General features: G+C 43.5%; 1 protein-coding gene across 1 annotated transcript; it reads right to left on the bottom strand.

Moving 5' to 3' along the window:
* Positions 1-14783: 14783 nt before the first annotated feature.
* Positions 14784-125846, bottom strand: LOC141100157 (uncharacterized). Its single transcript, XM_073588435.1, has 17 exons — positions 125556-125846; positions 123928-124036; positions 117855-118003; positions 117542-117718; positions 117333-117456; positions 109277-109374; positions 106846-106921; positions 99622-99725; positions 99388-99517; positions 92839-93917; positions 54264-54323; positions 54055-54178; positions 32297-32379; positions 32120-32195; positions 31976-32034; positions 31279-31384; positions 14784-17442 (listed from the first exon to the last, which is right to left on the bottom strand). The coding sequence occupies exons 3-17, from the start codon at positions 117930-117932 to the stop codon at positions 16202-16204; spliced, it is 3615 nt and encodes a 1204-aa protein (XP_073444536.1). The 5' UTR covers positions 117933-118003; positions 123928-124036; positions 125556-125846; the 3' UTR covers positions 14784-16201.
* Positions 125847-136142: the final 10296 nt, after the last annotated feature.

The following is a 136142-nucleotide window of genomic DNA, read 5'->3' as shown; positions in this document are numbered from 1 at the left end:
CGTGGTACTGCGTAGGCCATGAGTTCGCGGAAAGCTGCGCTTTCAGCCAAGCGATAGGGCATCATCTCTAACGAGATTAGTTTGACAATGTGGGCGTTCAAACTCAGTGTACGCGGATGAGAGGATGAGTACTTTCTTGTCCTACTCATAGTCTCTGGTAGGATGAGCTGGACTTGAGAGCTGCATATGGTGGAACTAGCGGTGAACATGGCGGACTGAGAGAGGGTTGATGATGGTGATGGAGTTGGTGTTCGTTCTGATGGCCTAGATTCAGTCTTTCGTTGATATAACATTGTGATTCCCTGACTGCTTTGGCCTTGCGACGACACCTCAACATTTGCTGCTGGTGGTGTGCTAACCGGTGGGATTACAGTGGGGGAAACAATGTAGCGTTGCTGACTACCTTCTTTGGGAGCAGTTGCACATGTGGTACGTAAGGTTTGGTAGTCCGTCCACGCTTGCAAGTGCATGGTGGTTAAATGTCTAAGCATGCAACTGGTATTCAAATTTCTCAGATTTTTCCCTCAGCTAAAGGTCTTTGCGCCCCTACTACAGATAACCTTTGCCTGATCATTAGGATTTTGTTCAAAAAAGTGCCACACTGCACTCTTCCTACTATGGAAGACATTTTGAGGCCTTGCACGCTGTGCTAATTTGACCGTCTGGCCTAGAGATCCTGCAACTCTTTTGGTTTCTGTAACCCGTTTTCGGACTGCTCCGGGCCTGTCAGATAACAGCTGTTGCGATGTCAATGCCTGCTGCGGATGCCACCCTCTGCCCCCAATGGATGCCAATCTGGGTCAACAACTGGGTCATCCCTCACCTCCTCTTCAATTTCATGTGCACCTTTCTCTGTGTCACCGTGTATGGTGGTATAGTATGCGGAAAGGGGCACCTGAGTTTCATCAGGGTCAGATTCTGGCTCAGTTCACTGCGAGGACAATGTTGTGCTCTGAGTGAATGTACCAGCAGATAAGTCTAGCAGTGGCTGTGCATCAGTGCACTCCATGTCAGATTCATCTTGGCCTGGGGAATTCACGATTTGACTTGATAACCCAGGCATGGTATGAGGAAAGAGCTCCATGGAGTAATCTGTAGTGTGGCCTGCCGCATCCTTCACCTTTGGTAGGGGTGAAGGACACAAGGAAAGGTATTGTTCCTGACCAGGAGCCTCCACTGACGACGCAGTGCTTTTATTTTTTGAAACGTCAGAAGAGGAGGCGAGAGAGCTGGAGGCTGTGTCAGCAATGTAAGCCAAAACTTGTTCCTGAAGCTCCGGCTTTAAATGCGGTTTACCTACTCCCAGAAAATAGAGCCTACGAGGCCTTGTGGAGCCACACAATGACGCAGGCTCACCACCTCCTGCCTTAGGTGCTATTGTGCTTTTGCCACTACCAGCAGAAGCACCACCACCACCACCATCAGGACCAGCTGGCAACCCCCGCCCACTTCCACGGCCTCTTCCACCATACTTCTTCATTTTTTTGAAAAAGGTACCCAAAATAACAACAGTTATATGATACTGTAAAACAAGGTAGAAGGTCTATATAGTATTGGTGAGAATTTGAAGCTCACTGTAGATTGGAGGATGCTGAACTATTGTCTCAGGCCCAGTAGAGATTACACCGCAATGTGACAGGCAGAAATTGGCTGGTGTATGAGAAGGCAGAAGCTGTATATAGTATTGGTGAGAATTTGAAGCTCACTGTAGATTGGAGGACGCTGAACTATTGTCTCAGGCCCAGTAGAGATTATACCGCAATGTGACAGGCAGGGGCGTAACTACCGGGGTAGCAGCCGAAGCGGTTGTTTGGGGCCCGGTCCACATAGGGGCCAGGGTCCCCAACTCCCGACCACGCTGGCAGGCTAGGGCCCCCCTACATTTTATTCAGGCGTCTGCTCTGCAGCTTTATTTTCAATGAATACCCAGCGCCTGCCGGCCCCCCGCCCTCCCCCCCGCACCATGGTCCAGCCAGCTTTGCAATCCCCCCTGCACAATGATCCAGCCACAGCACCGCCCTCACCTGATGTCACACACTGCTCTGCTCCACTTCCTCATTCGGTCAGTGTGTGCCACGTGGGACTGGGAGAGGGACGGCCAGGTAACAAGAAATTTTTTATTTTTTTTTGAGAGCTGCGATCCGGGGGGCCTGGGGCAGACTGTTAGATGGGGGCAGAATGCTGGGGGCCTGGGCCAGAATGCTGGACATGGGGCAGAATGCTGGGCACGATGGGGCAGATTGCTGGACACGATGGGGCAGATTGCTGGACACGATGGGGCAGATTGCTTGACACGTTGGGGCAGAAAGCTGGTCATGATGGGGCAGAATGCTGGGCATGATGGGGCAGATTGCTGGACACGATGGGACAGAATGCTGGACACGATGGGGCAGAATGCTGGGCACGATGGGGCAGATTGCTGGACACGATGGGGCAGATTGTTGGTCACGATGGGGCAGATTGCTGGACACGATGGGGCAGATTGCTGGACACGATGGGGCAGATTGCTGGTCATGATGGGGGCAGAATGCTGGGCACGATGGGGCAGATTGCTGGTCATGATGGGGGCAGAATGCTGGGCACGATGGCGCAGATTGCTGGGCACGATGGGGCAGATTGCTGGTCATGATGGGGGCAGAATGCTGGGCGTGATGGGGCAGATTCCTGGCCGTGATTGGGGCAGAATGCTGGGCACGATGGGGCAGATTGCTGGACACGTTGGGGCAGATTGCTGGTCATGATGGGGGCAGAATGCTGGACACGATGGGGCAGATTACTGGTCATGATGGTGGCAGAATGTTGGGCACGATGGGGCAGATTCCTGGACACAATGGGGCAGATTGCTGGACACGATGGGGCAGATTGCTGGACACAATGGGGAAGATTGCTGGGCACGATGGGGCAGATTGCTGTGCACGATGGGGCAGATTGCTGGACACGATGGGGCAGATTGCTGGTCATGGGGGCAGAATGCTGGACACGATGGGGCAGATTGCTGGTCATGATGGGGGCAGAATGCTGGGCACGATGGGGCAGATTGCTGGACACGATGGGGCAGATTGCTGGGCACGATGGGGCAGATTGCTGGGCACGATGGGGCAGATTGCTGGTCATGTTTGGGGCAGAATGCTGGGCACGATGGAGCAGATTGCTGGGCACGATGGGGCAGATTGCTGGACACGATGGGGCAGATTGCTGGTCATGATGGGGCAGAATGCTGGGCACGATGGAGCAGATTGCTGGGCACGATGGGGCAGATTGCTGGACACGATGGGGCAGATTGCTGGGCACGATGGGGCAGATTGCTGGGCACGATGGGGCAGATTGCTGGGCACGATGGGGCAGATTGCTGGTCATGTTTGGGGCAGAATGCTGGGCACGATGGAGCAGATTGCTGGGCACGATGGGGCAGATTGCTGGACACAATGGGGAAGATTGCTGGGCACGATGGGGCAGATTGCTGTGCACGATGGGGCAGATTGCTGGGCACGATGGGGCAGATTGCTGGACACGATGGGGCAGATTGCTGGTCATGATGGGGCAGAATGCTGGACACAATGGGGCAGATTGCTGGGCACGATGGGGCAGATTGCTGGACACAATGGGGGAGATTGCTGGACACGATGGGGCAGATTGCTGGTCATGATGGGGGCAGAATGCTGGGCACGATGTGGCAGATTGCTGGACACGATGGGGCAGGTTGCTGGTCATGATTGGGGCAGAATGCTGGGCACGATGGGGCAGATTGCTGGAGACAATGGGGGCAGAATGCTGGACACGTTGGGGCACAATGCTGGACACGATAGGGGCAGAATGTGACGGTGAGACACAGGAGGGGACTGAATGGACACGGGGCAGAATGTGATGGTGAGACACAGGATGGGGCAGAATGGGAGGCACGGGGGCATAAAGTGACAGTGAGACACAGGAAGGGGCACAATGAGATACAGGGCATGATTGGAGACACAGGGGGCAGGATCAAAGACATGGGGGCATGACTGGAGACACTGGGGGCAGGATTGGAGACAGATGGGGCAGGGTTGGAGACAGATTGTGCAGGATCATGGGGCAGGATGGATACGGTGGAGACAGATGGGGCAGAATGGGGAGATCATGTGGGGCAGAATGGATACTTATGAATCAATAAACCAACCAAGTGATGATTTCTTGTCTGTTATTTTAAATGTGCCATTCCAATTAGTCTCACATGAATCAGAAATTGTGTTTTTCACTTTCTGTGTATGCTCTTTATGTTGTAATTTTTGTTGTTCTGCTTTCCATATGGTACAGTTTTTCTTTAAATGACCTTTTTTCTTACATCTGAAACATTCTCTTGTCTCTTTATTATAGGGTTTTTTAAATTCTGTAGCTTTAAGAGCGTTTCCACTGTCCTTTTCAGTAGAAGAATCATTTGTCTGTTCTTTTCTTCTCTGATATTCATCTATTAGTCTGGTCTTCACAAAATCTAAGGTGATGTCTCTTTCTGGTCTTGTTCTTGTCTCTAGGGCATTTATTAAGGCTGTATACGAATCTGGTAAACTGCACAATAATATTGCTGCTACATGAATTTCTTTAATGTCTTCACCAATAGACCTTAGCTGTGACATTACTTCCATCATTGAGAATATGTGCTTCTGCATGTCGTCATTTGCACTCAATCTCATACTGTAAAGCTTTCTTAATAGAAATAACTTGTGATTTAAACTGGGTCTTTCATATAGCTTTTTCAATGCGTCCCACATTCCTTTCACTGTTTCTTCATTCCTTATGTGTATTAATTGAGCATCATCCACTAATAAGCTAATGGTAGCTCTAGCTTCTCTATTCTTTCTATCCCATGTCTGATTATCTTCATCAGGTCTATCTGTAATGATTACTTCCCATAAATCGTCTTTAGATAACAACATCTCTACTTTGAATTTCCATAACTGATAATTTTCACTGTTCAGCTTAGCTACTGTGAGTTTCAGCTCAGTGCTGCACTTCATTTTTATATAATCTTACTTGTTTTATGAAGATATTCTTCTTTTTTCTTTCTTCTTGAGAGTTCCTGTATATCCTATGTGTGGTGACTCTCTGTAATGATCTCCAGTGTGCGGTCATCCAGCTCCTGAAATCATAAATTCCTTTGTCCCTCTGTATCTGGATTTTTTTTTCAGTCTCCATTCACTGGGTTTTATCTTATATGCTTCTCCGGTATCTTAGGTTATTTCCTGGGTGTCTGGGACTATCTCCTGTTCTGGGCCCATAACCTGTAGCAGAGTGTATCTTTTGAGAACTCACCAGTACACAGTATAACTTCACTGAGCAAGTTATCTTGAGTAAACAGCATTTACTTCTTATGGGTAAACATGAGATAAGAATTCAGAAGCACACAGCCTGTGCTGCTGGTATAATACAGTCAAAAGCGAAAGTAAAACTAGCATCAACAATAGAGAACTTCCCTCCCCACAATACAGCAAATATTTAACTTCACACTATCGCCATCTGATGTCAGGCTAGTGTAAAGTCCTCCTTTACATAAACAATAAGTCCATTTCTGTTGCATATGCCAACACAACCCACGTCTCCTTGTTATTGTGAGATAAGTAGGACGTCACCATCCCCTGCAGTACTCCATAGTTGTTTCCCCTGATATTTGTCTTTCCAGGTGCCATGTGGTTGACCATTCAATTGAATGAACGGCGTTATGCTCATTAAACTGTAAGCATGTGAAAGGGGTATGAAGTGCCTCGGAGCCCTTTATGTCCATTTTCCTTGCTTTCAGCGTTACGTGGTATCATTGGCATCCTGGTGAATGCTTCAAGAGCAGAGCAAAGCGGAAATGCACCTTTGATGCTCCTTTCAGATGTTTTTGATAATCGGGACCTTTTTTCATTGAATTGAATTGATCTCTTTAGAAGTGAAGAATTCAAGGGAGTAACGTCTTGGTGTAAGTCATTTTGCACTATCATTTTTATTTGCTTCAATACATCGTAAAATGAAAAATAAAGAATGAAGCAACTCTGAAACAAACTCCTGTTTAAGAAATGACCTAATATTTTATGTATACAACCAATGTGGTGTTTCTGAATGACTGAGAGTACACGTCATCGGCAATGTCAAGTTGCTGGCCTGAAGTGTGCGCTCTCCTATGCCACAAGTAATGGCGCTTTTGCCTCCGCAGCATCGTAGGACCTAAGTGGCACTGAATACAGGTTCAGAGATGCGCTTACAAGCTTTATAGCACAGAGTTTGTAAGCGCTGCTCTCTTGGAAACTGGCCGCTGCTTGTAGATTGCAGAGGTAACTGGTAATCTGGGCAATGAGCAATATACAAAAAATCCCACCATTCTTGAGAAATTACATGTTTTTTTAATAAGTATATTGCATAGTTACTTGTTTTTACCAGCACTTTGCTGTTTTCTATTTATGATTTTGAGAAAACATTTGAAAATGTTTAGCCTCAGGATAATTGCCTACTGGATTATTTTCTGTTCTTTTATTGTCCTCGTCCAGCTTGTCATTCCTAGCTCTATTACCGCCCAGCCACCCCTTCCTCTGCTTGACTGAAAGCTTACTGGCTTAAAAACTCAACCAGTGATCTGTCAATCAAATCTAGGAAGGTGGGGATGGGCGGGGAATAGAGCCAGGGAAGCAGAGGCTTGGAAAGCAATCTGTCCAGTTAAGAAGCAGAATTCATTGTGAATCAATAACACATGCTTTAGTGGAAATGACAGTGACAACAGGAGCACTGAAGAGGCAACAGCAAGAAACCCCACCAAAAAGAAAATGGTTTTGCAGGTGGTGGCAACAGATGATTCCTCTCTCCTTGTCTTTCCCGACTGATTACTCAATAGTTTTGCATTTTGCTAAAGTCCTTGTCACTAATGGTAGCATGATGTGATACCTGCAGCTCATTCAGGTTGGACAAGTAGTCCAGCTCCTCTAGGATGTTACCTCTGTATGTGCCATCACAAGAAGGTTTTCTGTGTCTCCCAGCATAGTCTCAAGAGCATGGGGCAGAGAGCAGGACAGGACTGTTACAATGTGAGCCAGACAGGGTCGTAGAGGGCCATAAACCCAGCAGCAGGACCGGTATCTGCTCCTTTATGAGAGGAGGTACAGTGGGACAAATTCCATATCTCTACAAATTACCTTCAGCGGCTACTAATGTACATGGGTGTTTTGGACTAAACTGTCACAGCTCAGCATCATGTAGTTCGATTGTCATTCACCAGAGAACACCATTGTCACATCTATCATTGGCCCCCTTTCTCTTCAGAGATGAGAGCAGAAGGCCCTGAGCAGATGTGACAGACATTGAATAGTCTGGAGAACGTTCTGCTGCCTGTGACATCCTCCATCATAACCAGTTTGGAAGTCGGTCAGTGATGGTTATGATATACAACTGTACCCTGACTGCTATTAGGTACTGGGATCAAATTCTCAGAACCATTTTCAGTTCTCCCTGTAATAATCTCCCCAATTCTGGTCCCTTCCTGTAGTAGTTTCCCTCATCCTGGTCCCTTCCTGTAGTAGTGACCTCTATCATGGTCCCTTCCTGTAGTATTGTCCCTCATCTTGGTCCCTTCCTGTAGTAGTGTGCTCAATCCTGGTCCCTTTCTGTAGTAGTGTTCCCCATCCTGGTCCCTTCCTGTAGTAGTGTCCTCCATCCTGGTCCCTTCCTGTAGTAGTGTCCTCCATCCTGGTCCCTTCCTGTAGTAGTGTCCCCCATCCTGGTCCCTTCCTGTAGTAGTGTCCCCCATCTGGGTCCCTTTCTGTAGTAGTGTCCTTCATCCGGGTCCCATCCTGTAGTAGTGTCCTCCATCCTGGTCCCTTCCTGTAGTATAGTCCCTCATCTTGGTCCTTTCCTGTAGTAGTGTCCTCCATCCTGGTCCATTCCTGTAGTAGTGTCCTCCGTCCTGGTCCCTTCATGTAGTAGTGTCCTCCATCCTGGTCCCTTCCTGTAGCAGTGTTCTCATCCTGGTCCCTTCCTGTAGTAGTGTCCCTCATCCTGGTCCCTTCATGTAGTAGTGTCCTCCATCCTGGTCCCTTCCTGTAGTAGTGACCTATCATGGTCCCTTCCTGTAGTATTGTCCCTCATCTTGGTCCCTTCCTGTAGTAGTGTGCTCAGTCCTGGTCCCTTTCTGTAGTAGTGTTCCCCATCCTGGTCCCTTCCTGTAGTAGTGTCCCCCATCCTGGTCCCTTCCTGTAGTAGTGTCCTCCATCCTGGTCCCTTCCTGTAGTAGTGTTCCCCATCCTGGTCCCTTCCTGTAGTAGTGTCCTTCATCCGGGTCCCGTCCTGTAGTAGTGTCCTCCATCCTGGTCCCTTCCTGTAGTATTGTCCTCCATCCTGGTCCATTCCTGTAGTAGTGTCCTCCGTCCTGGTCCCTTCATGTAGTAGTGTCCTCCATCCTGGTCCCTTCATGTAGTAGTGTCCTCCATCCTGGTCCCTTCCTGTAGTAGTGTTCTCATCCTGGTCCCTTCCTGTAGTAGTGTCCATCATCCTGGTCCCTTCATGTAGTAGTGTCCTCCATCCTGGTCCCTTCCTGTATTAGTGTCCCTCATCCTGGTCCCTTCCTGTAGTGTCCCTCATCCTTGTCTTCCTGTAGTGGTGTCCCTCGTCCTGAGCCCCTTCATGAAATTATTTTCCCATCTTTGCTTCTCCCACTGATAATGCCATCCGTTCTGGGCTCTTCCAGTAATAATGCCCCCATCCTCGGACCCATGCTATAACAATGTCAGATATCCTGGGCCCCTTCTTGGTATCGATTGGTTTGGCAACATGAATTGCAGTGTAAAGAGGTGGCGGATCTCTGCACAGTAATACATTTCACCCAAGGACACACATCCAGGTGAAATTGGGTCCCTTCCTGTAGTAGTGTCCCTCATCCTGGTCCCTTCATGTAGTGGTGTCCTCCATCCTGGTCCCTTCCTGTAGTAGTGTCCCTCATCCTGGTCCCTTCCTGTAGTGTCCCTCATCCTTGTGTCTTCCTGTAGTGGTGTCCCTCGTCCTGAGCCCCTTCAAGAAATTATTTTCCCATCTTTGCTTCTCCCACTGATGCCATCCGTTCTGGGCTCTTCCAGTAATAATGCCCCCATCCTTGGACCCATGCTATAACAATGTCAGATATCCTGGGCCCCTTCTTGGTATCGATTGGTTTGGCAACATGAATTGCAGTGTAGGGAGGTGGCGGATCTCTGCACCGTAGTACTTTCACCCAAGGACACACATCCAGGTGAAATTGGAACTGACCATGCCCTCTTCCCACATGGGTCTGGCTGCAATTGCACAGGGTGCAGAGCATCATTACGCCCTTGGGAAGGAGAGCCCTTGGACATCAGTCATCATCTCACATGGAGCATGTCAGAAGTGCTTAAGGGCCTGTCACACTAAGAGATATCGCTAGCAATATCGCTATAACTGGTGACGTTATAGCGATATTGCTAGCGACATCGCTGTGTCTTATACTTACCTACGACCCGCTCCCCCGCTGGTTATCGCTGATCGCGCGAGAACGTTCAGGACTGTTTCTCGTCGTCAGCTTCCTGCGGCGCTTCCTGCTGTGAAGACGAGCGACGCGTGGAGCCGGGCGGGAGGACGCAGGATCGCCTGGTGTGACAGGTAAGTAGCGACCCCTGTCCCCAGCGATGTCGCTGGTGAGATCTGTCTGTGTGGCAGCTCACTAGCGACCACTTAGCGATGTACCAGCGATCCTGACCACGTCCTATCGCTGGTCGGAATCGCTGGTACATTGCTAAGTGTGACAGTACCTTTAGAGACATTGAGTTGCCAATATATTTTTTTTTTTTTTGCATTTTCAACTTTGTACTTTGATCTTGAGGATGATTTGGAATCCAGCTCTCGACTGGGTGATGTTTTTGGCTCCCATTACTTGCGCTCTCAAAAGATCTTACGTTCATCAAGATCCGGTATGTGATTCAGGCCTTCCTTTAACATTTTTAAGCAGCGAATAATATATACATAGATAAATAAAACAAAAACAAAGAAAGTTTGTAAAGAAATAAACAAATAAATTAATAATAAATAAAATACATGAAATAATTACTGTTTTCAACCATGGGATATCACAGCTGAAGAGCTCTTGGCTCTTGCATTACTCGCTGATATTCATTCCTATGCCCCTGGGGAGTTCGTATCGATGCATTATTTTTCATACACAATGTGACATACAGTAATAATACTGCATCTCTAAAAGGGATTCATTGTACGTGTGCGCCTCTTGTCTCCGCAGAAGGCTTTTACTGCTGAGAGCCTCTACAGTATATTTCCCTCTGTGTCTATAGATTCCTGAGTGGAGTAAGAATAATCCCAAATGGTTCTTGATATATCTTACGACCCGTGATACACGGGGGGATACAAGTGGAATGACGATGAATCGGGAATCAATTCGAGAGTGACGCAGACTTTTTTCACTCTCGCGCTGCTAAGATCTATCATGTTCTTTGCTTCACAATTAGATGACGATATTTTAACCCCTGAGTATCAGTCAGCACACAGTATTTTGAGGACACCAAAGTTCTTCAGACTTATGACTTTGCGTTAACTTTTGTCGAGAAGTTTGAAATTGCAACGAGACTAATTTTGGCACAGTTTTTGCTTTGATAATGGAGGCATTTAAAGGGCGTTCTCATGACAGGCGACACTTGCTTTCTATAAGGAGCGCCAGATCCAGGGCTGGACAGGCCATCTGACAATTCTGGCAAATGCGAGAAGGGCCTGTCTGGTTGTGGGCTGCCTTTTCTGCTACGTAGTTAATAGAATCAGTGTTCTCAAGAGAGCCATACTGTTAAGAGTTGTTACGGAGAACAAAGTTGCTGACTCTGTCACTTACCCCAGCAGGCCACAGGAATCATTAGAAACATTGGTCTGGTAGTAAATCTTGCTTTTCTCCATCCAGGGTAATATATCCCCACCTGGTGCTTGGGGACGGGGACAGAATGGGCCTATGTGATTTCAAATGCCAGGGCTAAATTTCAGCCCCAGTCCGTACCTGGCCAGACCAGTCTATGGGGTGCGCCGATTAGACACGAAATGTACCGTTAATGGTTGACGCATGGGATCCCAGCACCGGCTACCGAGATGGGGAGTTGTTGACTCATCAGTGGTGTTTCTCATCTATCGATCATGTATGTCATCATCCAGAACCAGTGTTGCACATTTGAGTCCTATCAGTGTTTTTTTTTATGGACAGAACATTTTTCCATTAAAGTCTATGGGGCTGTTCACATGTCGTCTTTCACGGACCTTGTGTCCATGGAAAAGTCACGGAGACATGTCAGGAAGCACAGATGACTAGGGCCACAAAACAAGTCTATGGGTCCGTGAAAAAGACATAAAGCACATGGATGTCATCAGTTTGCTGTCCGTATATAACATTGCAAAAGATAGAAGATTTGTCATTTATTTCTTTATCCATCCGTAAAATACACTGATGGTAAAAACGGACACATGGACCGTGAGCAGATCTATTCCTAAAAACACCGCCTTGATAAAATCACCGTACGACATGCCATAAATGCTCATTATAGCTAAAACCACAGCAGCCATAAAAAAAGTCATTCCTGTGTACAAATAGTCCCTCCAAGCAGAATAAATGCAGGTAAACTTAGCAAGTTAAATTTAATCTGTCACATGTTTTTTTCCACCTAATCTGAGAGTAGCATAACATAGGGGCAGAGAACCTTATTCCAGCGATGTGTCACTTTTTGGGCTTCACAGTATAGTATGGTTTTGATAAAATCCCTGTTTTTTCAGCAGGATATAATTAGAGGACTAGCAAACCTGCTGCCAAACAGTCAGGCACATGCATAAGCTCCGTATAACCCCGCCCCACCAGTGATTGGCAGCTTTCAGTGTACACCGGCAGAGAGCACAGTGGTGTGGGCGGGGTAATACAGAGCTCAGCATTCAGAGAGCTGCAAGATTTTGCAGCAGATAAAACTGTGATTTTATCAAAACTGCTGTAAGTGACACATCACTGGAATCAGAGTCTTTGCCCCTACATCATGCTGTTCTCAGATGGAGTAGCAAAAAAACCTGCCGACAGATTCCCTTCAAGAATGGGGTTATGATTTAATTACGGCACAGTTTTGGTATGAAGTTAGCGGTCTTCCTGACCCTCCAAGAACACTTAAACCAGCTGCAATGCGCCTCACATTTTATATGTGGATGCAAATCTCAGTAGCTTTTCTTTTGTTGCGTTCATTAAAAGATTATTTTAAGAAAGTGTTATCATGTACTAAGGGCGTTCTCTTTTAAAGAAAGACCTTTTCAAAGACTTTGCATTGGACATGGTCTGAACTGTTCTGTAAAGCTACTCTATCATTAAAGGGAACCTGTGGGGATCATTTTACTACTGGAACTAGCGGTACAGCCATATAGGTCACAGAACAACAATACTAACTAGATGTGTATTTCCTGAAGGAAGTACAGATAGTGCTTTGAAATGGTGCCCGGGCTGCCCCTTTGAGACTTGCCTGCTGCCCCTGCAAGACTTTCAACTCAGGGTTCGTTTTAACTATGGGAGCCTTTCAGGGGTCACTTTGGCCTGTGGGGCCCCCCCGAGTCTGATTTGGTGGGTGGGGCCCCTCAGAGTCCGATTTGGTGGTTGGGGCCCCTCAGGGTCCGATTTTGTGGTTGGGACCCCTCAGGGTCTGATTTTATGGGTGGGGCCCCTCAGGGTCCGATTTTGTGGGCGTGGCCCCATCAGGGTCCAATTTTGTGGGCGTAGCCCCTCAGGGTCCGATTTTGTGGGTGGTGCCCCTAAGGGTCCAATTTTGTGGGTGGGGCCCCTCAGGATCTGATTTTGTAGCCGGGCCCCTCATGGTCCGATTTTGTGGCCGGGGGCCCTCAGGGTCGAATTTTGTGGCCGGGGCCCCTCAGGGTCCGATATTGTGGTTGGGGCCACTCTGGGTCTAATTTGGTGGGCGGGGCCCTTCAGGGTCCGATTTGGTGGGCGGGGCCACTCTAGGTCTGATTTGGTGGATGGGGCCACTCTGAGTCCGATTTGGTGGGCGGGGCCCCTCAGGGTCCGATTTGGTGGGCGGAGCCACTCTGGGTCTAATTTGGTGGGCGGGGCCTTTCAGGGTCTGATTTGATGGGCAAGGCCACTCTGGGTCTAATTTGGTGGGCGGGGTCACTCTAGGTCTGATTTGGTGGATGGGGCCCCTCAGGGTCCGATTTGGTGCGCGGGGCCACTCTGGGTCCAATTTGGTGGGCGGGGCCACTCTGGGTCCGATTTGGAGGAGACCCTCCACACACACACAGCCCCGCAGACCCCCACACACAGACAGATATACGCAGACACCCGCACACAGACACACACATATCTCCACCCACACCCTTCCCTCCTCCTGATCTGCAGCGTTTCTAGCACCCACATCTGCAGCAAATCCGCAGATCCATTTTTATCTGCGGTTTTGCTGCGGATTTGCCTGACTCAATAGAAGTCAATGGGTGCAGTAATGCTGCAGATCCGCAAAAAGAATTGACATGCTGCGGATTTCACATAGGAAATTAAATGAGTGGCGCTTGGGCATGTGCATTGCCATTACATTATAATGCGGATAAAATTATCTGTTACGCTGATTGGTGGGTGAGACTCTCCCTTTATTTCCTCACTACCAGTGACTCCTGTGCAACATGGGCAGCACGGTGGCTCAGTGGTTAGCATTGCATCCTTGCAACACTGTCTTCCTGGGTTCAAATCCCACGAAGGACAACATCTGCAAGGAGTTTTTATGGTCTCCCCGAGTTTGCGTGGGTTTCCACCGGGTTCCTCCCACACTCCAGAGTCATACTAATAGGGAATCTAGATTGTGAGCCCCATTGGCTACAGTGATGACAATGTATGTAAATCACTGCAGAATAAGATAGCGCTATTTAAAGGGAATCTGTCACCTCCTTTTTTGAGATATCATATAATGATTTCATTCAATTGTGTGTCACATAAGGATTCTCTTAGTACTTTTGCTTCCCCCTGACCCCGCACCTTTCATGCATAAATAACTTTTTTATATCGGTTCAGATGTATGTAAATTGCCGCGGCACGGTCCGATGGGCGGGGCTTATTCGCCGGCTCAACCCCCTCCCTGTCTTGCTCTACGCATTTCTTCTTTCTTCTTCCTGCGTTCACGTAGTGGACAGCGCTTGCGCATTGCAAAGGCCTCTGGGGCATAAACCGCACTGAAAAACACTGGCGCATGCGCAGTAACAATTATATGCTTTGCCTACAGTTTGGCAAAGCATACTGCGAAAGCGCCGGAGGCTTTTGCAATGCGCAAGCACTGTCCACTACGTGAACACAGGAAGAAGAAGAAATGCGTAGAGCAAGACAGGGAGGGGGTTGAGCCGGCGAATAAGCCCCGCCCATCGGCCGGGCCGCGGCAATTTACATACATCTGAACCGATATAAAAAAGGTATTTATGCATGAAAGGTGCGGGGTCAGGGGGAAGCAAAAGTACTAAGAGAATCCTTATGTGACACACAATTGAATGATATCATTATATGATATCGCAAAAAAGGGGTGACAGATTCCCTTTAAGCAAAGCATAATAATAACAACACTGCGTAGACGCCGGAGGCTTGCGACAGAAGGACACATCTCCGGTTACATTAAAGATGAGGTGGTTGCTGTAATGGGTTGATTTATATTTTATTTTACGAAAAGCCACTTGCTTTACTGGTCCATATGGCTTTAGCTTAAACAAAAGTTTAAGTCTCTTTGTCTGCCAGAACTTCTTCTTTAGCTATCTTCACTGGGACACAGTAAAACACATTCATTTTAAAAAGGATCTTTAATCAAATTTTTCATGTTGAACTGGATACAGGATGTAATATAGCTGCTGGGAGGAATAAAACGTTTTTATTTATTTTTTTTAATATTGCCTCTTCATTGCAGAGATATTAGCAGTCAACTTAGTGAGTTAATTTTCGTTAAATCCAAGTGGGTGTAATCAGAGAGTTTTCACTGAAGGCATATACTTCTCCTACTGTATGACATTGACCAAGCCAGCAGCAACACTCAAAAAAGAATACACCCATTAGCTTACAGCAGGTTTCTCAGTCTAAGAGCTGTATGACAGACAGCATTGACCACATGGTCTAACCTCCTGTATGAATCAGCGTGGAGTGAGGGGCGGCACAGCTGAGTTTAGCTGTCACATTACAAAACCTCCTATCCGCTCTCCTCCTTTTATAGCACTGTCATCTCTGCTGTACTACCACTCCCAATTTTTCCTTAGATCACTGCTGTGCATATAGAATGGTATGCAAATATCATCCAAGAGCAACTTCTCCCAACGATCCAGGAGCAATTTTGTGATGAAGAATGATTTTTCCAACAAGATGGAGCACACACTGAACAGGAAAATGGCCTCTCTCCTGTGTGAATTAACTGATGCTGATCAAGAACTGACTTTCGTGTAAAGCATTTTCCACATTCTGAACATGAATATGGCTTCTCCCCAGTGTGAGTTCTCTGATGCTTACCAAGATTAGATTTCTGAGTAAAACATTTTGCACAGTCTGAACATGAAAGAGAAAACCAATTGGCACAGTGAACAAAACTGACATTTAGGGTCCATGGCCAGCAATCTCTCTAGATTTCAATCTCATTGAGAACCTGTTGTAAAACTTTTGGTCATGACTTTACAAAACTCCAAACCTTAATCCTTTAGAAATGTTGTGTAGGGACCTGAAGTAAGATGTTTATGGGAGAAAGCCAACCTATAAAACAGATGAAACTGTTTGGTAGGGAGAAATTGGCTAAAATTCCTCCAAACAGATGTGCAGGACTAATTAAAACATTTAGATGCACATTTTTCTGCACATGAGGGACTCATTAGATAATGAAAGCAAATGTTCATATACTTTTGCCGCTCAAACATGTGATACTGGATCATTTTCCTCAATAAAAAATGACAAAGCCTAATGTTTTTTACTCATTTTGATTTGGTTCCATCTACTTTTAGGACTTGTGTGACAATCTGATGTAGTTTTGTCAGTTTTATGCAGAGATATGGAAAATTCTGAAGGGTTCGACAACTTTCAAGTTCCACTGTATGTCAAGCAGTATTCCAAAGAGGTGTGGGCTCCATCTCTACTAAGATTTTATAGTGACATTTCATCTTCATTGCTCTGAAACACAACAAGACTTTTTCTTCATGAAGTCCATCTACAGTTGTCCACACACAATTATAATTCCAACAATTCAATCTTTAATGAGTGGACACTGTGATGACTTAAAAGTCTTGATTTGTTCCTGAAACTTTTCCCACACACTGAACAGGAAAATGGCCTCTCTCCTGTGTGAATTAACTGATGCTGATCAAGAACTGACTTTCGTGTAAAGCATTTTCCACATTCTGAACATGAATATGGCTTCTCCCCTGTGTGAGTTCTCTGATGCTTAACAAGATTAGATTTCTGAGTAAAACATTTTCCACAGTCTGAACATGAAAATGGCTTCTCCCCTGTATGAATTCTTTGATGAATCCTAAGTTTGACTTTGCTGATAAAACATTTCCCGCATTCAGAACAAGAAAATGGCTTCTCCCCAGTGTGAATTCTTTGATGTTCAATAAGATCTGATTTTTGTATGAAACATTTCTCACATTCTGAACATGGAAATGGTTTCACCCCGGAGTGACTTCTATGATGATCTCGTAGTTTGGCTTTAGTAATAAAATACTTCCCACATTCAGAACATGAAAACGGTTTTTCTCCTGTGTGACTTCTATGATGATCCCCAAGTTTAGCTTTAGTAATAAAACGTTTTCCACATTCTGAACATGGATATGGCCTCTCCCCAGAGTGAAATCTCTTATGTTTAACAAGTGATGATCTCTGGGTAAAACATTTCCCACATTCAGAACACGAATGTGGCTTCTCCCCTGTATGAATCCTGACGTGTTCAACAAGAGAAGGCTTCTGTGTAAAACATTTCCCACATTTGGAACAAGCATATGGTTTTTCCCCAGTGTGAATTATTTTATGTCTAGAAAGAAATGATTTCCGAGCAAAACATTTTCCACATTCTGAACACATAAAAGACTTCTCCCCTGTATGACTTCTTTCATGTTGATCAAGGCCTGCTTTTCGGGTAAAGCATTTCCCACATTCCGAACAGGAGTATGGCTTCTCGCCTGTGTGAATTCTTCTGTGTATAAAAAGATTTGAGTTTTTTGAAAACTGTTTTCCACAATCACAACATTGAAACATTTTACCCACTTTCTGATTTCTTTTCAGGGTAAGCGTCTCTGAATGACAGGGATAAATTTCCTTGCGATTAGGGCAATTGTATGATTTTTCTTTACTGTGCTTTCCTGGATGTACATTAAGGGTTTTGAGATTTTCTCCTGAAAAGTGTTCTAAGGTATCTTTATCTTCTGCTTTATTATTTGTAATTACTTCCTTCCAGTTCCCACAGGTATTATCTGATAAGAGGAAATTATTTTCAGGTTTGGCAATCACAAATTAGAAGTGAAATTAGAAAAACAACAAAACAATAGGGCATTCTATGATGCAAAACCATGAAATAGTAAGATGGTCAAATGGTAATAATGGAAATAAACCTACGGTAATTCAACCTATTAAATTGTATTATTTCTAATCATCAAGATGTTTTGTCAAAAGGATTGTCTTTTTCACCTAACTGACATTTTGATTTATTAAATACCTTTCTTGACATCAAAAAGGTTTGTAGCGCTTTGACAGTCAAAAGGCAGTTTTTCAATTCTGATGATAACAATATTGATGCTGGAAATATTAATCAAGTATCTAATAATAATGGTTCATTTCTGTTTTATAATTATTAAATATGTATTTCAAATTTACAATATTTAAAAAGTCAGGGAGAGTTGATAAAGTGTTCTGAACATCATAAAATTCAGAGGCCATTTTTTTTTTATCCTCTGCAGTCCAGGCTGTAGGCTTTGGATAATTTTCAGGATCTAATAGAACGCGATTTAACCATTCTGGTTTATGATACGAACTGCATTATCTGAATTGAAAAATAACACAATTATTATACAGCAGGTGGATAAAGGTAGATCTCAGGAGATTCTTGATACTGATCTATATAAAAATACAACATGGAAAGGTTATCCCAGGAAACTACCTATAGAAAACTGCCTAGTAATCCTGTTCAAAAATTTTCGGGAGACTTTAATGGGATTGGTTCCAAAAGGTATAGATACGGGTATTCTAACAACACTCAGGGGGAGTTGAGGGTACCTGCTTGCCCTATAATCCTTATTTTTCACTCTCTTCCTAAGGTGCACAAGCTTGTTTTCCCTCCCACTATATGACCCATTGTTGCCAGGACTGGTTCTTTTAATGAAAATCTCAGTGGATGGGTTGAGAGCTTGTTGCAGCCTTTGGTAAGTTTAATTCTAGATTTTATCAAGGATACCAAAAATGTCTCGCAATTATGGTCTGATATTCAATGGTCACCAGATTATAAGTAGATTACATGTGATGTATCAGCACTTTATACAACCTGACTGTGCATTGAGAGCCTTACAGTGGTTCTTAAAGAAATATGGTAATTTTACAGTTATCTCATATTTTTTTCTTACTTGACGGTGAATATTATCTTTAGAGCAGAGGAGCTCTAGTATGGGATGTAAATTTTCTCCATCTCTGGCTATAATTTATATGGCTTGGAGGGAGGATATGTAGATTTTCTTCCCAAGTGACATCAATTTAAAGGGGTCACTAGTCTGTTATGGCTGCTTTCGAAGACTTGATTATTATCAGGATTTATGACACTGCTTAAATTACCATACCAGACTTTATACGGTACATTAAAAGCAATCCGTTTAACCTGAAATTTTCAAACAAGAAGCCAATTGACCTAAAAATGAAAAGCCGATAGCCATACTGGTATTATATCCACTCATACTTTTTGTAAACCCGTAGCAAGCAATTCCTTATTGTATGCAGAATCATGTCACCCTATGTGTACCAAAAAGGCACTCCCCATTGGTGAAGTGACGTGGGCTAGGAGAAACTGCTTGTACAATTCAGAATGGGAGAATGAACACAACATGGTTTGTGACAGGTTAAGGCAGAGAGGCTATCTTCTTTTGATGATATTTAGAGCTTTTAATATACACTGCTCAAAAAAATAAAGGGAACACTTAAACAACAGAATATAACTCCAAGTAAATCAAACTGTCCACTTAGGAAGCAACACTGATTGACAATCAATTTCATATGCTGTTGTGCAAATGGAATAGACAACAGATGGAAATTATTGGCAATTATCAAGGCACCCTCAATAAAGGAGTGGTTCTACAGGTGGGGACCACAGACCACATCTCATTACCAATGCTTTCTGGCTGATGTTTTGGTCACTTTTGAATGTTGGTTGTGCTTTCACATTCGTGGTAGCATGAGATGGACTCTACAACCCACACAAGTGGCTCAGGTAGTGTAGCTCATCCAGGATGGCACATCAATGCGAACTGTGGCAAGAAGGTTTGCTGTGTCTGTCAGCGTAGTGTCCAGAGGCTGGAGGCGCTACCAGGAGAAAGGGCAGTACACCAGGAGACATGGAGGGGGCCATAGGAGGGCAACCTCAGCCTTTGTGCAAGGAGGAACAGGAGGAGCACTGCCAGAGCCCTGCAAAATGACCTCCAGCAGGCCACAGATGTGCATGTGTCTGCACAAACGGTTAGAAACCGACTCCATGAGGATGGTGCCCAACGTTCACAGATGGGGGTTGTGCTCACAGGCCAACACCGTGCGGCCCTCCAAAGAAATGCCACCCCACACCATTACTGACCCACTGCCAAACCGGTCATGTTGAAGGATGTTGCAGGCAGCAGATCGCTCTCCACGGCATCTCCGGACTCTGTCACGTCTGTCACATGTGCTCAGTGTGAACCTGCTTTCATCTGCGAAGAGCACAGGGCGCCAGTGGTGAATTTGCCAATCCTGGTGTTCTGTGGCAAATGCCAAGCGTCCTGCACGGTGTTGATACCATTTAATGAGACCCGTAGCATCTCCATTTTTCGTGATCTGGGGCTGGGTGAGGACTTATTTTTTGTGTGCTGAGCTGACATTTTTAATTATACCATTTTGGTGTGGATATGAAAAACTTAATTCTTGCGGTTTAACTTTTTTCGCTACACCGTTTACCTTTTGGGTTAATTCGTTTTATAGCTTGATAGATCAGGCATTTCTGAAAGCGGCGATACCAAATAGGTGTATATATTTATTTTTTTTAATTGTTGTATTTTAAATGAGGTGAATGGGGGGGTGATTTGAACTTTTATATATTTAATATTTTTAAAAACATTTTTTTACTTATTGCATGCTTCAATAGTCTCCATGGGAGAATAGAAGCTGCAGTTGTCTGGCTGCCTCTGCTACACACACGCGATGATCAGATCGCCTGTAAGTAGCAGAAATACTCACTTGCTATGAGTGTTGATCACTGGTCGGGCTCATAGTAATCTGACTCAGCAACGGAGCCCACATCAAAGGGAGGGGACACGACATGCGCAGTACTAGTAAAGTTATTGTCGTGAGGGGTTAACATGGGTGGCACATTCGCAGTGGCGTTCTCGACTGAATGATGTCCTTTAGAGATGACTGAGCGTGCACTGCCCATGTCAACAACGGCATAATTTTATTGAAGGCCAGCTGGGAATTCAGCTCATACACGATGGAAGGAAATGATAGCGCTGGTGCGATATTTCAAACAGAGGAAGCAGGTAATTGAAAAAGAAGTGACCTGTCATTCAAAGATTGGAGGCAAGTGAAGGGGATGGGAATCACAAATACGGGAGAAAAAGAATAAGTGACAGTCCAGCTGACAGTAAAGTGACAGTACTGAAATCTAAATAGCAGGAAACTTCAAATGGTGATTAAAGGGAATCTGTCACCCCTTTTTTTGACCATGAGCTGCCGGCATTGACATCAGGGGCTTATCTACAGCATTCTGTAATGCTGTAGATAAGTCCTCGATGTAACCTGAAAGATAAGAAAAACACGTTAGATTATACTCACCGGAGGGGGCAGTCCTGTCCGACGCCTCCCATCTTCATACAATGCCGTCCTCTTCTTCCCTTCCTGTAGTGGCTCTGATGCAGGCGCACTGCTCTGCCCTGTTGAGGGCAGAGCAGAATACTGCAGTGCGCAGGCACCGGACCTCTCTGACCTTTCCCGGCGCCTGCGCACTGCAGTACTCTGCTCTGCCCTCAACAGGGCAGAGCAGTGCGCCTGCATCGGAGCCACTACAGGAAGGGAAGAAGAGGACGGCATTGTATGAAGATGGGAGGTGTCGGACCGGACCGAGACACCCAGCGGACCAGACCGCCCCCTCCGGTGAGTATAATCCAACGTGTTTTTCTTATCTTTCAAGTTACATCGGTGGCTTATCTACAGCATTACAGAATGCTGTAGATAAGCCCCTGATGTCAATGCCGGAAGCTGATAGTCAAAAAAAAGGGGTGACAGATTCCCTTTAAAGAACAACAAAGTGGATTTCTTTAGCAAAGTTATCAATGTAATAAGTATTACTCGACCATTGCAGCCGCCTCTTTACATTACAAAATCGTTCCTATAGGTTCCCTTTAAGCTTCTCAGAAATAGTACTTCCTACCACAAGATCAAGCTTTCAATAGATGCAATAACAGTCCTAGGAGACAAGATTCAATTTAATTGCAGAACACTGTCTCAAAAATTACTATCAGTCTTGAAAATTTCTGCCAGAGGTACAACTAGTATGCAAATGATGTATACACTTTTCCCTGTACGCCAGATTTTAAGTTTCTATGTAGCCAAATCCTATAAGTCCATTTACACAACATGATTTTCGTAAGCAAGCATTCCTAGGAGCGCTCATGTCACAATAATCGTGTAGTCTAAGCAAGCTGCCAATCACCCAACGAACAAGAGTTTAGCTTGTTCATTGAAGGAAATGATCTTTTGGTTTGCACAAAAGGTTATAGTTTTGGACAGCACATTGCTCTACACACAGCTGTGAATAAAGGCAATCCGTGTGCACGGAATGATGTATTACACATTGTTTAGTGTGCATCTGAAGCCAGGCCAGCTCATGTAAACAGGCTAATAGGTTACCTTCCCATGATGAATTTTTGGTAAGTATTTTACACTGCATATTTTTGTAAAAATGCATTAATTAATGGGTGCAAAAATGGTGCAGAAAATCTGTAACATCACAAACTCACCAAAAGCTCATCGTGTGAATGTAGCCTTAAACGACCGTCTACCATGTTGCTGGTTTGTGGTCAACAGTGCGCAGTCTAAATGTACTTTATGCTCTGTTCACATCACATTAAAAATATATGGTAGGAATGTATGACAAAAGTATACGCTGGCAGGTGGAATCAGTATAAGCAATGTGAAATACAGTTATGGTGCACAACTGCTTTATGGTAAATACAATCCAGACCACAACACTGAATTAACCCATTCCATTTTTAATCCTTCATGATTAGAGGTAGTTTCGGTTTTGCGTTTTCGATTTTTGCTCCCCTTCATCCCAGAGCCATAAGTTTTTCTTTTCAGTTAATATGGCCATGTGAGGGCTTGTTTTTTGTGGGACGAGTTGTACTTTTGAACGAAACCATGGTTTTACCATGTCATGTACTTGAAAACGGGAAAAAAATTCCAAGAAATTGCAAAAAAAAGTGCAATCCCACTTGGCTTTTATACTAGGTTCACTAAATGCTAAAACTGACCTGCCATTATGATCCTCCAGGTCATTACGAATTCATAGACACTAAACACGCCTACGTTCTGTTTTATCTAAGTGGCGAAAAAAAATTCCAAACTTTGTTAAAAAAAAAAAAAAATTTGCGCCATTTTCAACACCCGTAGTGTGTCCATTTTTGGTGATCTCAGGTTGGGTGAAGGCTTATTTTTTGCGTGCCTAGCTGATGTTTTTATTGATACCATTTTGGTGCAGATATGATCTTTTGATTGCCCGTTATTGCATTTTAATGCAATGTCGCAACGACCAAAAAACGTAACTCTGGAGTTATGATTTTTTTTTCCCGCTACGTTGTTTAGCGATCAGGTTAATCCTTTTTTTATTGATAGCTCTGGCGATTCTGAACGCGGCGATACCTAATATGTGTATGTTTGATTTTTTTATTGTTTTATTTTGAATGGGACGAAAGGGGGGTGATTTGAACTTTTATTTTTTTCTATTTTTTTTTTATATTTTTAAAAACTTTTTTTAAACTTTTGGCATGCTTCAATAGTCTCCATGGAAGACTAGAAGCTGCCACAACTCGATCGGCTCTGCTACATAGAGGCGATGAGCAGATCGCCATTATATAGCAAATTTACTCACTTGCTATGAGCATTGACCACCGGGTGGCGCTCATAGCAAGTCAGGAGTGAAAACCATAGAAGGAAACCTCTGATTGTCATGCCAACCCACCAGTGACCCGCGATCACGTGACGTGGATTTGAGAGCGTTTGACAGCGGCATTTAACGGGTTAATAGCTGCGAATGGATCGCAATTCCACCCACGGCTTTCCCGGGCACTTCAAAATAGCTGCCATGTCCTGTGAAAGATGTGGGCTCTCCGCCAAAGCCCACATCAAAGGGAGGGAGTCCGACGTTGGCGTAAATTTACGCCCAACATCGGAAAGGGGTTAAATTGAAGACAAATTTATTTTTTTTTTGAGGTGATAGAAATATTGGATGTGGTGATAGGTACCCATCAGCAGTATCTTGCCATTTTCTCAGGTGCGCTTGGATTATCATTGGACACCTCTTCAGTGGTGTTAAGGATTTATACAGATCAAATCTGCCGACAGGCTCCATCTAACCAACAAAATTTGCTCTGGATATGAATTATCCACATCTCCCATGTTTAACCCCTTCCTGACATCAGACGCACTATCCCGGTCCATGGGACCCAGGCCCCTATGCCCATGGACGGGATAGTACGTCTACCACGATCAGCGGCGCCCACGTGGTGAGCGGCCGGGTGTCAGCTGATTATCACAGCTGACACCCGGCACAATGTGTCAGGGGCGGTCACGGACCGCCCCCGACACGTTAACCCCTTGCACACCGCGATCAAACATGATCGCGGTGTACCGGGGGTTAAAGGGAAGCATCGGCAGGGAGGGGGCTCCCTCCGTGCTTCCCTGAGCCCTCCACAGCAGCGCAATGTGCAGCACTGCTGCGGGGGGCTCCTTTCCTGCAGGCCCCCGAATCCAAGATGGCGACGGGGGCCTTCGGGGGCCTGCAGGAAGCTGGCTTCCTCATGTCTGCAAAGCGCAGGCAAGGAGGAAGCCTTGTGCAGTGCCTGTGACAGATCGCTGATCTGTCACAGTGATCTGTGATGTGACAGATCAGCGATCTGTCACAGGACAGTGATGTCCCACCTGGGACTATTTAATAAAGTAAAAAAAAAGTGTTAAATAAATTTAAAAAAAAATCGCCAAATAAATTAGAAAAAAAAAAAAAAATTCCCCCAAATAAATCCATTTTTTAGAAAAAAAACAAACAAACAAACAATAAAGGTACACATATTAGGTATCGCCGTGTCCGTAACGACCCGCCCTATAAAACTGTCCCATTAGTTAACCCCTTTAGCGAAACCCTTAAAAAATAAAAATAAAAAACGAAGCAAAAAATAATGATTTATTATCATACCGCCAAACAAAAAGTGTAATAACGCGCGATCAAAAAGACGCATATAAATATCCATGGTACCGCTGAAAACGTCATCTTGTCCCGCAAAAAACGAGCCGTTACACAGCATCATCAGCGAAAAAATAAAAAAGTTATAGCTTGCAGAATAAAGCGATGCAAAAATAATTATTTTTTATATAAAATAGTTTTCATTGCATAAAACCGACAAAACATAAAAAAAGACCTAAATAAGGTATCTCTGTAAGCGTACTGACCCGAAGAATAAAACCGCTTTATCAATTTTATTGCACGCTGAACGGTGTAAACGCACCCCCCCAAAACAAATTCATGAAACGCTGGTTTTTGTTCATTCTGCGTCCCAAAAATCGGAATAAAAAGCGATCAAAAAATGTCACGTGCCCGAAAATGGTACCAATAAAAACATCAACTCGTCCCGCAAAAAATAAGACCTCACATGACTCGGTGGGTCAAAATACGGAAAAATTATAGCTCTCAATATGTGGTGATGCAAAAACTATTTTTACAATAAAAAGCGTCTTTTAGCGTGACAGCTGCCAAACATAAAAACCGCCATAAATAGTAAATCAAACCCCCCGTTATCACCCCCTTAGTTAGGAAAAAATAATAAGATAAAAAAAATGTATTTATTTCCATTTTTCCATTAGGGTTAGGGCTAGGGTTAGGGCTAGGGTTAGGGCTGAGATTAGGGTTAGGGGTGTGTTGGGGTTCGAGTTGGAGTTAGAATTGGGGGTTTCCACTGTTTGGGCACATCAGGGGCTCTCCAAATGCAACATGGCGTCTGATCTCAATTTCCTGCCAATTCTGAGTTGAAAAAGTCAAATGGTGCTCCTTCCCTTCCAAGCTCTGCCATGCGCCCAAACAGTGTTTTACCCCCACATGTAGGGTATCAGCCTACTCAGGTCAAATTGCAAAACAATTTTTGGGGTCCAATTTCTCCTGTTACCCTTAGGAAAATAAAAAATTGGGGGCAAAAATATCATTTTTGTGGAAAAAAATGATTTTTTTATTTTCACGTCCGAGCGTTATAAACTTCTTTGAAGCACTTGGGGGTTCAAAGTGCTCACCACACATCTAGATAAGTTCCGTGGGGGGCCTAGTGTCCAAAATGGGGTCACTTGTGGGGAGTTTCAATAGTTTAGGTACATCAGGGGCTCTCCAAACGCACATGACACCCGCAGACCATTCCATCAAAGTCTGCATTCCAAAATGTCACTGCTTCCCTTCCGAGCCCCGACGTGTGTCCATAGAGTATTTTTTCCCACATATGGGGTGTCAGCGTACTCATAACAAATTGGACAACAACTTTTGGGGTCCAATTTCTCCTGTTACCCTTGGGAAAATAAAAAAATTGGGGACTAATTGATCATGTTTGTGGAAAAAATACGATTTTTTTATTTTCATGCCCGGGCATTATAAACTTCTGTGAAGCCCTTGGGGGTTCAAAGTGCTCACCACACATCTAGATAAGTTCCTTAGGGGGTCTCGTTTCCAAAATGGGGTCATTTGTGGGGGGGTTTCCACTGTTTAGGTACATTAGGGGCTCTCCAAAGGCAACATGACACCCGCAGACCATTCCATCAAAGTCTGCATTCCAAAACGTCACTACTTCCCTTCCGAGCCCCGACGTGTGCCCATACAGTAGTTTTCTCCCACAAATGGAGTATCAGCATACTCAGGACAAATTGGACAACATCTTTTGGGGTCCAATTTCTCCTGGTACCCTTGGGAAAATAAAAAAATGGTGACTAAAAGATCATGTTTGTGGAAAAAATACGAATTTTTTATTTTCACGCCCGGGCGTTATAAACTTCTGTGAAGCCCTTGGGGGTTCAAAGTTCTCACCACACATCTAAATAAGTTCCTTAAGGGGTCTAGTTTCTAAAATGGTGTCATTTGTGGGGGGTTTCCACTGTTTTGGTACATCAGGGGTTTTCCAATCGCGACATGGTGTCCGATCTCAATTCCAGCCAAAAATGTCAAATGGCGCTGCTTCCCTTCCGAGCTCTGCCATGCGCCCAAATAGTGGTTTACCCCCACATGTGGGGTATCAGCGTACTCAGGACAAATTGCACAATAACTTTTAGGGTCCTGTTACCCTTGGAAAAATAAGAATTGAGGGTGAAAAGATCATTTTTGTGGAAAAAATATGATTTTTTAATTGTATGGCTGTATGTTATAAACTTCTGTGAAGCCCTTGGGGGTTCAAAGTCCTCACCACACATCTAGATAAGTTCCTTAGGGGGTCTAGTTTCCAAAATGGTGTCATTTGTGGGGGGTTTCCACTGTTTAGGTACATCAGGGACTCTCCAAACGTGACATGGCGTCCGATCTGAATTCCAGCATTTTGCATTGAAAAAGTCTAACGGTGCTCCTTCCATTCTGAGCTCTGCCATGCCGAAACAGTCGTTCCCCCCACATATCAGGTATCAGCGTACTCAGGACAAATTGCACAATAACTTTTGCAGTCCAATTTCTCCTGTTACAGTTGGTAAAATAAAAAAAATTGAACCTGAAGTATTTTTTTTGTGAAAAAAAGTTAGATGTTCATTTTTTTTTTAAATATTCAAAAAAATTCCTGTGATGCACCTAAAGGGTTAATAAACTTCTTGAATGTGGTTTTGAGCACCTTAAGGGGTGCAGTTTTTAGAATGGTGTCACTTTTGGGTACTTTCTATCATATAGACCCCTCAAAGTGACCTCAAATGTGATGTGGTCCTAAAAATAAAATGGTGTTGTAAAAATGAGAAATCGCTGGTCAACTTTTAACCCTTATAACTTCCAAAATTGTGCTGATGTAAAGTAAACATGTGGGAAATGTTAGTTATCAAGTTTTTTGTGTGCCGTATCTCTGTGATTTAAGGGCATAAAAATTCAAAGTTGGAAAATTGCAAAATTTTCAAAATTTTCGCCAAATTTCCGTTTTTCTCACAAATAAACGCAATGAAATTTTACCACTAACATGAAGTACAATATGTCACGAGAAAACAATGTCAGAATCACCGGGATCCATGGAAGTGTTCCAGAGTTATGACCTCATAAAGGGACAGTGGTCAGAATTGTAAAATTTGGCCCGGTCATGAACGTGCAAACCACCCTTGGGGGTGAAGGGGTTAATGCTCTTTACATTCGTAAAGGGGTGAAGGGGTTAAAACCATAAAAATCATCTAGAGTTGTTTTAGCGCTGGAGTATAGAGAAGATACTCATACTTATATGCAGTAACTATTTAAAAAAGAAAACCAGTCGCTCTAGTTAAAATACAGTGTCTTGGAGACCTTGTGTGATTATTTGCATACCTGGCATGATCTTGATCTAGGGTTATGCCTACACTGCCTAATGTTGGGGCTAATGGTTACTTTGCACACCACATATAAGATAACGGAGGAAAAAGTGCAAAGAAATAAGTGGGCAGAAAATTACATTGTCACCCTTTTCCCAGAAGAATTAAAGGTTTTTGCCACCTAATCTGAGAGCAGCATAATGTAGGGACAGAGACACTGATTCCAGCAATGTATCATTTATTGGGCTGCTTAGTGTAGTTTCATAAAATCACTGTTTTATCAGCATCTTATTATCAGAAGACTAGTAAACCTGCTGCCACGTAGCCCCACCATGCTCCCATGCTGGTTGGTATCTTTCTGCCTATGCACAGTGTACACAGAAAGCTACCAGTCCAGTGGTGTTGGCAGTGTTATGCAGAGCTCAGCATTCAGAGAAGTGCTTGATATGCAGCAGAGAAAAGAGTTTTAATAAAAAATGCAACAATCCCTGTAATACATGGCTTGAATCAGGGTCTCTGCCTCTACATTATGTGGCTCTCAGATGGGGTAGCAGACACCTGGTAATGGATTTCCTTTAACAAAATTATGTGATACAATGCTAGATATTATGACTTCTTCTTAAAAAGCTCCTATATTCTGCTGAAACGACCTTGCTCTATCATAAGAATGAATTAAATACTGAAAATATCCCAGAGAGATTAAAAAACCTGTGAAGCACGCCACTGTCCCATCCTTTCGATGACACTATGTTTTCGGTGAAACATGTCAAGGGTACATGTACTTGGTGTTTGGTTTTAAGGCTATCGCATTTGCCTCTCCATCCTTGTATGACACATCGGAGTGTCATCAAAAATACCTGTGATAAGCAACTGCTACTCTTATCAATCTAAATATTATTCACGTTGTATCAGAGGAAATACGATTATTTGATTCATACCTCTACTTATTTGCATCGTTTAGCATAATGAATTAAAAGTTACGTTTTATAACCGGTTAGCGTGGGTTACTATCTAGTGGGGCTTTGCATCTTAAGAATTACTCCAAGCATTACTGAAGAAAGATAAGGGAAGTTGTACTCGAAAATAAAAGACATCTTTTATTCAGTCATGCTCTATGCTAATGATTATTACACAAATTATTATTAAATATAATTCTTAATATACAGCGGGTGAAATAAGCATTAAACATGTCACAAACTTTCTAAGGAATTGTGTTCCTAAAGGTGCTATTCATATGAAATTCTTACCAGATGTCAGTGATAACCCATCCAATCTACACAGGCATAGAATTCAAACTATAGATATGCTGACATGAAAGAACCCCAAGGAAAAATATATGAATGGAATGTAAATTATAACTTTTAATGAAAATTGACTAAAAGGGATTAACAACAAACATAAAAGACATAGACACCACACTGAAAGTGCACCCTAATCTCAACACATGCCTACCAGCGGAGAGTGGCACCCTATATAGTCCTGCATGAATATGGCTTCCCTGCGCCTCAGCGGCTGTCCCCTTCTGCCCTGACAAACTTTCGATAAGACTATAGATAAGTGATGGCTAACAACCACTCACACCATCCAGGGATGAGCAGGGGATAATTTATCAGGACATCTGGGTAAAAATGAGGCATTATATGCGTGAAGAAGTGTTGGTCACTGAATGGGAGAGTGACTCAACATGCATAATCATGGCGGGGGTGCCATTTTGCGTGAACAATATAGGGTGCCAACCTCCGCTGGAAGGCAGGTGTTGAGATTAGGGATGCATCCACAGGGTGAATTTAGTGTGCACTTTCAGCGTGGTGCCTATGTCTTTTATGTTTGTTGTTAGTCCATTTTAATCAATTTTCATTAAAAGCTATATTTTACATTCCTTTATATATTTTTCTTTGGGGTTCTTTCATGTCTGCAGTCTTTACTTTGAACCTTCTCATTTCACTAGTGTACAAACTATAGGAGGTCCATAAACTAAGTTATGTGTAATAATGAGAAATTACACAGGAAAAAAAGTATTCAATAAAACGAGAAAGAGAGGTGTAAAAAGCCATGGAAAATAATGACACCAGCTGAAATCTATCAGTAATTAGAAAGCAATCCTGCCACTTGTCTCTCCTGATGGCCTATAAAAAGTGTCTAATGATTAAGGTGCCACACAAGAAACATCTTGTGGGTAAAACCAGTGAGCTGTCTCAAGACCTTTGCAACCTTTTTGATGCAAAACAAACTGATGGCATTGGCTACAAAAGAATTTCTACACTACTAAAGGTTCCAGTGAGCACTGTTGTAGCCATAATCCAGAAGTGGAAAGAACATAATTTCACCATAAACTGGCCATGACTAGGTACTACATTTGTTGTCAAAGAAAACTATAAGTAAGGAACTCACCCTCCACGGCCAATATACATATTCATCACGCAAGACTCCATTGCTGAACAAAAAGCAAGTTCAAGCATGTTTACAGTTTGTCCAACATTTAGGCAAGCCTATGAAATATTGGAAGAGTATAGTCTGGTCATATGAGACCAAAATTGAACTCTTTGGATGCCATAATACACACCGTTTTTGGAGACCAAAAGACAACATATCACCCCAAAAAACACCATACCAACAGTGACGTTTTGAGCTGCCAAACGTCGTATAATCGAAGACAGGATGAATTAGATACATTTTTCGTAAAAATCTGCTGCCATCTACCAGAATGAAGAAAATGAAACAAAGGTGGACATTTGAGCAAGACAATGATACCAAGCACACAGCCAATTAAACCTTCAATTAGTTTCAGAGACAGAAAATAAAGCTGTCAGAATGGCCCACCCAATCACCTGACCTGAATCCAACAGAAAAGTTATGGAAGGAACTAATATACAAACTTCATAGAAGGATCTCATAGAACCTTCAGGATCTGAAAAATGTTTGTGTGGAAGAGTGGGTCAAAATCACACCTGAGCAATGCATGCAACTAGTTTCTCCATACAGGAGATGTCTTGAAGCTGTCATCACCAATAAAGGCTTTTGTGCAAAGTATTACATGAATTTCAGTAAGCTTTTTCAATACTTTTTCCCTGTGACACTTCCCATTATTACACACAAATCATAGGTGTCCATAAATTAAGTTTATTTCTTTGCCTGTGTGGCTTGGATGGGTTGTTACCGATATCTGGTGAGAATTTCATGTCAATAGCCCCTTTAGATATATATTCACTTAGAAAATTGGTGACGTGCTCAATTGTTATTTCACCTGCTGTATATTTAATAGTTATACATTTTGTACCAAGGAATCTAATATAAAATTTGATCAACTTATTGTTACTTACCTGTGCCATTATCAACTAAAATGCCCTCCTCATTACACTGCTGATCACCTGTCACATAGGTCTCATCTTCTTTAATTTCCACTTTAATATTAGTCAGATCTTCATCCTAATTTAAAATTTGGATAAATAAGTACAATTCAGCAGATAACTGGAAAAGTCTAACAGTCCATTTACACAGGTCCATAGTCATGAACAAGCGCTTCTAGGAATGATTGTTCCCCATCAGTGTGTGTACAGATGCCTACAATCACACAGCAAACAAAAGAAACTCTTGTTCATTGGGAGGAAATATTTTTATGCTTGCTTAAAAATCACCGTTCTTGGCAGCACAACATTCGCTGCAAGGAATATAATGTTCTATTCACACAGAACAAAATTATTAGTGATCAGTCTGTGAGCCTAGATATGCGGTGAGCCTGGCTAATCAGGTTATTAAACCATCGCAGGTCGGTGTGCATATAGCCAATTGGCAGTCGTTTAATGGTCGCAGTCAACCTATCTAAATGCAGCGTTCCAGTGGTCGATTTCACACATCTGACGTTCACAGTCTGAGTATGGACCAAGAGATATATAAGGCTGTTGAGTCCGGGTCAGGTGACCTGTAGCCGTTCCAGACATCATGGTTCCTACTTAAACTGTAGAAGTCGGACTGTGGAACCGGCCTAAAATATAGTACACAACTAAAAAGCCTTTATACCTGATGATAACAAGAGGAATTGTGACAATCCTCTGGTGGGTTTCTCTCACTGGATACATCTGTAGGAAGCACAAAGAAATTTATGTTGTTGACCCTCAAAACTGATATTTGCAACGCTACGCATAAAAAGCTTCTCCTCCTTACTCCAATTAGCTCCCATGTACATCTCATCTTCTTCATCATCTACAACCTCAACTTTAATACCAAGCAGATCATCATCCTAAATGGAGAAGATAACAAGAAATCATTAATAAATGACTGTGGACTTATGGATCCCAGTGATGATATTGTAATAATTGATGAGCCTTCGGCTCCATCTACCTGGTCATTCTGATAGATACTGTGATATTCCTTTGGAAAATCCTGGGAATACAGAGGACTTTGGTTTCTTTTGATGGATCCATCTGTAAGAAACAATCACACAGTAAGTAAAGATTTTCTATATACCATGCTTAACCCCTTAATGACACGCTTTAAAATATGATCACACTATAAGTAGAGCAAAATTCCCCATAGCCTGACTGCTAACTTACATCCACGGCATAGGGGAAAGCTGTGACAGGGTTATCACAGCCCGTGATCACTGTGATAATCCTAGCAAAGCTCAGCGAAATGTGAAAAATACCCTTTACTGTTCAGAGTAGTTTAATCTCAGGATATGAAATTGAAATTAGACCAAGATCCAGCATAATTCAATGTGTAATGTGACTCCCAGATATTGCAGAACAGCTTCTAGTCAGAAGTGGAAAAGCAGTTCTGCAGTAGTCAGCAGTGGCCTTTACACGCTGAATGGAGCTGCACAGTGCATCTCTGTTCCATGTGCTTTCATCCAGCCATCGCTGGAGCTTGTAACAGCTGACCACTGGTGTGTTCCCAGACGTGGACTCCCACCAATCTGATATTTATGACCTGTCAAACACAGAGGTCATCAACATATTCTGATCGGACAGCCCTTTTAATCAAGTCAAACCTTTTTTTACCCATTACAGAAAAAATCTGAAACACTTTTTAGGAATGATTTTAACCCCTTCACGACCTTTGATGTACCCACACATCATGGTCGTGTAGGGGTTCCCAACCTTTGATGTATGGGTATGTCGTGACAATAGTGCGTGGCAAAGGAGCTGTGCCCGTGCGATTGCCGTAGAGAACTCAGCTTACGTGCTATAATATTAGATATATATTACTATTTCATGATATTTGTATCCTATATGTTCAAAATAACTTGAAATTGTTACTTTTAGTGTAATAAGTCTCCCACTAACTAGAATAGTATGATAAAAAGATGTAAAATAAAAGATGTAATAAAAAATGTACATTTAATCAGTGAGGTTAACCCCTTAACGACCGCCGATATGTCTTTTAACGGCGGCAGTTAAGGGTACTTATTCAGCGGCACTGAAAAATAAGGTTATAGTGCTCTCCCTAGCATCGGATAATCTCTGGGGTCTCGGCTACTGGGGGTAGTTGAGACCCCGGAGAATATGATTCAGGTCAGTTATTACCGTCCCCAGTGTTGCGATCGCCATAATTCACTGAATAACAATGACCGCAAAAAATATTTTTTTTTAAAAATCCAATTTCCCATTTATTTCTCTCTCCTCTTATATGATCTAGCACACCAGAGGAGAGAGAAATGGGGTCCCCCAAGCCCCCCGATCCCTGCGGTGCCCCCTGGTCCTTCCAGCTTTGTCCCCCAACCCTCAGCGCCTTCTTCCAGGAAGAAAATGGCGGGTGCATGCGCAGTGCGCCCCGCTGAGGTCTGCCGGCCGGCATCTGGCAACAATAGGAGATTTCTCCTATTGTTTCATTTTGATCACTGTGCTAGACCCTATCACAGTGATCAAAATAAAAAAAATAGTAAATCAAAACCCCCTTTATCACCCCCTTAGTTAGGTAAAAATAATAAAATAAAAATTTTATTTATTTTAATTTTTCCATTTGGGTTAGGATTAGGGATGGGGTTAGAGCTAGGGTTAGAATTGGGGCTAAAGTTGAGGTTAGAGCAAGCGTTAGGGTTGGGGTTACGGTTGTGGTGTGGAGGTTACGGTTGTGGGGTGAGGGTTACGGTTGTGGGGTGAGGGTTACGGTTGTGGGGTGAGGGTTACGGTTGGGGTGTTGGTTAGGAATGGGATTAGGGTAAAGGGAAGGGTTGTGTTAGGGTTGTTAGAATTGGGGGGTTTCTACTGTTTAGGTACATCAGGGGGTCTCCAAATGCGACATGGCACCCACCATTGATTCCAGACAATTTGGGGTTCAAAAAGTCAAACGATACACCCTCAATTCTGAGCCCTGCCATGCACCCAAACAGTGGTTTTCCCCCACATATGAGGTATCGGTGTACTCAAGAGAAATTTCACAACAAATTTTGTGGTCCATTTTCTCTTGTTACCCTTATGAAAATAAAAAAAGTTTGGGTCTAAAGTGAATTTTTTGTGAAAAAAGTAAAATGTTCATTTTTTCCTTCCACATTGCTTTAGTTCTCGTGAAGGGTTAATACACTTCTTGAATCTGGTTTTGAGCACTTTGAGGAGTGCAGTTTTTAGAATGGTGTCACTTTTGGGTATTTTCTGTCATATTGACCCCCAAACTCACTTCAAATGTGAGGTGGTCCCTAGAAAAAAGGTTTTGTAAATTTTGTTGGAAAAATTAGAATTCGCTGGTCAACTTTTAACCATTATAACGTCTAATAATAAAAAAAAAAATTATGTTTCCAAAATTATGCTGCTGTAAAGTAGACATGTAGGAAAAGTTATTTAGTATTAACTATTTTGTGCGATATGACACTGATTTAAGGGCAGAAAAATTAAGTGTGAAATTTTCAAAATTTTTGCCAAATTTCTGTTTTTTTCATAAATAAATGCAAGTCATATCAAATAAATTTTACCACTAACATGAAGTACAATATGTCACGAGAAAACAATCTCAGAATCAGCGGGATCGTTAAAGCGTTCCAGAGTTATAACCTCATAAAGTGACAGTAGTCAGAATTGTAAAAACTGGCTTGGTCACTAAATACCAAATTGGCTCTGTCACTAAGGGGTTAAAGTTGTAAAATTAATAATTAAAATGTTTATTAATTCTGCCTCCCAAAAATCAGAATAGAAAGCGATCAAAAAATGTGTGCACGAAAATGGTACCAATAAAAACTTGTCCCGCAAAACACAAGCCCTCACATGACTCTGTGCCTTTCTGGCAGAAACATACAAAAATTATGGCTCTCAAACTATAGCGATGCAGAAACTTGGTTTTGAAAAAAAAAGTGACTTTTAGTGTATGACAGAAGCCAAACATAAATAAAAGATATAAGTCTGATATCACCGACCCGAAGAATAAAGTAGTCTAATCACTTATACAACACAAGAAACAGCATAAAAAATAAATAAAACCAATTCTTGACCTGCTGTTTGTTTATTCTGTCTCCCAAAGATCACAGCAAGGTTCGGTTCACATTTATCCTGCGCTCTGCGCTGAGCGCATACACAGGCTACATATCTTAATCCCGGACATACGAGATACAGATGGAACCGATAGGAAATTCCCGATAATGAGGCAGAAGGAGGTACTGTGGACACTGTCTGGCCTATGATCCAGCAGTGATCGTCTCTTTAAGCCTGCATAAAAGTGCAGTCAGGCCACAATTTTGAGCGCCTCTGAAAAGAACGACACCACTGAACAGAAGCCAGACAGAGTCCAGAGTAACTCGGCTGCCTCATTATAGTGAATGTATCTGTCACAACTCTGTTGTCAGAATACCTGGCTCTAGGGGCTCCTTCCCTGTTCCTAAAGCTAGGGGCGCCCTAGCTATCCCTGCTCCCCACATTACTTCTGATGGTGAATAGGCCAGGATCCTATATCTGTCACCAGGGGCGTAACTATAGCGGTCTCAGCTGCGACAGGGCCCGGCCTGCTTAGAGGCCCATCCGTTCACCAATAGTGAAGGAGAAGGACCCAACCATGTGACCCAAAGGGTGGCAACACCGCAGGAGTGATCGGAGGAGGGAGTGTGTCTGCCCAACTTACGGACCTGATGTCTCGTGACATGACTGATGGTGAGCTGGTAGATAAGACGACTGGAGCAGACCTAGGGTTAGAGGGTAACTGGTGGGTGCACTCGGCTGATGGGGGTGACTCAGACTCTGGGGGTGACTGTGGCTCTAAGAGAAAGGGAGCACAGAGTAGATGAGCTGGAGAAGGAAGTATCTGAGCTCAAAGGTCACCTGTCATCGTGGCAAATTCTGAATAAGACCCTCAGAGAAGAGGTAGAAGTGCTCAAAGAAACAGTACAAGGTCTTCTGCGGGAGAAGGTGGCGGACGAAGACTTGCAGCAGCCGAGCCCGAGTGATAACAAGATGGAGCTGCCAGTACCCATCTTGGCAAAGGGTCACGAGGAGGGTAAATCTCATGAAGATTTTGAGCTTAGAGCTGAACATGACAGTCACCCGGGCGGGACAACTGTAAACCTGTAGCCATCTGTCCAGGAAGAGAGCGAGCCCAAGATCTTCAAGTGCATGATCGAGGTACCCGAAGACGTGCAAGAAGCCTGTACCGGTGAAGGTGTGCATGAGGCTTTTAAAAAGGTGGTCCAAGCATGTAGTGTGAACTGGGCACCAGAGACAAAACAGCTGGTGGTACTATCAACCAGGGAAGACACAGCAAAGCAGGTAGCTGTCCTGACAGATATGCATCTGCAATGTCTCCATGCTAAACAGATGTTCAAGGGGAGTAATCTGAAAGCTGCTTGATGCCTAGAGCTGGCAAGGGAAGCTAAGGATCGGCTAGGTTTGGGGGAAGATGTAATTCTGGTACCCAAATATCTGATCGGGAGAGTCGTTGTAAGGCTCGGGAAAGTGATGCAAGACCTTGTAAATATCTCCGGTGTGGCAAGGGTGAGGATCCCTCCTGATGGTGAAGTCCCGGTATCCGGTGAAAAGGGCATGATTCCCATCACTGTGGTTGGCTCCATGGAAAGCCTGAGGAACTTCAGGATGCTCTTGGAGTATCGAGAGACATACCTGCAGGAGATGGAGCAGTTGAGACTGGACCGACTGCAGATCAATAAAAAGATGGTGAACATCAGATGGCGGCAGCCTTCAACCCAAGATATAAAGACCTGAAGGGTTTCTCCAAATAGTGACATAGCAGATAGCGGAAGACTGTCAGCAGGGCAAGGACATCAAAAATCTGCAAGGGGCAGTTCTACTGGCGGTACGAAACTGAGAGACCGTAGCTCCTGTGACATACTGAATGGGTCAGACTCAGGTCAGACAGTTGACGCGTCTGTAAGTGGGACTTCTGACTGTACCCACCGGGAAAACGGGCCAGTGAGATAAAGGTTGGGGGTCGGACCGCACTGCAGAAATATCAAGACAAAGCAGGGTCCAGTGACACAGTTGGACGCGGACTTAAGGCCCAAAGCTCAACGCCGACATAAGAACCACTGGGGGCGGGGGAGGCTTACTAGTTTAACCCTGAAACAGGAAACGACCAAGTCCAATAATGCATTGTTCACAGAGAGGGACTATGGCTCGGGTGCTGACGCTCACAGACAACTGGTAGGGCAAGGTGACAGGGGTGCCTGGTCTCGAGACCCCTGGGTGAGGTCATGTGTTCAACCCCACAAGTTTGAACAGATGGGGGAGGTATGTGGTGCAGTGACTGCTGTGACAGCTAGGGGGCACTGTATGGGTCATGCACACAGGCATATCCATTGTGGTAAAGGATATAGGATGAATGCCAGGATGGTAAATGACCGTTATGTATCCCAGAAGGTGTGGCCCTGGGATGGAGGCTTGATCATGTGCTAATCAGCAGAAGTACTGCTGAGGTTTTGTTACAGTGTCAGGGAGAGCCTCCAGGTGGCTGGTGAGACGGGTGGAACCAGTCACCTACAAACCCACCCAGGGGTGTGTGGCTAAAAGCCCATATTAAGCATGTATGTGAATGGCTGGGTTAGGACCTGCAATGAGGTTATAGCCATGTTATCCGGTGGGCGTGGCTACGGACCATATAAGGTGACCAGAGCAGGTCACATGAGAGATTGCCTGGATCTGATTGGAGCACGTGTGGAAGGTCCCGGAAGGCCGACGTGCAAGTGGGTCTGCTGCCCTCCTGAACAGCACATGCTGAGGCCGCGGACCTTGTGAGGCCTGTGTATATTGGCCTGTTTGTGTGGGACAGTCCCCAGGAAGGAATGGACGTCCTGAATGAGAAGCAGCTACGAGGTAACCCCAGACAGGGGGATATAACTGTGAGGCTATAGAGCCTGGTTGCTGGACATTGCACAGCCTGTGTGACCACAGGGCTGAGAGAGTGAAGCCCTGTGATGAACATTCTTCTGCTGTGATATAAGACTGTTGCTGCTTATGGTTTATGCCGTCTAATAAACCACATGGACCGATTTATGTTGAAAAACCCGTGCCTGGCGTGCTTAATCCGCTGCCGAGTGAGTGTCCCTCAACATGAATAACAAGCGCTACCTTACAATGGATAAATAAAATACAAAACATACAAATATGCACTCACAGACAACAGAGAGGTACACCAGGCAGAAAAGGAAGGAAAACTAAAAAAGGAAAGGATTAGGATTTGCACACAGCCACAACACCAAGCAACAGTCACAGGTCAACATTCCAACATTCCAAACATCTCTACTAACAACTGACCTCTCCACTTCACATCTGGCAGTACAAGTCTAACACTGGCAATCCAGATTACCAGAGGCCAGTATATGTAGGAGAGAGGACTGGCCAATACCGAACAGCTGAGATTATCCAAACAGGAAGGCTTCAGGGTCACTAAGCTGAATAGTTTAACCCCTGCACTGCTAACAGATACCTGTATCATTTAACATGAGAGAAGTGCTTCTAATCCCTGCAGAAGTAGGGTGAAATCAGACACTGCGGCCTTCTGGCCCCTTTCTATTGCGGTAAACCAGTGCCAGGATCCCTCAGTGGTTTCATCTGAATCACATCATGCGGAGATTTAGATGAAAACCTTCAGCGTAGAGCACAGGATAAATGTGATTCAAAATGTTATGTAAAATGTTCCTAATAAAAGCTTCAACTCAATCCACAAAAAAGTAAGTCCTCACTCACATCCATCAATGGAAATATAGGGGACTTCCACATTACTTGTAGCATAAAGGCTCTGGAAAAGCGCTATGCTCTTTGCCCCTCAAAAGAAATTGAGGAAATTCTGCGCTCCCAAATCCAAATCCCTTCTGAGCCCCACAGTGTACCTAAACCACACTTTGTGTCCACATGTTTGACATTTCTGTAGCGGTGAGAGCCCGCTTAATTTACAAGGTGTTTGTCACCACAAGCACTAGCTGGGCCCAATGTACTGGTCACTACAATGTATGGGCACTACAATGACAGATTTGCAATTTTCACTCACATTGCTGTTTGTTTCTGGAAACCAACCATGAAGTCAAAATTGCCACTACATTTGTAGATAAGTTCCCATAGAGGTGTAATTTCCAAAATGGGGTCACTTTCAGGTGGGATTCTGCTCGCCTGCCTCATAGGGGCTCGGTATTTGGAGTCGGCAAACTATTCTACGAAAATTTGTTCTCCAAGAATCAAATAGCACTCCGTCCTTCCCGAGCCTCGCCGTGTGGCTAAGCAGTAGTGTACATCCACATATGGGGTATTGCCATGTTCAGCAGGTATTGTGTGACAAATTTTGGTGCCATTTTTAACCATTTCCTCGTGTGAAAATGTAAAACAAATTTTTTGTGGTAAAATTGTAATTATTTTTTCTTCACTGCCCAATGGTATAAAATTCTGTGACACACCTCTCTTGTCAAAATGATCACTGCACCTTTACATTAATTCATTGAGAGATGTAGTTTGTGAAATGGGGTCACTTATTATGGTTTTTGCAATTCTTACACCTCAGGAGGTCTGACAATATCATATGGCACCCTCAAACCATTCCAGCAAAATCTGAACTCCAATATGGCACTTCTTCTCAGCTTTGCATTGTGCCTCAAAGTAGTTTTTGACCACATATGGGGTATTGGTGTACTCAGGAGAAATTGTGTAACAAATCGTTTTGTTTTTTTTTCCTATTATCCTTCTTGAAAATTGAAAACTTCGGGCTAAAGCAATATTTTATTGGAAAAAATGGTAATTTTCCAAATGTTATACAATTCTGTGAATCGCCTGAGGGTTAAAAAACATAATAATAATTTTTATTTATATAGCGCCAACATATTCCGCAGCACTTTACAATTAAGCGGGGACATGTACAGACAATAAATTCAATACAAGTTAAGACAATTCAAACAGTGACATTAGGAGTGAAGTCCCTGCTCGCAAGCTTACAATCTACAAAGAAATGGGGGGGGGGACACAGTAGGTGAAAAGTGCTTGTTATTTCAGGTCTGGCAATTATAATAAATAGAGATTTTCATATAAAAGCTGCATGATCCGGTCATCAGCCCGTGTGCTTAAGTGCAATAGTCAAGTATCAAGTGCAGTTATCGTGTGCATGGAGGGTGTGGAGACAGATGAATAGTAGGGTGCAGATTCAGAATAATATTTGGAACGAGGGAACAGGGCAAAGTTAGTTTACTGAGTAGTTGATGTGGTAGGCTTGTTTGAAGAGATGGGTTTTCAAAGCGTGGTTGAATAGGTCGGGGCTAGGTATCAGTCTGATTGTCTGGAGAAGTGCATTTCAGAGAGCTGGCGCAGCATGAGAGAAGTTTTGGAGACGGAGGTGCGAGGTTCGGATTACGGGGGATGTTAGTCTTAGGTCATTTGTAGAACGGAGGGCACGTGTAGGGCGATAAGAGATGATATAAGGCGGTGCAGAACTGTGGAGAGCTTTGTGGGTGAGAGAGATGAGTTTATACTGGACCCTGCAGCGAATAGGTAGCCAGTGTAATGACTGGCACAAGATGGAGGCATCGGTGAAGAGGCTGGACAGAAATATGACCCTGGCTGCCGCATTCAAGATGGATTGGAGAGGAGGAAGTTTGGTAAGAGGGAGACCGATCAGAAGAGAGTTGCAGTAGTCCAGACGAGAATGAATAAGAGCGACAGTAAGAGTCTTAGCAGTTTCAAAGGTGAGAAAAGGTCAGATTCTGGAGATGTTTTTAAGATGCAGGTGACAAGAGCAAGTGAGTGATCGGATATAGGGAGTAAAGGAAAGTTCGGTGTTGAATATGACCCCAAGACAGCGGGCATACTGCTGTGGAGTAATGGTGAAACCTCCAGGGCTATTTCGATGTTACTTAGAGTGAGGTTAGTAGAGGGGAGAAACCCAAGAAGTTGAGTTTTGGGGAGATTTAGTTTCAGATAGAGGGAGGACATGATGTTAGAGACAGCAGACAGACAATCCTTGGTATTTTGAATTAGGGTAGGGGTGATGTCAGGGGACGAAGCGTATAATTAGGTGTCATCAGCATAGAGATGATACTGGAACCCAAATCTGCTGATTGTTTGTCCAATACGGGCAGTGTATAGAGAGAAGAGGAGGGGGCCTAGGACGGGACCCCGATAGTAAGGGAACGAGGAGAGGAAGAGGAGCCGGCAAAAGATACAGTGAAGGAGCGGTCAGAGAGGTAGGAGGAGAACCAGGAGAGGGCTGTGTCCTTGAGGCCTATAGAGCGGAGTATAGTGAGGAGGAGCTGGTGATCCACAGTATCAAATGCGGCAGAGAGATCCAGGAGAATCAGCAGGGAGCAATGACCTTTCGATTTAGCTGTTACTAGATCATTAGAGACTTTAGTGAGGGCAGTTTCAGTAGAGTATAGAGAGCGGAAACCAGATTGTAAGGGGCCGAGAAGAGAGTTATCCGAGAGATAGCGGATTAGACGGGAGTGGACCAGGCGTTCCAGGAGTTTAGAGATGAAGGAAAGGTTAGAGACAGGTCTGTAGTTAGCAGTGCAGTTCTGGTCCATGGATGGCTTTTTAAGTAAAGGGGTTATGATGGCATGTTTAAATAAGGAGAGAAAGATACCTGAATGATCATTACATCCCTTGATGAATTCCACAAGAAGTATAAAAAGTAGTTGGGCCCATATGGATGAATATTAAAATTAGGACTTAAGGCAAAATGTTATTAAAAAACCTTTATTATTATAATTATTATTATTATTATTATTATTATTATTAATAGGTTTAAATCACACTGTACACATAGAAAAAGGCACCAATAAAACAAATCCAAAAATTATTACCTACATATAGTTTGGACCCACGGTAAAACATTAGTTCATTTAGTCCCAATACAATGTATAGCACACAGGAATGATATCACAATTATACAGAAATTAGCATGGAGCACTTAAAATTTTTTTTAAAAAATGAAAAAATGTGCATATAAAGTGCTAAGTGCTAACTAGTATGCAAAACACAAATAAGATACCAGAACCTGTATACCATTTGTCATAAGATAATAAATAAAAAATAGTAGCCGGTCAAGAAAACTAAGTGCAAAAAAATATATATAAACTGAGCAAAAAATGCTGCACCCTACAGGCACAAGTAAAAAAAATAATAAATACACACTATAAGTGAAAAAGTGCTGATTGCAAAGTGACATTCACTTAAAAAATGAGTATAAATTCACTCAATTTGATTAAAAGTGCACAAGTGCTCTTTGCATAAAAAATATCACAAATTGTGAGTGCCAACATTAAATGGAATATTACTGTGCACCATGTGTTAGGAACGGCGGAACGCACTAAATAAAAATAAATAATAAAGTGCGTTCGCCGCTTGGGGTCCACCGTGCAGTAGGTGTAACAACCGCTGCTGAGTAATGATAGAGCAATATGGCGGTATGATGCGCACGGGTTCAACTTCACCCGGAGTGTGCAGAGCGGGCTCTGTTCACACACAGAGGCGCCGCAACAAAAACATACAAAACGCTGAACCTGTTAAGAGACACAGGCTTCAGGTAAATGCACACACGGTATCTGGTCACAGGAGCAGGACCCAAGACAGGGGAGCTGCGTCCCTCTAGACCTACTTTGTGTGCGACATCGCTGCTGCAAACGCCAAGAAGGGCTGCAACTGCAGCGCGGCGTAGGACACTGCCGGTCAACGACAAAGCCAGATAGCAAGCACGATGTCAGATGCTAGCGTAGCAGTGCGGTGAGCAGAGTGGCTTAAGGCTTGCCACTGACTGGCGCTGACTACTAAACTAATTCCCTATCACCATGCGTAATATCAGAGGGAAGGGGTTTCAAATGAGTCAGTCACCAGAATCATACATCTGTCACCATTCACACATAGCAAGTATAGTCTATACTAGCGCATGGCAGAACAGCCACGCGCGCCTTTTATAGTAGCCGGGACCTTCTGCACGCTTCCAGATCTCTGAGATGGACCAATGAGAACTGGAGCGGGACCTGAGCACATGACTCCTGATCTCCAATAGGAGATCGTCCCATGAGCATGCCTAGAAAGAGGACAGAAGGACTTAGCCTCAGGAGAGACTGGCTGCAGGGCAATCTCCTCTGCATTGGAAAAATAGGAGGAGAGTGCAGAATGTGAGGATCTGGATCCCTGCTGAGTAAACGGAGAAATCCAACTCCTAACACCATGCTTTGAATACTTAAGAAGAATTTATGCTATAGCTGTTTTTGACCTGCATGTTATAAAGTGCTATAGTGCATTTTGCTCGTGTTCATAGCAACTCATTCATATAAAGGGAAGACAGTACACAGATAAAGATCACGATATCCTAGAGATTACAAGGTGACCAGGTCAGAGGGGACTGAACCTGCCATAATTACCTGAACAGAGGGTCAAATGGCGATGAATGTGGTGCCTGACGCACGTTTCGGAAGTTTTCCTTCGTCAGGGGAAAAACAGCTATAGCATAATTTCTTCATAAGTATTCAAAGCATGGTGCACAGTAACATTCCATTTAATGTTGGCACTCACAATTTGCGATATTTTTATGCAAAGAGCACTTGTGCAATTTTAATCAAATTGAGTGATTTTTGTTATGAATGAGTCACCGTAGGAGGCAAAAACAGAAATACTAGCTAAGTCCAGAAAACCAGAGAAGTTGGCAGCTATCGGATTGCAGACCCCTGAACCTATCAACAACAACTAGCAGTAGCCGTGGGGGGTTCCTACGGTGCCCTAGACCCCTCGATCACAGCCGGAGAACTAAATAGCCTAAAGACAGAAAGGGAAATCTAAACTGCCCCAGAGCAGACCCCAAAGCAATAGGCAGCCCATAAGATATAATGACGGTGAAGATAGGCTGAGCAAATGATGGGGCCCAAGCTAACTAAATAGGACTGGATAGAAAAGCTGCTGTCTGCAATCCGCCAAATTCCTATCAAAACTAGAGCCAACAGACTGATAGGGAAAAAAGCCCTGAAGACGCTAGGCTTCAAAAAGACTATATCAGTACTCAGGTATTTTCTGAAGACAGAGCAAAAAGGAATTCAGCTCACCCCAGCAGGGAATGGCAAAAATCCAGAAAAACAAGGCAAAACAAAACCAAAACACAAATGCAAAAAGGAGAGCAGAAAACTTAGCTTTTGAGGAGCAGGAATCAAACTGGTCTCCTAGAATCCCTCAGAAAAATCACCAGCCAGGCAGAAGGGCGTCGGCTGCCTTATATCCAGTCAGCAATTCCCGTCACCCAGTCATCATCATCCAGCTCAGGTGCTTGGTAATCAGCCCCACTACCTTCCTTCACCAGAAGAGGGAGTTCATCAGACCTCAATGGTGAAGGGGAAAATAAACTCACAACAGATTTTATACTCATTTTTGAAGTGAATGTCACTTTGCACTCAGTATTTATTATTTTTTTACTTGTGCCTGTAGGGTGCAGCATTTTTTGCTCAGTTTATATATTTTTTTGCACTTTAATTAGTTTCCTTGACCGGCTACTATTTTTTATTTATTATCTTATGACAAATGATATACAGGTTCTGGTATGTTATTTGTGTTTTGCATACTAGTTAGCACTGAATTTATACTCATTTTTTAAGTGAATGTCACTTTGCACTCAGCACTTTTTCACTTATAGTGTGTATTTATTATTTTTTTACTTGTGCCTGTAGGGTGCAGCATTTTTTGCTCAGTTTATATATATTTTTTTGCACTTTAATTAGTTTTCTTGACCGGCTACTATTTTTTATTTATTATCTTATGACACATGGTATACAGGTTCTGGTATGTTATTTGTGTTTTGCATACTAGTTAGCACTTTATATGCACATTTTAAAAAAAAAAATTTAAGTGCTCCATTCTAATTTCTGTATAATTGTGATTTCATACCTGTGTGCTATACATTGTATTGGGACTAAATGAACTAATGTTTTACCGCGGGTCCAAACTATATGTATGTAATAATTTTTGGATTTGTTTTATTGGTGCCTTTTTCTATGTGTACAGTGTGATTTAAACCTATTAATAATAATAAAGGTTTTTTAATAACATTTTGCCTTAAGTCCTAATTTTAATATTCATCCATATGGGCCCAACTACTTTTTATACCTGATACTGAATGGTCTGCCATTCACTTTTTCTCAGTAGTATTTGAATTTATTTTAAAGGGGATAGTACCTTAATTTATATTATTTGACTCAATATACATATTCTTTATTCTACTGTGTTCACCATTCCACAAGAAGTGTAGTTTCCAAAATGGGGTAACTTGTGGGGGTGTCCGATGTTTTGGCATGTCAGGGGCTCTTCAAATGTTACATGACATCCGCAATCTATTCCAGCTAAAATTAAGCTCCAGAATTAAATTATCGCGCCTTCCTTTCTGAGCACTGCCGTGCAGCCAAACAGTAGTTTTCCATCACATGGGGCATCGCTATACTTGGGAGAAATCACATAACATATATTGGGGTCCATTGTCTCCAGTTACCATTGGGAAAAGGAAAAATTTGGGGCGAAAGCAACATTTTCCGAGGAAAAAATTTATTTTTTCATTTAATTAACGCCTCTACCCCCAAGGGTGGTTTGCATGTTAATGACCGGGCCAATTTTTACTATTCTGACCACTGTCCCTTTATGAGGTAATAACTCTGGAACGCTTTCATGGATCCCGGTGATTCTGACATTGTTTTCTTGTGACATATTGTACTTCATGATAGTGGTAAAATTTCTTTGATATGACTTGCATTTATTTGTTAAAAAAAAAACAAAAATTAGCAAAAATTTCACAATTTTCCAACTTTGAATTTTCATGCCCTTAAAACAAAGAAATATGTCACACAAAATCTAATATATAAAGCTCAATGTGGATGTGTGTGTGTGTGTGTATGTATGTATGTCCAGGATAGGCATCCGCACCATCGCAGCTACAGCCACAAAATTTGGCACAGTCACACGTCTGGACCCTGAGAGCGTCATAGGCTATGCTGTGAGGCAAAATTTTAACCCTGCGCGTTCCAATTCACCAAACAATTTTGCCCCTATCTACATAATGGGGAAAAAGTGAAAGGAAAAGTGTTGGAGGCAAATTGACAGCTGCCAGATGTGAACAAGGGAAACGTAAAGAATGAGAGCGATGGCGCCAAAGAGAACATACCGTACAGTTGCTAAGGTGGGGCCCTGACATGTGATACTCGCCACACATGGGGATATGAACACACACACAAAATGCGCCACACACTACCACGTGCTTCAACACGTATACCACCCTCAGCACACATTTCACCACACATGCACCAACCTCGCCACATAAAAGTCGAAACACAAAAGTCACCACTGGAAACTCGCCACGCTGTCCCAGAGCTGTTTAAAAGATGAAAAATGAGCTGTGATTGGCTGCTATCAGCAACAGTTTTCTTTGTAGACAGTTGTGGTAACTGAGGCCTATTATTCTTATCATTTCTATGGTGTTATCGCCCTTCTGTAAAGCTGGAAATAACACAATTTATTACCGTGCCAACACAGGCCACCCTCTGACACAGACTGCAGGGGGAGCCCAGTATCACACAGGATAGGATTAGGTACACGGCTCAGCAGTCAGTATCACACAAGATAGCAGGGCTGTGGAGTCGGAGTCGGAGTTAGTTTTGGTTGGAGTCGGAGTCGGTAGAAATGCACCGACTCCGACTCCAGCTTTAAAAAAAATGTATTAATATTTCATAATTGAACTTTCATATGAATTTTATAAATGTTACTCAAATATATATGTTCTATCAAACTATAAACAACAGTGATAAGCAGTTCTGCTGGAGATAGAGACATTTCTTACTTCTTGTGTGTCACTGTTCTCCACTGCCCTTATCTAATCTTATACTTGGTTAACCTCATGCTGCCCCAACCCCCCTACTTACAATGTATGAAACTGAAAGTGAAAATGTGTTGCAAATTCTTAGTAGTAAAGCTCCTCCTCTAGACTAGATCATACTAGGTGTGCGTCTTCCAAGCATCTCACAGCTGCCTGCTACTCAGAAGAGGAAGACTGTAAGAAGTATTATCCTTTCAACAAACTTTGCATCAGTTAACTGTGAGTACATGAGGAATAATAACAGTATTACTGACCACTATATCAGTTGTACGACCTGGCAATAATTTTGTACAATTGTTTTTAGGAAAAACAATTGTCATTTGGATTGTGAATGCAGAATTAAAAACCTGAGAATGTCAAAGAAGCATCACATTAAATCAGCTGTATTTGAACATTTCACCATCACTCAAGATAGAAAACATTATGTCTGTCAGTGTATGACAAATGATCCAGACGAAAACAAATGCTGTGAAGCCAAGATGAGTGCATATTCAGGCAAAGATAAAAATGCTCCTACCAGAGCTTCTAATCTAAAGAGACATTTACAGCGCTTTCATCCAGAAGTACTGAAAGCAGTGGATGAGAAAGACTGCATCCAAACCAGTGAACCAGTGCCCAGCTCTTCCAGCCAAACAAAGGAGCAGAGAACTTTGCAGCCATCAGTTGCAAGATATTTTGTCAGTGACAAAGTTACTGTGACAATGACAGTAGATACATTTAAAAAACAGTTTCCAAGAGAAAAAGGTCGCACTCTGCGGGATAATGATGAATGAACGGGTCCCGTGGAAACGCTCGAGTAGCGTGAAACGGCCGTAGTCAGCCATTTGACACACTCTCCTTCACATCTCCGACGTGACATGTAATTCAGTGTCAATAAACATTCATCATTATCCCGCAGAGTGCGACCTTTTTCTCTTGGAAACTACATTCGTCTTGCTACGAGGTCAAGCACCCGGGAGTACTATTAAGCTAATGAATGAGAGTAATGATGGTGACCAGCAGCTAGAAGAACATTCTGGGTCCACAGACACAGAAATGTTTGAAATAGAGGAACACAGTATTGTAACTGAGGAGCAAACTGAAGTTGCTTCAGATGAACAGCAACATGATTAGATGATCTTGTTGAAACTGTGTCAATATGTTCTTTCATTCATCACATGCGCTGTGTTGTGCATACGCTACAGCTGGCTATAAGAGACAGTCTGCAAGAAGGACATGCTGCTGCACTGATTGGCAAGGTGAGAAAATTAGAGCAAAGAAAATACCCTTAAAATACATAATAGTTAATTCATGCTGTGCCAGTGCACATTAGACCCCAGAAATGTAGATAGTAGGACAACTCAAAAAACTAAGAGAGAAAAAAAAAGGACAATGAGTCCAGAGCTACAAACAAAGTAGCTCTATTATTGAGGCAACAATGGGGAACAGGACAATGAATAAAAGGATTAAGAATGTATAGTAAACAGACAAGTGTCAAGAGATAGCCAGATGCAAACAAAAATCCTGTGCAGCAATGACTAATGACTACAATGGGTAAATAGAATAGCTGGCATTGTACACTAAAACCAGGGCAAAACACATGTGTGCAGAGAACAAAAAGAGTCACTCTAATACATGATAACAGTCGTAATGAAAGGAGTGCTATAACACTCCCAATAATGTAAGAGGATCAGTCAAAAGAGAGACAATATTGCACATCTGCCCGGTTGAAAGGTTATAAAATCATAACATACCCATTAGACAGTCACAAGGGAATGCTGACATCCAGGAGAAACCCCAATGCGCATTTCGCGGTAAAACCGCTTCCTCAGGGGGCGTGGCTTAACTGATGACATTGCCCAGTCAAATACCTGGTTGTCCAAGGTCACATGGATGTGGGGAACCAATCACAGCCAAATTGGCTGCATCTGCACTGTGGGAGAGAGACCATGCCTCCACCCCCACTGCTCCAGCAGGAAGTGACACTGCGGTGGGGACGGCTGGCGCCTAGCACGTCTCCCAGCAACAGGGCACGCCTGAGTGAAGCAAGGTGAGAAAATTGGCTACTGTTGCCAGAACCCCTAAAGTTGACTCAATTTTGAAGAGACGTGCTGGAAAAGGGGCAATTATTGATCAAGCCACACGATGGGGCAGTACTTACTTAATGATTCAGCGCTTGGTTGAACTGAAAACCTTTCTTGTAGACATGGCTAACACTCAACTGACGCTAAATGAAAGTCAGTGGAATCAGGTGACTGAGCTGGAAAAATTGCTAGAGCACCCATTTACAGTGACTAAAAAATTACAAGCAGAGGACTTAACTCCAGGTATTTTCTTAAAGGAGTGGAAGAACCTGATGTTTCGCCTGTCCCAAAGAGGAGGGTTAATTGCAAGTGGCATTGCTACATCAATGAAACGGAGAGGAGCTACTATTACAAAATAACATTCTTTTGGCAGCTGTTTATGTAGACCCAATGCATCGGATTCTTCTAGATGATCAACAGCTAAGTAAAGGAAAAGAAGCTCTGTTTGAAATAGCAGTAAGGATGAAAGGGTTGCAGAACAGTCAGGAGGAACAAGAAGAATTTGGTCGTCCTGCCACATCTTCACCCTCATCATCAACTGATGAAGAATTTAATTTCGAAAAATATTTGGATCACAAGGACCGTGCAAAGCGTTCCCGCATAGAAGAAGAGTCATCCCCATCAAGGAACACAGCCAGTACATTTCAGCAGAATTTTTCATGTGCACTAAAAGAAATTGAGAAATTTGACCGTTCATCAAAAATAACAGTGCAACAAGCGATTCCTCTGTATCCTGACATTGTCAGAGATGTTGCCCGAGTGGTTACTGCTTTGCCACCAACACAAGTTAGTGTAGAGAGGTTGTTCTCTGCTCTCAAAATAATTAGATCAGATTTGAGGGCATCCATGAAGGAGGATCTGACAGAGGCAATACTTTTTCTGAGGACAAATTTATAGATTTCTTCTTATTAACTGCATAAAAGTGTTTATTGCATATTTACTTGTAGTTTTTGCTCTAAGTGGTCTGATTACTTATATGATGGTGAGAAACTGAATAAGCACGATGTTTAATATTTTACAACAGTAAATTTGTTGTTATGAATTGGCCATTTATGAAGGAGTCGGAGCCGGAGTCGGAGTCGGAGCCTGATAAAATGTCGGAGTCGGAGTCGCAACTGTGGCTTACCGACTCCACAGCCCTGCAAGATAGGATTAGATACACAGTTCATCAGTCAGTATCACACAGGATGGGAATAGATACACGGCTCAGCAGACAGTATCACACAGGATAGGATTAGATACGCAGCTCAGCACACAGTATCACACAGAATAGTATTAGATACACGGCTCAGCACACAGTATCACACAGAATAGTATTAGATACACGGCTCAGCAGACAGTATCACACAGAATAGGATTAGCTACATGGCTCAGCAGACAGTATCACACAGGATAGGATTAGATGCAAGGTTTTTATGTGCAATATAATCATTATAATTTGTTATAACTAACCACAGTTGGTTACTATGCCCAGGCAACGCCGGGCTCATCAGCTAGTAGATAATAAATAACATTTCCCACATGTTTACTTTACATCAGCACAATTTTGGAACCCAAATTTTTTTTGTTAGGAAGTTGTAAGGGTTAAAAGTTGACCAGCGATTTCTCATTTTTACAACACCATTTTTTTATTTAGGGACCACATCACATTTGAAGTCACTTTGAGGGGTCTATATGATAGAAAATACCGAAAAGTGACACCATTCTAAAGATTGCACCCCTGAAGGTGCTCAAAACCACATTTAAGAAGTTTATTATCCCTTCAGGTGCTTCACAGGAATTTTTGGAATGTTTAAAAAAAATAAACATTTAACTTTTTTTCACAAAAAATTTCAGAGCCATGATTAAGACATTTGTCGAAACGCGTGGGTAAAAAGCTGCCATATGTGCACAATGCTGTAATTTAAAATTTTTTTTACGTGGTTTACCATAAAGGATAATATTTTATATAGGGAGGAATAAATTTTTCATTTATTGTTCCTACTGGATTCATCATCTTTTTCTTCCTCATTGCTGAACTGGCTTTTCAACCTTCATCTGTGCAGGAACAGATAAGAAAAAGCCCATACATAGGTGAGCCGACTATCCCTTTTTTTTTTTCTTCGGAAATTAGATCAGACGCATGTCGCGTTTGGAGAGCCCCTGATGTGCCTAAACAGTGGAAACACCCCAATCCTAACTTCAACCCTAACCCCAACACACCCCTAACCTTATTCCAAACAGTAACCAGAACCATAACCACAAACATAACCCTAACACACCCCTAACCCTAATCCTAACTTTAGCCCCAACCCTAAACCTAACTTTAGCCCCAACCCTAACTTTAGTTCCAACCCTAACCCCAACCCTAAACCTAATGGAAATTTTCTGCACCAGAGGAGGAAAACCGACAGCCAGGGGCCAATATTTGTAGCCTGGGAAGGGGTTAATACCCATGGATCTTCCCAGGCTATGAATATCAGCCCGCAGCGGTCTGCATAGCCTTTACTGGCTATTAAAATAGGGGGACCCCCCTAAAAAATGATGTGGGGTCCCCCTATATTTTATAGCCAGAAAGGCTATGCAGACAGCTGAGGGCTGATATTCATAGCCTAGGAAGGGGCCATGGATATTGGCCCCCCTGGCTACAAATACCAGCCCGCAGCCGCCCCAAAATTGGCGCATCTGTACAATGGCGCCTCCGCTCCACGACGGCTGTTCCTTGGAATCCCTGATATCTCTAATGAGCCTTAATAAGAGCAGCACAGCAATGCAATAATATGGAAGACATAATTCATGCCAGCAATATAATTTTAACAAATGCGACAGAAAAAATATATATAGATTGATAACAGTAAGAAGATAAAGGGGTACTCTGTGTGTGTCACTAGCACTCTTTTTACACTTTTTCTTCTTGTTGCCTACCGAACTACCTCTATCTTAGCAACCTCTATAAAGCTCCTTTCCTGGATAACTGAGTGACCGTATGTTGCACTTATCCAGGGGTATATAGGAAATTCAGAATTCAGCTGCCGTGGAGCGGGGGGCGCCAATCTCGATTGTGTTTAGGGTGCCAACCTCCGCTGTCAGGTAGTTCAACAAGAGGGCTCCTATTTAGGGCCATGGTAGGTGGCACAGCTGGTTGTTTTACTGTGTGGTTGTCTTGTTTTAGTTAAAGGTTTAATAAAGGTTATATTTTATATCTGACATTAAGCTGATGTAAGGCTCCTGGATAGCACATTTGATATTTGACCTTAATTTTTCATACTAACTCTTACATTTTTGTGATCTATATGGCAGTATTATGTGAGAACACTGTGGCGTTATTATGTGTTCTCGCGGTATTATGTGTGAACACTATGGCGGTATTATGTGTGAACACTATGGCTGTATTGTGTGTGATCTATATGGTGGTATTATGTGTGAACACTATGGAAGTATTATATGCAGAAAGGGGACCCATTCTAGGGTGGTTCTGGCTGCGCATCTGCACATGGATCTGGGGTAATAGAGGGGGCAGCATCACCTCCAGTTAGGTGCTGTCAGGGGAGGGCTGGTGAGGCAGCTGAAGAGAAGGGTCTCATTTTTATCATTTCTATATGGCTACATTTCCCTCCAGCCTGCTTCCCAGCGTCACCCCGGACTGCGCCTGTCACGTCGCTTTCACACATCGCCAGGACAGGATGGAGAAGACAGGATCTGAGGAGGGGAATGGGGTCTTTGCATGCAAAGTCTGGATTAGAACAGGCCATCAATCAGCAGAAACGTTTCCTGGATTTGTCGAGGAGACAAGCAAACGGTGTATAAAACACAGTGCTCTATGTACAATCCCTGCCTGCTCCGCGCACCGAACAGGGTGCCCCCTATAGACCAGCACACTGCACTCCTGCAATAGTCTGTGCTGCTGTCACCCTGCTTCCTCCACCATATATCTCCCAGAATACTTGCTGCCTGCCAGTGACTGTCTACTTGTCAGTATAACTTTGCAGTCACCAACAAAATGGCTGCTCATTGTGTTCCTAAATCTCACCCTCTCTTATCCCTTAGCAAACATCCAGAAGGGTAGGAGAGGAGTGACATCACACCCATGTCAGCAGACTCAGCCCATATTTACTGCAGGGCAGTAATATAAGCTAGTTGTACACTAGGTTTTTGTCAAATTTCAGTAGCTGCTTCCCCTAGTGTTTAAAAGTGGAAATACCAAAACTTTTAGAATTATTTTTAATATTTTACTAAATTATAAACAAAGGATAATATTTTTTAAGAAAATTTAAACATTAATTCTTTACATTTTTTCAATTGCTGGAAAAAATTTTTTTTGATGGCACCTTCCCTTTAACATGAAGTACAACATGTCACAAAAAAAAGCAATCTCAGGATCACTAGGATATGTTGAAGCGTTCCAGAGTTATAACCTCATAAAGTGACATCATTGGGGTATGGGTTTTAGGGGTTTAATATACAGCATTTCAAATCCTCAGGATGAACAAGTATCACCAGTAATTTTGGGGTTATTTTTTCTAATCAGACACAATCAGGCCTTAGCGTATACAATATGGTGTTTGAAAATCAGCAAATACAGTCAGCAGAACAATCAGAAACAACTTTCTCCTTTTTTAATTTTTGCTTGCATGTCTTCAGCCAGGGTTGACTTCCAAAAGCCAGGTTCCTGCCTTGGTTATCCTTGTCCAGTGAATGAAACAGGCATATAATTGTTCGGTTTCCAGCGCTAGCCACAAACCTACAATGATATCAGCTAGCATGTTGGAGATAGAATAGACTCTTAACAGAAATTTATCTCCTTACCCTGTGGTGTGTGGGACTGGTAGTTTTCCATAACGACGTCCTTGTAGAGATCCTTGTGTCCTTCTATATACTCCCACTCCTCCATGGAGAAATGGACAGTGACATCCTGACACCTTATAGGAACCTGACACACAATGATACAGTCATCATCCAGACACATCATCCCTTGTGTTACTGTATAATGCCCCAGTATTCCCAGCAGCGCTCACCTCTCCGGTGAGAAGATCAATGATCTTGTTGGCAAAGTCCAGGATCTTCAGTCCATGGTTTCACTTAAGTTTTAGTAAGAAAAACTGAGTTTCTGTAATGATACATCTTGCTGACACATGAGAATGACTGCTGGATCCACACACCCACTAAATGTCTTTTTTTGCAATCCTGTGTAATGAGAGACATAAATAAATATCACTTAAGACATTTTTAATCGTCATGACCGGAGTTTTTTTGCGTTTTCGTTTTTAGCTCCCCTTCTTCCCAGAGCCATAACTTTTTTTCGGTCAATATGGCCATGTGAGGGCTTGTTTTTTTGCGGGACGAGTTGTACTTTTCAGTGACACCATTGGTTTTACCAGATCGTATATTGTAAAACGGGAAAAAAAAATCGAAGTTTGGTGAAACTGCAAAAAAAGTGCAATCCCACACTTGTTTTTTGTTTTGTTTTTCACCATATTCACTAAATGCTACAGTTGACCTACCATTATGTTTCTCCAGGTCATTACGAGTTCATAGACACCAAACATGTCTAGGTTCTCTTTTATCTAAGTGGTGAAAAAAAATTCCAAACTTTGTTATAAAAAAAAAAGGCGCCATTTTCCGATGCCCACAGCATCTCCATTTTTCGTGATCTCGGGTGGGGTGAGGGCTTATTTTTTGCATGCCGAGCTGACGTTTTTAATGATACCATTTTGGTGAAAATACGATCTTTTGATCGTGGCGACCAAAATAATGTAATTCTGGCGTTTTGACTTTTTTCCTCGCTACACTGTTTAGCAATCAGGTCAGTCCTTTTTTATATTGATAGATTGGGCGATTCTGAACGCAGCGATACCAAATATATGTAGGTTTGATTTTTCTTATTTTTTGATGGTTTTATTTTGAATGGGGCGAAAGGGGGGTGACTTGAACTTTTATTTTTTTTATACTTTTAAAAACATTTTTTTTACTTTTGGTAGGCTTCAATAGCCTCCATGGGAGACTAGAAGCTGCCATAACCCGATCACCAGTGCTACATAGAGGCGATGATCAGATCACCTGTATGTAGCAGAATTACTCACTTGCTATGAGCGCCAACCATCAGGCGGCGCTCATAGCAATCTGGCAGTGACAATCATAGATGTCTCCAGGAGACCTCTGATTGTCATGCCAACCTATCGGTGACCTGCGATCACGTGATTTCCGTCCCGATGGCTGGAAGCGCTCGTTAAATGCCACTGTCAGAGTTTGACAGCGGCATTTAATGGATTAATAGCCACGGGTGGATTCCACTCATGGCTGTTCTGGGCACATGTCAGCTGTTCAGAAAAGCTGATATGTGCCGGGAAAGATGTGGGCTCATCGCCGGAGTCCACATCAAAGGGAGAAAGTCCGACATAAGCATAAATGTACGCCCGATGTCGGAAAGGGTTTAAACTTCATCTTTTATTAGTAAAGAAAAAATGTAGTATAATCAGATTTCCCCTAACTAAAAGAATTATTACCTGACACACATTCCTCAACAATTCCTTGATGTCACGCTCCATACACTTAAACGTCCCCTGAGGAAGCTACACATGCGAAACGTGTGTTGGGGACTTTAAATATGAAACTAACACTTCTTTGTTGCTATGACTTATGCAAACTAATACCAAACGCACTTATCCAATTGATAACTGTGCGTTGTCATTGTTAATGCTAACTAGCACTAAACTTACTTATGCAATTGATGACTATGCACATAGGAGATATAAGCTGGTTTCTATTAGATTGTGTTATAACGGTGGTCTATGTTTATCAGCATTTATGAATTCATGCAAATGATTTCTGCATATAAGTGACTTCACTTGCACCTTATTGCCAATTTGATTCCATAGCGTTATGGATTCTTGGTTCTCTGTTTCTTGATAAACCTTTGAGTCGCTATGCCTGTAGGCTAGGGAGATTATTTTGATATGTCTATCTGGAAACATACAAGGATACATTTAAAGAGAAAAAATACCTGGACCATATTCATAACAAATGAGGGAGGACTCTCATTAATATACAACCTACACAAATAGGAAGTCACAACTCCCAAATAATTAAAATTAAATATTTTGTGTTAAAAATATAGAATTTTAAATTGCAAAAATTGCAAAGAATCAATCAGTAAAGTTAAAAATACACAATGACAAAAAGTAAATGAGGTTCACAGTGTAGGCTCAACTGAGGGATCCACCAATTATATAGAATAGTATGCATATAACAAGTCAAGACTGAAGCACCTATAGTAGCAAAATAAATAGAGGTGAGGGTTTCCAAAGGAAAGTTCAAATGGGGCCTGCTTTTGAAGCGGTCATCTTCACCAGATCCTTTATTATTCAACTAATGTGGACTAGGAGGAATCTCCTTTAAATCATCTGTATATCACATAAGCAAAAAAAAAGTCATCTTAAACATAAAATCTTTACTGTAAAATAGACATTACAGTTGTGCACTTAGCACAATGCGTACACAGGGAAAATATGCCAGAGAATACACTAAAGAAAGTATCCACTACTCGGACAGCTCCTTCATCATTCCAATATTGTTTTATGTAGAGTAAAAACACCTTATACTCACCTCCGATGCTGGTGCCATTCGAGCGGCGGGTTTCCTGGGGCTTGCGGTGACCTTATGTCACACGAGTCCTGCAGCCAATCAGCAGTCACTCTACTCTTACTACCTTCAGACAAAACGGACATTCGTAGAAAGTCAGCCTACCCGAAGATTTCATCCATTATAAGTTTATGCTTCGAACATACAACACTGCCCTTCACCTCTCCAAACAAACCTATTTCAACACCCTCATCACCTCACTGTCCATTAACCCTAAACGTCTCTTTGACACTTTTCATTCTCTACTCAACCCAAGAGTACAGGCCCCAACCACGGAGCTTCGAGCTGACGATCTGGCCAATTACTTCAAAGAAAAAATTTATCATATCCAACAGGAAATTATCTCCCAATCATCTCATACCATGCACTGTCCTCCCTCCCCCACTGCATCTAGCTCACTCTCTGAGTTTGAACCAGTCACAGAAGAAGAAGTAACCAGGCTCCTTGCATCTTCTCGCCCAACCACTTGCACCAGTGACCCATTTCCGTCACATCTACTCCGGCCCTTTTCCCCTGCTGTCTCCCCTCACCTAACTAAAATATTTTACCTCTCTCTCTCTTCTGGTATCTTTCCCTCCTCATTTAAGCATGCCGTCATACATCCACTACTTAAAAAACCATCCCTCGACCAAAACTGTGCCGCTAACTATAGACCTGTCTCTAATCTTCCCTTCATCTCTAAACTCCTGGAACGCCTGGTCCACTCCCGTCTTATCCGCTATCTCTTTGATAACTCTCTTCTCGACCCTCTCCAATCCGGTTTCCGCTCTTTACACTCTACTGAAACTGCCCTCACTAAAGTCTGTAATGATCTACTAACAGCTAAATCAAATGGTCATTACTCCATGCTAATTCTCTTGGATCTCTCTGCAGCATTCGACACTGTGGATCATCAGCTCCTCCTCACTATGCTCCGTTCCATTGGCCTCAAGGACACCGTTCTCTCCTGGTTCTCCTCCTATCTCTGACCGCTCCTTTACTGTATCTTTTGCTGGCTCCTCCTCCTCTCACCTTCCCCTTACTGTTGGGGTTCCTCAAGGATCAGTCCTAGGCCCCCTCCTCTTCTCTTTGTATACTGCCCCTATTGGTCAAACAATCAGTAGATTTGGTTTCCAGTACCATCTCTATGTTGATGACACCCAATTATACGCTTCTTCTCCTGACATCACGCCAGCCTTTCTAGAAAACACCGGCGATTGTCTAAACGCTGTGTCTAACATCATGTCCTCACTATATCTGAAACTGAACCTGTCAAAGACTGAACTCCTTGTGTTTCCTCCCGCTACTAATGTACCTATACCCGACATTGCCATTTCCGTGTGTGGTTCCACTATTACTCCCCAGCAACATGCCTGCTGTCTTGAGGTCATACTTGACTCCGAGCTTTCCTTTGTCCCCCACATACGATCACTGGCTCGCTCTTGTTATCTGCACCTCAAAAACAATTCTAGAATTCGATCTTTTCTTACTTTTGACTCCGCAAAAACTCTGACTGTTTCTCTTATTCATTCTCGTCTCGACTATTATAACTCCCTTCTAATCGGTCTCCCTCTTACCAAACTCTCCCCCCCCAATCTGTCTTGAATGCTGCTGCCAGGTTCATATTCCTCGCCAATCGTTACAACGATGCCTCTACCTTGTGCCAGTCATTACACAGGCTACCCATCCACTCCAGAATCCGGTACAAACTTATTACCCTCACCCACAAAGCTCTTCATGGCTCAGCACCACCCTACATCTCCTCCCTTGTTTCAGTATACCATCCTACCCGCGCTCTCCGTTCTGCTGATGACCTGAGGTTAGCATCCTCAATAGTCAGAACCTCCCACTCCCGTCTCCAAGACTATACACGTGTTGCGCCAATTCTTTGGAATGCACTTCCCAGGTCAATACGAGTAGTCCTCAATCCCCACAATTTTAAGCGTGCCCTGAAAACGCATTTATTCAGACTGGCCTATCACCTCAACACATTAACCTAATCCATCCCTGTGTGGCACAGCCAAAAGTTTTACCATAACTAGGTTCCCCGCATCATGTTCCCACATGCTTTATGCATCCATTAGCCCTCTGTGTCTGTACTGTTACACACTTAACATTATGGCTGGTCCATACAATCAGGGCAATTGTTACCACCCACCTTTAGTGTCTCCCCTTTTTTCCTCATAGACTGTAAGCTTGGGAGCAGGGCCCTCATTCCTCTTGGTATTTGTTATAATCTATGTGATTATTGTTATGCTGTAATATCTATTGTCTGTACAAATCCCCTCTGAAATGTAAAGTGCTGCGGAATATGTCGGCGCTATAGAAATAAAATTTGTTATTATTAAGTCAGAGACAAGCAGCGGTTCTCACTCCTTCCAGTTGTGAGTTACATCTAAAGGAAGTGAGAATGAAGAGGCCCTTTAATAATGGCCTCTGATTGGCTGCATGCCTCATGTAACAGAACCGACAGCGGCGAGCATAAGGTGTCTTTAGAACTCGTCATATGTTGAGCGTGCAGTCAGATCTGACAACATTACTTTATACAGCAGAAAAAGCTCAATAAATATTTATATACACATATATGTTGAGCATGCAGCTTAAGCTTTACAGATTCAATGTTTGCATATATCTAAGGCTCCCGTTACATTTAGAGATGCACCAGCAATCCCGACAACGATACGACCTGGTCAGGATCACTGGTGCATCGCTAAATGGTCGCTAGTGAGCTGCCAAACAGGCAGATCTCACCAGCGCCGCAGCAACGATCCAGCAATGCTCGGCGGTCGCTCCTCCCGGTCACATGGCAGCTTTGATGACGACTTTTGCTTGCGTCCATGCATCGCCATTCGGCGCCAGCGGGACTCCAACGAGGAGAAAATGGCCCAGGACGTTCGAGTGCGATCAGCAATATCCAGATGGGAGAGCCGGTCGGAGGTACGTGTCACATGTAGCGAGATCGCTAGCGATATCGCTGTTGCGTCAGAAAATTGGTGACGCTTTAGCGATATCGCTATGTGTAAAAGGCCCTTAAGAGCATTCAGTGCGCTGCTGTAATATTTAGTTTATACAGCTCTGGCAAAAATTACGAGACCACTTTCAAATGTTCAGTTCGTCTGATTTTTCTCTTTATAGATATATTTTTTAATAAAATGTAAATTGTTCTTTTAGTCTACAAACTTCTGACAACATGTCTCCAAATTTCCAAGCAATAAATTTTGTATTTTTTTTTCTGAAAAGGAGAAATGGTCAAAATAAAAAAAAACCAGTCCTTTCAGACCTCAAATAATGCAAAGAAAACAAGTTCATAGTCATTTAGAAACAACAATACTAATGTTTTAACTCAGGAAGAGTTCTGAAATCAATATTTTGTGGAATAACCATGATTTTTAATCCCAGCTTTCATGCGTCTTGGCATGCTGTCCACCAGTCTTTCACACTGCTTCTGACGCAAAAATATGTAATCAGTTCTTCTTAGTTTGATGGCTTGTGACTATCCATCATTTTCTTGATTACATTCCAGAGGTTTTCAATGGGGTTCAGGTCTGGAGAATGGGCTGCCCATGACGGAGATTTGATGTGGTGGTCTCTTAATTTTTTGCCAGAGCTGTATATAATACAGTCATGGCCGCTTTCACCTGTTCACACTTGCTACATGCTGTTAGGAGGTGGTGACTGCCTCTATATTTGCCTGGGTTCCTCCCATCAGCCTAATGCTGTTTTTCATTAGCACTGGACCCTACCTGCCCCTTACATTAGTAGGTTTTTGGCCCAGGAGAGGCATGTTGCCTTGTTGTGGCTGGTGGGCCTGCACTAATATCAGTGATTGACAGCAATCTTTATATGCACACCTGTTCAGGAAAGGCTGTCAATCACTGGTTAGTACCACCCCCATGACTGTTAAGCCCAGAATGACCAGGACGTCCAAGAATTAAAAAAAAAAAAGTTATAGTGAATCTTTTCCCACATACCTATAGATCAATATAAAGCTCCTTCTTCTCTATGACATGTTGCCTAAATCATCTGAATGTGGTCAGTTTGTTGTCCTAAAAAGGCTTATCCAATTTGTAGAGGTTCATAACATACATATATATCAGATATGAGATGCTTGCATTTATCAGTCCTCTAAGCAGAGGTTACAGTAGAACCTCAGTGAAGCGTGCTAACGCATTTTCAGGCTTTACAAAGTGCCTATCACCAGAATATTCACCCGTAACTAAAGGTATGAGTGTACAACCCCCTTTAATGCCATTTACATTCGTAACTTTCTAGCAGAATTTTGTTGGGGGCATATTTGTGAAGTTTTACTGTGCAGCGCATTGGGGCAGGGATGTAACTCACCAGCTGTGCTGTACTTTGCCGCCCACCGCTGGCCTTTGATAATAGATTGCTAGGTCCCGCTATTCTCAGTGGCCTGTCTTCCCTGCCCAGGCGCCATCACTGCCCATGTTTGTGTTATCAGCAGGGGCAGCACCTGCACAGTGAGCTCCTGACGATATTGAGAGATCAATGTACGTCATCACTGCGCGGGCGCCGACATTAGAGCTACGACACCCTGTATCATTTGGGGTACACTTTGTGGATGCTTTGATTTCTTTGTATTGCAAAGAGATTAAAATATCTTTAATACTTTTAATTTGGGAAAAGGGGGTGATGCAAGCGATTATATTTTTCGTTTCAACATTTAAAAAAAAAAAATGCAAAACTTCACAAATAGAATAAACATAATACATTTTTTTTTTTATTATATAAAAGTACCATGTTTAGCCATGGGCTGTGGCTGGCACTGCAGTTCAGCGCCATTCACATCCAAAATGCTCCTTATTTGGGGAGTTTTCAGGAGTTTTTCAAGAATTTTTTCCCTGAAACTTTTTTTTTTTTGCAGCTTTTTAGTTAGAGCAACTTTCAGGTTTTTGGGAACGCTCAACAAAAAAAATGCACAGAAACTCAAATGCGTACAAAGCCTTAAACTAAACCAATCCCTTTCATCCCTTTTCAGTGTTAGGTTTGTGCTTTTGGAGGGGAGAATGCAGCCAGTGCCATTACTACCTATGAGGAGCAGACAAAGCATTGTAAGAATCATTCCCTCCTTTGCCTACTCCTGCTGTGTCCGGCATATGTCAGCAGCTTCAGCTGGAAGACTGACAGCCATGACTAATGATGGGATGCACTGAGACAGTATATAATACATACCCCGACCACGGCCTCTTATGCAGCTGCTGCGCAATAATCGTGCCGGCAGGACCTGTGGTGACGTCACCGTCACGTGTCAGTGATGATAACCACGTGACGGTGGTCTGCGGAGAGGACACCAGTGACTGCAGGACCTGCGATGAGGTCATGTTGCATCAGGAGGCGGAGCTCAGCAGTGAGAAGCTGCTCTCTGTGAGGGCTCCTGTGGTTTGTGTGTAGCGCAGGGAGTGATGTATAGAGATGGAAGGATGTGAGCAGATATTAAGGCAGGGAGCAGTCATTTTTAAGGACCTATATATATATATATATATATATATATATATGTGTATGTATATATATATGTATATATATATATACACTGCTAAAAAAAATAAAGGAAACACATCCTAGTACATTGTGTATATATATATATATTATTCTGGTCTGTGTTGCCTGAACCCATTTTTCTACTTTTCACTGTTTGTGTCCGTTTTTAATATATATTTTGTGGGGAAAAAGTACATAATATTTTAGTACATTTGACCACTACTTGCTGATAGTATTGACACTACTTCCCTATTTGGATTATGAATTTTATATTACACGTCTTTGTAATAGGGGGTTATTTCGATGAGTGTAAACAAGCTCAGACTGGCCCATAGGGGAATCCCCCGGTGGGCCCCTGTGCAAATCTGGACCCCCCAACCCCACTGTATGGGCAGTACTTGGCATAATTCACTTAATTCACTCTGTACAGAAAAAAAGCAGCATCTCATCATTCATTAACTAAACTGCCCAATTTATTATTATATAGAGCTATAGGTAAATTTGTGAACCAGGGTCGTGTAATATTTGTATGCAGGTGAAAAGTGGGCCCCAAAGTCTTTGTTACTGGTGGCCTTTAACACCCCAGTCCGACACTGAGGCCGGGGTCGCAGTAACCGACGCAAAATACGGTCCGTAGTTTACATGCGTAATACGGATGAATGACCCCTAAATAGTGCTCCGTATGTCATCCGTAAGCAAGGTGTGGTTGCGTATTTTGCGCATGTCAGCATCCGTATGGAATCCGTATGGCGAGATTTTCTCGCAGCCTTGCAAAATGGACATTTAACGGTTTGGAGGCTTGCTAACTATTTAAATCATTAGCCTGCACCCTATTTATTGCCTCAGGAACAGGTGGCTGCCTCTATTCTGTCCATTTGTGACCTTGCCTTCACTAGGTGTGTTGGTGTTGTATGTGCAACATGGCAGACAGTCTGAGTTTCAACACAACTGAGCAGGTTCTCTTCAACTGGCTTTTGTCACGGCGCTTTGGCCAACCATACCCAGTGATAGTGGATCCGCGAAGGAGGAGGAGACGCATGTGGGTCCATCCACTTTTGAGGCAACGACTCACAAGAGGTCATTTTCACAGCCTCTATTCTTCAATGCGGGAGCATCCTGTAAAATTCTAATAATACTGTTGCATGAGCCTTGCAACATATGATCGACTCTTGGAGACAGTGCGCCCTGGGATAACCTTTCAGGACACAAGGATGCGCAAAGCTATATCTGCAGAGGAGCGACTTCTACTCACATTACGGTATGTACTACACAACCACATTCTCTATGTTCATGATGTGTTGCCCAAAGTATGTATTTATTGCTTCATGGACTAATTTTAATGCCCTCATTTTATTCCAGATATGTTGAAACTTACAGACCAGAATGTTATGTGTAATATGTACTGAATATCACTTAGTCATTGTGCAACCAAATATGTGTGTGTTAGTAGATCTGAAATCCTAACAAGTTTGGTATGTATGTACCTGGTCTTTTGTTAATTTGTGCATTATAAAATGTTCCTTTTCTGTTGTTCTTCAGCTTCCTGTCCACTGGCCTGTCTTATGCCGCCCTCCACCATGAGTTTCTGATTGGAAGATCTACCATTTCTGGCATAGTGAGGTCGACATGTAGTGAAATATGGTCAAGACTACATCAGCTCGTCATGCCCGAGCCCAGGATGGAAGACTGGTTGAGGACATCAAGGGACTTTGAGGAGGAATGCCAGTTTCCTAATTGTATTGGGGCCCTTGATGGCAAACATATCCGGGTGCGTAAGCCGCCGAACTCTGGCTCCCAATTCTTCAATTATAAACAATACTTTTCTGTTGTATTGTTGGCTCTGGCCGACCCTCAATACAAGTTTATAATTGTTGACATTGGGGCCTATGGAAGGACTGGAGACTCTAGAGTCTTCAATACTTCCATTATGGCTCGGCGGCTATGCACCAACCAGTTGGATCTACCACCACCACGCCAGCTACCAGGCTCCACTCAAGAATCTGTCCCTTATGTCCTTGTGGCAGATGAGTCGTTTCAGTTAACGCGCAATGTCATGAGGCCATATCCCCGGCGCAACCTTGACCACCGGCGCAGAATTTTTAACTTGCGCCTATCACATGCTCGGCGACTGGTGGAGTGTTCCTTTGGCATTCTTTGTGCAAAATGGCGGGTACTCCAGTCTGCCATTCAGCTGAGCGAACAAAATGTTAATGAAGTAGTTAAAGCCTGTGTGGTTCTTCATAACTTCACAAGGATACATGATTATTATTCCTCCTCTGCTGGTGTTGTGCATGGGTTGGACAATGTGCGTAGGGCGAGACCACCTATCAACCCTCAACGTAGACCGCTCTCTGGCCTCAAAGTGCGTTATATTTTCAGAAATTACTTTGTCACCTGAGGGGGAAACTTCTTGGCAAGAGCATGCTGTGTCTATGTTATAATATTTTGGTTTATGTGTGGCTAAATATATATATTTCTTCCCCTTCTGATTCTATGACTGTTGAATTGCATTGGTAAGCGTAAGTTATTATGCTGACACGGTTTGTTAGAATTGAGACAGAGACGTAAAATGTAGTAGACAAATGTTTACTTTTGCCTTTTTTTTTTTTTTTTTAAAGCAAAACATATTCTTGCCATATCAGAAATGTGGCAATGGCCCAAATTGGCCTTTTTGCAGATGTGAACATTGTGTCACAATAAAATTTTCACACATAGAAAACACCAAAAATAACATGAGGCACTAACATAATGGAAACATTATAAATGTTGGTACGTTGGGGGGGAGAAGGCGGAAGACCAGCCTGTGTTTGCTGCTGGCTACTTTGCCCAACTTGCCCATCGCCCTGTGTGGGGGCATACTGTTGCCCATGATGTGGGTAGTGTACTGCCTCCTGGGATTGGGCGTGGTACTGCCCAGAGTGATACTGAACAGGGGCATCTTGTTGGGTCGGGTAGGCCCGTGCCTCATACCCACCAATATAGCCATGTCGTCCCCAACCAGGTTGGGACCAGCCTCCAACACTGGGTGGGAAAAAGTGGCCATATTGGTGAGGTTGGCTAGAGCCAGACATATGTGGCTGCTGTTGTAAAGGTTGGGTAGGGGGAGGAAGGGGGTGAGGTGTAGGCCCACGTATTTGAGGATCCTCAGAGCCTGCTTGAGCAAGCATGTGTGTGGGTGGTCTAAGGCGCATTAGATTTCTTGGTGAAAGCTGCCACCTCTCCTGATATTCAAATATCTCATATGGGGGATTGGGGTGTGTGCTTGCATCAAGCAGGATCTGAAAACATCCTCGAATACGGAGCCTCACCTCACGGGAAAGGGCACAAAGATAAAGGGCCAGGCTGCGTGAGTATGCCTCCTCGCCATCATCATTATTGACTCTAGACAGATAGTTGAGGACCCCTGTGTCCACATTGGTACGGGTATCTTGGGCAGGGATATGGCGCCTTCTTTTTCCTCGCCGGGATGGTCCAGCAGGCTGTGGGGAGCCCTGGATCTGGGCAGTTGGGCTGCTGCTCATGTTGCCCTGCTCCTCCTGTATGGCTGATGGTGCAGCAGCAGACGGTCCTGGTTGTGGATGTGGTCCTGGTGGTGGGGTTTGTGGAGCAGGCAATGGGTTTTCCTGAGAGGATTCTTCACCCTTGCTTCTTGTAGGGGGAGAAGATGGGCCAGCCACCTCATCCCCTACAGGATCAATGATGGGCTCTGTATCTGAGCCAGTTCCTCTCTCCGTAAGGTTGGACTGAGTTCTGTTATGAAATAGAACAGAGCCAAAAATAAATCAATATTTTTGGCCCTGTAAAGTATCTGTGTAATGTGGTGTGAGGTATCTACTTACGGTCTCAGATCCAGAATAGAGGCGAGGAAGGAGAGGAGGTCATAATAGATGTATTTCCTCTTTATGTGGCCCGCATCACCACTCCTGGACCGCTGCTGACGTTCCCGCCTGTATTGGTCGCGGATGCTGCGCCAGCGTCTCATCACATCTTCCACTGCAATATGACAGGAAATATTATCAATTTCACATATTTGATATGTCAAATTTGCTACCAGTAGCCTAGGCATGTGGCCTTCTGGGGTGTGCTTTCTACCCAGGGAGGCATATCTAATTGGGCCATCCAGGCCAGATACACAGGCTCACAATAGTTCATGTATCAAGTAACTACACTTAATAACTTGGTTGGCTAGGAGGATGAGGAGCTTGTGGCCTGTGCCAAATGATGGCAGTATAAAACCATGGGTCACATCAAAATCTACCCGCCTCATGAGGAAAAAAGTACAAGCACAGGAAGGGGGGGTGGCCGATTCTATATGCATTTTTTGATGTGAGGTATTTTTAAACAGTTTTTGGGTTGTACTTACTCAGTTGCTGCTGCTCCTCACGTGGCCGATCACCAAAATCATGGAACATCTGGGGACATATGCGCCTCCATGACGCCTCCTTTCTTGCCCGGTTGGCATAATGGGCATCACGTTGGTCCCAGAGTTCTGGCCGCTCCTGCACTAACACAATCAACATCTCAGAAAATATGGCGCCATGACGCTGATGTACTCCGTGGAGGCGTACTTCCTGGATGTCTGGAGCGCTTTTTGAGCTCCTGATGATGGATTGGCCCATTTCCTGTCACCAGCCAAAAGACCTGCGCATTTCTCGCAAGTCACACGTGTGGTCCGTGTGTAATCCGTATTTTTTGCGCACCCATAGACTTGCATTGGCGTACTACGGGTAGTAGTACGCTGACAATTGCAGCATGCTGCGATTGGCACGGTCCGTAGAATACGGGCGAGAATTATACGGCAGTTGGGAGCTGCCCCATAGAGAATCATTTGTCCGTGTGTAATGCGTGCTTTTAACGCCTCACACTCGTCCGTATTCCTCTCTAGTGTGACCCCGGCCTGATTGTAAAGATTTACTATTTTAACTCCTACACAACCTTTGACTTACCCATATATCATGATTGGATGGGGTTCCTGACCTTTGAAGTATTGGTACGTCATGGAGATCGTGCAGGGCACAGGAGCTGAGCCACACACGATCGCTACCGGGAGCTCTGCTTTAGTGAAAGCCGAGACCCGGCTCTTAGTGCCCCGGACATTTTAACCCCTTTGTGAGGGATATGGCCTCTTACTAAAGACTATTGGACAAATAGGCATAGAGCGGAGATTTTTTCCAGCATGGAGCACAGGTTTTGCTGTGTTTTATTCAATATTTTCTTGCTGTGTTTTATTAGCCATTTGCTTGCTCTTTCATCCTCAGGAATCAATGTTTACATACACTGACAGTAAAGGCCCCGTCACACATAGAGAGATCATGAGGCTATGTACCCACGTATGCAGAAAAAAAACGGACTCCTTCCCAGGAAAAACACGCTTTTTTTGCGCTATTTTTGCGCCTTTTTATGTGTTTTTTACATGAGCATCCTCCTGCTCATAGAATATAGTTAGAAATGTGGATTTTTCCGCAAAATTAACCCCTTCACCCCCAAGGGTCGTTTGCCCGTTCATGACCTGGCCAATTTTTACAATTCTGACCATTGTCCCTTTATGAGGTAATAACTCTGAAACGCTTCCATGGATCCCACAGATTCTGACACGGTTTTCTCGTGACATATTGTACTTCATGTTAGTGGTAAAATTTCATTCAAATAACTTGCGTTTATTTGTGAAAAAAAACGGAAATTTGGTGAAAATTTTTAAAATTTCGCAATTTTCCAACTTTGAATTTTTATGCCCTTAAATCACAGAGATATGGCACACAAAAAACTTAAGTAACATTTCACATATGTTTACATCAGCACAATTTTGGTACCAAAATTTTATTTTGTTAGGAAGTTATAAGGGTTAGAAGTTGACCAGCGATTTCTCATTTTTGCAACACCATTTTATTTTTACGGACCACATCACATTTGAAGCCACTTTGAGGGGTCTATATGATAGAAAATACCCAAAAGTGACACCATTCTAAAAACTGCACCCCCTTAAGGTGCTCAAAACCACATTCAAGAAGTTTATTAACCCTTCAAGTGCTTCACAGGAATTTTTTGAATGTTTAAAAAAAATGAACATTTAACTTTTTACACAAAAAAAATACTTCAGGTTCAATTTCTTTTATTTTACCAAGGGTAACAGGAGAAATTGGACTGCAAAAGTTAGGCTGAGTTCACACGTGGCGTTTTTTCGCGTTTCCGCGGCGGTTTTAACCGCGCGATTTTGCCGCGAAAAATAAGCATCCCATGCATTCCTATGGGATTCCGCAATGCTGTGCTAATGCTGCGGTTTTTACCGCGGCGGAATCGCTTCGCAGTGAAAAATGCAGCATGCTCATTAATTTCGCGGCGATCCCGCACCCATAGGAATGCATTGTTCTGCTTACTTTCCGCATGTGGCTGTGCACACCATGCGAAAAGTAAGCAGAACATTTGCGGATGGTACCCACGGTCCGGAGAAGAGGAGACTGTCCTCCGGGCTTTGGGTACCATATCTCTGTAAAAAATAGAATTTAAAATAAAAAAATATTGTTATTCTCACCTTCCGACATCCCGCGTAGCCTACCCGCCTCTCTCCACGCTGCCGGGCCCAGTAAGCCTTTGTGAGCGATGACGTCAGCTCTCGCGGGATCGCAAAGTCTCGCGGTCATCGCGAATGACCGTGAGACGTCGCAATCCCGCGAGAACAGATGTCATCGCAGTAATTGTCGCAAAGGATTACTGGAACCGGGAGCGTGGACAGAGGCGGGAAGACTGCGCGGGACGTTGGAAGGTGAGAATAACATTTTTTTTTATTATTATTTTTTACATAATATCTTTAATTGATTCCGCATAGGCGGCCTCAATAGTAAAAAAGTTGGTCACACTCGTCAAACACTGTTTGACGAGTCTGACCAACCTGTCAGTCAGTTCTCCAAGCGATGCTTCAGATCGCTTGGAAAACGCTAGCAATTCTGCAAGCTAATTACGCTTGCAAAGTGCTAGTTTTTCCGCGGGAAAATCGCTGGAATTTATAATGCGATTTTCCCGCGGAATGGAATTCCGGAATTCTCGTAATTTCCGCGAGAGTTCCGTTACGTGTGAACCCAGCCTTATTGTGCAATTTCTCCTAAGTACACTGATACCTGATATGTGGGGGGGAACCACTGTTTCGGCATAGCAGAGCTCAGAAGGGAAGGAGCGCCGTTTGACTTTTTCAATGCAAAATTGGCTGGAATTCAGATCGGACGCCATGTCACGTTTGGAGAGCCCCTGATGTGCCTAAACAGTGGAAACCCCCCACAAATGACACCAATTTGGAAACTAGACTCCCCAATGAACTTATCTAGATATGTGGTGAGAACTTTGAATCCACAAGGGCTTTACAGAAGTTTATAACGTACAGCCGTACAATTAAAAAAATCATAGTTTCTCCACAAAAATTTTTCACCCTCAATTTTTATTTTTCCAAGGGTAACAGGACCCCAAAAGTTATTGTGCGATTTGTCCTGAGTACGATGATTTCCTATATGTGGGGGTAAACCACTATTTGGGTGCATGAAGAAAAAGCAGTCAAAAATCCATAAAATCCAAATTTTATTAAATAATGTAAAATGTTAAATAAGGACATACGGTGTATGGTAGGGAAAACAGGAATAAACAGCATAATGGTCAAAAAGGGGGACCAGCCACACTGCAAGCATCGCACCAGGAGTTAACGTGTTAAAGTAAACAGAATGACAATGATCGGACAGGGAAAGAATGGCAAATATTGTTATGGCAAGGAGTGTACAAAAGCATCACCACATAGCCAAAGGATAATATCCTATTAGATGGCACACTACCCTGCCCGTGAAGGATACATAACATCCATAACTGATGTCATATAAAGCATCAGGAACAGAAGCAAAAGGTAATATTGTTGTACCTGGAAGCAGTGGTGGCAGTGGGGTCGGTCCAGTCCCCGACGCGCGTTTCGGAGCCAAAGGACTCCTTCCTCAGGGGGCGTTAGGGAAGGTGCGACCACCAGGGTTTAAATAGCGCGCGCCTAGCCAGAGGCCGTCTGCGCGCACACAAGGGGCCCGCCCCGCGCCGACCGGATCCACGCCATGACGTCACCGGAAACACGCGGGCCCATGTGATCCAGCACGTCAGGCAGGGAATCGAGGCGGACGCGCGACGGACACCGCGCATGCGCACAGACAGCGTCGGGCAGGAGCCGCCATATGTAAACAGGGCAAACAGATGGGCATACAGAAATATATATAAGGGGAGGGTGGAAACAGTTTGTGCATACATAAATGAATCATGCCAACGATATACTGCACAATATCGGTACATAAAGGGGTATATCAGCAAAACCCATGGCATAGAATACAGGAATAAAACAATAGGTAGCATAACAACAAAAAACACATACGAAATATATATATAAAGAGAAAACAATCAAAAGTACAATGTCTCATCAGCAGAGAACCTATCATAAAATTGCGCAAAAATGCCTAAATCTCTATGTGCATAAATGCAACCCAGACAATGTATGCGACACATATAGTGTACCGTATATTGCAGATACACATAGACAAATACCCCATGGATATGTGCACACACATACACACGAGTGCATAACACTCACATATGTGCACGCGTACAAACATGCATGCACATGAGTGACGCACACCCGTGGCACGATGTAGGAATGAGTGGCAAAATGTAGGATATGAACAAAAGCAAAATATCCATATGTGTACAAATGGGATAGTATATGAAAAATTCAAACGATGAATACAGAAATAAAAAATACAAAATGCAAAAAATACAAGAAATACACAAAAAATAATACACAAAAATTACACAAAAAATACACATAAGGAATATAAATATGCCAAGGTTGGGTAATACCCAGCCCATCGAGCTCAACTAGATAGTTAAACCCATATGATGTGGGTAAAAACGCATGAGAGATCCCAGAGTCTTCATCATGGATGAATCCATCAGACAACTTCCATGGTTCAAAAGGACCTCGGACCCTTCCTAATTCCAAGGACAATACATCAATTCAAACCACTAGAAAATAGATAAAAGATAAAACACGTAAGTAAAAACACAAGACCAAAAAGCTCAAAATGGGTTAAGTTGGATGAGTTACAAGTATGGGGCATATGAAATGTTTTCATTTAGACCACGTGGATGGATGGTGCCTAGCGTCCAGATCCATCTGGTTTCAGACCTAGCCAGCCTATTAGATAATTTGCCACCCCTTATATTGATGTTAAGGGCATCAATGCCCCTTATTCTTAAGAGTGTGGCATTGCACCGGTGAAATTCCTTGAAATGCCTGGGTAACGTCTTCAGGCTTGAATCGTCGGTGCAAGTGGCAGCTGCCGAAATACCCAAGACATGTTCCCTAGTGCGTACCTTCAATTGTCGCGTGGTCATGCCCACATAAATGAGCCCACACGGACATGTAGCATAGTATATCACGTACCGAGTGGTACATGATATACCTTGCTTGATGGAAAACGTCCTGGTACCATCAAAATTAGTAAATGAAGTGCTACGTTCAATGTTAGGGCAGGCTATACACCTGCCACAAGGGAAACAGCCATGTCTAATTGGATGATCATCCAAAAAAGTGTGTGCTGGATGATCAACATAATGACTAGCCACCAATTGGTCACGTAAATTCCTAGCCCTTCTGTAGGAAATGGATGGATACTCTGGGAGAAGTTTGTTCAGGATAGGGTCAACCAAGAGAATAGGCCAAGCCCTTCTCAATGCATCCCGCATCATTCCATGTTGGGGATGGAAAGAGGTAACAAATCTCACAACCTCACTACCCTTAGATTTATTACGGTCCCTGTAGAGTAGCTCATTACGAGTTGAACATCTGGCGCGTTGATAGGCCTTTTTTATACTCCGTTTACTGTAACCACGTGCTAAGAATCGAGATCTTAATTCTTTGGCCCGATTCTCAAAATCGATATTAGTGGAACAGATACGGCGGAGACGTAGGAACTGTCCCACAGGGATAGCTTTAATAAGATGATGGGGGTGACAGGATGAGGCATGGAGTAGAGAATTGGTGGATGTCTCCTTACGATAAATATCAGTTTGAATGATTCCTTGTGAATCCTTTTTGACAGAGACATCCAGAAAATTAATTTTTACGGGATCCCACGTCAATGTCAACCTGATGTTCAGATCGTTGTCATTCAAATTAGACGTAAATTGCAGAAGGTCGATGGAGCTGCCCTGAAAGATAAAGAAGATATCGTCGATGTAGCGTGCCCAGAACGGGACACGCTCAATCAACCCCTGTTTATCAGACAGAAAGAGATCCCTCTCCCACAGCCCCAGGAAGAGATTTGCATAGGACGGCGCGAAGGCCGCACCCATGGCAGTCCCCTGGAGCTGCAAGAAGAAGGACCCCTTGAACACAAAAAAGTTGTGTGTGAGAGTGAATTCTAAAAGCTCCAGGATGAGGTCCCTAAGTCCCATAGAGATGGTAGAGGTGGATAAATAAAATCGTACGGCACGTAGGCCATCGATATGCTTGATGTAGGTATATAGGGACTCAACATCAACCGCACAGGTATTTTGGTTGCGGACGGGATGGACTATCGAGCAAGAGACAAAGTCTGGCTCGATCAAGTGGACCAGGTGTTTGGTTCTGGGGGGAGCAGCACCCCACAGATGGTTGATTCAAGTTGGGATGTTAAACTTCAACATATGAAAACATTACTTCTCAAACGTTCTAGACTATGGTGGAACAGGTTATTCCTAGAGAAATATATAGCAAACCAGATGATTCCCAGAGGTTTGAGAGTTAAAGTCATCCCCACATTCTCCATCGAGGATGACACTTTCATCACGAAATGGGAAGACGCATCCAATTTGTGTTCTCAAACCTTCCTACAACTTTTGGTGAATCTTTACTCTGGTAATATAGAGACGCTTGATAAATCCATTGATTTATGTCAAGAGGAGATCCGTAAGGGCTGTTCCCTTGATAAAATTCAATCGTTTGAAACCGATTTAGAGAAATCTATGGACATGGTGGTTAAAAAAATCCAGCAAAACCAATTGAACAAATTTAGTAGGGACGTTAAAGTTTATCAGATGAAAAAAGTCTACTTATGGAGAAATGGCAATAATTCCAAATTGCAACGCTCTGTTTCTAATACTTCAGTCACCTCTGTAAGTGGGCAATCTGATGTGTCTCAAGCTTCGGCCTCATCCTATGATATTGGTGGGTCCCGCAAATTACGAGACCACTCGTTTCATCCTTACAAAAGACATTTTAGGAATCAACCTGAGCCATATCAGAAGGATAATAAGGTGATTAATCTTAGTCAACATGTCCTCACAAGGGTTGATCTGTCGTTATTGGAAAGGGGCTTTACTTTTTCACCCACCTCTGACTTTGATACTTTCACAGCTGTGAAGGATCTCAACCTGTTTGCCAGGTCGTTGCTCTTCAAGAGATATTTCTTTAATAATGATCTCCAGTGTCTTTTTCCCACAGAAGAGGAGCAGGAGGCAATAAGAACTTTGGAGGTGCTGGCGGCTGAACATGATGGTGAGGGAGGTAAGATTCCCCCGTCCATTCGTCCTAGATCAGTCAAATTCCCTCCATTTACATCATGCCCTAGCATAGATCTTTTTGTGCGTGTGGTGACGGATGAGTTTAGGAAAATTCCTAAATATGGTCGGTGTGACAATCTGACCAAGGAAGAAAGGGTGAGGTTAAGGTATCTTAAAAATCTTCCAGATGTAGTGCTGAAGCCAGCCGACAAAGGTGGCAATGTGGTGATTTGGCCAATAACAATGTATGAGAGAGAGGCATTCCGGCAATTAAATAATCCGGTATGCTATAAAAAATTAACTTACAATCCTCTCTCAGCTTTTTCTGCCAAATTGGACTTGATTATCAACAGAGCCGTCATCAATGGCATTGTCACCAAAGAACTGGCTTCGGCACTTACTGTAAAAGAACCTATTATATCCACTCTATACCTCTTACCCAAAATCCATAAGGACATCAGATCACCACCGGGCAGACCTATTATATCTGGTCGTGGGAATTTCCTTGAGCATATCAACAAATGGATTGACCACCGCTAGTATCCAATCTGCCCTCCTTCCTCAAGGACACTGGGGACCTCTTGCGGAAGGTCGATGGACTCTGCTTGGAGAGTGATTCTCTTCTTGCTTCGGTTGATGTTGAGTCCCTATATACCAACATCAAGCATATCGATGGCCTACGTGCCGTACGATTTTATTTATCCACCTCTACCATCTCTATGGGACTTAGGGACCTCATCCTGGAGCTTTTAGAATTCACTCTCACACACAACTTTTTTGTGTTCAAGGGGTCCTTCTTCTTGCAGCTCCAGGGGACTGCCATGGGTGCGGCCTTCGCGCCGTCCTATGCAAATCTCTTCCTGGGGCTGTGGGAGAGGGATCTCTTTCTGTCTGATAAACAGGGGTTGATTGAGCGTGTCCCGTTCTGGGCACGCTACATCGACGATATCTTCTTTATCTTTCAGGGCAGCTCCATCGACCTTCTGCAATTTACGTCTAATTTGAATGACAACGATCTGAACATCAGGTTGACATTGACGTGGGATCCCGTAAAAATTAATTTTCTGGATGTCTCTGTCAAAAAGGATTCACAAGGAATCATTCAAACTGATATTTATCGTAAGGAGACATCCACCAATTCTCTACTCCATGCCTCATCCTGTCACCCCCATCATCTTATTAAAGCTATCCCTGTGGGACAGTTCCTACGTCTCCGCCGTATCTGTTCCACTAATATCGATTTTGAGAATCGGGCCAAAGAATTAAGATCTCGATTCTTAGCACGTGGTTACAGTAAACGGAGTATAAAAAAGGCCTATCAACGCGCCAGATGTTCAACTCGTAATGAGCTACTCTACAGGGACCGTAATAAATCTAAGGGTAGTGAGGTTGTGAGATTTGTTACCTCTTTCCATCCCCAACATGGAATGATGCGGGATGCATTGAGAAGGGCTTGGCCTATTCTCTTGGTTGACCCTATCCTGAACAAACTTCTCCCAGAGTATCCATCCATTTCCTACAGAAGGGCTAGGAATTTACGTGACCAATTGGTGGCTAGTCATTATGTTGATCATCCAGCACACACTTTTTTGGATGATCATCCAATTAGACATGGCTGTTTCCCTTGTGGCAGGTGTATAGCCTGCCCTAACATTGAACGTAGCACTTCATTTACTAATTTTGATGGTACCAGGACGTTTTCCATCAAGCAAGGTATATCATGTACCACTCGGTACGTGATATACTATGCTACATGTCCGTGTGGGCTCATTTATGTGGGCATGACCACGCGACAATTGAAGGTACGCACTAGGGAACATGTCTTGGGTATTTCGGCAGCTGCCACTTGCACCGACGATTCAAGCCTGAAGACGTTACCCAGGCATTTCAAGGAATTTCACCGGTGCAATGCCACACTCTTAAGAATAAGGGGCATTGATGCCCTTAACATCAATATAAGGGGTGGCAAATTATCTAATAGGCTGGCTAGGTCTGAAACCAGATGGATCTGGACGCTAGGCACCATCCATCCACGTGGTCTAAATGAAAACATTTCATATGCCCCATACTTGTAACTCATCCAACTTAACCCATTTTGAGCTTTTTGGTCTTGTGTTTTTACTTACGTGTTTTATCTTTTATCTATTTTCTAGTGGTTTGAATTGATGTATTGTCCTTGGAATTAGGAAGGGTCCGAGGTCCTTTTGAACCATGGAAGTTGTCTGATGGATTCATCCATGATGAAGACTCTGGGATCTCTCATGCGTTTTTACCCACATCATATGGGTTTAACTATCTAGTTGAGCTCGATGGGCTGGGTATTACCCAACCTTGGCATATTTATATTCCTTATGTGTATTTTTTGTGTAATTTTTGTGTATTATTTTTTGTGTATTTCTTGTATTTTTTGCATTTTGTATTTTTTATTTCTGTATTCATCGTTTGAATTTTTCATATACTATCCCATTTGTACACATATGGATATTTTGCTTTTGTTCATATCCTACATTTTGCCACTCATTCCTACATCGTGCCACGGGTGTGCGTCACTCATGTGCATGCATGTTTGTACGCGTGCACATATGTGAGTGTTATGCACTCGTGTGTATGTGTGTGCACATATCCATGGGGTATTTGTCTATGTGTATCTGCAATATACGGTACACTATATGTGTCGCATACATTGTCTGGGTTGCATTTATGCACATAGAGATTTAGGCATTTTTGCGCAATTTTATGATAGGTTCTCTGCTGATGAGACATTGTACTTTTGATTGTTTTCTCTTTATATATATATTTCGTATGTGTTTTTTGTTGTTATGCTACCTATTGTTTTATTCCTGTATTCTATGCCATGGGTTTTGCTGATATACCCCTTTATGTACCGATATTGTGCAGTATATCGTTGGCATGATTCATTTATGTATGCACAAACTGTTTCCACCCTCCCCTTATATATATTTCTGTATGCCCATCTGTTTGCCCTGTTTACATATGGCGGCTCCTGCCCGACGCTGTCTGTGCGCATGCGCGGTGTCCGTCGCGCGTCCGCCTCGATTCCCTGCCTGACGTGCTGGATCACATGGGCCCGCGTGTTTCCGGTGACGTCATGGCGTGGATCCGGTCGGCGCGGGGCGGGCCCCTTGTGTGCGCGCAGACGGCCTCTGGCTAGGCGCGCGCTATTTAAACCCTGGTGGTCGCACCTTCCCTAACGCCCCCTGAGGAAGGAGTCCTTTGGCTCCGAAACGCGCGTCGGGGACTGGACCGACCCCACTGCCACCACTGCTTCCAGGTACAACAATATTACCTTTTGCTTCTGTTCCTGATGCTTTATATGACATCAGTTATGGATGTTATGTATCCTTCACGGGCAGGGTAGTGTGCCATCTAATAGGATATTATCCTTTGGCTATGTGGTGATGCTTTTGTACACTCCTTGCCATAACAATATTTGCCATTCTTTCCCTGTCCGATCATTGTCATTCTGTTTACTTTAACACGTTAACTCCTGGTGCGATGCTTGCAGTGTGGCTGGTCCCCCTTTTTGACCATTATGCTGTTTATTCCTGTTTTCCCTACCATACACCGTATGTCCTTATTTAACATTTTACATTATTTAATAAAATTTGGATTTTATGGATTTTTGACTGCTTTTTCTCTTTGGGTAGTTTCTATTGAATGTGCAGTGTCCTTTACATTGGATAGTCCTAATATGTGGATCATGATATACAATATATATTATTGATCATAATTTATGGCCGTTTAGTCATACACTTTCCGGCCTCCACATTATTATGTCTTCTCCCTACTCATTTTATTTGGGTGCATGGCAGAGCTCGGAAGGAAAGCAGCGCCATTTGACTTTTATGGCTGGAATTGAGATCAGACGCCATGTCGCGTTTGGAAAGCCCCTGATGTGCCAAAACAGTGTAAACCCCCCACAAATGACACCGATTTGGAAACTAGACCCCCCAAGGAACATATCTAGATGTGTGGTGAGAACTTTTACTCTCCCACGGCTTCACAGAAGTTTATAACGTACAGTCGTAAAATTAAAAAATCACATTTTTTCCACAAAAATGATCTTTTCACCCCCTAATTTTATTTTCCCAAGGGTAACAGGACCCTAAAATTTATTGTGCAATTTGTCCAGAGTACGCTAATACCCCACATGTGGGGGTAAACCACTATTTGGGCGCATGGCAGAGCTCGGAAGGGAAGCAGCGCCATTTGATTTTTTTGGCTGGAATTGGGATTGGACGCCATGCCACGTTTGGAAAGCCCCTGATGTGCCTAAACAGTGGAAACCCCCCACAAATGACACAATTTTGGAAACTAGACCCCCCCAAGGAACTTATCTAGATGTGTGGTGAGCACTTTGAACCCCCAAGGGCTTCATAGAAGTTTATAACTCCTGGGCATGAAATTAAAAAAATCATTTTTTTTCCCACAAACAATATCTTTTAGTCCCCAATTTTTTTATTTTCCCAAGGGTAACAGGAGACATTGGAACCCAAAAGTTGTTGTCCAATTTGTCCTGAGTACGCTGACGCCCCATATGTGGGAGAAAACTACTGTATGGACACACGTCGGGGCTCGGAAGGGAAGTAGTGACGTTTTGGAATGCAGACTTTGATGGAATGGTCTGCGGGTGTCATGTTGCCTTTGGAGAGCCCCTGATGTACCTAAACAGTGGAAACCCCCCACAAGTGACCCCATTTTGGAAACTAGACCCCCTAAGGAACTTATCTAGATGTGTGGTGAGCACTTTGAACCCCCAAGGGCTTCACAGAAGTTTATAACGCCCGGGCATGAAAATAAAAAAATCATATTTTTTCCACAAACATGAACTTTTAGTCCCCAATTTTTTTTATTTTCCCAAGGGTAACAGGAGAAATTGGACCCCAAAAGTTGTTTTGCAATTTGTCCTGAGTAGGCTGATACCCCATACGTGGGGGTAAAACTGTTTGGGCACATAGCAGCGCTTGGAAGGGAAGGAGCACCATTTGACTTTTTCAACGCAGAATTGGCTGGAATTGAGATCAGACGCCATGTTGCGTTTGGAGAGCACCTGATGTGCCCAAACAGTGGAAACCCCCCAATTCTAACTCCAACCCTAACGCCAACACACCCCTAACCCTAATCTCAGCCCTAACCCTAGCCCTAATGGGAAAATGGAAATAAATACATTTTTTTAATTTTATTATTTTTCCCTAACTAAGGGAGTGATAAAGGGGGGTTTGATTTACTATTTATGGTGGGTTTTTATGTTTGTCAGCTGTCATACGCTAAAAGACGCTTTTTATTGGAAAAATATTTTTTGCATCACCACATTTTGAGAGCTATAATTTTTCCATATTTTGACCCATCGAGTCATGTGAGGTCTTATGTTTTGCAGGACGAGTTGATATTTTTAATGGTACCATTTTTGGGCATGTGACATTTTTTGATCCCTATTTATTCCGATTTTTGGGACGCAGAATGAACAAAAAACAGCATTTCATGAATTTCTTTTGGGGGGTGCGTTTAAACCGTTCTGCGTGTGGTAAAATTGATAAGGCGGCTTTATTCTTCGGGTCAGTACGGTTACAGCGATACCTCATTTATGTCTTTTTTTATGTTTTGGCACTTTTATACAATAAAAACAATTTTATATAAAAAATATTTTTGCATCGCTTTATTCTGCGAGCTATAACTTTTTTATTTTTTCGCTGATGTCGCTGTATGGCAGCTTGTTTTTTTGCGGGATAATATGACGTTTTCAGCAGTACCATGGTTATTTATATCCGTCTTTTTGATCGTGCGTTATTGCACTTTTTGTTCGGCGGTATGATAATAAAGCATTATTTTTTGCTTTGTTTTTTTTTATTTTTATTTTTTAAGGGGTTCATTAAAGGGGTTAACTAATAAGACAGTTTTATAGGGCGGTTCATTACGGACGTAGCGATACTAAATATGTGTACTTTTATTGTTTTGTTTTGTTTTTATTTCCAAAAAAAGAATTTATTAGGGATTTTTTTTTTTAATTTATTCAGCGATTTTTTTATAAATTATTTTTACACATTTTTTTTTTTTAACGTTATTACAATGTCCCAGGGGGGACATAACTGTCATGTGACAGATCGCTGTGACAGATCAGCGATCTGTCACAGGCAGTGCTGCAGGCTTCCTCATGCCGGCGCTTTGCGGCCGCTGATCGCTATGACGTACTATCCCGTCCATGGGCATAGGGTCCCGGGTCCCATGGACGGGATAGTTCGTCAGATGTCAGAAAGGGGTTAATGAGCATGCTGTGTTTTTTACCGAAATGCGTTTTTTTCGTGGGAAAAAACGCATCAATATGCACAAAAAGTGCGGAATTCATTAAAATGATTGGGATGCTTCTTGTAAGCGTTTTTTAAGTGTTATTGCTGGTAAAAACGCTTACGTGGGTACACAGCCTTGGCGAGATCACTGAAACGTCACAGGTTTTGTGACGCAACAGCGACCTCGCCAGTGATCTTGCTACGTGTGACACATAGCGGCGACCGGAAGGGTTGATCGGATGGGTCCCTGAGCTAACTACCTAGTGTGAACACTTACCTCTGGCTAATAACTTGGTAAAGTCTGTGTCACGTATACCTGTCCTGTGTGACACGACCCGCAGGTCGGTAACTGAAACAACAAGACTGTCACGTGTACCTGTCCTGTGTGACACGACTCGCAGGTCGGTAACTGAAACAAGACAAAAGGGGACACTGGGGACACAGTTACAACGGTGGGCCCTGCAGTAGGGAACAGGGACGTGGAGACCTCCTGCACTCCCCTAAGGCAGTGTCCCTGAACACTCCTAACGTTCCCTATACGGGCTTTTCACCTGTTGCCGACCAGGATACCTGAATTCCTCACTAGCCCTGCATCTATCCCTTACTAGGGAACTAGATAGTGCGGACACTGGTCCCATCGCTGCACTAATACACACGAAGGAAAAATACACCAAACGGGGGAAACAACAAAAAACTTATCTTTCTCTGCTGCAGTCACCAGGCAACAGAGTTCATCAGTGGCTTAGCTTTCAGCAGTGGCTCGACACCTAAGGGTGTGTGCACACGCTGCAGATTCTGCTGCGGATCCGCAGCGGTTTTGGCCCTGAGGATCCGCAGCAGTTTCTGCTGCGGTGTACAGTACCATTATAAGCTATGGAAATAAAAAAACGCTGTGCAGACAGTGCAGATTTTTCAGCGTGGATTTGCTGCGGTTTCTAAACTGCAGAAAGAATTGACATGTCAATTCTTTCTGCGGATTCCGCTGCAGTTCACCATCTCCTCCATTGTAGAGATGATAAACCGCAGGGGAAAACCGCAGGCTAATCCGCAGATAATGCGCATCAGAATCCGCAGCGTGTGCACACACCCTAAGAGCCAGCTGCTACCTTCGCCATCTTCAGCAGTGGCTCGACAGCTTCACCACCTTTCTCTGCTGCAGACACCGGGCAGCAGAGTTCAGAACCAGATCAACTTTCAGCAGTGGCTAAACACCTCAGAGCCAGCTGCTAACTTCACTGTGGTTGGAATCCACAAAGGACCTGCTATTACCAACACCAGCTGATAGACCAGGTGACCTTATATAGCAAAGGAGCAGTGGTCACATCAGCAGGGAAAACAACAGACATGTAATAACACCTGTGGCCACAGGGAGCAAAAAAAAACATATTAGGTCCCCAAAGGCCTGAAAGGAGAAAAAAAAAGGTTTAAATGAGGGAATCCAGAATCTGACACAGATCCAAGAATTGGACTGTGACAGCCTGTATTTATAGGAAGGTCGGATCCAAAGGTGATTGGATGTTATTAAAACCACAGCATGGTGAAGGGCGGGGTGGCCAAGTCAGAAAAATAGTAGAGGCAGTTAGGTCAGGGACCCATCCGAACCATGAGATTACCTTGACGTTGGTGGATGGGCTCACAATTTTTGACCAAATTTTGTGCTAAGCATCTCGTGTTTTTTTCAATTTCAAAAGCCATTATGCTATTCACACTTCATGTATCACACACTGATTTGCTTTAGTGCAATTGAGTGCAACCTTTGCTTTAACCCCTTCACCCCCAAGGGTGGTTTGCACGTTCATGACCGGGCCAATTTTTACAATTCTGACCACTGTACCTTTATGAGGTCATAACTCTGGAACGCTTCCATGGATCCCGGTGATTCTGACATTGTTTTCTCGTGACATATTGTACTTCATGTTAGTGGTAAAATTTCATTCAAATAACTTGCGTTTATTTGTGAGAAAAACGGAAATTTGGCGAAAATTTTGAAAATTTCGCAATTTTCCAACTTTGAATTTTTATGCCCCTAAATCACAGAGATATGGCACCCAAAAAACGTGATAAGTAACATTTCCCACATGTTTACTTTACATCAGCACAATTTTGGAACCAAAATTTTTTTTTGTTAGGAAGTTATAAGGGTTAAAAGGTGACCAGCGATTTCTCATTTTTACAACACCATTTTATTTTTACGGACCACATCACATTTGAAGCCACTTTGAGGGGTCTATATGATAGAAAATACCCAAAAGTGACACCATTCTAAAAACTGCACCCCTTAAGGTGCTCAAAACCACATTCAAGAAGTTTATTAACCCTTTAGGTGCGTCACAGGATTTTTTTTGAATATTTAAAAAAAAAATGAACATCTAACTTTTTTTCACAAAAAAAGTACTTCAGGTTCAATTTTTTTTATTTTACCAAGGGTTACAGGAGAAATTGGACTGCAAAAGTTATTGTGCAATTTGTCCTGAGTACGCTGATACCTGATATGTGGGGGGGAACGACTGTTTCGGCGCATGGCAGAGCTCAGAATGGAAGGAGCGCCGTTTGACTTTTTCAATGCAAAATTGTCTGGAATTCAGATCGGACGCCATGTCACGTTTGGATAGTCCCTGATGTACCTAAACAGTGGAAACCCCCTACAAGTGACCCCATTTTGGAAACTAGACCCCCCAAGGAACTTATCTAGATATGTGGTGAGAACTTTGAACCCACAAGGGCTTTACAGAAGTTTATAACGTACAGCAGTACAATTAAAAAATCATATTTTTTCCACAAAAATGATCTTTTCACCCCAATTTTTATTTTCCCAAGGGTAACAGGACCCTAAAAGTTATTGTGCAATTTGTCCTGAGTACGCTGATACCCCACATGTGGGGGTAAACCACTATTTGGGCGCATGGCAGAGCTCGGAAGGGAAGCAGCGCCATTTGACGTTTTTGGCTGGAATTGAGATCGGACACCATGTCGCGATCGGAAAACCCCTGATGTACCTAAACAGTGGAAACCCCCCACAAATGACACCATTTTGTAAACTAGACCCCCCAAGGAACTTATCTAGATGTGTGGTGAAAACTTTGAACCCCCCAGTGCTTCACAGAAGTTTATAACGCCCAGGCGTGAAAATAAAAAAATTCGTATTTTTTCCACAAACATGATCTTTTAGTCACCATTTTTTTATTTTCCCAAGGGTACCAGGAGAAATTGGACCCCAAAAGTTGTTGTCCAATTTGTCCTGAGTATGCTGATACCCCATATGTGGGAGAAAACTACTGTATGGGCACACGTCGGGGCTCGGAAGGGAAGTAGTGACGTTTTGGAATGCAGACTTTGATGGAATGGTCTGCGGGTGTCATGTTGCCTTTGGAGAGCCCCTAATGTACCTAAACAGTGGAAACCCCCCACAAATGACCCCATTTTGAAAACTAGACCCCCTAAGGAACTTATCTAGATGTGAGGTGAGCACTTTGAACCCCCAAGCGCTTCACAGAAGTTTATAATGCCCGGGAATGAACATAAAATAATCGTATTTTTTCCACAAACATGATCAATTAGTCCCCAATTTTTTTATTTTCCCAAGGGTAACAGGAGAAATTGAACCCCAAAAGTTGTTGTGCAATTTGTCCTGAGTACGCTGACGCCCCATATGTGGGAGAAAACTACTGTATGGACACACGTCGGGGCTCGGAAGGGAAGTAGTGACGTTTTGGAATGCAGACTTTGATGGAATGGTCTGCAGGTGTCATGTGCATTTGGAGAGCCCCTGATGTACCTAAACTATTGAAACTCCCCACAAGTGACCCCATTTTGGACACTAGACCCCCCACGGAACTTATCTAGATGTGTGGTGAGCACTTTGAACCCCCAAGTGCTTCACAGAATTTTATAACGCTCGGACGTGAAAATAAAAAAATCATTTTTTTCCACAAAAATGATATTTTTGCCCCCAATTTTTTATTTTCCTAAGGGTAACAGGAGAAATTGGACCCCAAAAATTGTTTTGCAATTTGTCCTGAGTAGGCTGATACCCTACATGTGGGGGTAAAACACTGTTTGGGCGCATGTCAGAGCTTGGAAGGGAAGGAGCACCATTTGACTTTTTCAACTCAGAATTGGCTGGAATTGAAATCAGACGCCATGTTGCATTTGGAGAGCCCCTGATGTGCCCAAACAGTGGAAACCCCCAATTCTAACTCCAACCCGAACCCCAACACACCCCTAACCCTAATCTCAGCCCTAACCCTAGCCCTAACCCTAGCCCTAACCCTAATGGAAAAATGGAAATAAATACATTTTTTTTATTTTATTATTTTTCCCTAACTAAGGGGGTGATAACGGGGGGTTTGATTTACTATTTATGGCGGTTTTTATGTTTGGCGGCTGTCGCACGCTAAAAGACGCTTTTTATTGTAAAAATATTTTTTGCATCACCACATATTGAGAGCTATAATTTCTCCGTATTTTGATCCACCGAGTCATGTGAGGTCTTATTTTTTGCGGGACGAGTTGACGTTTTTATTGGTACCATTTTCGGGCACGTGACATTTTTTGATCGCTTTTTATTCCGATTTTTGGGACGCAGAATGAACAAAAACCAGCGTTTCATGAATTTCTTTTGGGGGGGGGTGCGTTTACACCGTTCCGCGTGCGGTAAAATTGATAAAGCGGTTTTATTCTTCGGGTCAGTACGGTTACAGCGATACCTCATTTAGGTCTTTTTTTATGTTTTGTCGGTTTTATGCAATGAAAACTATTTTATATAAAAAATAATTATTTTTGCATCGCTTTATTCTGCGAGCTATAACTTTTTTATTTTTTCGCTGATGATGCTGTGTGGCGGCTCGTTTTTTGCGGGACAAGATGACGTTTTCAGCGGTACCATGGATATTTATATGCGTCTTTTTGATCGCGCGTTATTACACTTTTTGTTTGGCGGTATGATAATAAATCATTATTTTTTGCTTCGTTTTTTATTTTTTAAGGGGTTCGCTAAAGGGGTTAACTAATGGGACAGTTTTATAGGGCGGGTCGTTACGGACGCGGCGATACCTAATATGTGTACTTTTATTGTTTTTTTGTTTTTTTCATTTTCAAAAAATGGATTTATTTGGGGGAATATTTTTTTTTTTGTAATTTATTTGGCGATTTTTTTAAAATTATTTTAACACTTTATTTTTATTTTTTTTTTACTTTATTAAATAGTCACAGGTGGGACATCACTGTTCTGTGACAGATCGCTGATCCGTCACATCACAGATCACTGTGACAGATCAGCAATCTGTCACAGGCAGTGCACAAGGCTTCCTCATGCCTGCGCTTTGCAGGCACTGAGGAAGCCAGCTTCCTGCAGGCCCCTGAAGGCCCCCGTCGCCATCTTTGATTCGGGGGCCTGCAGGAAAGGAGCCCCCGGCAGCAGCGCTGCACATTGCGCTGCCGTGGGAGGCTCAGGGAAGCAAGGAGGGAGCCCCCTCCCTGCCGATGCTTCCCTTTAAACCCCGGTACACCGCGATCATGTTTGATCGCGGTGTGCAAGGGGTTAACGTGTCGGGGGTGGTCCGTGACCGCCCCTGACACATTGTGCCGGGTGTCAGCTGTGATAATCAGCTGACACCCGGCCGCGATCAGCGGCGCTCACCACGTGGGCGCCGCTGATCGCGGTAGACGTACTATCCCGTCCATGGGCATAGGGGCCCGGGTCCCATGGACGGGATAGTACGTTGGATGTCAGGAAGGGGTTAATTACTATGTTAATTGTTTTTGGTATGCACTACTTCAGACTAGCTCTTTGTTCGGTCAGTTTTCCATTACTATGTACTACTATTTTTTCTGACTTGGACGAAGCATTTCATGCGAAACCCGCGTCGCGTGTGGTGGATGCCTGGACTTCTTACTGGTAATGTATACACCATGTTCCAAATTATTATGCAAATTGTTTTTAAGTGTCATAGCATTTTTTTTTTGTTTTAATGAAACCCATTGATGGTATTGTGTCTCAGGGTTCTTTGGCTCACTGAAATCAATCTCAGATACCTGTGATAATTAGTTTGCCATGTGAGCCCAATAAAAGGAAAACAGGATGTTCCACACTATTGAGCAGAACACAGTTTTCAAGTAACATAGGAAAGAAAAAGGATCTCTCTGCTGCCGAAAAGCATCAAATAGTGCAATGTCTTGGTCAAGGGATGAAAACATTAGATATTTCCCGAAAACTTAAGCGTGATCATCGTGCTGTTAAGAGATTTGTGGCTGACTCTGAGCACGTGTTCGTGCTGATCAAGGCAGAATGAGGAAGGTTTCTGCCAGGCAAGTTCATCTGATTAAGAGAGCAGCTGCTAAAAAGCCATTACAAACCAGCAAACAGATATTTGAAGCTGCAGGTGCCCCAGGAGTCCCTCGAACCTCAAAGTGTAGGATCCTTCAAATACTTGCTGTGGTGCATAAACCTACTATTCGGCCACCCCTAAGCCGAAACGGTAGCAGTCGGCCCAGACATACATGAAGACTACTTTTCAAACAGTCTTGTTTACTGATTAGTGTCGAGCAACCCTGGATGGTCCAGATGGATGAAGTAGTGGATGGCCACCATGTCCCAACGAGGCTGAGACGTCAGCAAAGAGGTGGAGGAGTCATGTTTTGGGCCGCAATCATGGGGTAACAGCTGGTAGGGCCCTTTAAGGTTCCTGAAGGTGTGAAAATGACCTCTGCAAAGTATATAGAGTTTCTGACTGACAACTTTCTTCCATGGTATAAAAAGCAGAAACGTGCCTTCAGGAGCAAAATCATCTTCATGCATGACAATGCACCATCTCATGCTGCAAAGAATACCTGAGTCATTGGCTGCTATGGGCATAAAAGGAGATAAGCTTATGGTGTGGCCACCATCTTTCCCTGACCTCAACCCTATAGAGAACCTTTGGAGTATCATCAAGCAAAAGATCTATGAGGGTGGGAGGCAGTTCACATCAAAACAGCAGCTTTGAGAGGCTATTCTGACTTCATGCAAAGAAATACAAGCAGAAACTCTCCAAAAACTCACAAGTTCAATGGATGCAAGAATTGTGAAGGTGAAATCAAAGAAGGGTTCCTATGTTAACATGTAACTTGGCCTGTTAGGATGTTTTGGAGTTAATTAGCTTTTTTGTTCAGTGTATGTGACCTCCTAAAGGGCCCGTTACACACAGCGAGATCGCTGTGTGTGACATCCAGCAGCGATCGTCCCCCCCCCCCGCAGGGTATCGCTGATCGTGCTGGATCGTCCTGGCCCGTTTTTTCATCGCTGGTCTCCCACTGGCCAGCGCGCATCGCTGCGTGTGGCAGCGGGAGACCAGCGATGAGCGACGCTGCATGCTGGTTACCAACGTAAACTTCGGGTTTCTAAGGGCCGCGGGGCCCTTAGAAACCCGATGTTTACCCTAGATACCAGCGTGCACTGCAGGCAGGGTGGGAGGTGGAGGCAGAGCGGCGCACAGACCGGAGTAGCTCTGCTATCTGCTACTCCAGTCTGTCAGACCAGAGTAGCGGATAGCAGAGCTACGCCGGTCTGTCTGCGCCGCTCTGCCTCCACCTCCCGCCCTGCCTGCAGTGCACACTTGTATCTAGGGTAAATATCGGGTTTCTAAGGGCCCTGCGGCCCTTAGAAACCTGATGTTTACATTGGTAACCAGCGTGCTCGCTGGTCCTGATTACTGGAGGGGCTGTCTATGTGACAGCTCACCAACGATCAGCTAACAATGTCCCAGCGATCCCATCCACGTCGGATCATTGGTGGGATCGCTGGGACATCGTTATGTGTAACGGTACCCTAATACTGCAAATTCCACAAATGAGCATTTTCAGTTCTTTAAAACATATCAAATGTTTAGAGATTCTACTGTGCCTAATTTGGAACAGTGCATTTTGAGTTTTTATTCATTTTGGAGATTATAATGTTATCATTGGGAGGTTTCTTCAATAAAATTCGATGTATACTCTAATGGGTGATGACTTTTAGTAGACTGACTGTCATTTGCACCAACTATTTAGGAAAATCAGAGAAAAATATCAGTTGCATAATAATTTGGAACATGGTGTATATGCCCTCCCTGAGATCCAGTTTAAAAAACCACTTAGCCCGACGATCTCATTAAAGAGGTACAGAATGAGAGGGAGGGTATATGGGTCCTGAACCGGATCTCTAAATGACCCCATTTTTTTTCTTAACAAAGGAAAAACTCTGCTACAACAGGAGATGGGGAAGGTCTAATATGACCCTTAAGGTACTGTCACACTTAGCGATGTACCAGCGATCCCGACCAGTGATATGACGCGGTCAGGATCGCTGGTACATCGCTAAGTGGTCGCTAGTGAGCTGCCACACAGGCAGATCTCACCAGCGACATCGCTGGCGACTGGGGTCACTACTTACCTGTCAGACTAGGCGATCCTGACGTCCTCCCGCCCGCCTCCACGCGTCCAACAGTCCAGGACGTTCTCGCGCGATCAGTGATAACCAGCAGGGGAGCGGTCAGAGGTAAGTATCAGACACAGCGATATCGCTATAACGTCACAAAAACCAGTGACGTTATAGCGATATTGCTAGCGATATTGCTTAGTGTGACAGGCCCTTTAGTCAGACTTTCTGTGATATAGTTGTTCATGGCCTGCCTCTCCGGATCTGAAACTTTAAACAACCTGCTCTTAGACAATTTGGCCCCAGAAATTAAATTAATGGCGCAATCATATGGACGATAAGGAGGAAGTTCTTTACATCTCTGTTCCGAAAACACGTTCTAAAAATCAGACATGTAATCCCGCAGAGACCAAGTATCAACCCTAACTAAACAGTTGCTCAAGCAGTGTCTTTGCCCTACCTGCACACGTATCTCTCAAATAACCTGAGAAAAATACTCCTAGCTCAAGGGTGCAGAATCGATAACGATTATACAGTAGCTATAGTTCTAGACTACTTATGAGGACTTAGACCCTGGTCTTGGATGAACTGGTGTCAATCAGATTAAACCCTGCCCCATTGTCCAAACAGGCTGAAATAACCACCTTATATTTGCCAATATGTATCTCAGCTGGTATAAAGAATTGTGACATACCCACAGAGGAAATATGTACACCCAGATTGCTACCCTCCCTGCAACCTGGGCTCCTTGTTTTCTGGTGGCTATTTGTGGTTACGTATGGATGAACAGAAACCAACAAAATGACCCTGCTCACCAAGGAAAAAAAAATACTCCCTCTTTGCGCTGAACTGCAGGACCAGTAAAATGAGTCCCCTCCACCCAACTGCATGGGTTCCTTGATAGACTCAGCCCTAGGTTAAATTAACCCCTAGGTGTCTCTTTATGTCTTTCACGTAGATGGCGGTCCACTCGGATAATTAAAGACATGAACTCATCCAGGGAGCCCGTGGTCTCATACAGAACAAATGCATCCTTTACCTGCTCAAAAAGCCTCTGACAAAACTTATTTTGGAGCGTGGGTTCATTCCACCTGGTATATAGACCACTACGGAACTCAGCGCAAATCTCCTTCGCTGGCCTGTCTCCTTGCGGAAGCTGACGTAGTTTAGATGGTCATGGTTGTCATAGATAAGACCCAGAGCCTGAAAAAATTCCTTAACCGCTGAAGCAAAGGGAATCAGATGGGAGAGAAAATGTCCAGGCATGAGGGTCACCCTGAAAAAGAGAGATTACAATCTCCACCGGTTGCTTCTCGGTACCCGAGGAGTGAGGATGCAATCTAAAATAAAGTTTACAGGCCTCCCTGAAAATCACGAACTTATCCCAACCACTAGAGAACCTAGCCAGCAAAGCAATCTTGGGCCCCACCATGGGTTGGGCCCTACGCGTGGAGTCAATGGGGGCTGCAAAGCAACTGAGCGCAAGTCTGCCACCTCCAGGCAGAGTTGTTGTAGCTGATCTGCCAGAACAGCCACAGGAACCATAGTGGATCCAAAAAGATGCAACCAGTGATAATGTCACGTAGTGACAAGGGACTGTGGGCACCTACCCGATCCCTCAAACTAGGAGCATCCTAGGCTATCCCTGTTCCCCAGATTACCCTGGATGGTGGAGACACTGGTGTTTCTTGTTATGCCCCTATCTTAGCCCTTACGTGTTCCATCACCCACCCAGAGAGGTGTGAGGCCGAAGTGTATTGGAAAATATTAACCAGACAGACAGGGATAAAAGAAAACTACAATCATACAAATACACTCACAAAACAACAGAGTAGGAAACAGGGGAGGAATAGGAGTTACGAACAAAATGTGACAAGATAAGGATAAACACGCAAACCAACTCCATGCAGCAATCTCCTCAAAAACTCTCCAACCAGTTTCTCCAAACTTTGAAATTCTCCATCAACTCCAAACCAGGAAGTAGAATCATTATCACTGGCAACTCCCAAGTGCAAGTGGCGATCATATAAACACAAAACAGCTGAGACAATTCAGGATGGAGAGCTCCAGGAGATTGACTGAACTGATAAACCCTTGCAATGACAGAGCAAGGAGAACCTGCACTGTTTAATAGGATGGTGAAGCAGTTCTAATCAGTGCAGGAATTTGTGAAACCAGAGGCCACGATCTTCTGGCCCCTCTCTGTAGCGGTATCCCCATGACATTTGCCATCTCTTCCCCAGTACATTTTTAGGCAATAGGTTAGTGGGCTGATATGCTATGAAGAAAAAAAAAAAAAAATCACCCAGTTCAACTTTTTTTTTTTGATGTCCTAATTCCTGACACAATTATCTAATTAGTGAACTGTTTGGTGGTAAAAAGAGATAAAACAGAAACACTGCTTTCATATAAAAGGACATTTATCCTTATATTTTATTTACTGTACTTTACAAAACATTTTTTTATACAATAGAAATGCCAAAATCATTACACTGGACATTGTGTTGTGGTTGTGTGACTTGTGGAAAACCAGGGTGAGAGGATTGCTGGTACTTACCCTAGCGGTATGTCTGGTTAATACACTGTGTGTACAGTTATAAGGCAATTTGTATTTTTGTATATCAATTTTATTATGGAACTACAGTGCTGTTGGTCAATCCAAAAGGTTAATAAACATGAATATTTAACAATTGAACAAAGTAAAAGTGAGTTTTTTTCTCTCTTAGGCTATGTTCACACATTTCGTTTTTGCTGGGGGGTTTTGCTGCAAATTTTAAGCTGTGTTTCACTGTACCAGCAAAGGTTATGAAAGTTCAGAAATCTCAATCAAACACATCGTTTTTTTTCCTCACTGATTTGGAAAACTGCTGTGGTTTTTTTTTTGCAAACTGCAGCATTTGGCCGGAGTCACACACAGCGAGATACGGCCGAGTCTCGCAGGTTAAAACCAAGCTCTGGTGCCGGCACTCCAGAGCGCAGCATGCAGCTCCATGTATTGCTGTGCGGCTGCACGCTCCGCTCCGGAGTGCCGGCACCAGAGCTTGGTTTTAACCTGCGAGACTCGGCCGTATCTCGCTGTGTGTGATCCCGGCCTTTCACTTCTTTCAGCATTTTTGCAGCGTTTTTTCACCCATATAAAGCAATGGGTAACTGCCCACACATCTGGTCCGTCAAGAGTCACGCTCATCTCATCAGTCCATAAAACCTTTCAGAAATCTGTCTTCAGATATTTCTTGGCCCAGTATTAATGTTTCAACTCCTCTGTCTTGCACAGTGGTGGTCGGATTTCAGCCTTCCTTACTTTGGCCATGTCTCTGAGCACTGAACACCTTGTAATTCTGGGCACTCCAGGGAGGTTACAGGTCTGGACTATGACAGCACTTGAGGCTAATGGCTTCTTGTTCTTTTCAAGTTTTAGTCTTCGTAAATCTCAGGCAGTTAATGTGCCTCTTTTGGTTTCAACATGTTTTTTGTGAACATGTAGACTGTTTGTGACAAAACTTTTGATGGTTCTGTGCCGTCGTCCTAATATCTTAGCAATTTCAAGAGTGCTGCATCCTTCTGTGTGACTTGTAACAGTTTTTCACTTTTCAGGGTCAGTTAAATTTGCTTTTTGGCTCTTTTTACCTGAGAAAAACAAGCTGCCTAATAATTCTGCACACCTTCATAAAGAATGTTTTATCCCGAGGCCACTTCCTCCCCCATTACACAAATACACATCAGCTGATCTACTTTACATAATAAGCATTCACGTTTATACAGATTGGAGTTGGAAACCTGCATTAAAATGGTGATATGGTCAAAATACTCACTTGTCTAATGATTGTACACACAGTGTAGAAGGACCAAACCAATTGTAAAACAAACTATTTCAAGTGAACTACTATAAACAGCACTAAATGAGGCTGCAAGTGACCCACAGTGAAGTAACAGTGTTGATTGTGTATTAAAAAAAACCCCAAAACTTCTACTTGTCTCTTTAGGTTACCAATTCACAATAAGCCAACCTATAAATGGTCTATGTCCATTCTTAGTGTGAAAAGGATAGTTCAGTAAATCTTACAAAGGTGGTCTCCATATTTGCTTTTTGTTTTTACAAATGTGTCTGTCTCTTGGGAGATTCATGACCCAGGGTTACATAATATTCACTGGTCACCTCTCTAGCCTTTAAAAAAAACACCACTTGATGGCTGTAAGTTGTTAGTAAATTTCATATTCTAATCATAAAGTTGCCTTCTCTTCTGTGTGTTTTCTCTGATGATGAACAAGACTTGATTTCCTGGTAAAACACTTCCCACATTGAGAACACAAATACGGTTTCTCACCAGTGTGAGTTCTCTGATGAATCCCAAGTTTAACTTTAGTAATAAAGCATTTCCCACATTCAGAGCATAGAAAGGGTTTCTCCTCTGTGTGAATTTTCTGATGGTAAACAAGATCTGATTTCTGGGTAAAACGTTTTCCACATTCCGAACATGGATATGGCTTTTCACCTGTGTGAAACTTCTGATGTTTAAGAAGGTTTGATTTCTGAGTAAAACATTTACCACATTCTGAACATGAATGTGGTTTCTCTCCAGAATGAATTCTCAAGTGTTCAACAAGAACATATTTCTGGGCAAAAGCTTTACCACATTGAGAACATGCAAATGGCTTCTCCCCTGTGTGAATTCTCTGGTGATCCCTGAGTGTGGTTTTACTAATAAAACTTTTCCAACACTCTGAACAAGAGAATGGTTTCTCCCCTGTGTGAATTCGCTGATGTTCAACAAGACCTGACTTCTTAGTGAAACATTTCCCACATTCAGAACAAGTAAGTGCAAATGGTTTCTCGCCTGTGTGGAGTATTTTGTGTCTGGAAAGAAATGAATTTCTAGTAAAAGATTTGCCACATTCTGAACATGAAAATGGCTTTTCACCTGTATGAGTTCTTTCATGCTGGTAGAGACCCGATTGACAAGTAAAACATTTCCCACATTCTGAACATGAGTATGGCTTCTCTCCTGTGTGAATTCTTTGGTGCACAAAAAGATTTGACTTTTTTGCAAACCATTTTCCACATTCATCACATTGAAACATTTTAATCCCTCTGTCGTCTGTACTTGGGATGGCAATCTGTGATTGATTAAGAGCAAGTAGCTTATTATTCGGGAAGTTAAATGGTTGATTTGTACTGTAAAGCTCCAGATGTTCTTTGGGGGAAATAAAATTTTCTTCCAAAGAATGCTGCAGATTTTTGTACTTTACTTTATGATTAGGTATTTCGAGAAAATTTCCTTCCAAACAGCTGATAGGATTATTTGCTAAAATAATAAAAAAAAAACTTTTTTCACTATTATCAAAACATAAAACAAACATTTTTAAACAATCATATTGTAAAGCTTTGCTAAAAATAAATGTTAACGCAAAAAGCTAATACATTGGTCTACACAATAATCAGTGTTGTACAACTAAACGCAAATATAAAATACCAATTTAGCATTTTTTTTTTTAAGTGGAAATAAAATGAAAGGCTCCTGAACAACCCTCTATTTATTTTTTTTTGAGACCATATGAATCTACAAAGGTGCAGAACACTCTTTCATTAATCAGATGCAATGGCACAATCAAAACAAAGCACGCAAACTGTTTGTGTTCTTCACCGAGTCTGTTAAATTCCCAATCTACCGTATTTTAAAATTAAAGAAGGCTAACCAAATAACATACACGGCTGCGCTAATGGCAATAAATACTGTAGGAGACTTCCAATTAAAGATGCACTTCAGGATTTTTTTTTCCATCACTGGACTTCCCACCTAACTATCAAACAGTGCACATTTTTTTAATGTATACTTGTTTCTACGCTGTTTAACCTCCCATTTTTTTTCTCTTTAGATCCCATCTTGAGTTAGATATTTCACTTTACTTTTTTCTCATCTTTGCTGAGCTATGCACCAGCAGTGCACATCAACACATGGACACCTAGACACCTTACTATTAGAGATGAGCAAATATCTTCGGCTCCCACCTTATTTGGCAAGCTATAGCGCTTACCAAACAAGCTGCCGCAGGAACCTGGATCGCTCCTGCTGATCAGCTGTTCAGCGCCGTAGCTGCATTCGTCGTGGCTGTGTGACAGTCACAACAAATGCATGGAGAGACCAACAAACAGGTTCTCAGGCTAAGAAGATCAGCTCTCAGCCGCCCCAGAAATGGTACATCAGTAAGATGCGCCAAATCTGACGCTTAGCCTTGCTCTTCCCACTTGCCTTGTAGCGGTGGCAAGTGGAGTAAAAGTTGTGTTGTTGATGTCAGCTTTGGATTGGCAACTGACATAAAGCCCAAGGTTTAGTAATGGAGAGGTGTCTATAAGAAAAAAACAGAAATAATAAACAACCATTATATTCACCTGGATTCACCAGTATATTCACCGGGATGATTTGGATAGCAGTCACATCAGCAATGCGACCGCTATCCCCACCAACTGGAATACACTGGCAGGAGCGTAATCGCTCCTCTAGTGTGTAGTGCTGAGCTGCCGTCAGAAAGTTCACCGGAATTCAAACATGAAAGTTCTCACACAGCGAGCAATGCCATAAGTGAGGTCACCAGGGATCAGCTATGAACTCCGATGAACTTTCTCACGGGACCTCAGCGCTACACACTGGAAAATTGATTATGCTCCTGTAAGTGTGAGCCGGCTGATGGGGAGAGCGGTCACTGATATGACTGCTCTCCTAATCATTCGAATCACTGTGGGACAGTATGGATCATCTTCACTTCGAACAGGTGAGGGATATGGTTGTTTATTATTTTTCTTTTCTTTTACAGGGAACATGGGCATTGGTAGATTAGATGTAAGGTGAATATCCTGGCTGTTTATTATTTTCTATTTTTTTTTTTACAGGTGACAAGGCTTCAATGGAATAGGCGTAAGGTGAGTATAATTGTGCTTTTTTATTTTTATTTCAAATAAAAGAGTCTGTACCTTTCTTTCAATTAAAGGATTTTATTCTGGCTGCATCTTTTTTACAATATAACTATGGGGTCAGTAATGGGGGTGTCTTATAGACGCCTCTCCATTACTAACCTGTGGGCTTGATGTCGGTAGCCAAAAAAACAGCTGACATCAACCCCACAACTATTACACCACTTGCCACCGCACCAGGGCAAGTGGGAAGAGTTGGGATAAAGTGCCAGAATTGGCACATCTAATAGATGCGCCTATTCTGGGACGACTGCGGGCTGCTATATTTAGGCTGGGGAGGTCAATATCCATGGCCCCTTAAAAGCCTGAGAATACCAGCCCACAGCTGTCTGCTTCAACTTGGCTGGTTGTCAAAAATGGGAGGGACCCCATGCCGTTTTTTTAAATTATTTATTTAATTTAAAAAAAATGGTGTGCTGACCCCTCTATTCTTGATAACCAGCCATGATAAAGCTGACAGTTGAGGGTTGCAGCCCGCAGCAGTCAGCTGTGCTGGTTATCAAAAATACAAGAGATCCCCCAACCTTTATTTTTTTTATTTATAGCACAGGCGCCAGCTGATGTGTACTGTTTTCAGCATCACCAGGCATAGGCTGATGGAAGTAGCAGCCGACACCTGTGACCATCGGTAACCTTTTTACCACCGGTCACAGCTGCTGGCTCACACTGTCATCTGACAGCGTGGGAACCACAGCTCTCTGACCAGCGGTAATGATCTTACTGCCGATTAGAGCCCGTGTCTGCCGCACTGTCTTGCAGATGACAGCGTGGCAAACAGATGCTCGGGCCCCCCATTCATCTGAATGGGATCTGGGTTCAAGGACCAAACATTTCCACGGGTTCACCCATCACTATTCATGGATAAAATCTGTAAAATCTGTATTGACTGGAGACAGATTTTCACATTAATGAGATAGGAGATGACAGTTGGTGCTTTTAGTATTTTATGGGGAGGGGAAAAGGAGAGAAGAGCTAGAGGCAGAGACACAGACATTCTCATTCTACTGTAAGTTCTATAAAACTTTACCTGAGAATTTTGAGAATCAAAGATCAGTCCAGGAGAAGTAGCAGATTTCTCTAGTAACATATATCATAAAGTTTCTTATTTTCAAATGTATTTTTGATTCATGAAAAAAATGAAACAATTGAAACAGTTCTTTTGTTAACATCATTAACAGAATCCATGCAGTACCTCCCTCTGTCCCCCCACTCCCCTATCCACAAAATGTTATAAATATCAACTGACATCTGCTATCTCAGTAGTGTTGAAATTTATCTTCATTGAATACAAATTTTATTTGTGAACTGAGTGAAAGATCTGTCCTAGAGGTAAAAGAAGTAGTTTTTTTCTGATTAGATATATTGCAAAGTTGCTTATTTTCATGTGTACTATTGAATTATGAAATAAAAATTTAAATGATAGTGCTTTAGGTGTGGGGAAACTGTAGCCTGCGAGCTGTTTGCGGTCCGTAGTGTTCTTTTCTGCGGCCTCCGGGCAGATTCTGGGGGACCACAGTGCTCGGGTCAATGGCCACATTTTGCTGGTCCTTTAATTGCTTCAGTCACCGAACACTGCCATGCACGCCATGAAGGATAACATTCTGACACTGGCCAGTGACTTACTTTGTGGGGGGAGTCACCGTGCTCTGCGCTCCTCCACTGACAACAGCAGTGGCAGCCCTCATGTCTCCTGTGTTGCATTCACGCCCCAGGGTCTCCTGTGTTGCGTTCGTGCCCCAGCGTCTCCTGCGCTGCATGCACGCCTCAGCGTCTCCTACGCTGCGTGCGAGCCCCAGCGTCTTCTGTGCTCCGAGTGTGCCCCAGTGTCTCCTGCGCTGCGTGGTGGGCTGCATGTGTTCCCCAGCGTCTCCTGCGCTGCGTATGTGCCGCAATGTCTCCTGCGCTGCATGGGCGCCCCAGCGTTCCCTGCGGTGCGCGTGTGCCCCAGCGTCTCCTGCACTACGTTCGTGCCCCGTCTCCTGTGCTGCGTGTACGCCCCAGCTTCTCCTGTGCTTTATATGCCCCCGGACCACCCAGTGATTTATATGTACTACTGCATGTTCTTTTCAGAATTTATCACCAAGGAGTCGCCTAAGCTCCAAACCAATGAAAACCTGTAAAATCAGTTGTAAGTAGCATCATCATCAATACTACCTAACATCACAGCTGCACCAAAGAAAAGCATCTCCAGTCATCACATTAGTGGAGAGTTAGTTAATTGACCAAATATAGCAGGATACATTTCAAGTTCATAATTTTGTACGGCCCCAAATGATGAAATAAATATCCAAATGGCACCTGGCAGAAAAAAAGGTTCCATACATCTGCTTTAATCAGTTCATGACCTGGCCATGTTCCCACCCTCCTGACAATTTTGACTATTATCGTATATGCGCTGTTAATTGCACTATGATTTTTTGCTCAGTTATTCAAATAATTTTAGCTTTCTTCATGACATACGGGGCTCAATTTTTATGGCATTTTTACATTCCTTTATTTTCTTGATATCGGGAGAACAATAGGAAATATTTGTCTATGTTTCACTTTTCTATTTTTTCTTCACGATCACAAAGTACAATTAAAGACATTTTAAATTGTGTTCTTTCCATCTAAATTACTGTGTGTGGGGGGGCGTATTTTAACAGATCAATCTTTTTATTAGGGTGATTTTCCCTTGTAAGTAGGACTGGCATATTAGCCTTAGCTATAGGGAGCTGCCTGGGTTTCCTAAAATCCTGAAGCTCCTGTTTCCTCCCTGCATCCATTGACCCACTCCCGCCTGGACTACTGTAACACTCTATTAATTGGCCTCCTCCTCACTCGACTTTCCCCTCTCCAGTCCATCCTTAATGCAGCAGCCAGGGTCATCCACCTGCGCTAATTGATACTCAGGCACGTACGCTCTTTGCCAGTCGTTACAATGGCTGCCCATTCAATACAGGATCCAATTCAAAGTACTTGTTCTCACCCACAAAGCTCTCCACAGTGCAGCACCCCCCTACATTTCCTCCCTCATTTCTGTCTATCGGCCTAACCGACCGCTGCGCTCTGCAAACGACTTTCGACTAACCTCTGCACTAATACGTACCTCCCACTCCTGACATGTTTGGTATCTGTGAACTCGCAATGACCTTGAAAATCATAATAGCAGGTCAGTTTTAGCATTTAGTGAACATGGTAAATAAAAAAATTTCACTGCACTTGGAATTTTTTTTTCCATTTTTCCAGTACACCATATGGTAAAATCAATGATGTTGTCCAAAAGTACAACTCGGCCAACAAAAAAACAAGCCCTCACATGGCCATATTGACGGAAAAAATAAAAAAAGTTATGGCTCTGGAAGCAAAACACAAAAAGGCAAAATTGGAAAATCACAAGGTCATGAATGGGTTAAAGTCTATGGGCAGTCCAGAAGTAGTTCAGCATTTTGCACCTCCATAACTGTAAAGCACAAGAGTAAAATTGCCAAAGTGTTTTGCAAACATTATGAGAACTGTAAGAATAAATAATGCTGTGCTACTGTCGTGTGTTGAAAAAGGTTAAAATGAACTGTTTAACTACTGATATCTGTGACTGTCATACGGTAGTCAGTCCCATTCAAGTTCCTATCACAGCGAGTGGCCAAGGTGCGACTACGCAGGAAAAAACAGTGAAAGGGACTGAAGCGCTGCTCATTCATACTGAGAGACCGTGTGGGACATGGAGATCAGAACGCCACTGATTACGGGAATATCATCTTCAATATGGTTCTTAGGTGGAGCTTCACTTTAACAAATCTCGCTCGAGTTTAATGGGCATTACTTACCAATGTCAACATCAACTAGTAGCTTCTCCTCCCTGCACTGCTGGTCACCAGTCACACGTGTCTCCTCTTCTTCAGCTTCTACTTTAATGTCAGTCACATCTTGTCCATGATTTAAGGTGGAGTTTAAAGTCTAAGACAGTGTCATAAAAACATCACAATAATGAGTACAGGAGACCAAAAAGATCCAGACAAGCCCTATACAGACTTGGTATTGAGAGACTCTACTTCATCTACCTGATAATCTTGTGAGACAGGAACATTTTCCTGTGGACAGTCCTGGGAATTCAGATCAGGATCATCATGACACCTCTCTTGTGGATTTCTCTGACTGGATTCATCTGTCGGACACATAGTGACGTTGAACCACATTTACAAAGCAGTTGACACAAGTGTGACATTTATCCCCATCCAATGGAGTATTCTAGCAACTTGGGGCACCACCACCAGGACTCAAAAAAATCCCCAGACCAGGGAGTTGAATGAAATGGTGGTCCAGCATGCAAGGAGCCGCTCCTCTGAAAGATGACAACGAGTACAGAGGAGCACATGCTCAACTGTTTTCCATCGGCCCTATACATAGAATCAAACCAATGTAAGGTCCAGACAGCGGAAAATATGAAGTCCTTAGCATTTAAAGGGGTTTGGAAAACCCATTTTTCCCAGATGCAGTTTGTTTTGAAATAAAGCCCACACTCAAAAAACCCACTCACTTTACCCACCATTCCCTGCTGATTTGAGATTCTTTTATTGTCAACAGTACCACAGCCAATAACTGATTGGCTTGCGCTGTCAACACAGGTGGAGGTTAGTTATCGGCTGCAGCGTTGTGGATGAAATGTCATCACTGCAGACAAAAATAGACACTGGGCTGAGTGGAGGAGACTCAGGACTGGACCTGTAGAGGGTGAGTAATAAATAGTTTGTTTTTTTATTTACAAACGAACTCCAGGCAGGAAATAGGGGTGTTCAAAAACCAGAAAACCCCTTTAAGGGGGGGCGTGGCTATGTAGCGGCGAGAGAGGACGCATCTGAGGAGAGCTCCTGCCGTCCTGATCATATCTGGCCAGCGGACCCTTACCTTGGCGGTGCGGTCGCTGCTTTTATGGACCCCCCTGGACTCTGTGGAGCTCCTGGCCCCCCGCGGGAGAGCGGGGCTGGAATCCAGAGTGCGGTGAGGCTGTAGAGAGCGGGGCGGCCGGCGAGGCCTGCACGGGGTGGCAGCCATTTTGGAGGCGCACGCTCTGCCTGTGAGAGCCGCGCCGCCGGGTTCCCATCCCTGTTGTGCTGGAGGACGGTGAGCAGACATCCTGAATATTTGTGAGGGGCAAGCGGTGAGTGCCCTGAAAGACTGGGCCCCGCTCCCCCTCTTTGCTACGTCACCTGGCCTGCCAGCGTCATTACTGTAGGGACTTGGATCCCTCTCTTTCAGGCTGCTGTCCCTGTGGGGTGCTGGGGATCTCTCCCTGGGCTATAAGGGCCCTTGTCTGCCGCTTGGTGCTGGACATTGCCTCCCTGTGTGACATTGTGGGTCTGTACTGCTCCCGAGACTCTGCAGCCACCATCTGATAATCTTACTCCATTTATAACCTGGGTTCAGGGGACTCCGGAGTGCGCTGTCCCTGATATCCGGCTGTGCCTCATTGCTATTAAAATGAGTCGTTCCAAGGGGTCTGGAACAGCGGCTGAAAGGCTGAAGGAATACGCCAGAGTGGACCATGCTGAAGGTTCAAAATCTCTTAAAAATAATCCTTCACAGTATCAGCGTAAGAACCGCCCCTCTGAGGGTGGGGAGGACAGTGAGCAAGAAGAATTAACCCTTAAGCAGGCATCTGAACAACTCATGCAGGCCATCTCCTTAACCAGGACGTCTCTGTCTGGGAAGATAGAGGACGTGCACACCGAGGTGGGACGCCTCCGACAAGACATGCAAGCCATGAAGGGCCGCATTACGGAGGTGGAAACGTGGGTACACCAGGTAGAAGACGCCATTACACCCATGGAAGCCAAACTAACGAAGGTGGCAGGCTCTATGAACGTGTGGAGGCAGAAAGCAGATGACCTGGAGAATAGGATGCGTCGGAATAACATTCAAATTGTTGGTTTACCGGAGCGCTTGGAAGGACAACATCCGGAGCAATTCCTAGAAGATTGGCTTAAAACCACTTTGGGAGATGAATTCTCCCCAATCTTTGCAGTGGAAAGGGCTCACAGGGTCCTTACTAGGCCTCTACCTCCTGGAGCCCCACCTAGACCTTTTCTGGTGCGTCTCCTCAACTGCAGGGATAGAGACGTGGCTCTGCGTCTGGCGAGACAAAAGAGTCCTATCAAGTTCAACAATGCCACGATTTCGATTTTCCCAGACTTCTCTATGGAACTCCAGAAACAACGGGCAGAGTTTACGGAGGTCAAAAGACATCTACGGGAGAGGAATGTTATGTACTCGATGATGTACCCGGCCCGGCTCCGGGTGGTCCACGAGGGTTCTACATTATTTTTTACAGATCCAGCAGAGGCGGCGGAGTGGCTGCAGTCTCACAAAGGGTCTGCTGCAAAGAAATCCTAACGTATCTATGGCCAGTTGGTATTTTTTCTATTAATCGGCTGATTGGAGCTCTATTCGAAGGCGTCCAAGATACCAACAATACCGGACACTGAATTCAGTGATGGTATCCCCTAGTTTGTTTTGTGATGCGAGTACAGGACTCTGCTCTAGCGTTGTTAGTTGTTTTTTCACTTTGTTTTGTTTCCGCTGTGGTTTTTTTTTTTTATTTTTTAGGTAGTAATCGTAGTTGACAACAATTTCAGTTTCTAGGTGATGTCTCTAAATTTTGCCCGGGTAATATTATGCATTATATTCAGCGGACTAAAACATGGGGTCGGAGTTGATAGGTATGACATGGAATGTGAGGGGTATAAAACCCCCTAAAAAAAGATCAAGGTTTTCTCACAGATCAGACATTATCGCCCTCACATTGTGGCCTTGGTGGAGACACACCTGACTAGGGATACAGCGCGGTGCATACAGAAGCCTTTTTGTACAATGGTCTGTCCACACATTCCACACCAGCTACTCAAGAGGGGTCGCTCTGTTGGTACATAAAGATGTTAGATGGGAAGCTAGGGAGACTCGGAGGGACCCTGAGGGTTGTTTAATTTTTGTCCATGCAATGATAAACACCAGGAAATATGTGGTCTTATGTATTTATAATCCTCCCCCGGCTCGCATATCCATTCTGCAGAAGGCAATGAGTTTTGCCCTTAATTACCCGGACGCTGTTATTTGTATGGGAGACTTTAACATGGTTATGAACAACTGTCTCGATAAATTAAAGTTGGATGATGGAGCAACTGGTGGGTCCTCTCCACCGGCTACAACCCCGTTGTCATAATTCATGGGGGGTGGCGGGTGGTTGGATTTGTGGAGGGTGCGTCATCCTGAGTTAAGGGAATATACCTGCCACTCATCCACTAAACGCTCTCTATCACGCATATACTACATATTTGGCTCTAGCAGTCTGGCAATGTGGATGACTGATATAGAACATGGAAGCAGGGGGGAATCTCAGACCATAGTCCGGTTATCCTTCAACTCAAATATGGGCATGTAAACAAAGGGATAGCTTGGAAGTCGAATCCTTTCTGGTTGAAGTTGATGGGACCACCAGACAGAACGATTGGTCAGTTGCATTGTTTCATCGCGTCTCACCCGGAACAACATATTAATTTACTTTGGGATGCCCTTAAGGCATATCTGAGGGGCTGTTTGTCCTCCACGATCTCTTATATTAAGCGGGTAACTTCGGAGAGGGATGATGAGTTGGAGCAACGACTGAAAGATTCAGAGGCTACATATATATCTAACCAAACCAGTGGGAACAGGAGTGAGTGGTTGGCTGCCCAGAGGTTATATACTCAGCATGTGGACACTAAAACTAAACGTAAATTATTCTTTACTCGTCAATCCTATTTCGAATTGGGGAACCAGACGGGAAAATTCTTGGCCTATCTGGTGCGCCAACATAACACCTCCAACACGATATTACAGATTCGTAGGGCGGATGGTATATTGGTGTCTTTGACCGAGGAGATTCTTGGTTGTTTTCAGGAATACTACAGGTCATTATATGAATCTAAAAGTGACTCTGACACTTTGGGGTGCCTAGACTATTTATTAGATGTATCAGTCCCCACATTAGATCCTGAGCAGCGGGCCCTTATGGACGCTGTGTTCACTGCAGAGGAGATAGAAAAGGCCATGACAGACATGGCTTCTGGGAAGGCCCCTGGACCTGATGGGTTCCCTATTGAATTATATTGGAAGTACCGGGATTTATTGACGCCACTTTTGGTGAAGGTATTTCGGGGAATTTGGGAAGGGAATTCTATGCCCAAGTCCTTTTACGAGGCTAACATCATAGTGCTGAGGAAGGAGGGGAAGGACCCTTTGGAATGTGGATCCTATCGTCCCATTTCGCTAGTGAATGTGGACTATAACATTTTCACCAAGATTCTAGCTACTAGACTGAATTCAATTATATTGAATCTTATACATCCTGATCAAACGGGCTTTATGCCTGGTAAAAGTACTTCCATTAACATCAGGAGAGTCCAGTCAATAGTCCAATATAGCTCCCTAATGCCAGATAACAAATGGGCATTGGCATCGTTGGATGCTGCCAAGGCTTTTGACTCTCTTGAATGGCCTTTCCTCGCCGCATGTTTGCAAAGGTATGGCTTTGGCAATAAATTTATAACATGGATCAAAGTACTATATATGAAACCCAAGGCCCGTATTATAATAAATAATTCTATATCTGAGTCTTTCGCATTGCATAGGGGAACCCGTCAGGGTTGCCCTCTTTCCCCGGCCCTCTTCGCCCTTGCGATAGAGGCACTAGCAATACGTATAAGGTCCTTCCCTAACATCCGAGGTATAGATATAGCGGGTCGGGTGGATACCATAGGCCTTTATGCCGATGATATGGTGATATTCTTGAATGATGTGGAAGAAATTTTGCCACAAGTAATATAGATTCAGTAAATATTCAGGTTTACATATAAATTGGGAGAAGTCTGCCCTGTTACCTCTTTCCTATGCCCCAGCTGGAGGCTCTCTCCTCGCTACCTACTGTATCTAGTTTTAAATATTTGGGCATCCATATATCTAACAATAGTACGCTTGATCTACAACTTAATGTCCACCCATTGTTGGAACTAGTTAAAGTTAAATTTGCATCCTGGAGTAGGCTCCCATTATCTGTGGCTGGACGCATTAACCTGATTAAAATATTACTCCCTATATTTAGCTACTCGCTTCAGCACAGTGCGGTAGCGGTGCCCAAGTCCTTTTTTGTTAATCACAATTCCCTGGTCATGTCCTTTATATGGGGGAAAACTAGGCCCAAACTTAAACTGTCCACTTTACAAAGACCAAAGAAGGGAGGTGGGGTGGCATTGCCAGATTTTTTCCTAGATTACTTAGCTGGGCAGGCTAAAGCTTTAAGTAAATGGATGCCGGGTAATTGTCTCCCCAATTCTGAAAGTCACTTGCTCCACACTACACAAGCGGATTGCCCATTAGGTTTCCTGGAGTTGGAGAAAACTAATGTCCCACGTCTGCTGCCCCTGCTCCGGCTGGCACAATTAATATGGAGACAAATCAAGAACGTAATTGGGTTTAAAGATTTTATAGCTGAAATGCCCCTGTGGAATAATAACTATTTTCCGGGGTTGTTGGATCATCCGTCCACCGTTTTTTGGATTCAGTATGGCGTCTCTTCAATGAGAGACCTGTATGACCAAGGGATCTTAAAATCTTTTGAACAATTACAGACCACACATGATATTCTGAGATCTCAATTTTTTCGTTATTTGCAGTTGAGATCGGCTCTTCAATCACATATGAGGGATAGGGGTGTGGACCGTACTATTTCATCTCTACCTCTGATAGGAATCCTTAATTTGCAGGGTCCCCAGGGTCTCATATCCTCTTTGGATACATACATGCTATCAGTAGGGGCAGAATCGGCCATAAGCTCTGTTGAGAGGAAGTGGGAACGACTCATCCCTAATACGCAAAGAGAGGAGTGGGAGGAGATTCTGGAGTCTCCGACTGGAGTATCACCATCTATTAATAACAGAATGATACAATTACGTATAATAAATCAATCATATTTGACTCCGTTGCGACTTTTTAGGATGGGTCGGCTTCAATCATCAGAATGTATGCGATGTCACTCGCCAGATGCTGATTTTAGTCATATGATGTGGCAGTGTCCCATTATCCTACATTAATGGAAAGAGGTGACTACACTACTGACGTCCCTGGTGCAGGCCCCTGTCCCTCTAGAGCCATTGGTCTGCATATTTGGAGTATGGGGGGAGGAGACTTGGGATCGCTATACTGGGGTCTTCCTACGTGAGACGCTGTTTATGGCACGGAAGGCGCTGGCATTGCGGTGGATGGGGGGGTTCATGTCCTTCCCTTAGATTCTGGATCGAGTTGGTAAATTCAATTGTTCCATATGAGCACACGTTATACCAAAATAGGGGATGCCCGGTAAATTTGAAAAGATTTGGGTGGAATTCCTCTCACCTCACTTTACAAGGCTGAGACATCACACGCGACATAATATGATATAGGAGACCAGGCTGCGGAAATAGTAGATACTAGTTGATGTAGTGGTAGTTGTAGTTTAGGAATTTTAGTTAGATTTTATTTGAGTGATATGACAAGGTTTGTGAAATTGGATTGATATACATGCTGGAAAATGTATAAGCAATTATCCTTCATGTGTGCTTGTTTATAAGAGTGTGCAATTTCTCTGTATTATATTTTACAATGGACGGGAACATGTGTGCTATGTATAATGCTTGTTATCATAAGCCATTGTGTATGTTGTACATTCTTTGTGTCCTGAGGTTCAATAAACAAATTTAAAAAAAGAAAACCCCTTTAAGAAGGTGGTGGTCACGTGGGTAGTCCCACGACTGCTGCCCTAGCTCCATTCATATCTGTGCAGCTGCTGAAAGCATTGTTGCCTTCACCAGAGAGAGTGGAGCCAGTAAAGCGGTGATTACTTACTTGATACCTGCTATATGGTGTTGTGACCGCTGCTGCTGAGGGAAGCAGAGGGTTTGAAACACTGAACAGTGGCAAGCAAGGGGGTTACTTATGATTGCAAATAACCATTTAGTGCAATTTATACATTTCCCATGGTAGCCAACCCCTTTAACAAAAATAGGAGAAAAATAATCATGCATAGGTTAAATTTTCTAACTGTGCTACAAGTGAATATGCACTAAAAGTGTGTTCCTTAATGAGTTTGGAGAAAATCAAGTGACCCCTTTATAATTAGACTAATGAAAATATAAAAGTAATAAATGGGAGCCACTGTCTTTTGATGGTGATGAGATGATAAATGAATGTTGGCACCCTCAAACCACTTCTTTGCTTACACTGCTGTCCTACCGTGGTATACATCTCCTCTTTTTCATCAACAACTTCAATTTTAATATCAAGGAGATCTTCACCCTATACATGTAACAAAGAAATAAAGAAAGGAAGAGATCAAGTGAAAATTACTTAAAGGTGTGGTCAAAAACTAAAAAAAATCCTCAAAGCCTATATAATGCCATAATCTAGTCTCTTTTTTAATATACAGTGGGGAAAAAGTGTTTAGTCAGCCACCAATTGTGCAAGTTCTCCCACTTAAAAAGATGAGAGAGGACTGTAATTGACATCATAGGTAGACCGCAACTATGAGAGTCAAAAGGAGAAAACAAATCCAGAAAATCACCTTGTCTGATTTGGCAAGATTTATTTTGCAAATTATGGGTGGAAAATAAGTATTTGGTCACCTAAAAACATGCAAGATTTCTGGCTCTCACAGACCTGTAACTTCTTCTGTAAGAGGCTCCTCTGTCTCCACTCATTACCTATAGTAATGGCACCTGTATAAAAGATACCTGTCCACAACCTCAAACAGTCATACTCCAAACTCCACTATGGTGAAGACCAAAGAGCTGTCGAAGAACACCAGAATCAAAATTGGAGCCCTGCACCAGGCTGGGAAGACTGAATCTGCAATAGGCAAGCAGCTTCATGTGATGAAATCAACTGTGGGAGCAAAAATAAGAAAATGGAAGACATACAAGACTGATAATCTCCCTCAATCTGGGGCTCAACGCAAGATCTCACCCCGTGGGGTCAAAAAGATCACAAGAACGATGAGCAAAAATCCCAGAACCACACGGAATGACCTGCATAGAGCTGGGACCACCGTAACTAAGGCTACCATCAGTAACACACTATGCTGCCAGGGACTCAGCTCCTGCAGTGCCAGATGTGTCCCTCTGGTTAAGTCAGTACATGTCCGGCCCGTCCGAAGTTTGCGAGAGAGCATTTGGATTATTCAGAAGAGTATTGGGAGAATGTCATATGGTCTGATGAAACCAAAGTAGAACTGTTTGGTAGAAACAAAACTTGTCATGTTTGGAGGAGACAGAATGCTGAGTTGCAACCAAAGAACACCATACCTACTGTGAAGCATGGGGGGTGGCTACATCATGCCTTGGAGCTGTTTTTCTGCAAAGGGACTAGGATGACTGATCAGTGTACATGAAAGAATAAATGGGGCCATGTATTGTGGGAGTTTGAGTGCAAACCTCCTTCCGTTATCAAGGGCATTGAAGATGAAACATGGATGGGTCTTTCAGAATCATAATGATCCCAAACACACCGCCAGGGCAATGAAGGAGTGGCTTCGTAAGAAGCATATAAAGGTCCTCGAGTGGCCTAGTCAGTCTCCAGATCTCAATCCCATAGAAAACCCTTGGAGGGATTTAAAAATCCGTGTTGCCCAGCGACAGGCCCAAAACATCACTGCTCTAGAGGAGATCTGCATGGAAGAATGGGCCAACATACCACCCACAGTGTGTGCCAACCTTGTGAAGACTTTTAGAAAACGTTTGACCTCTGTCATTGCCAACAAAGGATATATAACAAAATATTTAGAAGAACTTTTGCAAATTATGGTGGAATATAAGTATTTGGTCATTAGCAAAATAAATCTTGCCAAATCAGACAAGGTGATTTTCTGGATTTGTTTGCTCATTTTGACTCTCATAGTTGTGGTCTACCTATGATGTCAATTACAGGCCTCTCTCATCTTTTTAAGTGGAAGAACTTGCACAATTGGTGGCTGACTAAATACTTTTTTTCCTCAATGTATTTTAATTAAAAGGTCCCTACCGTTCCCTCACTCCTCTTTCTAACTGCTTTAGCAGTGACGAGTCTACACTGCTGCTTCTATTATTGTCTGACATCACCAACAGTCAATAACCAAGTTCAACCTCTTCCCCTGGTGGAGTCACTGAGTTCATTGATTGTCTGCAGTGTTGTCAACATGATATCAGTGCTCCAGACAATAACAAACCCCAGGACCAACAGCGAAGACTCACTGCTGGACCTGAGGAGAGTGAAGAAAAGCACATGGTTTTTTAGAAATAAAAACTACAGCAGGGTGACACAGGAAACCCACTTTAGTCTAGCACAATAATTCCAGGGGGATAGAATAAAAGTTTTAGCAACTATTCTACAAACATGAAAAGGACCTTTTACACGGCACTGTGAGATTGTTGGAGAATGGCTCCAAGTCGTGCCATGCACTCATATGTCTGGAGAAAGTAATTGGATCACATGGGAAAACAAAAAAAAAAACCAACAACCTATAACCTATTTTTTAGTCCCCCCAAAAATAGTGGCGCATTATGTACAGTTTTCATATTTATGTGAAACACATTATGTAGGAATATCTGCTAACAGGAAAATCCCTTTAATGTTCTAATATTTGACAAGACTGACTTTATCCTGAATATAGAGATATACCTGAATATACTCATGACTACTGCGATCTTCTTCTGGACAATCCTGGGAACACAGGGAGCTGGAACATCTCCCTTGTGGATTTTGCTTCCTGCATCTATCTGTAGGAAAGCCACCATAATGGAATACTTTGTATATAGTACATGTGATGACAGATCATAACATTATAGGCTAACAGTGTGAAATAAGGTGCAAAATGCTGCCTGCCCCCCCCCCCCCTCCAAAGGAACTGAATCCAGACAATGGAACCTTAACCCCTTCATGACCCAGCCTATTTTGACCTTAATAGCCTGGCTATTTTTTGCAATTCTGACCAGTGTCCCTTTATGAGGTAATAATTCAGGAACGCTTCAACGGATCCTAGCGGTTCTGAAATATTTTTTGGTAGGAAGTTATAAGGGTTAAAAGTTGACCAGCGATTTCTCATTTTTACAACAAAATTTACAAAACCATTTTTTTAGGGACCACCTCACATTTTAAATCACTTTGAGGGGTCTATATAGCAGAAAATACCCAAAAGTGACACCATTCTAAACACTGCACCCCTAAAACAACTCAAAACTACATTCAAGAAGATTATTAGCCCTTCAGGTGCTTCACAGGAACGTGGAAGGAAAAAATGGACATTTTAATTTTTCCAACAAAAATTTTGTTTTATCATCAATTTTTTCATTTTCACATGGGCAACAGGATAAAATAGATCCTAAAATTTGTTGGGAAATATCTCCTGAGTACAACGATATGTTGTTATAAACCACTGTTTGGGCGCACGGCAGGGCTCAAAAGGGAAGGAGCGCCATTTGACTTTTTGAAGGGAAAATATGCTGGAACATTTAGTGGTTGCAATGTCACGTTTGGAGAGCCCCTGTGTGCCTAAACATTGGAGCTCCCCCACAAATAACCCCATTTTGAAAACTAGACCCCCTAAGGAACTTATCTAGATGCATAGTGAGCACTTTGAACCCCCAGGTGATTCACAAATTGATCTGTAAAAAAAAATAGTACTTTTTTTTTCACAAAAATGTTCTTTTAGCTCAGTTTTTTCATTTCCACATGGGCAACAGGATCAAATGGATCCTAAAATTTGCTGGGCAATTTCTCCTGAGTACACTGATACCTCATATGTGGTCATAAACCACTGTTTGGGTGCACGGCAGGGCCCGGAAGGGAAAGAGCGCCATTTGACTTTTTGAATGGAAAATTAGCTCCAATCGTTAGCAGACACCATGTCGCATTTGGAGAGCCCCTGTGTGCCTAAACAGTGAAAAATCCCCACAAGTGATCCCATTTTGGAAACTAGACCCCTTAAGGAACTTATCTAGATGTGTGGTGAGCACTTTGAACGCCCAAGTGCTTCACAGAAGTTTATAACGCAGAGCAGTGAAAATAAAAAATCATTTTTTTCCTCAAAAATGATTTTTTAGCCCGCTATTTTTTATTTTCACAAGGCTAACAAGAGAAATTGGACCACAAAAGTTGTTGTGCAAGTTGTCCTGAGTACACCGATACCCCATATGTGGGGGGGGGGACCACTGTTTGGGCGCATGGGAGAGCTCGGAAGGGAAGGAGCGCCATTTTTGAATGCAGACTTTGATGGAATATTCTGTGGGCGTCATGTTGCGTTTACAGAGCCCCTGATGTGCCTAAACAGTAGAAACAAACCACAAGTGACCCCATTTTGGAAACTAGATCCCTCAAGGAGCTTACCTAGATGTGTAGTGAGCACTTTGAACCCCAAAGTGCCTCACAAAAGTTTATAAACGCAGAGCCGTAAAAATAAAAAATCATTTTTTTTTCCTCAAAAATGATTTTTTTAGCCCGCTATTTTTTATTTTCCCAAGGATAACAGGAGAAATTGGACCACAAAAGTTGTCCAATTTGTCCTGAGTATGCTGAAACCCCATATGTGGGGGTGAACCACTGTTTGGGTGCAAGGCAGGGCTCAGAAGGGAAGGAGCTCCATTTGACTTTTTGAATGGAAAATTAGCTGCAATCGTTAGCAGACACCATGTTGTGTTTGGAGAGCCCCTGTGTGCCTAAACTTTGGAGTTCCCAAACAAATGACCCCATTTTGGAAACTAGACCCCCTAAGGAACTCATCTAAATGTGTTTTGAGCACTTTGAATCCCTAAGTGCTTCACAGAACTTTATAAGGCTGAGCCACGAAAATAAAAAATCATTTTTTTTTCCACAAAAATAATTTTTTAGCCCCCAATTTTTTATTTTCCCAAGGGTAACAGGAAAAAATAACCCCCCAAAGTTGTTGTGCAATTTTTCCTGAGTACGCTGATACTCCATGTGTTGGGGTAAACCATTGTTTGGGCACACGTCGGGGCTTGGAAGGGAGGGATCACCGTTTGACTTTTTGAACGCAAAATTGGCTGGAATCAATGGTGGCGCCATGTCGCGTTTGGAGACCCCCTGATGTGCCTAAATAGTGGAAACCCCTCAATTCTAAATCAACCCTAACCCCAACACACCCGTAACCCTAACTCCAACACACCCCTAACCCTAATCCCAACCCTAACCACAAGCCTAACCCTAATACCAACCCCAACACACCCTTAACGCTAATCTTAACCCTAATTCCAACCCTAACCCTAACACTAATGGAAAATTAAAAATAAATATATTTTCTTTATCTTCATTATTTTCCCTATCTATTGGGGTGATAAAGGGGGGGGGGGGTATTTACTTTTTATTTTGATCACTGTGATAGGGTTTATCACAGTGATCAAAATGTACCTGGAATAAATTAATGAATCGGCCAGTTGGCAGACTCGGCGGGTGCACTGCGCATGCGCCCGCCATTTTGGAAGATGGCGGCGCCCATGCAGGATGGAGGAGCGACACCGGGAGGGACACCGGGACTCAGGAGGTACCGGGGAGGGGGGGGAATTGGAAGGCGGGGGGAGCAGAGGACAGGGGAGGGGGAGCAGATACTGATGGCGACGGCAGATCGCCGCCGTCAGTCGGTGGAGGGGGCAGATCGCTCCCGTCAGTCGGAGGGGGGGGGGGCAGATCGAGGTCTCCAGCCATGGCCGATGATATTGCAGCATCGGCCATGGCTGGATTGTAATATTTCACCTAATTTCATTGGTGAAATATTACAATTGCTCTGATTGGCTGTTGAAAGTTAAACCTCCAATCAGAACGATTGTAGCCACGGGGGGGGGGGGGGGGCGGCAAAGCCTCCTATGACTTTTCAGTGACACCAGTCACTCGACCCGCAGGAATGCGGATCTCCCCATGATGCCACATAGGCGTCATAGGTCGGATTGGCACCGACTTTCATGACGCGTATGTGGCATCAAAGGTCGGGAAGGGGTTAAAGAACTAAATGAGTTTTCTGCTACTACCTTTTTTTTAATTAAAATGAAGCCCAGGGTCATAAAAGTAAGAACAGATGCTCACTTTTTGACCCCCTGATGTACCTAAACAGTGGAACCCCCCCAATTCTAACTCCAACCCTAACACAACCCTAACCCTAATTCCAGCCTTAACCACAACCTTAACCACAACCCTAACCGTAACACACACCTAACTCTAATCCCAACCCTAACCATAACCCTAACTACAACCCTAAATCCAACACACCCCTAACCCTTATCCCAACTCTAACCGTAATCCCAACCATAACCCTAACCACCACCCTAACCCTAACCCCAAACATAGCCCCAACCTTAACCCAACTCTAGCCCAACCCTAAACCTAGCTCTAACCCTAGCCCCACCCCTAATGGAAAAATGGAAATAAATACTTTTATTATTTTTCCCTATGGGAGTGATAAAGGGGGTTAGATTTACTATTTTTTTTATTTTGATCACTGTGATAGGGTCTCACACAGTGATCAACATGAACCAATACGAAAAATCTCTTATTGTTGCCAGGTGCCGGCCGGCAGATCTCGGCAGGGGCATTGCGCATGTGCCCGCCATTTTCTTCCCTGAAGATGACGCTGAGGGCCAGGGGACAGAGACGAAGGGACCGGGGGATATCGGAGCTACCGGGAGGCTCGAGGGACCCCATTTCTCTCACCACTGATGTGCTAGATCATATCAGAGGAGAGAGAAATAAATAGGAAACCAGACTTTTTTTTCTTTTTCTGGTCGCGTTTATACGGTGAATACCGGTGATCGCAACACTGGGGACGGTAAAAACTGACCCGAATCATGTTCTCCGGGATCTCCCCTCAGATTTTTTGACGCTGGGGGGGGGAGGCGCTTTACACTTATTTCTCAGTGCCGTTAAAAAGTGGCGCTGAGGAATACGTACCCTTAACTGCCGCTGTTAAAAGGCGTATCGGCGGTCATTAAGGAATTAAACATATACAAGCCTTTAGATTAAAAAAGGTGTATTCCCAGACAATCCCTTGAATGGATCTGCAGCTAATGTCTAGGTGCCAGACACCATAGGACATTGTCACGATCCATTTTTGGATCTGTGTCAGAGTCTGGACTCTCTTATATAAACCTTTTTCTTTTCTGGCCCTCGGGGGTTAATATTGGTTTTTGCCCCCCCCCGGTGGCTGCTGGTGTTACTGCTTTGTGATTAATTATCTTTGTAGGTGGAAACCACTCCCACCTTCCTATATAAGCCCGCCAGGTGCACCAGCTAACCGTTGGTGATATTGTTCCTCTTTGGAGACCAACCAAGCTGGAGTTCAGGAGCTGACAGAGTTCTGTGGTGCTTCAGTTGTATGCTGTTCTCAAGTGGCTGACTCTGCTGTCCTGGAGCACTGCAGCAGAACAAGCTAAGTCTTGTCTTTTGTTTCATTTAACCCCGAGGCGTCTGTATTACCTTTTCCTTGGGTTTTGGTGCAGTTTACTTTATTCCCTATCTCACCTCCTGGGGAGGGGGTTGGGGGTTTAGCTCAGGGCTAAACAGGAGAAAGGGACAGGTTGGGGACTTGGGCCTCACTACCATCAAGTGTACCCCCAAGTTAATGAAATTCAGGGCACCCCTTAGCCTGAGGGGCAGTTCAGGGGCCCTGGTTCCACGTCTCCTGTTTTCCCCCTACTGCCTCGTGACATTATCACCAACCCACGCATTTTTTTTTCTGGTGAGCCATGGCCCAAATGCAGGCCTTTGCCACACTGCTTCAGTCCCTCACTGATGAGCTTAGGGTGCTGCGTGGTGAGGTGGTGCAGCAGCTGCAGCAGTTGGTGGGGTTTGGGGCCTTGGTTCAGGTTCAGGCTGAACCAGAACCCAAGATATCTCCCCCTGACAGGTTTTCTGAAGGGAGAGATAAATTTTTGGTTTTTCAGAAGGCCTGCAAGTTATACTTCAGGCTCCGTCCTCGTTCATCAGGGAGTGAGAAAAAATGGGTGGGAATCATTATGTCCCTTCTTAAAGGTGATCCCCAATCCTGGGCCTTCTCCCTGCCGGTCGATTCACCATCTTTACGATCAGTGGATGAGTTTTTTGTGGCACTGGCGCTGGTGCATGGAGATCCTGATGGCGTCTCCCTGGCGGAAACACGACTCCGTAAGATCAAGCAGGGGGGCAGGCCTGCTGAGAAGTACTGCTCGGAGTTTAGGAGGTGGGCCACTGACACACAGTAGAATGACCCTGCCCTTAGGAGTCATTTTGTGCAGGGTCTGTCCCCAAAGTTGCAGGATACTCTGGTGAAGTACGCCACCCTCAGGTCGTTGGAGACCGCCATGTCCCTTGCCATCCGGGTGGATAGACGTCTCAGGGAGAGACATACACCAAATGTGCCCTCTGTAGTCCTTGCCATGGAGGAGGACAAACCAGTGCTAACGGATGAACCCATGCAGGTGGGAGGAGCCCAAACGGTATTACCTGCAGTTCGCCGTGGTGGGGGGCATGTTTTTACTGTGGGCAGACTGGTCATTTCATCGGAGTCTGCCCAATGCGAGCCAAATCTTCTGTACCAGCTAAGAAGCCGCTTCCCCCTGGTCGTGTGGAGGGAGGCGACCAGGGAGTGTATATTTCCTCCATTTTTTCCCCTCAGTGTAACCTGCCTGCGGAGGTGGTGCTTGGCAGGGAGACTGAGGGTCTACCGGTGCTTGTGGACAGTGGAGCACGAGTCAATCTGGTCGATGCTCACTTTGTCTGGACCCATGGCCTGAGGTGTAGGATGCTAGCCAAACCCCTAAGCGTTCAGGCCATTGACTCTGTCCTACTTAGCCAGGGGAGGTTGACCCAAGTCGTGGATAACATACATCTGCGTATAGGGGCTCATCATGAGGAGTCCCTGTCATGCTATGTCTTGGAGGGAATGCCAGTACCTATTGTTTTAGGCCTCCCGTGGTTGGAAAAACACAACCCGGTAATAGATTGGCGGTCTAGGGAAGTAGTCGGCTGGGGTCAGTCATGTGAGGGCAGCTGCCTGGGAGCTACTGTCTCTGCCGTCATTCTACAACCATCCCCATCTACTCCAGTGGGGACAGCAGAGGTGCTGCCAGGGAGTAGGGGCAAGTCTCTACCCTCACCACATGCTAACCCTGGGTGCCTGAGTCCTCTTGGGAGGAGGGGTCAGAGTAGGGTGGTGACTCCTTCTGAGCATTGTGGGGCTGTGAGTGTGACGACACAGGGGGACGCCTCTGTTGTCAGTTCTGTGAAGAGTTCACCATCTTGTGGCAAACGTGTGCGTGGCAATAAACGTTCAGGTCCGGACTTGTGTGTGGATGAGTGCGTATGGGTGTCCACCAAAACATCCGGTGGAAGTGTGCTGCAGAAGTCTGGAGTTCTCGGGTGATCGGGCCATATCGGGTGTCGGCCATTCCCGGTCCGGGGACTTACCAGCTGGGGTTGCCCCCAGTAATGCCCATACACAACTCATTCCCTAGGTCGGCGCTCTGGAGATTTGTGGCGCCTCCGGAGCATACGTTGCCACCTCCATCAGCCCACGTTTGCCATGAACCTGAGAGTCAGGTGGTTGCTGAGGTGAACTCTGGTGGATCTAGGTGTCCTCACCGTAGGTGCTTTTCTGGTGAGGTGCAGTGTTGAGGGTCCAGAGGCCCCCTCATTGAAAGAGGGGTACTGTCATGATCCATTTTTGGATATGTCAGAGTCTGGACTCTCTTATATAAACCTTCTTCCTTTCTGGCCCTCGGGGGTTATTATTGGTTTTTGCCCCCAGTGGCCGCTGGTGTTACTGCTTTGTGATTAATTATCTATGCAGGTGGAAACCACTCCCACCTTCCTATATAAGCCCACCAGGTGCACCAGCTAACCGTTGGTGATATTGTTCCTCTTTGGAGACCAACCAAGCTGGAGTTCAGGAGCTGACAGAGTTCTGTGGTGCTTCAGTCATATGCTGTTCTCAAGTGGCTGACTCTGCTGTCCTGGAGCATTGCAGCAGAGCAAGCTAAGTCTTGTCTTTTGTTTCATTTAACCCCGAGGTGTCTGTATTACCTTTTCATTGGGTTTTGGTGCAGTTTACTTTATTCCCTGTCTCACCTCCTGGGGAGGGGGTTGGGGCTAAACAGGAGATAGGGACAGGTTAGGGACTTGGGCCTCACTACCATCAAGTGTACCCCCAAGTTAAGGAAAGTCAGTGCACCCCTTAGCCTGAGGGGCTGTGCAGGGGCCCTGGCTCCACTTCTCCTGTTTTCCCCCTACTGCCCCGTGACAGACACCTTCAGAAGACCTGGGTCAAAACTGTTGGCAGCATGAGAGGGATCTACATAATATTAGGCTTTAGTTTTATATATAATTAATGTTTGTAAAGCGGATATTATTTTTCACCAAGTGGCAGGATTGTTTCTAATTACTGATAGATTTTAGCTGGTGTCATGACTTTCCATGGTTTTCTACACGTCTGTCTTCAAGTGTCCAATACTTTTTCCCTGTGTCATCTCTCATTATTACACATAACTTAAAGGAGTTGTCCGGTCCAAATCGATACGTCTGCTGTAAGCTCTGTGTGACTATAAACTTGTGAATCCTCCCAACGCAAGTTCTGTGTGCTGAGAGGATCCGCTGGTTTCTGAGCCGGACCGGAGTGACCACAATCTTATAATGATGCCAACTACAAGGAGGGTCACAAAAAGGCCCCTAAAAAGGATTTTTCTTCAAAGTCTCCTCTTACCCGGTGATGTTGGAGGCTGGTGGTCCTCCATCATGACGTCCTTGTACAGATCCATGTGTCCTTCTATATACTCCCACTCCTCCATGGAAAAATAGACAGTAACATCCTGACACCTTATAGGAACCTGACACACAATGACACAATCATCATCCAGACACATCATCCCTTCTGTTACTGTATAATGTCCCAGTATTCCCAGCAGCGCTCACCTCTCCGGTCAGCAGCTCAATCATCTTGTTGGTGAGGTCCAGGATCTTCTGATCATTGTTTTGCACTTGCCTCAATAAGGGAGGTGCAGGCAAAGTGATAGGGATTCTGCACCATTGTTCTGACACGCAAGGACAGCTGGTACAGTCTTCAGAGGTCTGCCTTACTACCGAGTAATCCTGTGAATGTAGGGGAACTCTAAAAAGTATCACTATGCACATTCCCAGTATCGCTCACCTCTCCAATCCTATATCTATGCAAGAAGCAGAAAGAAAATATGAAAGCTGCTCGATGTGAGTGCCCTATATTGCTCACCTCTCCAGTCAACAGATAGATGATCTCCAGGGTGAAGCTTAATAACCTGCTGACAGTCTTATTCTTGACCTGGTCCATCCTCAGCAGTTCAGTCACAAAAATTAGGATTTAGGCTGGGAATATGAGACATCAGCTTGAGGGTTCTTATGCTGTAGACATTTTAAGGAAAAAAACAGCTTGTAAATTTATATATAAGAAAGCTTAAACGGTTGTTGTCATTTCAATAAACATATCTCCATTTGATAGCCAGTGTACTAAATAGCAAAATTGTAAATCACTCTTTTACGGAAATTTTTTCTTACACCTGTAAAAATTGCTAAAGCGTGAGCCACTAGTGGGTGACTTCCTCCTCTGTAAAGTGATGCCAACTGCCTGTTGTGAGGTCAAATCGACCTCTGGTAACATGGTAGCCTAGACGAATCACAGGAAGAGACCACGGGGCTTAATCTTCTTCTGGCTGTGAAGGTCACAGGGCAGATAGTGGCTGGGGATCTGTCCTTCATTCACAGCTTAGCCACAGTCCCTCTCTTGTCTCCCTCCTCAATATCTGCAATGTCTGCAACTTTTACTCCCCACATAGTAATCAGTAAAATCCCTAACTGCAACCACTACCAGGCTAGCTCTGGTCAACCATCACAACCAACTTTTTGTTCCTCCCCCTCCCACCCCCCATACAAATGTCGTCTACTTTTAGCAGTAGCTCACAGATTTCACTTGCAACCCAACTACTCAGTGTGTACTTGTCGATCCAAGCCCGATATCAAAGCAGTCAGGAGACTATGCTTGTAAAACCCTTTGAAACCCACAGACCATAAAATGAGAAAGACTTCAGAAGAAGAATTGATTTCTTATATTCATTTGGTTGGAGGGGTCCTCCAGTGAGATTCTCCTCCATCTAACTACGCAGATGCTGTGTTAGCTTTTGGCTTTGTTCATATAGGAGTTTGGAGTTATATCCGACAGGGATATTGGCTGTTGAAAAACACTACACATTGCATGGGCAACTAGCGCATCAAGGAAGTGGAAATTTCTATTCATGGTGACATTACTCAAAAACTTGTGTTAAGAGGGCATTCGTGAGTGGACTTCCACATCCCCACTGGGACAGTCAAAGGCTGGAGGCCAGAAGGAAAACCAATGGAACATCACAGGAAGCTAGCAGATCAAGTGACTGCTACATGCACTGCAGGAATGGCGCTCTGTACAGTATCAAGGAAACATTAATGCTAAATCTTAATTCTATATTTTTTCAATTAAATGTGTTATGTTCTCAGTAGCCCATTATTTACGTGATTGGGAGAATAAGCCTGATGTTATGATTTTACAACAGCAAATTTGTTAATTGCTAATTAACAATCATTTATGATAGAGTCAGCATCTGAAAAGGTAGAGGAGTCAAAGTTTTTGGCTTACAGCCTCCACTTCCCGGCTTTTCAGGTCTTTCGCCCAAAATCCTCACATTGTCTTTTGAAGTCCATGCCATCGGACTCTTCCACCTATTCTCTCTGCAAGTACAGATTGTGACCTGCCCTCAGTGCAAACCCAGCCTGTTCTGGATCTCTTTGCAACATGGCTTTATCACTTTCCATCCTTTGATATTCATTATGAGAGATTTTACCATGCCTATTGACTCAATCTCTAACCTCTTATCTTGGCCTTTGACTGCTTTTTTTTAATTCTCCTACATATGAAGATGCAAATAAACTTGCTTTGCTCTCTGCTCTGTTCAGTTTCTTACTTTATAAACTTTCCTCTCCTGCTTTCTGAAAATTACTATTTTTCTCTTAAAAGGGAACCTGTCATGTAAAAAATAGCATCTGATCAGCAGGACGGATGTTATAGAGCAGGAGGAGCTGATCAGAATATATATTCTTATTGGAAAGATTTCAGCAAACCTTGTATTTCATTTATAGAAATCCCTAGTGTTTGTATACATATAAGTCCAGTGTGATCCTACTAGTGACTGACATCCAGTATGAGTGTGTATGCAGAGATAGCTGTCAATCACGGCCAGTAATCATCCGTTTGAAACAAAATGAATAAGCCAAGAAAAAAAAAAAACAACATATTTGTTTCAAACAGAATAATAACAATTGGCTATTTAACTGATCAGTTTTCCATAGACTGTTAAAAAAAAAATGGATCCAGCAGCAATCAATTTTTTTAGCCGGACAGAGAAGTTTTATCTGCATAACTTTTTCATCTAAACAAAAATTGATTGCTATTGGATCCGTTTGTTGTATATATCGTGTCCCTGACTTTGATGTGGGCTCAGCTTATTTAATCAGCCATCATGTGCCTTTACCAGTCGCAGGTTGAGGTGTACTCCGTATGCAGCTCTCCCAGAAGAAGGAACTGTAGCCGAAACGCGCGTTGGGGTGGTGACACTACAGCTTCAGATAAACCATGCTCTGCACATGTCTGACTTAGGACTCTTTTACAATTTTATTGATAGGTGTGCTGTTTTGGATGACTCCTTGAGAATTATTTACCAGCTTACTACTATTTTGAATATTCAGTTACACCTCACTTACATTTGTCCCTCTTTCAGTAACTTGTCTATCATGTTTGCTCTGAGTATTACCTGTTTTAGCTGTGGTGCCCCTTGTTTTCTGACCATTCGCTGTCATCACCCTGTGTACGCCATGTTCTATAGTTAAACTTATTTTGTGATAATAAAAATTACCTTTTATCCTATCTATTTGGTTTTCATGTGCATGTTTTCCTCTATATGCTCTGGCTACAATTATGTTGTAGAAAAGGCAAGAGGCAATCTAAACTTAATATCTATCCCAAAATGGGATTAGTAAAAACATTATATCAGAGGACAAAGGATAAGCCCTCAAACAGCCCTATATCCAAAAAATATGAAAATGCTACAGGTCTCAGAAAATGGCAACAAAAGCAAACTTTTTTTCATACAAATTTACAAATATTTTTTCACTACTTAAATAAAAAAGTATATACGTTTGGTATCTGCATACTCGTGCTGACCTGGGGAATCATATTGCAGGTCAGTTTTACCATAAAGTGAACATGGTAAATAAAAAGCCCAAAAAAAACAATTGTGGAATTGCACTTTTTTGCAATTATACCTCACTTGGAATTTTTTCCCATTTTCCAGTACACTATATGGTAAAACCAATGATGTCATTCAAAAGTACAACTTGTTCTTCAAAAAACAAGCCCTCATATAGCTATATTTGTGGAAATACAGTATAAAAAAAGGATCTTAGAAGAAGGGGAGGAAAAGGCAAAAACAGAAAAAAACACAAAGTGGCTCAGGGTTGAAGGGGTTGAGTCTCATATCCTGATCTAGCTGCCTAACATTATAATAAGACATGTGTCAAATGTTTGTGGAGAAGTTTGCATCTGTCAGCAAATTTCCTCCGATACAAATTCATACTTAATGCAGGACTGTCACTTGCCTTAAATGTGTAATTTTTTTTTACTAGGTGTACATGATTCTATTTTACTGAATCTGTTTTTTCTTATGTTCCTGCAAATCTCCTCTTCTGAGATATGGCCTCCTCTTCCCTATATGTAAATGTAGTCTTTCTAGCAATGGGGTGTGGTCCTCAAGAAAAAAAATCCAGAGAGAAGGGTTAAGAACAAACAAGCCTACTTCACTACCTTCATTTACGCACTATCCAAATAATAATGTGACATTTGTCACTCAGTCCCAAAGTGCAGACCCCGTTCACTGATCTCAGCACTGAAAATCTGGCCGTTTACTTCAGTGAGAAAACTGGAAAGCTTCCGCACCAGACGTTCTCGATCCCCTACTAGCACTGATCCTACTCCTTCCTCCACATTAGTTCACTTTTAGCCTTTGGGGATACTGGGCAGCGTGTGTTACTTGGTCCTTCCGTTATGGAGTGTGATGGGTATTATATGTAATGGGTTTTTTTTTATTTGTGGTCTATACAGTAGGCCATTTACTAAAAGGGAACCTGTCATGTCAACAAACGCTATTACCCTGCAGATATAGGGTTAATCTGCAGGTTAAGGGTACATGCACACACTGCGGATTGGGGTGCGGATTTGGCCACGCGGATTTTGTAAAATCCGCAGGTAAATCTGCAGGTCAAAAGACCTGCGGATTGCTCTGTGGTTTTGCCCTGCGGTTTTTCATCTCCACAATGGAGGAGATAGCAAACCGCAGCGGAATCCGCAGAAAGAATTGACATGTCAATTCTTTCTGCGGTTTCAAAACCGCAGGAAAACCGCGCGGAAAAATCTGCACCGTCTGCACTGCGGTTTTTTATTCCCATAGGGAATAATGGTACTGTACGCTGCGGCCAAATCCACTGCGGAACCGCAGCGTGTGCACACACCCTTATAGTGTCTTAAAACTGCCTGGCCGCTACCAGGAGGAAATTAAGTTTATTCCTCCCGGCAGCCTCAGGCTTTCAGTCATAGGGGTGGGCCAAGAGCAATCTGAGTCACCGTTCAGCACATAGTGAGCAGTGGCTGTAGCCCTGGCACTGACTGACAGCCAGCTCTGTACTGATGTAAGGTAGAGCCGGCTGTCAGTCAGTGCTGGGCGCAGTTACAGCTGCTGCTCACTATGTACTGAGCAGTGACTGAAGCTGCGCCTCTACGGCTGAAAACCCGAGGATGATTGGAGAAATGAAGTTTATTTCCTCCCAGTAGCCAGGCTAACACCCTGCAGATTAACCCCATATCTGCCGGCAAATAGCGTTTTTTTGATATGACAAGTTTCCTTTAAGTGATTCGTGCAATTAGGGTATGGCAATACAATGCTGCAGCCCTAATGTGTCTGTCATGATTACTCTTGCGTAATTACTATTTTTATATTTTAGTAATTTGTGTAATTTTTTTTCGCATTTTTTTCAGTATATATTTGGCCATTTGGTTGGTATCATTTTTTATGGCTTCAAGATTTCTTGTTTCTATTGTGTAAGTATAATCATGTACTTTTAAATACAAAGATCATGAGGAGTGATCTTTTTTGTATTTCCTGGAATTTTGTATCCATCGATATCTTTATGTACTCATCGTGACTGACATATTGTTCTATGGTTGGACCAATTATTGTAACCACAATGCCCTAATTGTTTTATGTTGTATTTTATTTTAAATTTTTTTTTGCCAATTGTTCTTCTTGATCTTTATGTCCCAAAATATATCCAGAATCTGCCCTTTCTTTACAATGGACACTAATTCTTGGATATTGGCTGATGACCGGCTCATGCAGTTTGACATGTAGAACTTTATCATAAAAGACCATAAGCTACAAGCAGTGTTGGACAGGAGTACCAACGACCCACCAGTAACCAACTTCAGAACCCCACTTTTCAGCTACATACAAATGTGACATTATCCTCAAATCACAAATTTATATAAGGCCGGTTTCACATATCCAGATATTTCCGGTACCGGAAAACACGGTACCAGAGATATCCGTGTCCGTGTGGCACATCCGTCACATCATCAGTACCACACGGACAGCCGCAGGGGAAGTAGCGCTACAGTAAGCGCTGTTCCCCTGCATGTGGTGCTGAATGCGGCTGTCATTCTCCCTGCTCTGTCGGCAACAGTGCGAGCAGGGAAGAATGAAAAAAAACGACGTGGGCTTTCCCTTATATTTTTAACCAATCTGGCAAAACTAACGGGTGCGGGCTGCTAATCTCAGACTGTTAAGGGGCCACGAATATGGGCCCCCCAGCCTAAAAACAGCAGCCCGCAGCTGCCCAGAAAAGGCATATCTATTAAATGTGCCTATTCTGGAGCTTTGTCGGGTTCTTCCCACTTGCCCTGTAGCGGTGGCAAGTGGGGTCATAAGGGGTTAATGTCACTTTTCTATTGTAAGTTGACATTAAGCCCACCTTAGTAATGGAGAGGTGTCAATAAGACACCTCTCCTTTACTAATCCTATAGTAAGTAAAGGGTTAAATAAACACACACAGTAAGAATAAAGTCTTTTAAAGGGACTCTGTCACCACTTTTTTCGCATATCATATAAAAATATCATTCAGTTTAGTGTCAGCTCTGCATTATACAAGTACTTTTTATACCCCTTGAATCCCCACCAATGATCCATAAATACCGTTTTTATTCATCCCACGGTGTATGTAAATATGATCGGTCCGGTCCGACGGGCGGGGCTTATTGTCTGTCTCCACCACCCCCTCTCGTCTTGCTGCATGTATTCGTTTCTGTGAATATCACAGATAGCATAGTTACTGCGCGTGTGCATTCAAATGGTCCCTTGCGTGTGCCCAGTATGCTTTGCCCAACTGTGGGCAAAGCCAAAAAACGGTATTGCGCATGCGCTGGCATACGCCATGGCTTTCTATGGCCCGGAAGTGCCAAGTACTGCTCATATAAGTAGGTGGTAGCCCACTCAGGGGCCCACTGGAGGATTCTCCTGTGGGCCAGACCAAGCCTGGCTACAAGCCCTTTCTTAGGCCTCTTTCACACTTCCGTTTTTGACCATCAGTCAAAATCCACCAGTTTTTGAAAAAAACGGATCCATTTTTTTTGGCGGATCCGTTTTTTTCCCCATTGAGTTGCATTACCGGCGGATCGTGACGGATGGCCATCCGTTGGATCGGTTTTTTGCAGATCCGCCAAAATGTTTGCGTCCGCCGGGATGCCTGGACGGACCCTGCAACTTTTTTTTGCTGTAGGATCCGCATTTTACATTGCGCATGCTCAGAGAAAGGAAGTCAGCCGGTAATTTAACCCTGAAATCCTTTCTGGTGGTGGAAAATTCTCTCTCTCTCGGACTGCTGTTCCGCTGCCATCCGTTTGCATCAGTTACAACGGATCCGCTTTCCACCTTTTTGGCAGATTTTAACTGACATGAAAAAACGGAAGTGTGAAAGAGGCCTTACCCGTCACCCCTATTTCCTCATTGATTGTAAGCAGGGTTGTCCTCTTGAATGAATTATGTGTTACTTGTTAATGCCTGATATTGTTTGTACAGGTTTCCTCTGAGCTGCTGAATATATCATCGCTATATAGCGATTCATTCATTATTATCACAGTAAGTTTAGGAATGTGCTTACTATGATAATAATCTTTCATAATCAACAGTGCTTTGCTTATACAAGTTTTTTTTAATATTTGGGAAAACAACAAAAAAGCCATAAGTAGCACAAAGCCTATTCCTGGGGGGCACCGTAGACGTGACTAGTTCTATGATATTCAGTGTGATTTGGTTTCTATATTCATGTTCCCTACATCCGGCAAACAGTGTAGACTTCTAGGCTGGAGACTGCTGATCGTATATGTACAGTATATGTATATATATATATATATATATGATGGATCATTCATCCAGCACACGGAGCTGCACCCATCTGACAATGATGGGAGCCAGCACCCCCGCGAGAGCCGCTCGCAGTCACTGAATTGCTATGAGTGGGGTAGATGTGACCGTGGATTTGATCACCTTTCTCCTGTGAAAACAAATGATCACCAAAATACAGGATCGCTGATAAGTGGGGATGTGACTGCTCGGCAGAAGAAGTGTTCACCCCTGTTATTATGGGGCAGCAGTGCGCATGCTTGACCTGCACTCTGTTCATTCTCTATGGGACTGCTGAGCTCTGCACTCGGCTTTTTCCGACAGCCCCGTAGACAATGAATGGAGCGGCGATCGGGCGTCAGAACTGCAGCGACATTTTGCAACGGGAATATAAATGCGGGTCCCAGAGGTGAGATACCTACCGAGCAGCACGTTACATGGGGAGAACACATCTAATAGGGATCTAGGAAGCCGGCTCGTGGCGAGAGAAGCCAAGATCTAAATCACAAAAACCAGTGAGACTGCCCATAACCTGGACAGAGGCCTATACAATGTACACAGCAGTGACTACAAGGCATACGACCTGAACGTCTTATGTAGCTGCTAAATGGTGACAGCAGGACCTGGCGTGACGTCACCTACACGATAAACCGTTATTGGATGGTCACGGGCAAGATACGTAGTGACAGCAGGACCTGGCGTGACGTCACAATCACATGATCAGCGCTATAGGATGGGCAGGCTTCTACTCAGTGACTGCAGGACCTGTGGTGCGGTCATGTGACGTCAGAAGAAGGCGCTCAGCAATAATAGACGCTGTGCACCCTATTCCTTCTTCACTGCAATGCCTGCCCACTGATATCCCCTAATAGTCCCGTGGACGTGCTGGGAGCTGTAGAGATTTCCTTTAATTCCTTCTCACTATCATGTCCTACCTCATACCTACAGCCTGAAACTGCTGGCTCGTGTAGCTCTGCCTTCCAGTGTTACATAACAACATACAACCGTGCTGAGACTTGTGGTTCTGCCCTTCAATAGAACATACATTTGCTGGGGTTTGTAGCTCTGTCTCCCATTTTTCTCCTATACCCGCACCCCAGTGAAGTTCATTTGTAAGACATAAGTATTGAGCAGTTTGATAGAGGGGGCGGATTGTAAGCTCACCACGCCATGTCATCCGATGCTGAAGGTTAGAATCTATGTGTCGGGTGCCAGTCGTGCTGGTGAAGTTCAGCCAAAGATTCCAGGGTAAGAGGAAATCAGCGGCACACTCTTCCAACAATAGGTACAAATTATTTCAGGCTTTTTTCAAAACTCATAAAAAACATGGAATCCAAAAATATGTATAAAACCTGACACATTTCTGGCGCCCAAGCCCCCTAAGGGTGTGTGCACACGTTGCGGATTCTACTGCGGATCCGCAGCGGTTTTGGCCCTGTGGATCCATTGCTGCGGTGTACAGTACCATTTAAGTCAATGAAAAATGAAAACCGCAGTGTGCAATTTTCCACGCGGAATTGCTGCGGTTTTAAAACCACAGCATGTCACTTCTTTGTGCAGATTCCGCAGCGGTTTGGCACCTGCTCCATGATCAGGTGTCACCTGCGGATTTAGGCAAATCTGCAGCAGATTCCGCAACGTGCACTGTGCGCACACCCTTAGTTATAGGTTTTATACATATTTTTGGATTCCATATTTTTCATGAGTTTTGAATAAAGCATGAAATAATTTTAACCTATTGTTGGACGAGTGTGCCGCTCATTTCCTCTTATTCTTGAAATATTGAGGTTTAAATAATTTAAATAATAATAAGGGACTGTGAGTGCAAACATACAACCCTTAAAATACACGTTTCATTGAAAACTCTAAAATCACACCAAAAGAAAGCTTAGTGCACAAATAGTGATACACATACAGATATCAAACTATATTTAATAAATGGCTGCTTTGTTAAGTCAAGTAAAAGACACTCACGTGCTCCAACAGAGCGCCACTATTCTTGTCTCCCCTTGTACATACCAAGATAACTAGGTGAAATGGTTAGGAGGCACAGGTGGGCTGGATGAGCTCTATTGGCGAGGTCCTAGAGACCAACATAGTCCTGATCTCAATCCAATTGAAAATCTTTGGTGGAAGTTGAAGAAAATGGTCCATGACAAGGCTCCAACCTGCAAAGCTGATCTGGCAACAGCAATCAGAGAAAGTTGGAGCCAGATTGATGAAGAGTACTGTTTGACACGCATTAAGTCCATGCCTCAGAGACTGCAAGCTGTTATAAAAGCCAGAGGTGGTGCAACAAAATACTAGTGATGTGTTGAAGTGTTTTTTTATTGGTTTTTCATGATTCCATATTTTTTTCCCACAGAATTGAGTGACTCCATAATTTTTCCCCTCTGCTTGGTCTTAAAAAGGAACCATTACTGACTCCACATTTTTTTATCTTGATGTCTTTTCGTGATTCTTAAAGCTAGAAAGTTGCCACTTGAATTGACTTTAGTTTTGTGCCATGTCTGTGATCTGCTTTTTACTACAAAATTAAACAACTGAATGAACATCCTCCAAGGCCAGTGATTCCATAATTTTGCCAGGGGTTGTAGATTTCTGAATGTGTGGTAGGTAGGAGTGTGCTGGGGTGGGCGAGAATTTGGGAGCGTGAAGGAGAGAATGTTGTGGTCAGAGAGGGGAAGCAGTGAGTTATCTAGGTAGGAGATTGAACAGAGTCGGACAAAGATCAGGTATGGGTGTTACCATCTTTGTGTGTTTCAGAGGTTGACAGCTGTGAGAGGCCGAGAGAAGTGGTTAGTGATAGAAGCTGGGATGCAGATGTGGAAGTGGGGCTGTTAATGGGGATGTTGAAGTCTCCCAGGATAAGGGTTGAGACTTCTGAGGACATGAAGTGCGCCAGCCAAGGTGAGAAGTGGTCAAGGATTTGGGTGGGTGAGCCTGGGGGCCGGTATATGACCGCTACTCTGAGGGAGAGGGGACGGAAGAGCCTGATGGTGTGGACCTCAAAAGAAGGGAATGAGAGTGATGGAGCTGGGGGGATGATCTGGAAGGTGCATTGTGGGGACAGGAGTATGCCGACTCCACCACCAAGTTTATTTGTGGGTCTCGGGGAATGAGAGAATTGTAAGCCACCAGGGGAGATAGCAGCAGAGGAGACAGTGTCAGAATCATGAATCCAGGTTTGTGAGGGTCAACAGATTAAGAGAGTTGTTCAGAAAGTAATTGTGCAGGAAAGGAAGTTTGTTACATACAGACCGTGGATTCCAGAGGACACAATTAAAAGGAGATGAAGGAGTGCAACTAATAATAATATTCCTTAATTGATGATGGTGCAGGTTCTTTACATCAATATTATTGATTTTCCTGGCTTTTTGTAGGACTATAACCAGATCTGGAAATAGAGATAATTAAACAGAGTCACAGGACCCTGGTCTAGCAGCCACTTCAGTAATCCAGCAAATTTACACCGACCTGCCCGAATCCATGGCGTTGCTTCAGATTTACAGGTCCAGCACAGTGTCATCATTGTGACACACATACAGTGCTATACCACTAATGGCGGCAAGCCACGCAGCTGCTATGGTTCCCCTGCCCATCATCGCAAGTTCAACTATATCGGCATCTTGAAATTACTTCACTGGCTGTGAACTCTCAGGACCTTTCTGATGGTACCACGAGTGTGAGAACTCTCTCAAGCTCGCAGTGAAGTCAGTGAGGTGAAAGGAGTTCACCGCGAGGCGCTGAGCAAGCATGCGCAGCTCAGTGTTTCTGCTAGATGGCTGGCTGTATAGTCACATCATACAATAAATGCAGCCTGGCATCTAGATGTAGCAGAGCTAGAATATGGTTGTTTGTTATTTTAGTTCAGTTACAGGAGACATTGGCTTCAGTGGATTGGGAGTTGACGTGAGCAAACATGTTTTTGGTAAAATATAGATTTATTAAAAGGAGATTATATATTTATTTGAAATAATGGCACAAAGTGCTCTCATTGAGAGAAACAAAATAGGAATCTTGTGGGTATGATACCTTTTAATGGCTAACAAATAATAGTGAATGTTGTTACAAAGCAAGCTTTCGGGACTGCTTCGGTCCCTTCATCAAGCTGCTATGACAAAATATTTGAAGAAACCTTATTTATATAAAGTTTAAAGCACATTTCAATAAACAATGAGTTTGGAGAGAGAATCCTTAATTAGGTAAGATTAGATAGGTAGTGTGAAAAGTTCTGTGAGATCAAAGGGCTACTTGGAGGAGATAGCTCAGATATGGTAATGGGTCATAAAACCTTCTGACAAATTGAGTCCTGTGTGAATAGAATCAAAGATTGTAATTAATTTGTGCTCCCACACTCTCTGATGTGTCTGTGATTTAAAATTGCCTTTTAAAATGACAACTTTCATATTGCCTATGTTATGTCCTGGATCACAGAAATATTTAGCCACAGGTAAATGGAGTTTTTTGTCTGTAATTGAATGACGATGAGACCTCATCCTTGCTCTCAGTCTCTGTCCTGTTTCTCCAACACAGAGGCCACCCACAGGACATATATTGCATAGAATTAAATACACCACATTGGAAGAGGAACATGTGAATGTCCCTGGGATCTTATAGTCCTGCTGTGTGTGGGAATTTGGATTTTGTCTTTGGTCTCTATATGAATGCAGGTTTTGCATCTTCTCCCATTGCAAGGATATGTTCCTCTTGGTGAATCTGAGGGCATTGAACTTCGGATAATGATGTTTCTTAGATTGGGAGGTTGTCTGTAACATAGCAAAGGGGGGTCTTTGAATAGTGTTTTTAACCGGTCATCCTTGTGTAGGATATGGTGAAGTTTCTTAGCCATTTCTCTGAGTATTTCAAGCTGTGGGTTGTAGGTCACTACCAGAGGCACACGATGATTTTCCTCTTTTTTTCTGTATTGAAGTACTTCACTTCCAGGGATCCTTGTGGCCCTAACGATCTGATCATCAATGGAGGTGGGATGGTAACCTCGATTTAAAAATGACATTTTAAGCTGGATTAGGTGTTCATCCCTGTCCTTGGGACTGGAACAGGTACGGTTTATCTGAGGGCCTGGCTGTAGACAATGGATTTCTTAATGTGTTTAGGATGGAAGCTGTCCCATTTGAGGTATGTGGGACGGTCAATTGGTTTCCGATATACTGATGTTTGGAATGAACCATTTTGGATTTTTATGGTGGTGTCTAGGAAGTTGATTTTTGTTTTTGAATGGTCTAATGTGAAGTTCATGGTTGGATGAAATTTGTTGAATTTGTCATGGAAATTTAGAAGTTCTTGTTCAGGCTCAGTCCAGATTATTAATATGTCATCAATGTAACGGAAATAGGCAAAGGGTTTGATGGAGCAGGATGTTAAAAAGTCATTTTCCAGTTTAGCCATGAAGAGGTTAGCGTACTGGGGTGCCATTTTACTTCCCATAGCGGTGCTGGTGCGTTGTAGGTATAGCTCCTCACCGAAAGAGAAAAAGTTGTGTGTGAGGATGAATCTGGTAAGTGCTATTACAGACTTGGAGGGGATCCCATTGGCCTCAAGAAACATTTGGCAGGCGGCTAGTCCATCTTCGTGTGGGATGTTGGAATATAAGGATTCGACGTCCATGGTGGCTAAGATGGTGCTGTCGGGGAGGGGACCTATCGTGGATAGCTTATTAAGCAGGTCTGTAGTGTCCTGTATATAGCTGGCTGTCTTCCTTACCAGCGGCTTGAGGATGTTTTCAATCCACCCTGAGAATTTTTCAGTGAGTGTTCCCACCCCTGAGATGATTGGCCTCCCTGGGTTGCCTAGCTTATGAATCTTGGGAAGCATATAGAAAGTTCCCATCCTTGGATTCTCGGGAATTAAGTCCAGAAGGTTTATGGGGTCTGTACATAGACCTTTGATGACTCTTTTCAACTCCCTCAGATATTTTGGAGTTGGGTCACCATCCAGTTTGGTGTAGTACTGTATATTCATCAGTTGTCTGTGTGCCTCTTTGATGTAGTCGGTTGTATTAAGGAGAACTATGGCACCACCTTTATCAGCAGGCTTAATAGTGATCTCCCTGTTGTTCTTAAGGCCCTGAATCGCCTTTTTCCCCTGTAAACTTATATTAGATGTTTCCTTTGCTTTTTTATCCAATATCGTGGACTGCATCGAATGTCTAAATGAGTCAATATATTGGTCCAAAATGGTGTTGCAGCCAGAGGGAGGTGTCCAGTCCGAGTTTTTCTTATTCTCTAGTCTGACTTGAGTTTGGCTGCCCCGAAGCCCCAAGTCCTCTTTGACAGAGAAGAACTCCTTCAGTCTAAGTCTCCTGAAATATTGTTCCATGTCACTACAAAGTTCTGTTTTGTCTAGAGGTTTTGTAGGACAGAATGTGAGACCTCTGGAAAGTACATTGAGTTCTAGATTAGTGGGTTTGTAAGATGACAGATTAATAACACAGCTGACTGTACCTGTGTCCTTCTGGTGGTTTTGCCCCATGCTGTAGTGTTTAGGAGGGTCTTGACTGGTGCTGGAATGTAATCCTGCTTTCAGTCGAAGTCTGTGGAATTTCTTTTTCTTGTTGTATATTAGGTTCCAAACATCAGTACATCGGAAACCAATTGACCGTCCCACATACCTCAAATGGGACAGCTTCCATCCTAAACACATTAAGAAATCCATTGTCTACAGCCAGGCCCTCAGATATAACCGTATCTGTTCCAGTCCCAAGGACAGGGATGAACACCTAACCCAGCTTAAAATGTCATTTTTAAATCAAGGTTACCATCCCACCTCCATTGATGATTATTATTATTATTTATTGTTATAGCGCCATTTATTCCATGGCGCTTTACATGTAAGGATGGGTATACATAATAAAAACAAGTACAATAATCTTAATACAAGTCATAGCTGGTACAGGAGGAGAGAGGACCCTGCCCGCGAGGGCTCACAATCTACAAGGGATGGGTGATAATACAGTAGGCGAGGATAGAGCTGGTCGTGCAGCGGTTTGGTCGATCGGTGGTTACTGCAGGTTATAGGCTTGTCGGAAGAGGCGGGTCTTCAGGCTCTTTTTGAAGGTTTCGATGGTAGGTGAGAGTCTGATATGTTGTGGTAGAGAGTTCCAGAGTAGAGGTGATGCGCGAGAGAAATCTTGTATGCGATTGTGGAAAGAGGAGATAAGAGGGGAGTAGAGAAGGAGATCTTGTGAGGATCGGAGGTTGCGTGCAGGAAGGTACCGGGAGACGAGGTCACAGATGTATAGAGGAGACAGGTTGTGGATGGCTTTGTATGTCATGGTTAGGGTTTTGTAATGGAGTCTCTGGGCAATGGGGAGCCAGTGAAGGGATTGACAGAGGAGAGAAGCTGGGGAATAGCGGGGGGACAGGTGGATTAGTCGGGCAGCAGAGTTTAGAATAGATTGGAGGGGTGCGAGAGTGTTTGAGGGGAGGCCACAGAGCAGGAGGTCAGATCAGATCGTTAGGGCCAGAAGGATCCCTAGAAGTCAAGTACTTCAATGCAGAAAAAGAGGAAATTCATCGTGTACCTCTGGTAGTGACCTACAACCCACAGCTTGAAATACTCAGAAAAATGGCTAAGAAACGTCACCATATCATACACAAGGATGACCGGTTAAAAACACTATTCAAAGACCCCCCTTGCTATGTTACAGACAACCTCCCAATCTAAGAAACATCATTATCCGAAGTTCAATGCCCTCAGATTCACCAAGAGGAACATATCCTTGCAATGGGAGAAGATGCAAAATCTGCATTCTTATAGAGACCAAAGACAAAATCCAAATTCCCAACACACAGCAGGACTATAAGATCCCAGGGACATTCACATGTTCCTCTTCCAATGTGGTGTATTTAATTCTATGCAATATATGTCCTGTGGGTGGCCTCTATGTTGGAGAAACAGGACAGAGACAGAGCAAGGATGAGGTCTCATCGTCATACAATTACAGACAAAAAAACCCATTTACCTGTGGCTAAACATTTCTGTGATCCAGGACACAACATAGGCAATATGAAAGTTGTCATTTTAGAAGGCAATTTTAAATCAGACACATCGGAGAGTGTGGGAGCACAAATTCATTACAATCTTTGATACTATTCACACAGGACTCAATTTGTCAGAAGGTTTTATGATCCATTACCATATCTGAGCTATCTCCTCCAAGTAGCCCTTTGATCTCACAGAACTTTTCACACTACCTATCTAATCTTACCTAATTAAGGATTCTCTCTCCAAGCTCATTGTTTGTTTATTGAAATGTTGTGCTTTAAACTGTATATAAATAAGGTTTCTTCAAATATTTTGTCATATCAGCCTGATGAAGGGACGTAAGCAGTCCTGAAAGCTTGCTTTGTAACAACATTCACTGTTATTTGTTAGCCATTAAAAGGTATCATACCCACAAGATTCCTATTTTGTTTCTCTCACTGAGAGCACTTTATATATTTTTTTCTACTGGCTAACACGGTACCAAACCACTTTTTTCCTTTTATTTCAAATAAAGGACATTATTCTGGTTGTGTGTTATCTATATATAAAACTGAATGTATGTATGTATGTATGTATGTATGTATCACCAACCAATCACGAAGCATCTTTCATTTCGCCAAAGCTGTTCAATAGAAGCTGAGCTGTGATTGGTTGCTATGAGCAACAGTTTTCCTTGCAACCAATCATTAAGCATCTCTCATTTCACCAGAGCTGGTTAAAAGAAGCTGAGCTGTGATTGGTTGCTATGAGCAAGTTTTCCCACTTGACAACACCTCAGCAGACACTGACTGGGTGGGAGAAATCTGGCATCCCTCGGAACAAAAGCTCCCAGCCATTGTCTGCCCCACAGAAAGGAGCAAAGAGCACTTTGGTTTTGACCCCAGGCCTCTCTTAAAGGGATCCCTGGTATGGAAGTTAAAACTGTTCCACTCAGCTCTGTGTTTCTGACCCTAGGGTCTCTTAAAGGGATCATTGGTATGGAAGTTAGGGCAAATCCACTCTGCGCTTTGATACTGACCCTAGGCCTTTCTTAAAGGGATCTCCAGTATGGAAGTCAGGGCAAATCCATCCTGCGCTTTGGTTCTGACCCCAGAACTCTCTTAAAGGGATCTCCAGTATGGAAATCAGGACAATTGCCTTCAAATGCTCTGGTACTGACCCCAGGCTCTCTTAAAGGGATCTCCTGTATGCAAGTCAGGGCAAATCCACTCAGCGCTCTGTTTCTGATCCCATGCGCTCTTAAAGATATTCCCGGTATGGAAGTCAGGGCAAATCCACTCTGCGCTTTGGTACTGACCCCAGGCCTCTCTTAAAGGGATCTCCGGTATGGAAGTTAGTGTAAATCCCTCAGCGCTCTGATTCTCACCCCAGGCTTCTCTTAAAGGGATCCCTGGTATGGAAGTTAGGACCATTCCACTCAAGGCTCTGGTTCTGACATGGAAAAAGGTTGTCCAGCTCCACGATGTAGTGAAATCAAATTTCTTTTATTCACTTCAATCGATACAGGGTAGACGCTAAAATGCCAGCATAGAAGATATAGATGCTTGCGTTCTCAATGCTTTCTGGTGTCTCAGTTACTATGCCCGGGCAGCATCGGGCTCTTCAGCTAGTGATGAATATTTATGTTTTGCTTTATTATTTAGACAATTAAATCTACCTATATACTGTATCTCTGATAATTTATTATTTTAGTATTAGCTTTATAAGAGTTATCCATAAAAGCAATAACACAGGGTGGTTTCTGATACAGAGGTGTTTGTGTGGTAAACAATTCTTTGTCTCTGAAAGTATAGAAAGCTGGTTAGAACCAGTTAGAAAGTAATTTTGACAGAATCCATAATTTACGATTTTGTTTTTCCCAACTTAAATATCTTCTCTCTTAGGTAATGTAATGTAAGGCTGAGTGCAGACGGGGTTTTGAGCCCTGCGGATTTTTCCGTGCAGAATGGAAGAAAACCGCAGGTCAAATGACCTGCATTTTTCCTGCGGATTTCTTCCTTTTTTCACGCGGTTTTCATGCGGTTTTTGTGCGGTTTTCCATTGCGGTCTTCCCCCTGCGGATTTGGTGACAGGGGAGATAGAAAACCGCACAAAAGAAGTAACATGCTGCGGATTTTGTACCGCAGGAAAACCGCGGGGAAAAATCTGCAGCGTCTGCACAGTGTTTTTTTTTTTTTCATTCATTTTAAAGGTACTGTACATCACAATGCGGATATGCAACGTTTCTGCGCGGTAAAATCCGCTACGGAAACGCTGCAAATCTGCATCGTGTGCACATGGCCTAAGAAGCCATTCCCACTTTCTTTATCTCTGTAGTTGTAATAGAAAAATATTCAGGATTGAGAGTCCTCAGTAGTTGATACCTTTTAATGGCTAACTGAAAAGATGGTAACACATTGCAAGCTTTCCAGACTACTCAGGTCTCTTCATCAGGCTAGACTAATACAAAATCTGAAGAGTCACATATTTATGCACAATACAGCCTAGAAAAAATGCAATAGATAAGACAAGTGACGTGAAGCAGAACTATCAATATGGGAGAGGGAGAAACATAAATATAAACATTGGACCAGTTCATAGATAAGGAGTCCGGATGTTTTATGGTCCTCTGATTGGGGTCTAGTTCTGTGTTGTGATGCCCCCACACGGTTTTAAAAGGAAATTCCTTAATTGATGTAAAAAGACATAAATCCATGCGACACATTCATTCCAGCACTGAGAGTGTCAAAGTTCGTCATAAATTTGTACTCCCAAACTCGTCTCTCTCTCTGAGAATTGAAGTTACCTTTCAATACCAGTAATTTCATATCCACGCTGCTGTGATCAGGGATACAGAAATGTTTTGTCACAGGTAGATCCATTCTTTTTTCTCTTATTGTGTGACGATGAGCATTCATCCTTGTTCTAAGCTTTTGCCCTGTCTCCCCCACATACAGACCCCCAGTTGGACATTTAGTACAAATAATTAAGTACACCACATTAGATGTAATGCAGCTGAAAGT

The sequence above is a fragment of the Dendrobates tinctorius genome, unplaced genomic scaffold (genome assembly GCF_039654945.1).
Source record: "Dendrobates tinctorius isolate UK_male_01 unplaced genomic scaffold, ASM3965494v1 ptg000103l, whole genome shotgun sequence".
Lineage (NCBI taxonomy): Eukaryota > Metazoa > Chordata > Amphibia > Anura > Dendrobatidae > Dendrobates > Dendrobates tinctorius.
The sequence above is the reverse complement of the archived record's forward strand: the minus strand, read 5'-3'. Positions and strand labels throughout refer to the sequence as shown.

What these genes read in the sequence shown, in the direction of transcription:
- LOC141100157 (XM_073588435.1), bottom strand. Translation starts at nt 117,932, where the DNA reads ATGGACCAGGTCAAGAATAAGACTGTCAGCAGGTTATTAAGCTTCACC. An exon ending in TACCACGGTAGGACAGCAGT is followed by an intron (nt 99,726 to 106,845) that starts GTAAGCAAAGAA and finishes TGTGTCCGACAG; the next exon opens with ATGAATCCAGTCAGAGAAAT. An exon ending in TTGATCTTCTCACCGGAGAG is followed by an intron (nt 54,179 to 54,263) that starts GTGAGCGCTGCT and finishes ATTGTGTGTCAG; the next exon opens with GTTCCTATAAGGTGTCAGGA.